General features: G+C 49.4%; 5 protein-coding genes and 1 long non-coding RNA gene across 16 annotated transcripts; 2 read left to right on the top strand and 4 right to left on the bottom strand.

Annotated features, from left to right (window-relative positions):
* Positions 1–1,039: 1,039 nt before the first annotated feature.
* Positions 1,040–3,709, top strand: LOC149915938 (interleukin-5-like). The gene is made up of 4 exons (XM_090151118.1): positions 1,040–1,229; positions 1,434–1,466; positions 3,164–3,298; positions 3,617–3,709. Exons 1-4 carry the CDS (start codon positions 1,062–1,064, stop codon positions 3,707–3,709), a joined length of 429 nt encoding a protein of 142 aa, XP_090007244.1. The 5' UTR covers positions 1,040–1,061.
* A 10,396-nt stretch (positions 3,710–14,105) lies between these two features.
* On the top strand, positions 14,106–19,773 carry IRF1 (interferon regulatory factor 1). Its single transcript, XM_031598461.2, has 10 exons — positions 14,106–14,252; positions 15,138–15,229; positions 16,114–16,213; positions 16,389–16,565; positions 16,818–16,867; positions 16,995–17,130; positions 17,337–17,462; positions 17,945–17,976; positions 18,590–18,725; positions 19,136–19,773. Exons 2-10 carry the CDS (start codon positions 15,143–15,145, stop codon positions 19,225–19,227), a joined length of 936 nt encoding a protein of 311 aa, XP_031454321.1. The 5' UTR covers positions 14,106–14,252; positions 15,138–15,142; the 3' UTR covers positions 19,228–19,773.
* On the bottom strand, positions 18,656–42,604 carry LOC116232236 (uncharacterized). 3 transcript variants are annotated; one of them, XR_016471268.1, is made up of 4 exons: positions 42,412–42,604; positions 27,187–31,228; positions 19,038–19,279; positions 18,656–18,791 (listed from the first exon to the last, which is right to left on the bottom strand). It is a non-coding gene; the product is annotated as an uncharacterized LOC116232236 (long non-coding RNA). The 3 variants fall into 3 exon arrangements; XR_016471269.1 differs by having other exon boundaries at positions 27,254–31,228; XR_004167635.2 differs by lacking the exons at positions 18,656–18,791; positions 19,038–19,279 and adding an exon at positions 19,520–26,556.
* Positions 42,605–47,520: 4,916 nt separating this feature from the next.
* LOC116232234 (organic cation/carnitine transporter 2-like) lies at positions 47,521–66,705 on the bottom strand. The gene is made up of 10 exons (XM_031598460.2): positions 66,168–66,705; positions 58,290–58,393; positions 57,470–57,624; positions 56,671–56,842; positions 55,536–55,662; positions 52,208–52,308; positions 50,654–50,868; positions 49,374–49,556; positions 48,842–48,977; positions 47,521–47,647 (listed from the first exon to the last, which is right to left on the bottom strand). The coding sequence occupies exons 1-10, from the start codon at positions 66,558–66,560 to the stop codon at positions 47,560–47,562; spliced, it is 1,674 nt and encodes a 557-aa protein (XP_031454320.1). The 5' UTR covers positions 66,561–66,705; the 3' UTR covers positions 47,521–47,559.
* A 1,237-nt stretch (positions 66,706–67,942) lies between these two features.
* On the bottom strand, positions 67,943–89,983 carry LOC116232233 (solute carrier family 22 member 4). 7 transcript variants are annotated; one of them, XM_090151052.1, is made up of 12 exons: positions 88,182–89,983; positions 86,214–87,336; positions 84,895–85,210; positions 80,781–80,884; positions 80,432–80,586; positions 78,210–78,381; positions 76,715–76,841; positions 74,867–74,967; positions 73,721–73,935; positions 72,891–73,073; positions 71,554–71,689; positions 67,943–70,666 (listed from the first exon to the last, which is right to left on the bottom strand). In XM_090151052.1, exons 2-12 carry the CDS (start codon positions 86,393–86,395, stop codon positions 70,591–70,593), a joined length of 1,767 nt encoding a protein of 588 aa, XP_090007178.1. In that variant the 5' UTR covers positions 86,396–87,336; positions 88,182–89,983; the 3' UTR covers positions 67,943–70,590. The 7 variants fall into 7 exon arrangements, with proteins under 7 accessions (XP_090007178.1, XP_090007179.1, XP_090007180.1 ...); XM_090151053.1 differs by having other exon boundaries at positions 86,214–87,179; XM_090151054.1 differs by having other exon boundaries at positions 86,214–87,054.
* A 95-nt stretch (positions 89,984–90,078) lies between these two features.
* PDLIM4 (PDZ and LIM domain 4) lies at positions 90,079–123,269 on the bottom strand. 3 transcript variants are annotated; one of them, XM_031598457.2, is made up of 7 exons: positions 123,113–123,269; positions 112,949–113,100; positions 106,072–106,156; positions 97,306–97,472; positions 95,485–95,642; positions 93,498–93,618; positions 90,079–92,502 (listed from the first exon to the last, which is right to left on the bottom strand). In XM_031598457.2, exons 1-7 carry the CDS (start codon positions 123,227–123,229, stop codon positions 92,298–92,300), a joined length of 1,005 nt encoding a protein of 334 aa, XP_031454317.1. In that variant the 5' UTR covers positions 123,230–123,269; the 3' UTR covers positions 90,079–92,297. The 3 variants fall into 3 exon arrangements, with proteins under 3 accessions (XP_031454317.1, XP_031454318.1, XP_090007185.1); XM_031598458.2 differs by having other exon boundaries at positions 123,078–123,253; XM_090151059.1 differs by lacking the exon at positions 123,113–123,269 and adding an exon at positions 122,784–122,920.
* Positions 123,270–140,610: the final 17,341 nt, after the last annotated feature.

Genomic DNA, 140,610 nt, shown 5'->3' with positions numbered 1-140,610 from the left:
TGTATTCTTCCTAAGACAAGGATTTATCTCATGCTGTTTGGGTCAATTGCAGTTTTTACAAAATTTCTCAGCTCAGCTGGGACTGAATTCTGAGTCGATGATGGGATGCTGAGAACCACCCAAAGAAAACACATTGACACAGCACTCACTGAGGAAGCGTGCTGATAAAAATGCAGTTTCCATGCATAAGGTTATATATAAAGTAAAAAGCCACCCCATTATGAATATGGATTTAAAAACAAAGATAGGATCTCTGAAGCCCTACGATCTCTTCACACATCTTGCTTGCCCTTCCTGACAAGGTGGGGAAGGACTCAGCACAGTTTCTTACAAATGCCATCACCCTGCCCTCGGGCTCCTCTTAGACTCCCACATCTCATTATCCAGATAACATCCCCAGTGCTATCTCACTGCTCATCCCTCCCAGGGGCTGCCCCATGCCCACAAGGTGGGGACTCCAGCCAGCTCTGCCACATCACTGCCATCTGCCCCAGCCCCTGTGGCACTAAGCAGCTGTCACCATCCTCACTGGAAAGATGATGGAGGAAAGGAGCCGGAGCCTGGCCTCACCCTCTGACCGTGCCCTCAAGTGCCACATCTGCACATTTCTTGCTCCATGCACCACCAGCACCTGCTGATGCAAGCTACTTCATTCTAAAGGAATATCTGAGATTTGATAAAATGTTATCAGAAGTGTTACACAAACATGGTTTCCTTTCCAGACATTAGCCCGCATGTTCTCCGCAGTTGTTTTTGCTCTGAGACTTCATCTTTCACATCGCCTATCAGATGATCACATGCAGTTATCAGGCTCCCATTTCTAGAGAAGTGTAGCGAGGATAAATGCTGGCTGGCCACACACTGGGTCATCCTGTGCATTGCTGATTCTAGTAGAAAAAGGCCACATCCTTGTCTCCTTATTACCTACTTATATGGAAATGCTGACTTGGTAAGGAGCATACCCGAAAATTAATCACAGAGTTTCCAGAAAGTCTCAACAAGTGGTCTTTTTTTTCTAACATCAGCCCAAACTATTTATTTCCCCATAGAGGGGCCATGCAATGAGAGGCTCCAGAAGCAGCCGCAGGTTCTCCGAGCACATCAGGACCATGAGGACCCATCTGTACCTTGTGCTTCTCGCTGCGGGCGCCTCCGCCATTCCTCTGCAAAGCAACCTGGCTGAGCTACAGACATGGCTACAAGAAATCTATCAGTCAGTGGACATGCTGGTAAATTCCATTTTCTATTTCTATTCAATGGTTGGATATGCTGTTACATTGCATAGTTCTCTGAACACTTAGCTTTTATTGAAAGCCAAGCAATCATTTTATGCCATACTTTACTTTTGTTAATCTTAATGATGACGACATTTGAGATGCTTAATTTTTTTTTCCAGAATTTTTCCAGAAATGTTTTAATTTTTTTTTTTCCAGAACCTGAGGATTGAAACTCCAGTTTCTTCAGATGTAAGTGGAAATTTATCTTAAAAGTTTTCTGAATGATCTCCTAAACTACTCCACCTGTATATAAGAACAAACAGTTTGAAAATTAAGCTATTATACGTTATTAAATGTTATCAACAGGTTATCTCAAATAATCAAGTTTGAGTCAAACAAAAACACGCTGTGATGCCAAATTAGCCAAGGACAGTAATGCAGTCACTGCTCTCCTTCTGTGGTTTTCTAAAACCTCTGCAGAACACAGAGTGATCTGCTTTAATTCTTGAAAATAATGACATTAGGAAGGGATGAAGAACGACCTCACTTGTATCTTTTGCTTGTCCCTCTTGCTGCCTGCATGAGTGCTCTGCTTGCATCAAACCACTTTTAGAAATGTCTCTTTCTGCTTTTGCTGTCAGCCAAGGAATCTCAGGGCTGTGTGAAGGCAGAGCTGCGTTATCGCATTGCATCTGAGCAGTGCTTTCTCTGCCCTGAGAGCAAGTCACTCACTGATGAGTACTGCAAAAGAGGTCTGTCTTAATAGGGGAGCAAATCCCTCTCCACGCATTTTCTGGCTCCTTTTGCATCTCCAGAAGTTCTTCAGCAGCTCAGAAAGATCCATTCCCTCTCTGGCAACTTTCCCTGCAAGCCAACACCACAAAGGAACTTCATTCTATGGCTGGAAAAGTGGTTCTAATGGGAAACCACATCCCAGCAGGGAGCTATTCAGGTTGTATCACAGCCAGATGTGTATTTGTGACAATACAACCCAAGCAATTGACTTACTGTGAGAGCAGAATAATTCACATTCCTGATGTCAGCTAGCAACAGAACTCATTTTTCATTTATTTTTGCTGGTAAACTCAACCCATTACCTTGCAAATCAGATGCAAAGCTCCCAGCTCCATTGCTTCTCTCTGTTCTGCTGCTCGATTGATGTTGACATCCTCCCCAGTGAGGGCTCAAGAAGACGGTCCTCATGGCCACGGGGCATCCAGGAGTGCACAGCACGAGACCACACCTCATTTGGTTTTGGGATTGGTTTCTTCCACCCAGAGCTGATTTTTGCTTCATTTTCCTCACTTTCTCCTCCTGTTACACTTCTCTCTGCTCACGCTTCTGACATCACTGCATCCTCCTCCTTTCCTCCCCTGCATGTTTCATTGATGCCTCCATGCCAGACAGTGCAGCCATTGCCTCTCCACGCTCCATTCATAGCCCAGCACCTCCCTGGCTGCAGGATCAGCTCCCAGGGACAGGCAGCTCTGCAGCACCACGCAGCCATGCTCACTGCTCTCTGGGCATGCAGATATGGTGGGGTTAAAGCCGGGAGAGCTTTGGGTTCATTTCAACTCTCTCTCTCATGTTTCAAAGTCGCAGCTCCTAGGGCCAGAAACAGAAAGCATCAGCCAGAATTATCAGCTGGAGGAGCAGATGTAAGAGCTCAAACTGCTCTCCAGGCTGCAGTAAGAGCAGGGGCTGTGCTATGCACTAATCCAGTGCTCCATCCAGGCAATACAGAAGCTATCACGGAGCAAAGAGAAACGAGCATTAGTTGGGTGCGCTCACCTAAAGTCATTTGCAAACAAGAGCCTGGAAGTCAGGAACACCACGTGTTTGTCACCCAGCCAGCTGGATGTCAATCAAAACGAGCTTTAGCAAACTAATTGCAGTTTATAGTGATGATTTTCTGTTTCTCAGTTTCGGTATTTCCTCCATCCTAGGATGAAAGCTGCATCAAAACATTGTTTGAAGGAACTGAACTGTTGAAAAATAATCCCGAGATGAAGAGATTCAGTGTTTTTTTCCAAAGTTTTGACAAACTGAGGCCATCTCTCACAGCAAACCTGTCAAGAGAGGTAGGGATCCATCTCTTGTCTATCGGAGGTTGTGCAGCAAAGGTCTGTGGAACACAGCCTGTGGTTCGTAACTGTATCCTTATGGCTACAGAAAGGGGATTCACTTTTGGAATGGATTCGTTCAGCACATAGAAGAAATCCTGGCATTATTCTCCAGGCTCTGCACTTCTTGTGACGTTCTAACCTCTAAAATGAGGATTCACTGCCACAGTTGGCTTATTTAAAGCTTAAGGAAAATGTTGTTATAAAATGATTTCAGGATGAAAAAACATGACGGTTAAACACTGAGTAATTTCGCTTTCTTTGTTACCTTTTCAGGGAGAATGTGACACAGAAAGAAAGAATGTGAAGAGATTCATAGAAAAACTGAGAACGTTCATCCGAAAATTATCAAGAGGTGCAAAAGAGTAATTACAACTTCCCAGAGACACTGTAAGCTTAAACAAGCAGCAAAAAGCGTGCTTGTTTTAAATGTGCTCCTTCCTTGTGTTCAAATTGCAAAGGTTACCTCTTCCATTCAGCAGTACTGTGCTGGCTCACGTTCAGAATGGAATCTCACAAAGCATGGATGACAAAAAGCCATTCAGACTTGCAGATGAAATTGCAAATTCTCGCCGGTGAAGCAAACAGAGCAGATGGGGGAAATGTTGGCTAATTCCAAACCCTTCTGGTTTCACGTGCAAACCTCACACTGATATCGAAACACCCACAGTAAGGGTGGATACAGATGGATGCTCATACATCAGCCCTTGCTCCATCACTGCTGGGCCACGAGTCCCAAGCAGTGCACTGGGATGTGGGATGGCTGTTTGTCTTTGCCTTTCTGTAAGACCAGTTTCAGCAGGGGGCAGCACACATTCTAACCACAGGAGCCATATGTTTTCAGGTTTAAGGCCAAATTTCTGCTGGAAACATTTGCTGGTATCACATAACTTCAACAGAACTGGGTCCCAGGTGGGCATTACTCTTGATAGCGCTTTCAGAAGAGCAAGAACCCACTTATAGACCAATACACAACTGATGTTGCTAGAATAATTAATTTTCTTCAGGGAATTGGTATTGGCTGCACTGGGAAAATCTCAACGTTATAACAGGTCTGTAATTAAGGGGATTAATCAGTGTAATTATACCAGCAAAACTTTCCTAGTTCAGAACTGGCTTTGCCACTGCTTTGAAAGCAGATGGGGGTGAACTGCAAATTCATCTTCGTGTAAAGTTCTGCCTTTCATGCCCTGCAGGAGCACTGCTATGATATACATACACCCCCCACTGGCAAGCAGTAGGAGAACACCATACTCATGCTTTGCAGCCTGCTCACAACCATTCCTAAGCACTGAGAAACACAGCCCAGCATTCTCCCTCAGCTGCAGCTTTTGTAGATCAGGGGAGATGGGGCTATTGAAGATTAAATGAGCCAGGTATGTGCCTCTTTGAGATGGCATGTGTTTTGTGAAGCTGGTGGTGAGGACGGGAATGCTTTGATCATTTTGAATTTATTTGTATAGTGGCAATTAAATTATACTGCATTTTTTTTAGATACATGTATTTTGGAGAAAATATTTATTTTGTATTTCTATTTACTTTTCATGAAGGGAATAAAATGCCTTTTTTTCCCCCCCCCTCCCTTTTATTTTCACACACACACACACACACACACTGAGCTGTTTCCACACTCAGGTAAATCTAAGATGTCCAACCCAACCTCCCAGAGCACAGTGTGAACCCATCACCTCTTGCCTTCATCACAACCAGAGCCCTCACTGCACCTGGTGTTACACCAGCACAGAACAGGCACTGCTCATCCCACTGTGAGCTCATCCACACCCTCACACAGCCAGCCCATATTTTATATTTGATTATCCCTCACCCCACTGATGCTGTGCCAGGAGGAGGGGCTGTCAGCCCAAAGCCCAGCAATACAGGGATGTGCCTAGGGAACATGGGTATTTTGTCCTAGCAAGCACAAGCCAATGATGCATCTCAACACAGCAAGAGCTCAGCATACACACACAGATACTTACTGCCAACATCCTGAGTCAGGCATCACTGAGAGCAGCATGAGCGCTTCAGAAGGGCTCAAGAGGTGAAGAAAAGGCCTCAGCAGTCTCCTGTTTTATAAAAAAAAAAACAACCAACCAACACCATGAGAAGACAACCAGGAATACCCGAGCACTGAAGGAGAAGTGAGATGGCTGTAACAGAACTGCCTACAACAAAGAAATGTAACCCCCCCCCACCAGTTAAATGAGCCCAGCAGGATGACTTCAGGATCACCAAAAAGAGGACTTCTCAATTTAAAATAGCTCTCAGCTTCACCCAGAAGCCAGGCTGCAGCTGTGCTGCCCCAACGCATCCCTCACCCACCTGCCTCCTCCCCACCCCCTGCATCAGATGGAAATGATTCCAGCTGTACTTTAAATACTTCTAAAATACCTCCAAACCAATCACTTCTTCTAGCACTAAATAAACAAGTAAATGCTGTTTTACTTATTAGAAGCTGAATTACAGTAATCATTACACTTTAATAGACCCTGGTAACAATATATTACTCATTTCCAGAGAGCAGCTGTATATTTCTTCATGTTGCTATTATTCCCGTGATTATTTCTCCTATAAGTGAGGCAGCTGTCTATGAAATCAGGATTTTAAAAGCCCTGTTATTCCGGAGGGATGCATGGAGGTCTCCCTCAGACCTTCCCAATGCACAGCCAGGGCTTACAGAATACAGCTAACAGGTACATCGCTGTTGTATGCTTTCTTTGCACAAAACATGCAGACAAATCCTTGCCAAGAGAAGCTGAGATGCAAGATCATCTAAACGAGGGCAATGGAGCAGTCAGAGCAGAAACCCGTGGGTGGTGGCTGGTTGTGGGCAGGCTGAAGCATCCCAGCACCCGGCTGGGCCCAGCTCTGACTCAGCAACACCTGGGCTGCGTTTTCTACATGACACCAGACTGGGAATGTTGGTTTCACCTTCAGTGTGCATCCCTGCTTATGTCTCTGACGCACTCATCAATGGCTGTGACTGAAAATCGTGGCTTGTGCCCAGGGCACCATTCACTGATGGACATTAAAGCTGTGGCACGCACCCTGTGGGCACTGCAGTGCCCATGGCGTGGCTTAGCAGGGTAATCCGGAGCCAGACATTAGCAGAGCAGTGCCAGCTGCCAAGGAGAGCTGCAAGCCCAGCAGGAGGAAGGCTGCACAGGGCGGCACTGCTCTGACGGCTTGGACTCAAGGCACCCTCTATAGAGCTTTTTTTTTTTTTTTATTGGTCTATAGAGCTTCACACCAGCCTGCTTTGAACTTATTTTGAGCGGGTGAGACCCCCCCTAGTGGCAATATGCGGAGAGAGAGTTTTGCAGAGAACAATTGAGAATTAACGGTTTGTTTTGCCGCATCAGAATGCGAGTCTCGGCCCAGGGGGGGCCGTGCTCTGCTAAACCCGCACTTTTATCACTGACATAACGACAGAGATGTGCGAGACAAACGATCTGTGCGAGGTAACGAATAAATACCGCACGCAGAGCGTTCGTGGATGATAACGACAAAAATCCGTTCCTTAACCGCGCATCCACGGGCGAAATCCTGCGCCCCGCGAGCAAAAGGGCGCAGGGTTTGGGGTTTTTTGTTGTTCTTTTTGTGAGGCTTTGCTCCGGGGGTGGCGGCACTACGCTCCGGGGCTGCACACAGCGCTCGCATCGCCCCGGTGCTTTTCCCTCCGGGGTTTTCCCGGCGGGCGGAGGGCAGTCCCGGCAGCCCCGGCCGCTCCCGGCCCCTGACTCACGCCTGGGATTCCCCCTGCCCGGCCCCGCCGCGTGTTAGAGCGCCCCCCCGCGGCGGCGCGCGGTATCGCCGATTCCCGGAAGCGCACGGAGCCGCTCCTGCGGGGAAGCGAAACTCGGCGGCGGGGGCGGAGGGAACGGCGCGGGGCGGCGGTGGGGCGGGAGGAGAGGAGCCACCCATCGGCTCGTCCGGGAGCGAAAGGGCGGGTTGTTTCTTCGCCAAAAAAAAAAGAGAGAGAGAGAGAGAAAATCAATAACATAGTTAATAACATAATTAATAACATAATTAATAACGTAACGGTAATACAATAAAATTAATATAATAGTCGTCTTGCCGGGGGATGCGCTCCGCTGGGATGCCTGCCGCCTGGGGTGTGACAGCTGGCTTTGCACTGGGGCTGCGGGTGGCACACACGCACACACGCTTGCCCTGAAGTGCTGTGTGCCAAAGAGTGACTTCTGCATTCCTGCCCCATCCGTCAGCGGTTCGGTGCTGAGGACACGCGCACGGCCACGAGCAGATCGGGGGTGTCACACACCCACGGGTGACTCAGGTGGCAAACAGGCACTGGATTCTTTGTGGACCCCGAGAGAGGTGGGGGTGACACCGTGCTGCCTGTGGCTGCCATGCTGCTCCCGGACTTTGGCCAAGGAAGGCAGTTGGTGCGTTGGTCTCCATTGGTTACAGAGTAATTGTTGTTATCGATACTAATAGACACATGGATGGATAGATAGATAGATACAGAGGGCTGCTCCAAAAGTAAGTTTCCTAATTTATTCTGTTGGCCCACAATGGCGGAGGAGGATGTTGGTATGGCAGTAGGGGCTGAACCTTCCCACCCACTGACATTCATTGACCAAAGAGTGGATGTGAGCACAGCAGGGAGTGCATTGTAGCAGTGGTGATAATGAGGCACCTCTGCTGGGGCAGATCTTTATGAGTGCTCTTATTCATCACTGGTGAAAACGCATAGTGAATGGTGGTGGCTATGCTGAAAAACAGCGTTTTGTAGCTGAGAATTTTCTCTATCAAACAGTGTTCTTGTGCTCTTTCTATCCATTGTGCTTTCCATGGTAATAGATAGGAGGCATTACTTTCAGAGCAACCTACATCGTTATGTCTTTCTCAGAAGAAATCACACCTGCATGACAGGGGAAGGTAAAGCTGTCTGAGCAGAGACCTGCATGGGTTGGATGCTCCTTGCACAGTGCCCCCATCCCTGGGGGTCCCTCCAGGGGCTGCCCAGGAGTGCCCCCATTTCCCTGTGGGGAGAAGCACGTGGATGAGCCCTGCTGCTGAACCACCCAGCTGAGCTCTGCAGGGTTTGGCAGGACACTGAGCTCAGCCTTTCCCTTTCTGACACCCAACTGGGCTGGCTCAGCACAGTAGGCTGTAACCAGCAGGCCTGGGCTGAGCCCTGCTGTAGATTCCAAGATCTCCAGGGATGACTCTCTTCTGCACGACCCATGAGACATGCACTGTTATCAAGTAAGGCTGCTGGTCCTTCCTTTGAACTTTAACTGGACAGAAAAGTCTGCATCAAAGTTAACAGCTGACAAATAACTGATCATAAAAAATAAGAAAGAATGCTCAGATGATTGAACATCTGATATTAGACATGTATTATTTTCAGTCTTCACTATCATCATTCCCTGAGGATCCCAGTGCAAACCCTGTGCCCCTCAGCAGTCTGGCAGTCATGCTGGGGTTCCACTCTCTAGGAGTTTCCTCCCCTGGAGCTGAGCACAGAGCACTGCCCCAATGAATCCCAACCTTCACTCCTCTGCCCCACAGCTTGCACTGTGCCAATTGGGAGCCCTGCAAGGCAACAGCAAGAGTTTTTTCTTCTTTTGGCAGCCTCTTTGCAATATGAGAGGACAGAGATTTGGAAACAAAGCGATAGCCATTCATTCTTTCCCCAAGGCAGAGCAGAGGGTGAAATGCTTACAGGTCCTGCAGTGCATCTTCCACTTTGTGATGAGTCCTTCTGCAGAGCTGCAGGATGGGGTGTGGGATGGGAGCAGGGGGTGGCAGCCAGCAGCCCCCAACCTGGGCAGGGGGCACAGGGTGGCAGCCCCTATAGCACAGCTCCCACATTCTGCTGCTATCAGCCCTGCTTGCATCAGTGCTCTACAAGGAAAAGCCCCCAGGTGCCCCATGCCCAACCCTGGCAGGGAGGTCTGGGCAGCTGCAGCTCTGGCCCTCATTAGGCAAATGCACTGCAGCTGTAGCACATGGGATCCGCTCCACTGCAAACTGAGCTTTGCTCTGCAAACATATTGTGGAAGAGCCAAAATCTCCTGAGAGGCTCAGAGAAAAGCAGGGAGTGGGGAAATTCAGGAAGCATGGGTGAAATTCTCAGTTTCCTTTTTCTCCCACAAACCTGAGCATAGAATCTCATGTTAGTTTGGTCTGAAAATTGGCTGTGTCATCTGTGAGAAGAACTGCACTGATTTCTTGTCTTGAGATAGAGATTTTGGATTCCAGGAAGCTGTAGGCAGCCCATCCCAGGATGTATTTATTACAGCCTGAGAATCAGAGTGCCTGTGAGCATTACCTCACTGGGCACAGCGTCAACATTTTTCACATTTTGCCCTGCATGTGCTTCAGCCAGACTTCCTTTTTGTAAGAGAGCCATTTATAAGAAATGGAAAGAGCTTGCAGCAAGCACTGTACTCCCAAGGTTGCAGGCACAGGAGAAGCTGCTTTTTTGGTGTTTGCTTTTGTAGCCATGGCTGAGCCTGCACCCTGCACCAGCTTTGTGTTAAGCCCTTCCTGTCCAGTGCCACTCAGAGCCACAAGCAGTGTCCCAGGAGCTGATGGTTGGATGCTCACTGCTGGGGCCCTGGGCTTCCCAGGGGCTGGGGTGGGCTCTGCAGCTGTTCCATGTACCCAGGTGATCCAGTGCAAAACAGAATCCTTGTTTCAGAGTTTAATGGGGAAAGGGTGGAAGGGGAGTAGGGAAGAGAATGAGAAAGGACGTGGATGAGAGCAGTTTGCAGAGGGAGAGGGGAGGCAGGCAGTGAAGGGAAGGAGAGGGAAGGGAAGGGGAGGTTTACAGGACAGCCCTGTAGCCTGGCTACCAGGAGACATGGGGAAGGACTGGAACCTGGCATTGGGGTTGAGGAACTACCATGCGTGGTGCTTGGCCTGGAGAGGCTGCTGGGCACTGGTGGATGTGGGGTGTGACAATGCATCACTGGAAGGAAGCAGGTGGCATGGCAGGAAAGCAGATAAGGGCTGACTCTCACCATGCTCCTGCTCTTCCCCACCTTGAAGTCACACTTTATCCCATCTGCTCTGTCCTGCAGTTGTGCTCCCCCAGCTGAGCTGTGATATCCAGGCATATGTAGGACTGGAACCCTCTCCTCACCCCCAATTCAATGCACACAGCCCAGTGCCATCCAGTATGCTTTGTTTTACACAGCACCAGAATAGAACCATCTCAGACTGCTTTATATAGCAGCTTAACTTACCCTAGGGGCAAAGATGGGGAACAAAGTGCTACATCAGCACCATGTGGCCAAATCCATGACCCTCTGCTTCTGTGTTCTCCCATCTGATCCCATGTCGATGGTGCTTTTAGGTGTCACATGGAATACAGAGCTTCCCAGGAGCATCTGATTACAGGGTATCACTGACTGAGACAGAGCTGTGTCCATCTCAGGATAACACACAGCACTCGTGGAACACCGCCTGGGGATTTGGTTAGGTTTTAAGTAAAAATGACACGGAAAAACTTCCTGTGGATTAGGGAAACAAATCGGGACTTGGGGTCGCCCTGCATTGGGTAGATGTGATGAAATACTTCTGGTGATCTTTTTCTCTGTGTCTCAGTTTACTGTTAAGACCGTCAGCAAATCGTGGGGTGATATGAGGAAGAGGGCAGTGGGGGTTGCAGGGCAGGGGTTGGGAGCAGCCTGCAGTCAGATGGAGACGAGGAGACCCCACACCACAGAGCTGGGAGCAGTGGCAGCTCCCTACAGGTGACAGCTGGGTGGAGCAAAATGCTTCCCTGGTGTTTATTTGCCTCTTGAAATGCATTATTCACTGTTTGTGTTTTGTACAAGCACACCCCACCTCCACATGCATGCCTTCCTGCCCCAGGCATGCTGTTTGCCAGGCACTGTGAGCAGCTGTTGTCCCTTGGCACGGTGGCACAGATGGGCTCTGTAACCTCTGTGTGCCGAGAGCCTGACGCAGCCCCACTGCGAGAGGTAAGCTGTCAGTTCCTTATTTCTGCTGAGATAAGAAAGCAGCAAACAAGCAGGCTGCATCCCAGCCTGGTGAGGGCACTCCCCCAGCAACTGCAGATAGGGCATAACCCAGATAAAGAGGTCAATGGGCTTTCACTGGGAGCGATCTGTGTGGGTTTATACCTGCAGAAAGCAGTGGAGATGTAGAGTTAGCGCTGCGTTTCTTTGCTGGGTGTTTCTGATGCCTCATTGATGCCTGTTGCTGCCAGTGATATGCACTAAAAATAGCTGTAGTGGCAGTGTGGGGCAGAAATCACAGATCAATCAAGTCGCCAATCAAAATGAGGTCGTTGAGGTACCTCTGACATATTTTCCATATATAATCATCAGCCCATCGGCCCAGGAAGCTCAGGATTATTCTGGTGTGAAGCCAGCTGAGAGCTGAGCAACAAATCAGGGGAGGCTGGAGCTTGAAAGAACCACAGCGTGACCTGCCTTGCCAATATTTACGTTGTGTAAGAGATGCTGTGTCTTTTTTATTTTGATGGCATTGGTATTGGAACCTCAGATAACTTCTGCCATCTTTTCTTCAGGTTCCTTTCACTACCTTTCAGCATCCTAAGTGCAGGGTACCTTGTGCCCAGGGGTCAGCATGAGGCAGCTCAGAGCCCATGAGCTGGAAATGTCCTTGTGTTGCCCTGCCTCGGCCCCGTGCCTCTCTGCCTCCTTCTATGTTTGATTTACCCGATGCCTTCTATCTTTATTGACACTGAAAGCTCACCAGGAGCCCTGCCTCACCCTGCAGAAAGGCAAAACCTGATTGGAAGGTACTACCAAGACAGCAAAAAAATGAGTTGGCCAAAAACACGGGGCTCTTTCAGGGGTGAGAGTTCTGCACTAAATCCAAGTTTGGGCTTTTTTTCTTTAATTTTCTTGCTGAAAACAAACAAACATAACAGTTGCGGTGGAGGTGGAGTGCAACAGTGTGACACTGTTTGCCCAGGCTGCCTCTTCCCATTGCACATGACTCCATCCCTGCCCTGAAAGCATTCCCACATGTCCAGCCCAACTCTTTTATGGTTCTGTTGATCTGTTGTTATCTTTTAATTAAAAAAAAGAAGAAGAATTAAAAAACAAACAAACAAAAAAACCCAAAACAACAATAAAATAGGAATAGGGGAAATGAGAGGAGAGGAGAGGAGAGGAGAGGAGAGGAGAGGAGAGGAGAGGAGAGGAGAGGAGAGGAGAGGAGAGGAGAGGAGAGGAGAGGAGCTTTGTTACTTAGATACTTAGTTACTTAGAACTTCGTTACTTAGATTAATTGTATATTTTATAGCCATCCAAAAACAATTCTGCTTTACTCAACTTGTCCCAGGTAAGCCAGAAGGTGGGACAACCCTTTAAGTGCTGCAATATTCTGCTCACTTAAGGCAGTGGCTAGACACCATGACGCCAATCTCAAGGGTATTTCAAAGCAGCCCAGCACTTCACAGCCCTGGCTGGGGAAGGTGGGAGAAAAGAGCATTCCCAGGCCCTACAGAATGCCTCCATTGCCCCAACCTCTTCAGCCGTTTACCCAGCAGACAGATGATTAGAAACATACGACTCGCTGTAAGGTATTGCACAACACATGGCATTTTGGTGATGGGAAATCAGCCTGTCTGTGAGTGTCCAGCACCTACACTCAAACAAATGGAGCTCAGCTGGGAGCTGCATGAGAGCAGCACTGTGGGAGGGCTCCGGTACCACCAGCACCGGCTGAGCAGCCCCAGTCCAGTGCTTGAGACTTCAAACTAATGCATGCAGTAGCACTGCCCAGCAGGATGGTGGGCTCTGGGCTGTTCAAAGATCTGGCAGCACTGTGCTATGCTCAGGGATCTTCTGGGATCTGCCGTGTCCATCAGTCGTGTGCTTACTGGGTAGGAGTGCAGCTCTGCTCATGTGTATGGCTGGAAGCTGACAGTGGGCACGGAAATATAAACACAGGAACATGGCTTATCGTTTTCATTTCTTTTATTTCCTTTTCTATCGACCTTCCTGCCACCCATCCCCATGGTTCCTATTCTTGCACATTCTCCAAGTCCCTTTCTGGGAAATGCTGGCACAGAACACACGAGGATGCAGCATGGACCCTCCATGCAGCTCTCAGCAGGGCAGTGCTATCATGCTGCTTTGGGGCCCCGTGGTCCTTCGGGTGCTGTGCAAGTTGGATGCAGTGACTGACCCTCCCAGCACATTCCCTAAGTGCAGCTGAGTGCTGGCCAATTCCCATTGCACTAAAAATAGCCCCATTCTGACCCTTATTTTTTTCCACTTCCTTTCCTCCTTTACTTGTGCTGCACTGAGCCGGCGGGTCCGCGGGCGCGCATTTTGGGATCGCTGTGGGGTCAGAGGTCCCGTGCCACAGCACACCTGCCCCCACCCGGGGTCAAGGGTGAAAACACAGAACGGGGGAGGGGAGGAGGACAAACACTGAGTGTTTGTGGGCAGAGTCGCTTTTGTCATGCAGAGGCAGCCCTCGGTGAGGCCGAGAACTGTGCCCGCGGAACCGCAAGACGCGCAGAGCCGTTCCATCGCCGTTCCATCGCCTCCCATCGCCGTTCCATCGCCGTTCCATCGCCGTTCCATCGCCGTTCCACCGCCTCTCATCGCCGTGCCGCTGCCGCGCCGTGCCGGGGGGGGGCGGTGCTCCCCCCGCTCCTCTGGTGCTACAACAGCCTGATTTCCCCGAAATGATGCCGGATGTAGCGACCAATCAGCGGCGCGACCGTCCCCCAGCGGCGGCGCTGATTGGTGGAGCCGCTGCCGAGCCCGGGCGGCGGGGAATCCCGGCCGCCGCGTTATACCCGAGGGCGCGACCCGCGGGCGGCATTAGTGGCTCGGCGGCCGTCGGGCACGGACGGCTCAGCTCGGCTCTGCTCGGCTCATCTTGTCGCATCTTGTCGCAGCTCAGCACAGGATCTCACGGCGAGGTGGGTCCCGGCGCGGTGGGTCCCGGCGCTCTCCGCCCCCTGCTTTGGCTGCATGCGTTCCCACGGGGACGCGGCTCGGCTCGGCTCGTCAAGTGGGGACACCGCCAGCCTGAGTTATGCTGAGGTGCTTTTGGGGTGTCTCAGGTGCCGCTGCGCCCGTCATGCTGCAGCCTTCGAGGGGCACCGGGCATCCTCCGGGGGCTGCAGCCCTGCGCTAACACCACGGACGGGACGGGACGGGTCGGGTCGGGACGGGACGGGACATCCTCCGCGTCGTAAGGGGACGGCGACGTCTGGGCGCGGCTGTGGCTCTGGGGCTCAGCCGGAGTCAGCGCTGGGCTCCGGGGCTGCACCCTGCAGGGCCGCACACACCCCGGCCCGGCTCGGCGCCGTCTGCCCTCTCTCCCGCCTCCGAGAACTTTGCGGGCCGTTGTCCCGTTGCTTGGGAAAGCCGCAGCCCCATTGTTCGGGAGCGGCTGTCCTCGGGCAGCGCAAACAGGAAGCTCCGAGAGGAGCAGAGCGGAGCGGGGGAGGGTGGGGTTTGGGACGGCCGCAGCGCAGCGCTCCGCTCCGTGGGGGGGCAGGGGGAGGTACGGCGGAATCACCGCTCCGCTCGGCGCAGGAAGCGAACTTGGAGCGAGAGGCCGTGCAGAGAGGTACCCGGTGGCCGCACAGAGGGGTGGCACGGGGGTCCTCCCTGCCTGCTTTGCCCCCCTCCAGCAGCAGGACCCCGTCATGGAGCGGGAGCCAGAGCAGAAGGCTCTGAAATGAAGCAAAAGGCTCCAAACGCGGCTCTGGCCACTGGGAAAGCTGGGAGAAGGGGCAGTGCGGGGTGTTTGGGGTAGGAGAGGTGAGGTTTCAGCTGACCCCGTGTATCCCGCGCAGGAAACATGCCTGTCTCAAGGATGCGCATGAGACCCTGGTTGGAAATGCAGATTAATTCCAATCAAATACCGGGGCTGATCTGGATCAACAAGGTGAGCCATCTTTTTTACTATTATTGCTGCATCATTATTATTATTACCGTATCATTAACCACGCTTGTTTTTAGTTGATGTTAAACGTAAGTCAAGATCATGAAGGAAAGAAGAAAATGGAGAAGCTTTTAAAAAACTTTTTATTTTTAAAAGAAAATTTCATTTTCAGGAAAGGTGGCTCTGGTTGGTACAGAATGCAGGATTTCAATGTTTTTCTTGATAACTTTCCCAGGAGGGTAATGATAAAACAATTGCAGTTTGAACTTGACTGAGAACCAAGAAAACTCATCTCTTGGTGCTTACTGGAGCCAAGCCACCTTCTGTCCCAGCTCAGTAGCTACTCCTACACCTCCCCCCATAGGACAGAAATCTTTATCTCTGACCTAAAATAAACTCTCAGTTCATCTCAGGTTGGCATTGGGAAGCACGTCCTTGTTGCTGTCCCACAGGAGTGGGATCACCAGGCTGAGTCAGATTTCTGTCTCTGAAGCTTCCAGTCCATCCTGAGGCATCACTTAAGCTAGGATATGGTTTTGGTAGGATTCATGCAGGATCTTACTGGTAACCTTTCAAAGGATTCTGTATCCAAGTGTACATGGGAAATGTCCTGTAGTTACAGTAGCAGATGAGGTGCAACATGTTGCAGTGGTTCTGGGCTTGAGGCTGTTGCTCTTTGCTGCTGTACCATTGCACGTAGCTTTCCCAAACTCAACAGGTGGAACAGTTCTTAAGTGAGGATGTGAGGAGAGGGTTTCAAAGTTTCTGAGCTGCTGTTGAGGAAATTCTTTGATTAAAGCCATCATTGTAAACTGGCACGTGATTTTTGTTTGTTTGTTTGTTTGTTTGTTTGTTTTTAATTTAGATTTCTGTTGGTTTAATTTCAGGATAAGATGATATTTCAGATCCCATGGAAACATGCAGCTAAGCATGGCTGGGACATGGAGAAGGATGCCTGCCTCTTCCGGAGCTGGGCCATCCATACAGGTGTGTGCTGGCTTCAGTTCCTGCAGTCATGTGAATATCTCCAGTGTTACCATTTCTGTCTTGGCTTACACCTCAGGTGTTACATGTCAGAGGAAACACAGAAAGAACTTTTCTGGGGTGAAGAACTATCACTGCAATGAAAACACTCAACATTCATCCCATCTCTTCTTAACAGGAAGATATAAAGTAGGTGAGAAGGACCCTGACCCAAAAACCTGGAAGGCAAACTTCCGCTGTGCCATGAATTCACTGCCCGACATCGAAGAAGTGAAGGACAAAAGCATCAACAAAGGCTCCAGCGCTGTCCGAGTGTACAGGATGCTCCCACCCCTGACAAAGGACCAGAAGAAGGGTAAGCCCTCAGCTTAATCACTGCTTAAATTTCCAACTCTGCTTAGGCAGCATCCCACAGACCTGCAGGCAGCACTGGGGCTGCTGGGCTTGTTGCCATTGGTGATGGTTTAGACAAACAGCTCATTTTGTCCCAAATAAAAGTGCTGGGGGGGAAAGGGGGAAGATGCCCTGGGGTCAGCTTGGCAGCAGTGGTGGAGCTGCTCAGCAGCCCTGCAGCCGTGCTCACCTTTGTCTTATTTCTATTTAACAGAAAGGAAGTCAAAGTCTTCAAGGGAAGCAAGAAACAAGAGCAAGAGAAAGGTATGCGTCTGCAGAGGCAGCTGAAGGAGCTGGAGGTTTTTTTTCGTGGTTTTCAAACTTAATTTCTTTCGTATGGGAACTTGTGAGTTCTTAGACAACCTATCATGCTTTGTTCTTATTTTTGTAGCTGTATGAGGATATGAGGACGGAGGAGTCAGCAGAACGACTAACCAGCACCCCTCTGCCCGATGACCACAGCAGCTACACCGCTCACGACTACACAGGGCAGGAAGTGGAGGTGGAGAACACGTCCATCACCTTAGGTGAGAGCTTCAGTTCTGAGCAGAGAGAAAAGTGCTGCTGGTGCTAAAGCCACAGCGGTGTCACCAAGAGACAGAGCTGCCTGAGGGCTGCGCAGGGGGGAGGAGGAGGAGGAAGAGGGGGAAGTAGGGGGAGGTGGGGGGTCTGTGCTGAGTGCCACGTGCTGCGGTGGGATCTGCTCTGAGCACCCCTCCCTGTGCACCCCCAGACCTCTCGTCCTGCGAGGTGAGCGGCTCCCTGACCGACTGGAGGATGTCAAATGAAATCGTCATGGCTGACAGCACCAATGACCTCTACCAGCTCCAGGTGTCCCCTCTGGGGTCGTCCTCAGAAGGTTGGTGTCATTTCCTTCCCACCTTGTTTTCTCAGCGCTCTCCTGGTGCTATGGCAGGATGGAGGCAAGGGTGCCACGGTGCTTAGAGAAGCAGGAGCTGGTCTGTAGGAAAAGCAGCATCTGTCAGATGGATTTGGGTTTCTAGAGCTACAACACAACCAGGGTAGAGAAGAGCTGGGGTGTGCCATTAGAGTTTGGGCTGTGGAGCTGCTTCTGGACCTCAAGCCATGAGCACCTCCTCAGTAGCACTTGTGGGGCACAGTGGGATCCCATCCCCACTGCCTGCAAAGGGCTCTAAGATGTGGAGAAGTTCTCCCATCTGAGCAGGGGCTGGGGGTGGGAAACCTCAACGTGCTGCTGGTGTGAGACAGGGATGTGCAGTGGTGGTGAGGAAGCAGAAGGACGGCGGCTGCTTTGTGAGAAAAATTGACATTTGGATCTTTTTTTTTTTTTATGTGATTACAAAACAATTGTGGATGAAGATGAGGATGAAATGAAATCAAACATTATAAAGGTAAAAACAGCCCTTCTTTTCAATTGAAGTTGTCCAAAGTTGCTGTTTGCACCAAGGAAGGAAGAGCAGTAGCTTCCTAACCCATAGATAACCCTATGTGAGCTGAACACATACTTCCTGTAATCCAAAACCCTCATTAAATGAGGAAGCCTGAAAAAATGATATATAAAGAGGAGGTGATTCTGCAAGCACGAACTTGAGATGCTGTACATAGAAGCTGTTGAGCAGTGCTAGAAGCAAAGCTTGCTGTATCAGAGCCTACGAGGCCTTCGAATTCTCTAGAAAGACTTACTTGTTTTGCCCGTCCCTCCGCCTTGTGTTTGGCTTTTAATCTCTGTTCCCAGACATGGGGCACTCATCCCACTGATAAAGAGATGGGGTCCGTTGATGGAAGGTGCTCCCACCCTCCCTGCTTTGCATTAACTTCCATCAAATGAGGAGCGAAATGAGTTTTGTATAATTAGCATTATTTAAGCAAAACCTTTTTTTTTCTTTGCTGTTTGCCCCCATGAGCTCTTCTAGCTAGATGAGAATTTACTCAGTGCATGAGGACCCATATTTCCCCTACCCCTGTCACTCTCAGGCTTTTTACCATCTCCTTATTGCCTTACAGCCATTTGAATCCACCCAGGACTGGCACACAATCAGCGTTGAGGGGAAGGGTTTCTTCACCAACGAGCCGGGCACGCAGAACATGTGCAGCACGTTTGGCTACAAGGAGCAGGACTGCGAGATCGACATGTCTTCAGGTGCAGAGCCATTGTGGGCCGGGTGGGAGGTACAGGAGAGGGCTTTCATCAGAGAAATTCCTTGAACTGGGAGGGAGAAATTGGAATCTCATGAGACAGGAAACTGTGAATTCCTCTAATTAACCTGTTGGGAGTCTATAAGGAATTTGTTGAGATAAAAAGAGCCTCCAGTAGAAGCACAATATAGATCTGTGCTTCAGTTTTCCTAGCAACATAACAAGGTTTTCTACTAGCGATAGCTTAAACTGGAGAGCTTAATTAGGGAGCTTTTGGAGTATTGCAGCAAACTGTGAATCAAAGGCGTTTGCTCACCTCTGAGGGTGCTTTCCTTTGCTGATACACTGCCAACCAGTGGTTCTCGTGCTCCCTTTGCCTGGGTTCTGTGCTCATTTCTGTGTCTCTCTGTGCAGGGGAGTTCCACATGCTGGACCAGAAGAGCAGCCTGGACTTCTCCTGGCTGGACACTGTCAGACCCATGCAGGCCATCTCCTGCAGCCTGTAAACCCTTGGCTTCCCAGCCCGTGAACTGCATTTCTGTAGAGACTCTTAGAGACCTGAAGGGAATGGCAGAAGTCATTTGTTACTGACTGGAAGAGGAAAGAAGCCGTTTTATTCCGTTTCACTTTTAGGCCTAAAAAAGCAAGAAAATCTCCATGAGAAGCAGAGGAGCCCATCTCACACATGGGGCACCAATGCTGTGCTCCAAGGTGATGCTCATACTGCGGGCCAGGAGGTCCTGCATCCCCAGCACCCAGCACTTTACTCATGGGGTGCTTAGGAGACAGTGCAATGGGTCTCTGTTTGTTGCTGCTCACTTGTGCAACACTGCTGACGTGATGAGCTTAATGACTGTCATTACACTTAGTCAGAGAAACTGCACTAATTGGCCCTCTCTCTTCTTCGATTTGCTCCAGCACATAGTTCAAGTTCAGATCAGATCTTTCCAACTCATGTAAATAGTTTTGACCAATAAAATGTGAAAATTCAGTTTAGGCTTTGCTTCCATTTAGCACACTTACCTGGGTTCACTCGTAGGCTGTTATCTGCTCATAGGCATGCCGTGTTCATTCCCACCAACTGTCGAGGAGCTGCCACATCATATAATTTTGCACTGACGAGGGCAGAACTTTTATTTATGCAATGCCTTTCAGAGCTCTGTTCTAGAACTCCTGCCAGCAGATCCTGCAGTTCTGCACCCAGCAAGCTGCAGCTGCCTCAAACAAGGGCACACAGAAGCAGGATGGAGGAGCTTCTAGTCCATGCATAATGCATAGAAAACAAATCACTAAGATGCCATAGACTTATTTTCTTGTACATTTTATTTTTGTATATAAAGTGTTGTATATTTGTTGTAATAAAAGTGTTTTATATACAGCATGTTTACTTTTCCTCATTGGAGAGCTCGGAGAAGATGCATTCCAGACTCCTTGAAAACACCCTACCAGATGTGCTGGGGAGAGACAGCAAGGGGGGTTATTCACATGAGTCACGAAAACCCAGGGATCTAAGAGCACGTGTTTCCCTCCTCATCCCAATGCACTGACGGGAGGAGCCCTGCATGGCACATGGAGTCGGATTGCCCTGCTGTCATCAGACACACGAGCCAGCTGGCAGCTCCTGTGCTAAGGAAGCTGGAGCTGAGTTAGTGCTGCCCAAAACGAAAGCACAGGCAGTCTGGAAGGAAAGGGGAAAGAGAGCTTACTTTTTCACTGTGTATTTTGCTTATTTGCTAGACTTTCAGACTTGAAAGTTGTGACATGTTAAAGCATCGCCTAGGCTGGCTGATGCAATGTGTGCCCAGATGCTAGCATGGGAATCTGCTGCTGCACAGAAAGCCCTGCAGTGAGCAGTGCAGCCCTGCTCCTTCTGAGCCTGATCTACAGAGCAGCACCGTCCCTTATTGTCTGGGGGTCACCCAGCATGAAAGTGGGCTGCTCCTGCTGCTTTTAATGTGAGTTCTACTTGCTACAGCTCCCATTGAAGCTCTCTATCAACAGCCTTCAGCACACAGCCCTACTCACACCCCAAGGGAAGAAAGCACCAAAAAAACATCTGGACACCTGGCAGGTGCCCAAGGGGGGCGGGCTGTGTCCCAGGCAGCACAGCAAGGCTGGGAAGTGCAGAGCTGTGCAACAATAACCTTTGGGGATAACTTTGAGCAAGGCGGAGGGAAGGCAGCCTGAGGGGAATACCAGGCACCAGGAGAGGAAGACCCAACCCAGACTGCTGGAACAAGGCACGCATTTCCAACTGCCTTTGTCACAGGCTCTGCTGCTCCAAGGGTCCCACACAGACACCAGATGTGGGGCTTACAGGGGAATTTGGGGCCGTAGGAAGCTGGTGGTGGCAGTTCTCAGAGCCAGCGCCTATGGACTGAGATATCACCCCTGGGATCATAGAATCATTCAGATTGAAAAGACCTCTCAGGTCCCCAAGCCCAGCCCACCATGCCCATTGACCACAACCCCAGTTCCACATCCCCACGTTCTGAATCACTTCCAGGGATGGTAACTCCCCACTCCCCGGGCATCTGTGCCAGTGCTGACCACTCTTTCCAAGGAGCAATTGCTATCACTATGCAACCTGACTCTCCCCTGGCACAATATAGGGCCATCATCTCTCACCCTGTCAGGCTGTGCCCCATCTCCCTGTGCCATGGAGCACTGTGGTTGTTCTGGTTTGGAGCCATTTTCTTACACCCAGAGGGCAAAACCATTCTGTGCTCATCAACACAAGAGGAAATGGGGTTTGCTCAGGAACAACTGTGATGCTGGGGAGGGAGAAGGGAAACTTTCTGTGATGCAAACAGCACCCAAAATAACACGTGGATTCATTTGTCCATTGAAGCATTACGGGTTTTTCACAGCAATGCTCTGACGCAAGGGAACAGCGCCCAACACAGCACAGATTAGAAGGCTGATCAAGATTTTGGCCAGACGGAGCAGAGCAATCCCCTCAGCCAAGAGCCACACAGTGCCTCTTATCAGGCCATGGAGGTGCACACTGGCTGCCAGCAGCTGTTTTGCCAACCAAGTGTTTCTGACATCATGAGTGAAGCTCCATGACGAGGCAGAATTTATCAGTGCGGGCACTTGGGTGACAAGCTGCCAAGTTTGAAGTTGTTTGTTTTGGTTGTTGCTCATGATGTTTTGGGCTCTTTGGGAGGAGAAGAACATAGAGGAGTGCCTGGAGCAGGAGTGTGATGATGTGCAGAAGCTGGGCTGCTTCCACATGGGGCAGTGGGCTGTGCAGAAGGGACTCCAGATACAAGCTAAGGAGCAATGCAAGCTGCCCATACCTGGAGGAACACGATCTCCTGAAGGTAATCCTGCACAGAGCATTCTATTAAAATCATTTCAAACCCTTGACGTTGGATTATTTTCAACTCGCCTGTCCTAAATGAGCTTTTCAGATGCTCAGTAAGCTTTAACTGGTGCTCCTAGGTCTGGTTTACAACTTCAGCGTGCACTCAGCAATGTTCAGCTGGGGATGCTTTCACACAGCAGGTTGCTGCAGGAGCCAACCCAACAAAGCAGCACAGTGCAATGCTTCTTCCACAGCTCGTGATGCACGCGGCTCTGTCCTGTGCTCTGAACCTGGTGTGACCATGAGAAAGAAATATGGGCTGTGCCACCGTTTGGCAAATAAGCAGAGATCATCTCTGCATGGTGGAAAACAAAGCAGAGCCATTGCACGGTTGGCACTCATTTGGGAGATGAGCAGAGCTGACACTTGCAGGCTGCTGGTTGCTTGCACCGCACCCAAGTCAGCTCAGTTGGCAGCTAACATGCAAATGTAAAGCTGATTTTGAAACAAGAGCAAAACTCAGCTTAATTTTAGAGCATTAAGGACCGAACCTACTGACAATAAAACGATAGTCACAGAAACAGTCCCACAGCAGCAGCTCCCACAGGTTTACTGCCATACCATCCCGCTTCCAGAGTGCAGAACACCTTTGCTGCTGCCAACTGACCTTCAGTGCTGCAGGAGCAATAATTCCATGCACCTGTTTGTTGCAGCATTTTTTTCCCTGCAGAGCAAAACCCTTCACCTACAAATAAAGCATTGATGTTTTTCGTAGATGTGTTCAAACACATCACTGAGATGCCCTTCCACAATTAAGGTGCTCTGCTCAGCACCCTTCTGAGCTCTCAGCCCCCCATCAGAGTGATGCAGAGCTGTGCTGTGCCCAGAAACCACCTGTTCTCAGTGCCCACAGCAGAGGCACCATGGTGAGCTTTGCCCCACAGGCAGCACAGCCTGCAATTACTGCCCCAGCTTTGTTTGCCATGCTGATTGGGTCTGATAATTAGACACATTTCCAGCAAACCACATGGTTTGTGATATCACGCCTATAAAGGGCAGCCATATTTCAGACCAAAGGTATGAGTTTATAACTGGAGCTAATAGTAAACACTTGTTAGTATTACGAAGTCAAACGGCTGCTGATTTAGCAGCCAGGTGTGCAGGTCTGCAAACATCGTTCTGGCTGCACTGGACCATCGTCCTCTGCTGGTTCCTGAGGTTCCCCACATCTGTGCAGCACAAAGCCCCACACTGCCAACATGGCACAAATGGAGCAGCTCATTGCTGAGCATCTCCAGACTGCTGCTGACAAAAGCCCTCTGCTGCACAGGGCTGGGGAAAGGAGCCTGTCCCACTGCACAGCACAGGGCTGGCTTCTCCTTGGCTAAAACACATACAGGAAAGTCAGCATCAGAGCACAGATTGGTGAAAATCTTCCCTAGGAAGGGAGAAAACATCTACAAACCTGAAGCCCCCATCCTGCTCCATGCACCATCCAAGCCCATGGGCTTCCTCCATGCTCTGAGCACAGAGGTGTTTGTACCACTGCTGGTGGGCACATCAGTTCACTGGCTGGGTGTGAATGAAGGTGTGAAACCATGGCATTAGGGATTCTGAACTGCTACCTGAGGGCAATTATATGCTCATTCCACTAATTGCCCTGCTCAGCAATGTGGAAATCAGCGCTATGTCATGGAAACAAGGCAGGAGGATGAGTAAGCAACAAGCACTGCAACCATGGGGATGGGTAGCAGCATGGTCAGACAGTGGGCAAGTGATGACCACTGCTGTCCTTTCCCTGCAGTCAGCATGAGCTGAGGCACCAGGATCCACACCACGTGGACACAGGACTGTTAACCTTCCCTTCTGTGGGATGGGCAGGCTGGATGAAGTCAGAAGTAAGCAAAGGGACACGCATGGATGGAGTAGGCATTGGTTTGTCAGGAGATTTCCAGGAATAGGGAGGGGGAAGTTCTGCCACAAGGAAACAAACAGGCATAGCTTTCAGTGCCAGAACTGCAGCTGCCCAGTGTCTGTGGGATGCTCTCAGGGACCACGCAGTGCACATGTTCTGGTTGCACAGAAGGAACACCCAAGGGCTGTGCTGATGGTTGCACAGATCAGCGCTCAGCTACAACAGGAGGGCAGGAGAAACAGCAGCCCTATTTCAGTGTAGGAAATTTCACACCTCAGGTACAGCTCTTGCCTATTGCTCTCTGTTTCACAGTACAAAACCACGGCGCTGCGTGCTGCCGCTCCACCCAACGCTGCAGTGAGCAGAGATGTAGCACTGCTGCTGGGGAACCACCCCCAGAACAGAGCCCGGTGCATTTCACAGAGCTCAGCCGCTGGAAGAGGGATGTCTGCCTTCTGTCCCCTTGGGAACCTGTGCTAAAGCAGGTGGGGCAGCGGTTAAAGGTAGTGCAGGTTAAGGGAGTGGTTGGGCAGGTCCCTGCCAGGAGCAGAATGGCAATTGTCTCTGGGCAACCAAAAGCAGAGGGAGGCATTGCTCCCTGCAGATCAGCGGTGGGTCAGCAGTGGCAGCACATGGAATGAAGTGCAGCATAAAGATGCTGGCCCTGGTTCAAAGCATGCTCAGCACAAGCATGACACATAGCAGCTGGGAGCAAGCTGTGCTATTAGGTAACAAGACCTGGGCTAACCACAGGCACAGCGCGGAACATGCGCAGGTCTCATTTCACAGGGTTTGTTCTGTGATGAGCTGAATGCTGAAAAGGTCTTCCAGCTACCTTCAGAAAGAGGAAATGAAATGAGGAACCAAGTCCGGGCAGGTATGGCTTTGTTTTCTTCACCTTTGCTGCCAAAGGACACTCAGAGCAGCACGTGGACTGCACCAGCTTCCTATCTACTAATGCATAACATCCATCACACTCACCCCAGCAATCAACAGCACCTGAGCTGCAGCAAAGCCCCACAGATGCTGCCTACGAAGAACCGCCAGAGCCGTGGGGCTGCAACAGCTGTGTGAGGATCACACTGCTCCCTGCTGCTGTGCTCTCATCTCACAGAGCAGCTTCTGCTCCATGGGGCAGGGAGATGAGAGCAAGCAGCAGACAAGGGAAGAGAGCTGACACTGGGCAGCTGCAGTTCTGGCACTGAAAGCTATGTCTGTTTGTTTCCTTGTGGCAGAATTTCCCCCCTATTCCTGGAAATCTCCTGGCAAACCAATGCCTACTCCATCCATGTGTGTCCCTTTGCTTACTTCTGATTTCATCCAGCCTGCCCATCCCACAGAGGGAAGCAAACCCACAGTGAGGAGTAGGTACGTTCTTGGACCTATTTTTAAGTCACATCTTATGACTGAGCAGCTGTCAGCTTGGTGGTGACCTTAATTAAAGCTCTACTTATTACTGAAATGGTCTTTTCATAGCTGCTGGTTTTGGGGAAGATACCATTAAAATTTCCTTTGATTTTAAGAGGCTTGGACCTCTCAAGGCAGCCTCCCTCTGCTGGGAAGGGCTCTGCAGGACAGCTGCAATCCCACCTGCAGCCCCAGGGCTCTAAGCTGGTGCACTGACACCATACCACACAAATACATTGCACTGTAACTTTCTTTCAGACCCAAATCAAGGATTTCCTGTATTTCAGAGATGCAAGCTCAATGCTCTGGAGAAAGTTTTTGTTGTTTTCCATGAACAAGAGCGTTCTGCTCCCACATCCTGCTTGCATGGGGATGCTGTTGCAGGAAATAGCTGCATGCCTGCCGCATCTCCTACCCCCTGCCTTCAGAGAGTAGAGAATCCCAGTGCTTCACTCAGAACACATACATCCCCTCGACTCAATGCACACTCAGAAGTGAGTATAAGGGACAGTTATGAATAAAAAGCCCAATCAGAGCTGGTACAAACCATTATCACAGTGCTGACCCCAGACAAGACGTTATGAGGACTGCCAAGTCCCACCTTGTGGGCCAGGGCTGCTGTGTTTGTGGGGTGTGCTGCACTTCTGGTGGCTGTTCCTTCTCCCTGGTGAGGTAACACTGGGATTTGAGCCACTTGCAGGGGTGCAGAGAGCCTGGCACAAAGATTGGTCTGTGCACCATGGAGCAAAGCCCTGCACCTCTGCAGCTGCAGAACCTCCAGAAGGGTTACGGTGTTGCCAACCCCCTGGGAAACCAGGTATCACCTCCAAGGTTGAGAGCAGCACATCCTCTGTCTGCACAAGAGGAAGCTCTGGTCACAGCATGGCCTGTGTAAGGACAGGCAGGAAGATGTCCCAGGTGAGAACAAGGAGGAAGATGCCCACCTTCCTTGCTTGGTTCTGCTTTGAGGCACTGGACCTGCAGGACACAGGTGGGAGGTGAGGGGATGGTGCAGCACCTCCCTGCTGCTGCCTTCTGTGTAAAGGTTTTGCTCCAGCCCTGCAGCACCACAGCTCAGAGCACCAGGAGCGATTTCCACGGCCCAGTTTTGCAATGAGCTCTCTGTGGTTCAGCAAACCTCAGGCACGAGGTGTCCAGGGAACAGGAACCCAGCAAGCGAGGGCTGCAGGCAGCAGCCAGACCCTGCAGGAAAACGAACTCGCTATGGTACCAAACATCCAAAAAACCAGCACGGTTTGGGGGTGTGCCCCACTGCATGTGCCCATGGGCACAGCACTTCTCTAGAAAACAAACTCTGTCAGTGGAGAAAGAGAGGCAAAGGGCAATGTTACCCTCGATAACAACTCGCTGCCTCCCGCGCCTCTGCTGAGCAAACCACTGTTTCCTGAATTGAGGTGTCAGGCATGAAATATTTCACATGCTGGGGCAACCGTCACCATCTGCCGAGTGACAAACAGAATTTAAGCCTTTCCTGGTATTTGATGCATAAATCAGGGTGCGTCCTTTGTAGCTGTTTGTGATTCCGCAGCTGACAGCAGCCCACGGTGCTCAGGGAGGTGGCAGTGGAAATGCTCACACTACCAACGTCCCCCTGGCCCAAACCACATTCCAGCAGAGCATTTCCAGATCACACCTTGCTGCTGCCCTCTGCCTCACGTTTGCTGCAATCATTAGGGCATAAGGCTATGCTGAGGATCCAGGCTAACCGGTCTTCCCCCTTCCCTCCCACTCTGCATCCCACCACCACCACCTGATCTCCATCGCTCACAGCCCCATGGGTCAGACAGACCAAGAATTTATTTTTGCCATTACCTTCCAGGCATTTTTCCATCATCCCACCAAGCCCACAGCCGGCAAATGCAAAGGAGAGATCACCAACCTTCACACAGCTCTGCTCCATTCCTCCAACAGAGCAGATAACCACAACTGAGGCAGCTCTTTGCTCTCCCCTCTTTAGGCACTGATTTACCACCTGTTTCCCATCTCTGTTACCAGCAGCTGACTCCTCAGGCATCCCTTCAGCTGAGCTGAGTTCTTCTAAAGTTTTGCTGGTGCTTCAGTCAGGCAGCAGCTCCTCCTGCTCCCCCACACAGCTCTGCCAGCACAGCTCTCATGTTTTGCACACACAGCAGAGCTCCCAGCCGGTGCCCTCTACACGCCTTCAGCAGCAGAGCTGAGTCACCATCAGTCTATGCGTGGTTTTTCTGCCAATTTATTTCATGTCAAAGCCCTAAATTTGCTATCCGAGGCAAGGCAAGCCACCAAGAGCAAAGCTCCCAGGACCTCTGCCCACATTTGGGTCTTATTAGTGCTGCAGCCATGCACACAAGTGGCTTTAATTTCTCAAGAATCCTCCTCAATGGAACAATCTAGATGCAGAAAGCCAAAGTAAAAGAATCCCTCTGCCTCTATGCAGTGTGGGGAGTGCCTCAGAACACACATTATTTCCAGAATAACCACACCAGACCATTCCTCACTTGTTGATGAAGAAAACAGGGGGTGAAGATGATGAGCAGAGCTGGAAGGAGATGTGCAGCACCTCTGAACTTGTTGGCCTCCACACCATTGGCCTCTGTATGTGTAGGAATAAGGAAATAACGGGGAGCAGAAGCTCCATTTTGCATTGTGCCTTGTGCAGACACAACTCAGTGCTGGTCCCTGTCCTTTTTGGGCACTCACCAGAGCTGCTCAGACCTTCTATCAACTCTGAGCAGTGGCAGTCCTCAGCACCACTGCAGAAAGCAGAGCCAAACACAAAGTCTGTCTGTCTGTTGGAGGGGAAGATGGGATTAAGGCCAAGAATGAGCGCAGTTCAAACAAGAACACACAAACTTCCTTAGATACATTTCCGAGCCAGGCATCAGGAGCTCCAGAACAGCAGGGTGGTTGCAACCCAAGCTCTGGAGCCCAGCCGTGCTCAGCTCTCAAGCTGTGTCCCACTCTGACTGCAGCAGTGCATCCTCACTGCCAGGTCTGCTCTCTGCTTCCTCAGCCACTTCCACCTTCAGGTAACTGCGCTGCCGTTTTGGTCTGATTGCAACATCCCAGAGTGAATAAATGGCAACAAAAGCGCTCCGCAGGGTGAGCAGAGCTGTCTGAGCATGGGGCAGCCCCGCGCTGTGCAAAAACGCAGCGGAGCGGCTCTACTTCCTATTTCCTTTTCCGCAGGACCGAAAATAATTGCTGCAAAGGTCTCAGGGTCTGGGGCAGCAGCAGGACGGCAGTGGAGCGGTGATGGTGAGAGCCAGCATTGCTCAGCCACTGTGAGTGTCTGAGCAGATTTCTGGTGGTCTGCAACCCTCAGCTTTTGCAGGGAGTCTGAGATACACACCGGTGTTTGTTGTGTTTTTCTGTAAGATGAAGGGCTGGAGGTGGAGCACAGGGTCTGATGGGAGGGAGGTGGGCAGAGGGCTCCAGATTAGAGGGTAGGAATTGTTCCCATGGCTGGGCCCTGCTGGTCCCACGGTGTGAGCGCCTTGCTCTATCTTGTGTTGCTTGCAGGCAGAGAAAATGGAACTATTTTGTACAAATGCCCATTCAAAGACAAAGCACAATAGGAATATGGAAGATCTAATTTTAAATAGTGAAATTAGGTCATGGTCCAAGGCTCAGAAATCCTTAGCAAGCAGGCGGTGAACAGGGCCTGAAGCCAATGCAAGTCAATGGTAGGAAATAGGAACTGAAGCAATATCTGCTGATGGGAAAAGAGAAGTGGCTGTGATGTTTCTCAGAGGGTTTCACCTCCGTGCACTTCCCTTCATGCACAATACTCCTTATATCAAGTGGGAAAGAGAGCAATCGGAGTCAGATGTCTGACTGCTAAGGGCATGGAGGGGACAAGGAAAGGCGTTGTGCAGTGATTGAGGCGGCACCTCACGTGTAAGGTATCATCTTCCTTCGTGCAAAGATGTGCAGTAGGAAAGCAACCCATCTGCTGTGGCAGACCTGACCCGTTTCCTCCCCAGGGGAGAAAATACAGAAAACCAAAAGATCTATCCCTTTTTTTGGGTTTTAGGACTACTTTTGGTGCAGTGAATGAGACAGGTCAGAGCAGCAGGCTGGCAGCGGGCTCACCTGTGTGTGTCAGGGTTGGACCTCCTGGTCTGCCTCCCTCTAATGACACTGTGCTGTGGGTTTGTTTTAGAGCAGCCAGGTTGAGTGCAGGGCAGTGCTTGTATAGCTGCCTTCTTGTATTTACACACAGATCAAGCACACAAGTACACCCCAGCACCACAACAACCCATCTGCAGTGAGCATGCAGGCACCGCCAGGGCTGCACACAGGGGAACCCTGAGCTTGGGTTAATTGCTATGGTAACTGCCAAACCAGAGCCTCCCACCCCTTCCTATGGCAGCACTCTGCAGCACCTCCTCATCTGTCCACCCACCCATCCGTGCCCCATCTCACCTTGTGGCAATGAAGGGTGAAGCCAAACCTCGCCGTTTGAGGAGAAAAATCCTATTTCTATCCCTCAAACCCAGGCTTAGCGCCCACTCCCACCTCACTGAACACAGCAGATCCCCATCCCAAACCCCCCTGCAGGACGCAGCCTTCAGCCGCAGAGCTGCAGCTCACTGCCTGCCATCACTCATACAGAAACAGCGCGGTGCGAGGGCCGACCTGGCGCTCACCCCCAGCAGCCTGGGAAACTCTGACCACAAACGCGCACTGAATGCATCCAAAGCCACAAGCTGATGCTTTTTTTTTTTTCTTCTTTTTTAGCTGATGAGCTGTGACACTTTTTATAAAGGCCCTCGTAACGTTACAAAGAAGAACTGAAAATTCCCGAAGTGCGTTTTATGTAGTGTGAAATATTATCTCCTCCAGGTTTATCTCTCGAAAGCCAGCCTTTGCTGCGCTCCTGTTTGATGTTCAGAAGGATAATGACAAACATGAACAAATCTACTGTATGTACAGGGAGAAAAGGATCCTGCCAAGGAAACCTCTCCAAAGACCTTTTATTTTTACCCAAACCTTTCTTTTTCTTTTTTTTTTTTTTTAAGATTTTAACACTTTGAGTTGAATTTTCAGTACAGCAGTAGATGTTACTTACCAAATCCCTTCTAAATATTCTCTGTTCTACAGCAAACTGTATCTTGAGATGACAAATGTAAGTTAGCTGACTATATACAGAGCTGGGCAGCTAACTGAGGACCCAGTGCCTTGCTGGGGGTGAGCCTGACCTTTAAAGCCCCAGGGTAAGCGAGGCAACACCTGCTCCTGTTCCTAGATGTGTCCTGTTCCAGATGTCCCCATCCCCCAGCTGGCAGCAGGGAAACTCAGCCAGGTCCCAAGGCCACCGCTTGGGCTCCATCACCCATTGCAGACCCCTCTCCCCCACTCAGCCCAGCAGCAGGACGGTCACTGTGGCTGTTGGCACTGCAAGTGCATTCCAAAGCCCACTTCTAGGGCACCAGCTTCTTCCATGAAGGCAAAACTCCTGCAGAGAGGGGTTGGACTGGGATGAGTTAGTCCAGCATGGGTTGGGCAGATGAAGCTCTTGCTAGAAGGCTCATGCTTGGCACATTTTGGAAGCTGAAATCTGGAGGCTGAAATCCAGCTCAGGTTGCCCAAGGCCCCATCCAACTTGGCTTGCCTTGGCTGCGATGATCAGGGCTCAGGAGGAGACCCAGAGCCACCAGCATCCCCAGCACCCTCACACATCTCATCCAGGTGTGGAGCAATCCAGCAGTCTGCAGTCACCAGCCATCTCCAGGACCACTGTTCCTGTGGGTCCTGTGGTCATTGTGGATCTGGAGCTGTCATGGGACCCCGGAATCAACCGCTGCACCCCTGTGATGAGGGGTGTCCTGGTGGGACCTCTCCCTGTGCATCTCCTGGGTATGACCACGTGCTGTAAGGGAAGGGACAGTGTTAACCCATTGAGTGTTTTTGTTTTTCTTATTCAACTTTAAAAAGAAAAATGAGAGAGGAAGGTAAAAATCATATAAGGATAAATGGCAACAGCAGTGGGGCTGCAGGCAGAGCCCCTGCAAGGCAAAGCACAGCCCTACAGTGATGCAAAACACTAAAGCACATCAGTGAGCAAGAACCATGAGATAGAACTATACTGGCAAAATGAAGGCATAGCTTATCATAGAATCATTAAGGTTGGAAAAGAGCACTGTTATCATAGAATCATAGAATGGCTTGGGTTGGAAGGGACTTCAAGGATCATCCAGCTCCAACCCCCTGCCTGCAATCATTTAGTCTGACCATCAACTTCTTATGGAGCGTCTGGATGGTGATGCTGATAAAGTGCTTTTGGTGAGTGGCACAGAAAGCCTCAAGTGGCTGAAATGGGTGCTGGAATTGGACTTGATTGGAGATTTCTCCCCACCGTGCTTTGATTCATGTACTCCAAAAGAAGATGAAAGTGGAATTTCCCACAGGAAGTGTGGGTTTTGCTTAAAATACCCCACATAAATAGAAAACCAAAATAAAAACATTTGTTGAGTCCATTGAAAAAAATAAAATCAAAGAGGCTGTTGCTGGATTGAGGTGAAACGCTGAACCTCTGCAGCTGCGTGTGCCCCTGAGCTGCGTGGGGCCGTGGAACTGGCACGGAACTGGGGCAGCTCCTGAGCCACCTCCTGCCCTCGGCACCCACCTGGCCTGCACTGCCCACAGGGCAATCTGTTGGACCTCCACTTATGTAACACAGCTAATATTAACCTGCTGAGTCACGGAAATTATGTCAAAATTTCCTGCGGATATTTCATTAGCTATCTTTTTTTTTTTTTTTTCTCTCCTAGTTCATGCAGATCACAGAATCACAGAATGGCCAGGGTTGGAAGGGACCTCAAGGATCATGAATCTCCACCCCCCTGCCACATGCAGGACCACCAACCTCCTCATTTAATGCTAGACCAGGCTGCCCAGGGCCCCATCCAACCTGGCCTTGAACATCTCCAGGGTTGGGGCATCCACAGCCTCTCTGGGCAGCTGTTCCAGCACCTCACCACTCTCTCTGTAAAGAATCTCCCCTCCCTCAACTTAAAACTGTTTCCCCCCGTCCTGCAGTTATCGACCCTTTCAAAGAGTTGATTCCCCTCCTGTCTGTAGGCTCCCTTTAGGTACTGAAGGCTGCAATGAGGTCATCCCGCAGCCTTCTTTTCTCCAAGCTGAACAAGCCCAGCTCCCTCAGCCTGTCCTCCAGTCCCCTGATCATCTTTGTGGCTCCTCTGGACCCTCTCCAACAGCTCCCTGTCTTTCTTGTACTGGGGGCTCCACACTTGGACGCAGTGCTGCAGATGGGGCCTCACAAGAGCAGAGCAGAGGGGAACAATCACCTCCCTGTCCCTGCTGGCCACCCCTCTTCTGATGGAGCCCAGGAGATAGCCCTGAGCCTCCCTGAAAGCAGTTGGTAAGCACGGGCTGCCCAGCAGCCCTGCACTGCGCTGTGCTTTGGGAAGAGCCCTGCACAGCTCCGGCTCTCAGCCGCACTGCTGCGCTCTGCTGTTTTCATCTTGGGGCCGTTCCCCATCGCTTCCTCCAAGCCGATCCTTCCCAGTGCTAAGCTCAACATTTTTGCTCTTCTTGGGTCAGCCAAAAGGCACTACTGCTCCTGGCACAGCGCCTATCGGCCCGGCCCGGCTAAGCTGTGGGGCAAGTAGGGATGGGAAGGGCTGCACTGTTCCCTACTGCCATCCCAAACCCAGAACGGCCCCACTCCCCTCACAGATAAAGGAGAGAGGGTCTGGCTGCATCCCCGCCAACCCAAGCAAAACACCTGCAGGATCCTTCCTGTCGTTGGAGCACGTTGCCCCTTTTCATAGAATCATAGAACAGCCTGGGTTGAAAAGGCTGGCTTTCACCCCCCTGCTATGTGCAGGGCTGCCAACCACGAAATTTTCCTCCATTTTCAAACCAGAATTCGATCAGTGCTGCTGAGGCTGTGCTCACCCTGTGGGCTCTGAGCTCCTTCCCTGCTTGGCAGTGAGGAGTTTGGCACTGGGGGTGACATGAGCACCCAGCATCACCCTGCAGAGCACAGGTGGTGTAAATTCAGCTCCACACCCTCAGCACACGAGGTCTGTTGGTAGCAGGCAGCCAAGCACGGGTACTGCAGTTTGCAAACACCGATAAACAACGGGTGATTTACCTCTTTAGTTCTCCCTCCTGCATTAATGAAGCTTTAAGAGCCGGTGGCCCCACCTTGCAAAGCTCAGGATAAAGGGCTGTTATGGGTTTTTCTTCCCTTTTAAAGTTACAGCTTTGATTCTTTGACTTTTGCTTTTTTTTTTTTTTTTTTTTTTTTGCTATGCAAATGTGACTGCAAAGCGTTTCCTGTTTCTGCATCAGGTGTGTGCAATCAGCTCTCAGTGCAACATGGCCCTCAAGCCCTCAAATGTCCTGACAGCAGTATGGGGAAGCATCAGTGACACTGCAGGCAGTGAGCAAAGAATGCAGCCTGCACGCTCCCACTTAGCAGAACTGTTATGGGTAATACTTTGCCAGAGAGGCCTGACCCACATCTGGGCCTCCTGCACCTCCAGCTGAGCAGCTCCTCCTGCCTTCATTGCAGATCAGCAGTGGGACAGTGGGTGGTGGGCACAGAGATCCCTGCCACGGTGCTGGGTGTGGGGAGCTGAGTGATTCTGTGACAGTCACAGCCAGCAGCACAGCCCCAGAACCAACACACTCACGAGATTCACTGTGATAATTAAAGCAAACACACCCCACCAACGCTTTATGACGCTGCAGAACAGCATGAACTCAGCCAGGCAGTTACCTATGGCTGATCTTCATAATGCAGAGGTGCTGCAGCAGCTCTCTGTACAAGAACAGTATTATTGCTTTGCCAGTTTGCTCAAGACAAAGCAGATGGGCACATGCTTGCACTTCGGCTTCAATCATTCACCTTTACCCAGGCAGTCCCTCAGCCTGGTTCCTCCCAGCACTGCATGCCCTGGTTTACAGGAAGCAATCAGCCCTCCATTGCAGCAGTGCAAGGTCTGTGCAGGGCTGGCACTTTGCTGCAGGAGCTGAGAGCATGGCTGCTGCAGCATAGCTTGCTCTGCACAACAGTGGTGCCAAGAGGGAAGCAGACACACTCCCAAATGCCTCTTCAGGGCAAAGCTGCCAGCACTACAAGCCCTGGCAAACAGAAAGAACCACTGAGAGCTGCAATCCCTCCTGGTCAGGGCAGCACTGTGTCAGGCTGAGCCCTGCAGCACTGAGCACTGCTGGCCCCATCAGCACAGTGCGCACAGCAGGAATAGGGCTCTAAAGTCGAAAGTGTTCCCATATCCCAGCTGTCTGCAGCTTAGTGCTCTCTGCAGCTTCCCGAAAGGCGGCTGTGGCAGTGGGGGGTTGGACTCTTCTCTCAGCAAACAGAGATAGGATGAGAGGGGATGGTCTCACATTGTGCCCAGGGGGGGTCAGGGGGGTGTGAGGAACAATTTATTCTCCAGAAAGCGGTCAGCATGGGCACAGGCTGCCCAGGGAGTGTGGGAGTCACCGTCTCTGGGGGTGTTCAGGGCTGTGGGGATGTGGCACTGGGATGAGGTGGCGGGGCTTGGGGGTCTGAGAAGTCTTTTCCAACTTTATGATTCTTTGAAACAAAACAACAGGTATCCATCCCTGTTATCCCATGTTTCCATGAAAAAAAAAAAAAGAGAGAGAGAATCAGGGAGGTTTGCTGAATGCAACACAGCAAACCACCCCCTGCTCCCCCCACCCTTCCCCAGGCTGCTTTGTGTGCCTGGAGATGTGTGTACATTTGATTCCAAACAGAGTGCAGGCAAGATAAATTACTGGGGAAGGACGTACTTCAACAAATGGATAGTGTATATTTTTTTAAACTGTCTGGGTCAGATTTATGTCTGTCAGCCAGAGGACAGTGCTCTCTGAAGCCAAACAAAAGCGGAGCCAATGGTGTGCTCCTGGCAGCCAAGGTCACAGTGCTGGGACAGTGAGCTGGCAGGGCACATTGCAGCAGGGAGATGTGCTGCAGGACGTGGGCAGTTCCCCTCTGTGCCAGGAAATCACCACCAAGAGGGCACCCATATTGCTTGTTGGTGGCAGAAGACAACCTGCTGCAGCTCCTACATTTGCACTGCCTCCTGCACACCGGTCACGCACACACGCAGCACTTGGTAGCCAGCAGCTTTCCTCCTGCACTCCCACCATTGTCCAGCATGGGGACAGCAGGGCTTTGGGACATCCCCTCTGATCCTCTGCTCCAGCTGTGCTTCACTGCACAGAGGATAAGCAGGAAAAAAGCTGCAGGGCATCCCACACAGCTCTTCTTCCCATACAGCTGGGGGGCATCACACAGCTACGAAGTGACACTGCAAGGAAATATCCCATCAGCTCTACGAGAATGGGCTGAGTTCAGTTTTCAGACCCACCTGCAGCCCCTGCAAGGCAACTCCATGGTCTGGTGCTGCGAGAGGAAGGTGTCATGCTCATGTGCTGCACATCAGCACTGCACAGGACAGGCTGCTTCTGTCTGCATTGTGTACATGATGTAAATCAAAGCCCTTCAAGAGACTGACAAGGCTCTAGGTGCAGAGGGACCTCCCACAGGCACTCGTTATCACAGCCTCATCACACATTGTGCATCATTAACCGCAATGCTCCTACAGAGGAAGACGCTGCGACTGCAGCACGTGAAGCATCAGCTATTTTGTACAGCGTTGTTTATTTCAGAAGAAAAGCCATCCAGACTGGGACAGCCACTGCCATGTTTACCGACCTCCTCAAGAAGGCTTTTGGCTGTGTTTTGTGTTTGGAGAAATGAGGCAAAACCCTCAGGATGCAGAAACATGCATTGTGACTCACGCCTCCCCTTCTTGCTTCTCGTGGGTCTGAACTCCAAGGGTCGGATGGATAAGGCAATCTTTCTCCCTATCTAATCTCTTCCCTACTGCATTATCTCAACACAATGGTTTGCTTCTTTCCCCACAGCTCAGGCACACCGGTGGGGAGAAGCAGTGGGCCAGCTGCACAGCACCAGCAGGGCTGTACTGCACCAACAGGGCTGCATGGCTCTAATAGGGTTAAACCAAGGCTGCACCAGGGAAGGATCACACAGGAGAACTTTGATCCATGGGAATAACATACATGAAACCCGAGTGTCCACCTGTGTTTCTATATGTAGTTTGCAGTTATGGAATCACAGAACTGTGGACTTGTCCCTATGGAGGGGATATCCAGAGATCCCCCAGTCCACCTCCTTTCAGCAGGTCCCCTACAGCAGCTGCACAGAACAGCATCCAGGCAGGTGTGAGCAACTTCAGAGGAGAGTCTTCCCACCCCACCTCTGGGCTCTGCTCCCGGCCTCTGCCACCTCACAGCATGGAAGTCCTCCTTTATGTTCAGATGGAGCTCTCTGGGCTCCATTTTTGTTCCCACTGCCCCTTTTCCTGTTGCTGTGTACCACCAAACCCTGTCCTAATGCCCTTCAGACACTGATCAGTACTGAGCAGATCCCCTCTTGGTTCTCCCTCCCCAGGGCTCTCAGTCTGCCCCCATCAGGAGGTGCTCCAGGCCCCCATCTCTGCACCCTCCTCTGGCTTCTCTCCAGCAGCTCCCCATCTGCCTGCAGCTGAGAGCCTCACACTGCATGCAGTGCTCCAGATGTGCCCTCCTCAGTGCAGAGCAGAGGGGAGGAGACCCTCCATTGCCTGCTGGCCACACACTGTGCCATGCACCCCAGGCCACCATCAACCTTCTTGGCCACCAGGGCACGCTGCTGGCTCATGGCTCATGGCTGTTGGTGAACCAGGACCCCCAGGTCCTTCTCCACAGAGCTCTTTTCCATCAGCTGAGCCCTCAACCTGCACTGATGCAGTTACTCCTCCTTGGGTGTAGGACTCTACAGCTGCCTTTGCTGAACGTCAGCAGGTTCCTCTCCACCCAACTCTCCAGTTACCCCTATTTCTCAAGTGGTATAAAATCAGCTCAGCTTCATCAGGCCCAGCCACCTCCAGCATTGCCAGCCTGCTGCATCACACACCACCAACGAAAGGAATTAAACCAAAACATAACGTGCTGATAGAAACACACATGTGACAAATATAAAAGCTCTTGTACACGCACTAAGAGCACAAGGAGCACAGTTATTACTGTGCTGCATGCCTGGCAGGGCTGGGCACTGAACCTGCAGCAGGGCTGCTCCAAAGGCCGTGTCCCCATCACACAGACACTGCACAGTGCAGCAGTCCCCGTGCAACCTCACTGCTGGCAGCATCAATGGGCACAGCACCAACTCCCCCAGCGCGGCCGTCTGGGAGCCGTTGGCTTTATTGCCCTCTAGAGATCATTAACTCCATACCCAGAATTTCCAGGCATGCAGACAGGAGCTGCGTGAGGATGATAAATGTCAGCTTTCTCCAAATGAGAACTGAATTCACTTTTCAGACTTCTCATGTGCGTGCTCACAAGTGGGACTGCATGGCCGTCCTGCACATAGGTGCTGCAGGCCAATTCCAGGCAAACCCAGCTACCATTGTGCTGGGTGTCAGGAGAGGAAATATATATATATCCCTAACCAGGGACTTCCCAGAGTCAGCAGACCCTGTAGGGATCATTGATCAGGATTCTCTGGGGATGCTGCCAACTTGGCAAGAAACCCAAAGTTGGGCAGAAGTGGGACCCACGTATCCCATGTCTGTACCGAAAGCTCAGGGCCCCCTTCCTTCAGGAAGGAACAGCTCATTTGTTTGTGGGATGTGAAGGTTTCTGTATTTCACTGATGCTGTGAGCAGGTGATTTAGGTGACCAGGATACAACTCTCATTTCTAACATATATGGGTAACAGAAGGGAAAGTACAGACTCTGAGTTGCTGCCATCTGGGACCTCCCTCCCCATCTGCACACACTGATGTGTGTTGGGCAGAGGCTGAAGCTGGCAGCCCGACGCAGTTGGCATCCAGATGGGATAGGAATTCTCATTCAGATAGCAGCGATTTATGAGAACTGCACAGAAGAACCTTTTCCTGTAAAGGGGTGGCAGAACTGGTTCTGCAGACACTCCTCATGCTCACTTGCTGATGGAAAGCAAGGTATTTATAGCGAGCAGGAGAGTTCAGGTTAAGTCACCAGTTAATTACTTGCACGCCAGCTGAACACCATTTTTGTTGTGTAAGCAGCACACAGCCTCGTTAAGTTGGGTTCCCGTTAATTGTCTCACCTGCAGAACCACCCTCTCCTCCTGCAGTGCCAACACAGTGGCTGAGGGGTGGTTCTGCATCAGTGCCTGGTGTGCTCCACCTCCAAGGATCCTTGTCTGGGCTTTCAAGGAGCAATTGTAGACATAATTTGCTGAAACAATCACAAAGGCTCTGTAAGATTGAAGAGAGGGACACAAACACCTCTTTGGTGCTTTAATGGCACATCGATGGCACCAGGTGGGATGGAGCCCAGCACTCCCTGCAGGCTTCCATGGCAGAGCCAGCACTGAAGGCATTAAGGAGAACAGATGTACATCTTTCCCATGTGGGGCAAGCGAAGCGTGATCCATGTCAGAGTGTGAATCACACTGTGCACAACTACATCCTAAAGCCCTTTGGCATTGCTCTGGCATTTGGCACGCAGTAATTTCTCCATCCTGCCTCGTAGTGGCTATATTGATATGACTCGGTCATCTTAAAAAAATAATAATATACATATAGAGTTGATTTTTTTCAGCTCTTGCAGCCGAGTTTGGCAGGATGGGGCTATGCTTGGCAGGCATCCCCAGCTGCTGGGGAGTGATAAGCACGGCTGCCATGGCAGCTCCTTCCCCACAGCAGCTCCAGATGAGACAGGAAGGGTGGGATGGTATGAGCCCCTGGTGTGTGACAAACAGGAGGCTGAGGCTGTGGTGATGCTGAAGCAGCACGAAGGAAACAAAGCCACATAGAGCTCACTGGCACAGCAATAGGTGGAACAGCTGTGGTTCTCACGTTTTTTGTGTTTCTCTCCAGCTGTGCTGCAGCCCATGCAGAAGCTCTGTGCATTTCACCATAAAGCTGAACTCATCCTCGAGCCCCATAAACACAGTGGTTTCTGTGCAGGAACACCAGGAGATGTGACACAGCCTGAAGCTGCTGTTGGGGCTGAGTTTGGCTTTGAGAGCAAGGAATGGGTAGGAACAGAAGGGAGCTGTGCCAGGCTTCCTGCACAGGGCAGGCAGGGGGAGGTTTGGGCCCCAGGGGAAGGCAGGCACCATGGGCACAAGGCTGGCAGCAATTCTCTGCCCCATGCCTGCCAAACAGCACAGCCACTGTGTGCAGCAGCTGCTGGGATTGACTGGCAGCAGAGGAACGCTCTGTTGAGAAGCACTGACAGCCACCAACTGCACTTCCAGTGTGCGAGAGAAAAGGAAGTGAGAAGGGAAAGGAGCCCAGCAGGGAAACAAAGCAAAGTCAAAGCAAATCTCGTCCCTGGCTGTGCACTGAGAATGCCTCCAGCTGTCAGAGCATCCTCCAGCCTGCCGCTGTGAGTCTCAGCCAGCAGCCTCTACAGCACAGAGAACACACACTGCCCGAGAACAACGTAGCTGCAGCTCTCCTGCCCCCTGCGCGGCCAGTTTCCACCTGCAAAGAGCTTCGGAGTAGGGTGAGACGAGCTCTGTGCGTGCCCTGAAACTGCATCGCTTGCGGGGAGGCCCCTTTCCACTCGGGGAAGGAAGGAGAGCAGCAGCAGCACGCAGCTCCCGAGCATCGCAGCGCGGACGAACCCGGTCCGTTGCGGCACCGCTCCGTTCCTGGGGCCGCCGCCGCCGCTGGGTACCACCGCCCTCTGCAGTCCCCGGAGAAAGGCGCAGCTCCGCCGCTCTCATCAGCCCCCGCCTCCATCCCAGCGGGCTGCTTCGAGCTCCCTTTGATGTCAGTGAAGGCTGAGCCGATTTTGCAGCCCGTCTCTCCGGCCCCGTGCGCAGGGCGGGGGAGCCGGGCGATGCTCCGGGCACCGGGAGTTGATGCTGCTGCAGCACCGCGACCCGGACGTGCCCGATGTGCTGCTGGGCAAATGAACATTGCTGCTTTGAAAGCTTTTCTTAGTAAAGGAAGCCATACATATAAAATTACATAATTTCCCGTTTGATGCTACAAGCGGAAACGGAGAGTGTTGTTTCAGGTTTGTGTTATCACAAATGCTGGGGCAGTTGCTCCGTAGCAGCGCATTAATCACAAGAGCAGAGCGCTCTGTGGCTTTGCAAAGCACAAAGCAGGAGATGAGCCAAGGGCTCTGGCAGCTGGAGCTGCTTCTGACTCAGCTCAGAGAGGAGGGAGCCCCAGCGCTGCATCCCCAGCCCTGCCAGGCACTCCGTGAGCTCTGACGACACAGAAAATCACAGGAGAGCCATGAAGGCTCAATCTAAGAACAGGGCAGTTCTCGGGGAGAGCTGGAGCTCAGAGGTCACATATCCGTGGTTTGGCTGCCACCTGCTCTTGGCACCACATGATTTCCAGAACTCGACAAGCTGAGCCAAATTCATCCAGCTTTCAGTTTTGAGAAAGCTGGTGCAGTTTTCCCAGTGATGAATTTGCAGCCTTATCTCCAGAGATTCAGTGGGGTCAAGGAGCAGCACTTTGGTGCAGGGCCATGAGAGCTCAGCTGCAAACCCTCACACCAAGGCCACCAGCTCAGCTCTGGACACCAACGCCATGCAACTGCAAGACACCATAAAAACATCTCTATTGCACCTTATTGTCTTTCCTGCATGAGGTGAGCAGCACACACTGCTGTTTTGCCTCTCAGCCCCACAGCCAGCATTCCCCAAGTGCTCTGAAGACAGAATGGATCATTCTATCAGCTCCTCTAAGGCATTCGTCACCAGAACACTCATAGTGCAACTCCAGAGCTTGCTTCACAGCCTTGTTTCTTGAGCTGAGGGCAAAGAGTCGGGAAAATCCCACTGCCTTATTTGTGCCCAACCTCATTTTCACCCCATTTTCAGATGGGGTCAACAAGCTCTTTGTCCAAACAGCTCTCTGCAAGCTCTACTCCGAGCATTCTGTGCATCTGAAGGGCATCTCTGGTAGCCCTGATGGCTCTGAGCTCTCTGTCCCATTGCCTGGGTCCTGTGCGATGGCTGTTTGCTGAATGGGGCTTTTATTCCCCAAAAAGAGCTGGCAGAGGTACAGCTGGATTTCAGCTGCCCAGGGTAAAGGTGCAGTGTGGGGCTTTCAGGTCTGGCACCTCCTGCCTCTGTTAAAGCCTGATGCCATGGATTCCTCTTAGTCCCCCCATTGGCAGCTTTGCCTCCCTGACACCCAGAGATGCGTTGGGCCCTGAGATTTCAGCCCACCTCTGGTTTTAAGGAGAAGACCACAGAAAAAGAGAAGAAACTCAAGGCCACCACAATCTTAAAACGTTTGTGCTGAGCTCCTGATCTGGCCTCAGCTTGCCCCATCTCCTTAGCACAGCCCTCCCTGCTCACACAGCTTCACTGCTCTCTTCTAACCGAATCTATTTCTCCTCTTTTTCAGGCTCCTGACCATCCCCTATCCCTCCTGCTCTGCCACCACCAGCAGCGTTTATCACAGCTGCAATTCACACTTGATGCGATGTAGAACAAACGGAAAATAAAGTTTTGGTTAATTACAATCTGCATAAATCAGTTTATATTCAGGAACTTCACAGGATCTGTTCTGCCTTCCCAAATGCTGATTCCACCAGCACAACTGTCTGTCTGTGAGGCAGCGGTGCCTCCCTGCTTCTCTTGGACAGATCAAAAAGCAGCTATAAGAGCAATACAAGGCAAAGGCAAGGTGCCGCGATGCAAAAAACAGCTCAGATAACTGAATTAGAAGGGCAGAAAGGGAAAAAAGGGGGGAAAGGAGTCCTTCGGTGCAGTTCTGCAGGGTACCCGAGTGAAGGTGGGTTAGACCCGATCCCAAAGCAGCCGTTATTTCCCCTTTAACCCGCACCTGCCCACGGTGGACAGCGCGGCAGCACAGCCCGGTCGGACCGCAAACCGCACCGCTGCGGGAGCGACCGCTCGGGGCACCCGCGTCCGTCCCGGGGCTCCGTCCGACCATTCCACGCATCCCCGGTCGGGGCAGCCCCCACCCCGCTCCCCCATCCCCATTCCCCGCTTACCTGCCCCCCGCTGCGTGTGCCGCCTGCCCCGGCCCCACTGCGGGGACATCGCCCGCTCTTTCCCTTTCGCTTTCCCTTTCCCTCTCCGCTGCGGAGGAGGAACGCCCCGGCCCCACCCGCACGGAGCTGCGGGGAGAGTTCGGCCCCCGACCCACGAGGAACGGGGAAGCCCGAAGGCGCTGCTCACAGCAGATGGAAGTGATGGAGGAAAGGAGAAGCAGAGTTAAAGGTTAAAGACCTCGCATTAGAGGTGGGAGCGGGGCAGAGAAACTCCCCGTACAGCTGTAGCCACTCATCTCTATAACCCCCAGTGGCTCAGAAGAAAGCTGTTTGCTTTCCCCCCCTCGGAAATATTTATTTCTACGAACATAAGTCTAAGAAATGAGGCAGCAGCCCAGAGCAGAGGCTGACAGAGGCAGCAGGGATTTCACGTTCTTAAATAATTGTTTTTTTCTCGTTTGCTTTTATAGCTTTTGTTTGAGATGGAGCAGAACGCACGGGGGAGGGCCCAGTGCTGCAGCAGCTAAAGATGAACAGTGACTGCACAACTGCTGCAAGCAGGCACAGCCCAGGGATGTGCACACGGGGGCGGGCAGAACAGCTGCTGTTTGGAAGCACACGGCAACCCTTAACTCAAACCGATCCAATACACAAACAGCACTGGGCTGTTAAATGATGAAACTCCACAAACATCCAACAGAAAGGTGCCCCATTGAGCAAGGATTTAACCAGCTGGAAGCTATTCAATTAAAAGAAGAAGGCTGGCACTTGCTCAAGATACAACCTAGTTCTCCTCTAAGGTTTCATAGGGCTCCAGAATCAATCCACGTTCTACAGGGACCATGTGAAATAAGTTGTTATCTAAATAGCAGTTCTACACCCAGCTTTGTCTCCAGCCCTCACTGGAGGATTACAAGCAGCAGTCCATCAGCAGCCCAGCAGTTCCAGGTACCCCATTATCTCACCTCACTGCTTGCCCACTGTCACACTGAACTTGTGGCTGGGAGGAAATAAAGTAGGAGAGGAAGAGTGGCTCAGGCTTTTGAAGACCATTTGTGGAGCTACAGACAGCAGTGACAGACACTCAAACTATAAGGAAACCCCCCCCTCTGACTTAGAACACATCAACAAAAAGAAATTAACCATCATAAAGTCTACAGGTGTAAAAAAGAAGCACCTCTGATATTTGTTTAACACATTAAAAGATGATGCAACAAACTATGAGAATACTTCATTTGAATGAGAATTCCAGATATGATTTTATTCAGAATCTTACATACAATAAGCATTTTTCTATAAAAAAAAAAAAAAAAAAAAAAAAAACAAAACAACAACAGGGGTAAGAATCAATTTAGTTAAGAGTATTTACATTCTCAGAAGAAATCTCCATACGTTTCTATATACAAGGCTGTGGCCATTACCAGCAGGTCGAAGCACCCCAAAGGCACGTATGAGCATCACGTTATGCTGCCTAAGCTGATTCTGTGTTTTAAGCAAAGGCTTTACAAGTTAAGGTCCTATTCTACAAATACTGAAATACAAATGTAATCACAGAGACGGTCCCAACCACTTCCTCAGGTGCTTGTTGTGCTCATGGTCCCCAGGGAGATAAATGGAGAAAAATGAACCCCTGTGGGTAAGGCCATGAAACACAAGCAGCTGTAAACAGGGGTGGGGATAACTCACGTTCATCTCAAGTTCCACGAGATCAGCAATACAGTATCATCATCTCTCAAAAAGAAAGTCCCCTGGAAGAACAACACTTTTACAACATACTTAAGTGCATAGAGAAAATTAATGCTGAAGTGATGCTTCTCCTCAGCCCGGCTGTCAGCAGCCATCCCAAGCTGCCTGCTTCCAAAAGACAAAACATTAAAAGATGTTCTTGAGAGCACAATATCCAGAGCCAGGAGAGTGGTATCAGGGAATCACACACTGCTGAGTGTGAACATCAGTCTGAAGAAACTGTGATGCTTTTTGAGCTAACAATATTCCCACTTGCAAGCAAAGAAACCAAAGTCATGGGCTTGCATCTCTCCCAGGGAGATGAAAGGAACCAAAGAGCTGGGAATGAAGGGAACCCAGTATCCAAGCCAAGGCCTTAATGCTGTTTTCCTCACTAGAAATCCTGCAGCGTGCAGCAATGTTCCCTGACCAGAGATCATAATGCTTGCAATGCATGATAAGGGCATCACAGCCCTTCTGCATTTCACAGGTTACAGTTCACCTGAAAGCCAAACTCTGTATTACCCTCCTGTGCAGTGACCACACTCCTGGTTTCACCTCTTTCATAAGCAAATTCTGCCCAACCCCTTACAAAGCATCACTCCTCACTTTTTTGAGGATAACAGGACAGCTCTCAGCAAAACAAGGCCTTCCACAAGGAGCAGCAGAACAGATTCTGCACTACTGAGCAGCACATTCATTAACCAGGTGCGACCTGACCCTAGCACTAAACTCCACCATTTGATATAGAAGGCACCCACACCCCGTTTGGTGCAGACCTGACCTGCTGCCAGCACTGACATCACCCTTGCAGCTGGGTCAGTCCCTCCACCCTCCTGTCCTGCTTGCCCAAATCAAAACCCCTGCCTGGTGATGCTATTAAAACATCCCCTGGGGGTTTTTTTGGAAATACTTAGCAGCTGGATTCTGACTTCACATCAAAAGAAGTTCCCTGTTGCAGAGATAAGCTCAAGGATTAGGGTAGGAGAGGAAAGTAAACAAAGGAACACAGGATGCTATATTAAATAGATTGCTTCTGACTCACTTTTAGATTTTAAGGAGATTAGCAAGGAAGAAAATATAACTTGTGACACAGAGGTTGTCACTGTAGTAGGATTAGTCATGACCAGGAAATTCCCCCAATTTAATCATATTAAAAATCCAAAACAAGCACTTAATAAACATCATCAAGAACAAAAGCCTGCTGTCGAGGCACATGAAAGTGCATAACCTGTGTGAAACAGCAGATTAAAGATAACAGCTAAATGAGACATTGGATGGGCTTCAGCAGGACTTTCCACGACAGGTAACATTTCAGGCAGGCACGTATCTTACATTTCAGGCTATTTTCTGAAAGAGTTTACAGGAAAAGATTCATGGGACAGGGCTGTTTACATTGGCAGATTCATGACAAGGAAGTTGCAGCTGAATGTTTTGCCTCAAATTCCTGTGGCGAGGTTTCTCCTGCAGCACAAAAAAGCTGCTTCTCAATGTTCCAGTTCCTATAAGCCTAAAAGAGACACGGCATACAAAGAAAATTATTTGTGCTGACTTTCAGAGCATATTCTTACAATTGCAATGAGTTTTCTGGAAAAGGTGGGGAATATAGCAAATAGAATCATGGATTTGGGGTGAGGAGATGTTCCCATCACCACGCAGCCTGCCTGCTTTCATGCACTTTCCTGAAGTTTACTTGCACACATCAAGACTATTACATGATGTGCAGTGAAGCTTGCAAAATTCAGATTTCAACTTATGCTCCACTTTCAAAGCACACACTGCATTTTAAACCCACCAGCCAATGGCCTTCTATCAGCCAGAAGTGACGTAAAACCTGCCAAAGCTTTGGGATTTCTCTTCCCAGATGAGCTGCCAATGACAATAGTGAGTTTCCCCGTATCACTCTGGGCCTGCTACCACCAGCCAGTCAGAGCACTGAGCACGTAGGTGAGAAGATGCAGAGAAAGCAGTGAAAACCTACAGCTTAAGAAAGCATGGTTGGCAAGGACAGGGTACAGGGCTTTGGTTAACAAAAGCCTCCGAGCAGCTGATGTTAGCACAGAGCTGCACAATGCCCCAGAGCCAGCAGCCAGCCTTGAGCAGAGCAATTTAGGTTCTGCTCATTCAGCCCCTACAAGACAGGACAACACACAAACAAGTGCCACAGGATGAATGCTTTCACCATGCACATCTGTAACACAGTGCAAGATCAGAATGGCACAAACGAGATCATGTGTATGCACGTATTTAAATAGACACAGGCGATGCCAAGGGGGCTGCTGTGATCCAAGGAACAGTCTCAGCAGATTTTCAACATGATTTTTAAAAAAATAATCTTAACACAATTCATATTAACAATTAACAGGAGTGAAGTGAAATAACAGACCTCGCAGCAGTCGTACAGTTGGCAGCCGAGAATCAAAAACCAGTGGTCATAAGTGCATTGTAAATGTTGATCTCAGGAATTCTCACCACAAGGTCAAGGCAGTGGCATGGATTACTGACAGTGTGTGCATGTGTGTGTGTGTGTGTGTGTGTGTGTGTGTGTGTATGCAGAAAGGTGAGAGACTAAGACAGCAGAAGTGCTTTTGCCATCCACACCGCACAGACTATGGTTTAAAAACCCAAACAATTCAGAAAGAAAATTTTCAGCAGTCACCAAAATTTTCAGCACTCACTCTCTCCACACACAGATAAAACTTTCTGCATCGTTTTAAATAAATACAGCCTCAAAATGGGCCGTGTTCCAGTGTCAGATGTAAACAACGTCATCAGAAAGTCGTAGCTGAAATCCAGCATTGGATTCGAGAGGACTCTGTCAGCAAAACCTCAATGCTGTGTTGTGTTCTGTGCAAGACCACCCTTTCAGCCTACACACAACACACCAAGTTAGAATTCCTTCTCAAAAAATCTTTCTTTGCATCTTTCTGAACCTGCTAGCAAACTCAGAATGTGCAAATTCACATAAGATCACAGTGGTGTGTTTGCATAACCTTCACTCTAATAAATAAGTTTTCTGTCCAAAGACAGAAGTCAAGAAATCAAAAGTAATTAGCAGCTTTTTCTAGTGTTTCTAAATTCTTGATGGGCATTAGCTCTGAAGACGACTCACTGTGGAGTCCAGGTGCTCCTCCAGCCCTTGAACTCACTTTCAAGTATTGTTCAGCTCACCTATACACTTGCTTCCAAAGGACTGATCAGATACTGTTCCTTGGTATTAATGCATTGAAACAACTGGCTGAAAAATCAGTGAAGGCTACACAGTATTTGTGGTCATATAAAAAGAGAATATATGAAACACAGTGTTTAAATTAATAAATAAGGTTAAAATTGCAGGAAGAAGTGTTGCCACTAGCCCTTTCTAGAATGAGCATTAGGAACAAATCCATTTAACTTTCAGTCTATCAGGAAGTAGGCATTTCATTAAAAAGATGTGCTCTTAAAAATCTCTGGATTTTCTTCTTCATCCTTTGAATTCCTTTTGGCAGTAGATGCAGGCCTGTATTCTAGTCTGGAAAAAAAGAAAAAAGGAAAACAGAATAAAAGAGCAAGCAGAGAAAAAAGACTGATATTCTGAACCCTATTAGACATTACAGAATCTAAGTTTAATATTCTGTTGACTTCAGTTGAACAGGTCCTTTTTTAACAGTAACTGCCTCCACTCAGAGCCACGGCAGAAGGTCCAACTCTCAATGCTTTTTTAGGTCAGCTGAAATGAACTGGAAGAATTCAGCAGTGCTTGCACCACTTTAAGAACTTAGCAAGGTAAATTACTTTGTGACAGTTTGATACTGCAGAATCATTTAAAACATACAGACTAAAAAATAAAGCCCTTTCAACCAGAATTGTTACCTCGCCATTGTGGGCTGAAAATACTTTTGTCAGTGAGTTGGTTATTAAATCCATAAAATGTCACTATACCTTTAAAAGCAAACATATAAAGCAAGTCTGTCCTTCCTATCTCTCTCCTGCCAGTATCCCTTCACTGCAACACTCCAGTCATGGGAGCTGTCTCACGTCTCCATGATCCCAACAAGATCTGCAACTGCACACACAAATCTAACTCCTCATGTTTACTCCCCATGCTGCATGCACCACATATAAGCCCCTCAGAGAGGCACCCCAGCAGGCTGATATCACAGAAAGTACCTTTCCCCACCCCTTGCCTTTCCCCCAAACAGCATGCTGTTGATATTTCCTTGCTTACGTGCAAATGCTGGAGCTAGTGTTGCCTAAAAGCCTTCTTTTGCTGATTTTGCATCCTCTTTCCTCCACGTCACCCATGCCCACCAGTCCCTCACAAGGCTGCTGCTAGCTGCCCTTCCCCTAGTTTAAAGCTCTCCTTATCAGGTCAGCCATCCTACCAGCAAAGATTCTTTGCCCCCTTTTAGTGCAGTGCATCCCACCTCTCTCCAGAACAACGTCCCTTACACAATTCTTTGTAACCCTTCAGTCACTGTTATAAATCTTAGAATTCTTTTGAAAGTACAGCCAACTTTTAACCAGCAGCTTCTGTAGTACACAGGTATATTGGCCCTCACCTACTTGTGCTGTGACTGCAGTAGTTTCTACAGAACTAGCCTTTCCTACTGTCAGCATGCTTTAGAACAAATTAGCAAGGCTCTACAAATGGGGCCGTACGCAGAGGCATGCGCTTAAATTTATAGATAAAAAAGATGTATAAAAATCAGAAGGCAACACTTACCCCTTTACCAGCAGCATTTGCTCAATTGTATCAGGAAGAGGCATACCATAGCTTTCTGGCAGGAACAGAGTCAGAATTCCCGATAGCACAGTCAGGCTCCCCATCAGGATGTAAGGCAGGAATCTATCGTAGGCACCTAGCAGAATGCAACAAAAGCTAGCATCAATTCCAAGTCACTGACAACATTTGTACTCTAGAACAGCTGTTAGTTAAAACAAAACCCTCTCAGTATAGCACCCAAGGCAGCTGGTGCTCCCTGACCTCCACAGTGCCACAATGGATTCTAGACCCACAGTGTGACATAAGCACTGCAGTGCTGGGCAGCTGACAGTCTTCATGGGCACACCCACAATGCCTGTGGGGATGGGGCTGTTCACGAACGAGAGCAAATGAGCAGAACTGATTTTGTTTTGGTTTATTTTAAACCCTGCGACTGGGTCTTGCATTGAGATACAGTTGTGTCCTAAGCCTTGCAGGCAGCACTGAACCAATGCTTTCCAGCCACCAGCATCCCCCCAGCACATTCACTTACCAAGATAAGCAAAGTAAGGCGAGAGGATGCTGCCAAGCCTAGAGGCCATGGAACTTGCTCCAACTCCCATGTTTCTCACTACCGTTGGGTAGAGCTCAGCCGTGTAAACATAAACCATTGAAAAGGCAGATGTGATCCCAAACTTCCCTAACATCACCAGGAGAATAGATAGGGCACGAATATCTGAAATTAAAATGCAAGAGCTTCAATAAAAAACTCTTGGCAATTCATGGTATCTAGTCAATTTACTGTGATTGCATAACTCCTGTGTAATTAACTGCATTATCTGGTGTCCACTTTTCCTGCACACGTGTCTGTGCATGGGCAACCTCTTTCTTTTAAACTAGGAGTCAACACTTCTACTTTCCTCTTGAGAAGGTTAAAAAATAAGTACTACAGGGCAACAACTTCAAAAGTTTTCTCAAGATTCCAGGGGGCAGATCTTTGCAATTGCAAACAATGCCATATATCCCTTTTTAATAAACTGAGCAAAGTTAAGCATTTGAATAAGTTATTTTTACTTTGCTACTCTGGTTTCTACTATCTAGTCATTTCTACAGTGCTGAGCTGACTTTAACCAGGACAGCTAGACTGGAAAATCAAAACAGATCATATCAGTTTCCAACTAACTCTGAAAAAAAAAACAAACCAAACATGACTCATGCATTACCTATGTAAAATAAACTCATTCTCATTTGCTTATAAATCAAAGAATAAAGAAGTGCTAAGCAACAAGATTACTCTCCCATCACATTTGACCTCCTCATCAGATGGTGTCTATAACCCTCAATCTAATTACCCTGAAAACACATGCTGTTTTCATATCCAATAAATGTTGATTTGCCCTCCTCAGATTTGCCAAACATTTTAACCATTAATTTTTAATGCAGTGCAAGCATCTTTGCTTATAAAAAATACTTCCACATTAACTTTCAAACAAGCCCTAAAGGCAGCCAATGGCAGCCTTTTAAGAAGCAAGTTCCTGGTAACCTGCACGTTTACCTGAGAACCTTGCAAGATCTACGTTAGGGCAAAACTGGACCACGGTACTGATCCAAACAGACCACAAAAGGAAGGACCTATCTTTACAAACATATCTGACCTGAAATATTTTGTGAGCTCCCAGTGCTGGAGCACTGAGAACCAAGGAAGGATGGCAAAAATAGGAAACATACGTCTATATTTAGTCCCTTCAGGATACTTTTCCTCCACATCTGCCCAATGCACAGCACTGGACTTCACCTATCATGTGTGTTTGAGATCAACTAATGATTCCATACGTGAAGGCACCAGCTGAATGAAGAGAAGAACACAGCCTCCCAAGAATAACGCAGCAGCCATTGAATACCGTCGGGGGAGATTTCGAAGCAGCAGCCAGGAGATAATGTAGGCTGGAACCTCAATCACTGCTGAGAGGAAGCAGTTCACATAGACATCCCCGTGCAAGTTGGGTGTGTCGAGAGAAAGTCCAAAATAACCAACGGAGATTATCATCCTGAAAAAGGAACACAGTCCATCAGATTGTTCTTTAGAATGTCCTGGGCTGTTACCCTCCCTGCTGAATGAGCTCAGGCAAAAGGAGTATGGCATCCTGGCAGATCCAAACAACCTAGGATTTCCTCTGCCATGCCCAAAGTTGGCAGGATACCATTCGAGTTATATTTGCATGGCTCTGTGCCTGGATTAACAAGATGGAGTTTAGTGGCTGGGAACAGTGCCATCTTAACTGTGTCACTGCCAGACTGGCACATGTGACCAGGGGAAACACAGAAGTGTCTTTGGTGATGAAATCTACATTGTTTCAGAGATACTGGAAAAAGGTTATGCCTCACTAGCATGTGGTAAATAATGATACTGGCTCAGGATTTGCCCAAGATCAGCACGGAGCACTCAGCATTTCCCTTCTCATTGTATTTATGTCACAGCAGAACCTAGAGCAAAATTACTGCACAGCATTAAGTGTATCACTGACCAAAATTTAGTTCTCTTTTCTTCTCACTTCACATGAGAACAACCTTCATGGTTCAATTGCTTAAAATAAACTGCCTAAGATAACAGAGGTAATCCCCCTGTTGGTGTGTATGATGTGCCAGTAAAAGCTATTCTCTTCAATAGCAGTTCTTATGTGTTATTTTCCAAAATGCTGTATAACATGGGGCTTTTAGGAGTTCCTTTTGTATTAAACAAACCAACAAACCTACTTGTTCTTGTTGGAACTCACTTTTAGTAGCAGTTTGCCTTAGCTTATCACAATGGCAAACCTTGATGCAATTACACCTTCTGCAGAGAATTTCAATTCATACCTCAGAATATACCATGGGTGTATATATATATATATGCACACACACACATTATATCTATCTATCTATCTATATCTATATCTATCTATATGTATATAGATATATCTATATAGATAGATCTGTATCTATCTATCTATCTATATAATGTTGCTGTGAATCAGCATAGGATACTTTATACTTTGGGAAATGATATAAAAACAGATTAAGCAACTGACCAACAAGGTAAAATCAGTTTAAAACTAGCCCAAAGCCACCAAATACTTTTCTGCAGAATTTGCAAGAGTATTTAAGATCTGCAACTAACTTTCAAAACATTGACTCTTTTTTCTCATTGCAAAACTTCATTTACCATGTGCCCTTCAGCATATGTAACAAAGAACCAAAATAAACAGCATGATGTCACTTCAGCCCATTGTTTTTCAGGCTAACTAGTTTTGCCCACACCTCTTTAGAATACTTCAGTGTTCAAAGGGAACTTTCTTATTGTTTTATTGTTTCTGTGCTGACATATTCCCGAATCACACTCCTGCTTACCACAGAATCACTGACATAATTGTGATAGTGAGGATATTTCGTGTTCTCATTAGATCCAAAATGGTGTATGTCTGTTGCCCCTGGGAACTCAAATCTTGCAGCTGAAAACAAGCAAACAAAAAGCATGGAACATCAGCATCCTGCAAATGGAACAGTTGTGACAACAAGCCCACTGGCTTGACTTACACACCAGTATTCTGAGTACAGCTGGAACCATTTTGGTATGCTGCAAAGCTGAAACTGGTGCTTTGCTTTTAACCAAACATGTCTCCTGTGCCTATATACAAGTATCTGTAAAAATAGCTGCTCCTTCTTTAAAGTCACTTAACATTTGAGCTGAAATTAGTAAGCATTTTCTTTGCCTTAGACTCCATAAAAGAAGCTGCTTATTTTAACTTCTATGCTTGACTTATAAAGCAACGGCTTTAATTTACAAATTTAAAGACTGAACGCCTTTTGTGTGCACTGTGTACACTATGGTGTGTGAAAATGATTACAAAGTCAGATTGTCACTCCACTACAGTGCATTCACTACTTTAAACTACTTCTGAACTCTTTCTGCCTGGCCTAGCATCCTCTACTTTGTATTAGTTCAACTTACAACTCTTTTTCCCCTAGAACATCAGACAGGTTCAATGGAAGAAGTTGGATGCATTCCAGCACACCAGTAAAGAGATGAAAGCAACCGTTGATTAAACTTAGTTCCTCATCAGCCTCTCCTCCATCTCAGGCAGGAGATATTTTGCAAGTTAGCTGTTGGAGACTGATATGGAGCCCTCAAGTCCTGTTCCTCAACTCAAAACATGTATTTTCTCCTCCATACACAAAGTTTATACTCTGCAGCCAAGTGAACATTATTTCCAAGCAATACTTTGTTCTAAAGACCTGGAAGATAAAACAGCATTCTACTGCTCACACACTCCAAAATTCAGTGCATTTGCCTTCATGAACCTTAATTTTCTCTTAAAGGCAAACAGTTCTTTACACTGGATAGCTTTTACTCTGCCTGAACTTAAGCCTCCCCCAGCACAAGCTGCAGCAGCTTCTCAGCTCACTGCCCTTTCTCTTAAATCACATGATCTTTCCTCTGTGCTTCCCAGTTCTGCCACTCTTTGCTGCCAAGAAACCTACAAACAGGAAACACAAAAAATAGAAAAGAAAAAAAAAAAGAGAACCCAAACAAACCACAAAACAAAACCAGGAACAATGCAAAATTTATATCACTGATGAGAAAAAAAGGGCCCTGCCAGATAATACAGTCCCTTAGCAGGACAGGACAGAGCAAGAAGCTATGACAAGGAAAGGGAAGGCATCTGGAATGAAACCTGTCATCCAAACCTGTTCATTCCCCTCACATCAGACAATTCAGCCAACCAGGCCCTACTGATGCTCTATGGACCGTTTGTGATCATGAATCTGAACTGGTTTCGAAATCCGAACTGGTTTTGAAACCTTGGAGTCTAAACATTTCAGAGGAATAGTCTTTGGACAGCAGCCTTGTGAGCTCCTCCATTCCAGCTGCACAGTGCCTCAGGGCCAGCCTGTTTCTGAGAATCCTGCTGCAGCATAAACATGTTTTCTAAAACCTCAGGGGAAGATGCCAGCCTTCTTCAGAAAGCACACAGAAGAAGAGGATAAAGGGACCGCAGATGAAGAAAGGCTTTGCACAAGTTATTTTGTCACAGCTTATTAAAAAAAAGAAAAAAAAAGAAAAAAAGACAATTAGGAGTTCCAGTTAAACAAACACCTCTTAATCTAGTTCCATTTTCTTTGAGCGGTAAACTCTGTTTCTGGAAGTTGATATGCTATGATATTAATCTCTGCAATCAGAAATATCCAGTCCCCCTCCCTGGGGAAATATGAACTGTTCTGCTGCATCAAAATCCAGCCCCACTCAGTGATGGGGAACAGATCAGTATTTCTTTCTAAGAACAGAAAATGGAGGCATTCCAGGGATGATTATCTTAACTGAATGTTGGAGCCAGAGCTCATTTTCTGTCCTCTTTCTGGCACAGGGTGAGTTTTCATGCTTAAAGCACGAGAAGGAAGGAAAAAGAAAGCAATAACAAACAAACAAAATAAAGGTTCTTCCAATTGAAGTCTAGTTCAAAAGCCATCATCAGAAGGTCTAGGTTTTTCTGGCGTTCTGCTTCAGCATGACCAGGATGTCTATCCTACTATCTAGAATTTAGCCTAGATAAGCAGGCTTGTCTGCACCTCAGCTATCTGCAAGCCAAATGAAGCCTTTTCAGCCTCAATAGCAACACATTTGAGATTAATGACTAAACATTTGGCTAAGACTGCAAGACCCAAGAGGCTTTGTAAATCAAGAGAATATACAAGGATAGGAACAATCAATTCTCTTATCAACAACTAGACAATGTCTAGTGTCAGTGGGAATACAGCTGAGCAATTGTGCCCAGATAGACTCTACAGATGTGTCTAGACAGGTGCCCATTCCCCTGGATTATGCAAACAGTTTGTCTGTCTGACTGTGAATAAATGAATGTGGAACTCATTCTACAGCTTAAGGATACCAGCAGCTCAAAGATACCTGAAGAAAACATGAACAATTTTACTGCTAACTACTCCAGCTTAAAGACACTCATATTTTTGATCTCCTTTACATGAAGTAGAAGTTGTACTTCAAGAGCACTATTTCCAATGCCACCAGCTTAGTTTTCTATTAGAGCAGACAAGCATAAAATCTGACCAGAACATAAGTATTATCTATATCCAGCCACTCAGAATCAGATACTTCTGTCCAAAAAGATCAGAAGCTGAAGGAAAAACAAAGACTAAGAGACCAGGAGATTATGAATTCCCTGTTAGGTGCTAAGGCGTATACTCTTCAGTGCAATGTGGCCAGATCTCAGATGCCTGGAAGAACCAAAGAAGCCATTTGTCAGCTGCCTGAGTTAAGGAGATCCACTGTATTCAGAGTCACTGGGATAAACGAGACTTCCTGCTAATTTGCTGGCTTCATCTGGGACGTATTCAGATCACGAAGCAATAGGCAAACCAAATTAATTACATTCACATCCAAAAATGTGGTTTAAATAGAAAATAAAGCTGTTAACCATATTAAAAAAAAAAAAAAGATGTTTTGATGTTTTCATTCGAATGTTGCAAGGGATTGGGACAGCAAGGGCTTTTCAAACCTTAACGAACAGTGAAAGGCTATTTTGCTTTAAGGCTTTTCCGGTAAAGGATGAACTTTTAACCACTTCAAAAGTACATGGTACAGTGCAGGCAAAACTGGAAATTAATTGCTTTCCATAGATACCAACAGGCCCAGCAAACAACCTGACTGCTAAGTGAATCTTACCTCGCTAGGGTCAAAGATTACATCTGGGACTGTAACCTCATTAATTTTTGCAGCCTTTCGGATGATGTCTTCTGCTTCTCGAAATCTTCCTCGAGAGATCAGCCATCGTGGAGATTCTGGAATGATCCTGTAAGAAAGATTCAGAATAATATGCCAGCATTTCCAAATAATGTGCTACTTCAGACACCAACACATGTTGTTCCAGGCACAAAGAGCTTAAAACTTGACACGTCTTGCAGAAATTAAAGCTAAGACAACAGAAATCAGATTTACAAGAGCCAACTCGTAGGCTGAAGAACAGACTAAAACGTGCTGTGTATTTTAAAAGTAGAAAAGAGCTGAAGAATGATTCAGGGGAAAAAAAAGAAAAGAAGAGCAACAGAAACTTTCAGAGTACAGGAAAAACGGCTTAAAGAAATTCAGAAATGTGAATGCACAGCAGCATTCCGTAAATGAAGAGGCACCTGCTTAGTAACTACGGCACATAAAATCATTACTTGACTTGGCTGTATGTCACAGTGTCTACAAAAAGTGAAATCTGCGTGGGTCTTTCAGCTTCACTAAGAGAAGCCAGATGCAATCACATTCATTTTATGTGTAAGTGAAGAAACACCACCACCGTGTGGACGACTTAAACTCTACAAGTCACATCACTGGAAAGCAGTACTTAATTAACTATGGCAGGAAATACTGAGGTTGCAGAGGTGTGCAAGGACTGCTTACAGCTACAGCTTGCCAGATCTACGTCACCATGTCACTTTCCAAAATAACTGCTTTTTCATTCTGCCTTTAGTTTAGGCCTTATCTAACAGGTGTTATTTGGTACAGAAGGATGAAGGGCTTTTTTTGTTTTTCTTCCTTTTCCCTTCTCCCCTCCTCCCCCTTTCTTTTCCATGTACATTCACTTAATTTTCCAGAACCCTCAAGGAAAATGAAGGCTAAGTTCTTCACACATGAATCAGACAGAGATTACTCACAAAGCTGCAGACTTAGGTCTAAAGAACTGGGAACAGCAAAGGATACAATGGCCGCTCCTCTGTCCACTCCTGAGTTTCAGTGCTAAAGTTTGCTGACATCTGGCTCTTAAAAACGCGTTGACAAGACTTCTAAAGCCTTCTGTTTTCATTGTACTCACCACCACAGTGGGATGAAGAGCAGCCCAGGTAAAGTAAGCGCCAGCAGCAGCAGCCTCCAGTCTCTGATGAAATAGGCAAACAGTGGCAGCAACATGTAGCCAAAGGCATAAAAGATGCAAACGCCCAACGTGCAGAATAGTAGACGAATGGATTTGCCAAGAATTTCTGTGCCTGTTCAGAACAAGAGTGAAGATTAGTATTTTAACATAAAAGCAACCACAAATAACTGGCTTTGAGACACACTACATGGGGCAGTACAGAACACAGCCATGCATTATTGGAGGCACCACAGATCTGCCTCACGTGATGAACTTGCATCAACCCAGTAGTTATAAGTATGAAAGGTAACTAATCAGACCATATAGTATTTCTGTAGCTAGAAGTAGCCAACTCTTCTGTATTTCTATGTATTTTATGATCTACTGTACCTGAGGACTTAAAACCATCAGATATACTAGGAGTTAGCTTCAGCTTGATCTCCATAGGATCTTCTGCAGCTTATGGAGAGACTAGCTTCTTTAAAGGGTACTTCAGAGATGCCTAGATTAGGCCCTGACCCATAAAACCTTCTGGAATCCTCTATTTCTCTGTTAGTTGAAACACTTGAATCCTCTGGTAACTCACTGAATTAATTCAGACTGCACTTCTATCAACTGGAAACTTCCAAAGACAGCATGAATTATCCACATGTGGTGAGGACAAACTCATAACAGCATTTCTTGACAAAACAAACCAGCCCTAGGCGGGGAAGCAGACAGGACAACAGACAGCATTCTGGGCCCAGCAGGACTTCCATACCGAGAACAAACGCTGCCACATAGTTTGAGATCTGCCCCATGCCAACCAGCAAAAAGAACACGGAAAACATCTCCCAGCTGGTAGAGAAGATCTGAACGAAGCTGAAGATGGTCTGCATTGCCAGAGTTGAGAACAGCACATTCTTCCTGCCAAACCTTCCATGGATTAGATGAAAAGAAAATAAAAAACAAAAGAACAACATGAATTAAATCTTCATAAATTACTCATGTGTATACTTAGGGAGATATAAGACATCTGCAAGAAATGGAGCACATGCACATCTACTCTAAATACATGAAGAGATCCATAGGACATGAGAAAAAAAATATTCCAAGGGTCACAGCCAAGTCTCCTTTAGGTGTGTGCTGAAACACCACACATTCCTTTCTGACAGAATGAGCAACTCACTGTCAGCAATATTATTTACACTGTAAAAGCAATAATAGATGCTCCACCTCTACACAGCAAACAGTTCACTACACAGATCAGTATATTAAAAAAAAAAACAGAACAAGGAAAATGCTTGAAAGAAATGAAGCATCTCTTTCTTACACTTTCTGGCAAAAATACGATTTGCTGCAGAAGTGTTTACTCTGAAATAATAAACTGGTAAATATAACCCGACCAGTGATCCCTGTGACATTTGGTCTAAGTCAGGACACGTGCTCTATACACTTTGTGTACATTCAGGTTGGGCAGACACAGAATTACAGAATTAGGACATGTTAGTGGTCACAGAAAACAATTGTACCAAACTTCACATGCAAGAACTGCTTGCAAAACACATCAAAGACCGGTGATTCAGGTGCATATACTTTACTTGTCTGAGAGCTGTCCTGATATGAACGATCCGAGCAGCACGCCGACAAAGAACAGGGAGGTACTCATGGGCCCCTTCCAATCATTGTCACACACGAGGTTCCACTGCAAGAAGAACATGAAAGGCTTTAAGTCAACAGCATTTCCCCTCCCTCCTTCTAAGCACGTTGGCTGAGCCTAAGAGAAATGTGCCCTCTGGACAGAAAGTTTCCAGAAGAAAAGAATAACCAACTTAAGGCACAGACATAGCTTAACAAACTTAACACCAACCAGTGCTGCTCAGCAGAGGCCAAATGCCACCAGCTCCAATCCCTCTTCAGATCAGCCATCTGAGGACATAGCACCACCACCTCTATTGTAGATCCCTGTGCTTTTCTTTACACACTGTCAATGGCTGACACTTATGGTTCTCCCCCTATGCATGAAGGTCACTCCCAATTTCATTGTACGCTCCATTCAGCTCGCTTTTAATCCTGCTGGGTTTGCAAGGCATCACTACAAACCCCAATCTTTTCCTGCGTACGGTGAACCCTTCCATTAAAACTTCACATTTATAATTTAAGAGAAATTGAACTACACAGAGCGAAGTGCCTCCTCCTTTATTACATTTTAATGTAATCAAATTTACATTTAAAATAAATTTACAATTTAATTTTGGGATAGGCTTCACTGCTCACCAGGGAGCAAACTGCAAAGCGTGGGTCTGCACCAGGACCTGCAGAGCCCAGCAGATCTCACTTCTCCAGGGAAGCATCAGTTACAAACTTCAGAACACAAACTGAAATACACACCAAGAAAAACACGATTTTCAAAATGAAAATACACGTTAGCAAAAATAGGAAGGAAAAAAGAGACACCCACTAAATGAAGACTGCAATAGTTTGCAACCCTCTTACCTGCTTCAGTTTCATTTTTTGGAAATAGCATTCATGTTATTTTTTTAATCTCTATCAACAACTGCTATTGAAAGAGTCTTAATTTTGTTTTGGTTATTGAGGGGGAAAAAAAAAGTTTGTAAATATTCATAAATACCAGAAGAAAGCACAGAGCAGCAGGGATGCCCCTCACCCTGCCCTCACTGCTGGGCTCTGCCTGCAGCTGCTGCCCCTCGGGTCCTGCTCACCCCATAGGGTGCTGAGCACAGGAGGGGAATTTGGAGGCCACCAGCACTTCTGACACGAGGCCAGGTCCTGCTGACTGCTGTCTTTCAGACAGCTCCTGCAGGGCCTCATGTGATGCTTTAGTGATGGAAACTTTGGGAGTTTTCAATTTGCACTAAAAAGGTTGAAATGAAAATATTGACACTGATCCCAACAACTCCTTCCTTTCCTCCTCAAGTTACAAACAGTTCAGTACTGTGGGTTCTACTCGGTTGTTTTTAAACTGGCTCTGGAGCAGGGGGTGACTCTCAGAAATAGGATTTGAATTTTGAGAGGCCCTGCGCAGAGCCAGGGAGTGAAAGTGATGATCCTTTAGGATCTCTTCCAACCATAACATTCTATGATTATTAATACGACGTAGATTAAAAGCTGTAATTTAACACGTTTATGATTTAATCTGTGTTCATCCAACAAACACTGCGTTGTAGATGCAGGAACGTTTGAGCAGTTCTCTGATGACTGCTCACACAGCCTAACACCAGCCAAGAAGCTCTGGTAAAACTAACAGTGCTTGGAAATACACAGTGAATGATCACCACCAAATTCACACAGACCAGAGGCTTCTGTGGATATCGTATGTGTCTCCACGTGATGGTATTTATCAGGGAGTCAGACACCACTCTCAGCACAAATCCTGCACTCACACAGACTCACTTACTCCAAGAATCCTTTCCACCAGCCACCAGAACCAGACATGGAGCTCAGTTATTAGAAATCACTGCATATGTTACTAAATAAGCCCTTAGTTTCCAGCTGACACACTTGACACAGGCTGTCTCCTTCCAGTTGTCTCCCACACTGCAGCTCAGCACCAGCCTGCCCCACACTTGGACACCAGCACGTTGTGCCCAGTAACAAACATCTCCTGTGAATGCTAAGATAGAGACACTGCTTGGAAAAGTTCATGGTTATGAAATGTGTTACACTGCCCTGAGAGGTGGAAACACACCGGTCCTTCAGATGGTGCTCTGATTACTATCTTGTTTTTCTGTCCACTCTATTTACATAATTACAGCAGCTGTTCTGACGAAGAGCCCTTGGACCAGGCACTGAAGAGAACTTCAGTGTTGAGTTTCCAAGGGAAAACTAGCTTGGTTGTGCAATACCACTTATTTATAGCCAAAAACTCCACGGGTACAACTATCAGAACAGATGGATTTTCTGGTCTGTTACCTCTCACCCCAGTCAGTAAATGAATGAAGTCCTCAGCTTTTTAATGAGTCACCAGACAGGTCTACATTGTTCGTTTGATGATGGCATCAGCCTTCCAGAACCACTCTGCAGCCATACCCTTCCCTGAACCGTACATTGCCCAAGAAAAAGTCACCGAAGCATCACGGTTGGAAGGCCAGTGAGCATCCCAAGAGCAGTTACTGATTGATTCCTGCTGCTGGCAGGGCTGTTTGGACACAGCACGCTGTGACCCAGTGCTCTAAAATCATGTGCTACCCCTGGTATCCCTTGAGTAAGCAAAGCCTTTGCCCCAGTGGCTCAGATAAGGCTCACCTCAGCAAGGTGCTGTGTTTCCAAACAGGAGAAGAATATATTTCAGTCCTTATTCCAAAGAGCAGCTACTGACCCTGCAAAGCGTCAGCTCCTCTGCACTGTTACCCATTGCTCACACCACGGCACAGAGATTTGTCACAGTTATTATTTTAACTTTGAAAAAGGATATCATCCGTTGTGATTTAAGCTTATCTTCTTACTCAGAGTGCAGTACTTTGACTGGGCTGTAAATACTTGCTGCAGAGCTCACCGGGTCAGGGCGATGTCTTCACGAGCAGCCTCACACCTGCAGCACTGAGCTGGGAGCCACAGCAATCTCACGCATGCCTCCAGAGTCACAACGAAATTCAGACTCTGAGATGAAATATTTGAGTTGTGCAGAAAGCCAGGCAGCAGTGCAAATAAAGGCATCAAACTACAGCTGCGAGGCAAGTTCTGGCCACAAGTGCAGCTGATGATGTTGCCACATCCTATGTAAAAATGGTACCTCTTACAAGCAATCTGTGCACTTCAAAACCACCCAGAGGTAAAGGTTACCTACTTTTTCTGTGTATGGGCACCGTACCCATTGTGCTTGCAGAACATCACCTGCCTTGGAAGGAGAGCTGGCACCTCATGAGTTCCTGACATGAACCCCTGCAGTGCTCCAGCCAGGCACTGATGCAGACACCTCATTGTGTCCAACTTTCAGTGGGATTTTGCCACCTCTTCCAAGGAGATATATGTAACAGGAACTAACAAAGTAACTGCTAATAACAACAGGACAGTCATATTTAAGCAGAAAATCTGCCCAGTATTTGATGACATACCATAACATGGCAATTGCAAGTCTGAATATGGGGGAATTCCACAAAACGTCCAAAGTCCTCGCAATTACAGTGTCACAGCAAACAGATACAAACTGCTGCCAAATACCTTTGGAAAGTTATAGAAATAATCACAAGGTCAACAATATAATTCAGGATCTCACTGGTGCAAAACAAAAAAACCAAAACAACAACAAAAAAAAGAGAACCAAAACACTTTTCTCAATTTGTGTTCCACTGCTGCATCAACTGTGCTTCCCTGATACTGGTAACCAGAACCCCACACAAAGTACAATGACAAACACCAAAAACATTGAGAGCTGTGCACAGTTACGTTTGCACATATGAAAGTAGAAGTGGGATAGGCTCATGTGCTTTTTTAAATTTACTTTTTTTTTTTTTAATCAACATTTTAGTAAGAAGTTTTGATGTGAACCCAGCATTACACACTCCCTCCCACCAACTGCTTCTCTCTGTAAAGCAAAGCAGGTTCTTAGAAAACTCCTGCGCCCATCTCACAACAGAGTACTTGCAGTCATCAATTCAGAATCTGGTCTCTATCATGCCCATGTAAATATCCTCCATTTAGCTGAGAGTGCTAAGCATTATTAAACAACTTTTCCTCTGGAAATACATTCAGACATCCAAGATATTTCATGGCTTTAATGTTCTTTCACAGCTTTTAATCTACAAACAGAAGCCTGCATCTCCTAAATACACATTATGCTCCATTTCTCACCTTGTAGTCATTTTAAACTATCATAGAAGTAAAACTTGCATAGAACATAAAGGAAAACACCAAACATTTCATAATTTCTATGAAAAAACTTAACTCTCCCAAACATCCCACTTCTGAGATGGCTGAAAAAGAAAGGAAACAGGGCACTGACACCAGAAACTGAGAAAAAACTGGATTACCAATCTAAAGTTAAAGACATCCTAAAGGATCCATCATTATTCCATCATTTATTGCACGTGGTGCCTCTAAATGACCACTGTCTCAATTTTAATGGTGTCAACAAGAGGTCAATCACTCTTTAAAAATCCCAACTCCGTTTTATGTCGTAAGGCTGAACAGCCCTGCAATACATGCTTCATATAACACAGCATGAAAACCACTGCATTTTTAAAGCATTTCAGTACAGATGCTACTCACATTAACTTACAAGCTAGAAATGAGACATTTCTCCTTCAGACAGGACTATTAACTCTCACATTTTGCACCTACAAATCAGTCACAGCCTCAGTTAGTATTTATCTAAGACACATTCATAGCTGTGGCAGCTCCTGAGACGGAGAAACCGTTGATATCAACCTCAGCCAGAAAATACACAGTATTACCCTGCAGCAACAAAGAGGACGTGCTGTTTGTAATGGACAAAGAATAATGGAAATCTGGGTGCAACTTCCTGCACAGAAGGAGGCCGTGTGGCAGCGAACAACGTGCCCAGCAGTGCTGAACCTGCCTCACCTGGCTTTGATTCACACCTCTGCTGCTGGCACCCCTACCAGGGAAGCTTATGGAAGTTAAGACCCCTGCCATAAGCCTGCTGTTACAGAACAGCACAGCCTTCCTTGTCTCCAACAGAAAGAGATCAAAACTTTAGTTACACAGCGGTGCTACAGAGCCTGTTTGTGCCACTCCAGCTGTCACCACTGCCTGGTGATCTGGCATCACTTACTGAAGGGTCTGCCAGCATGGCAGGACTTGAATCCCTCGGTGTAATGGAAAACTCAGGGCTGTCATATGTGCACGGAAACTTTCTTTCCCTGTGCGTTCATAAAGCATCCAGAGCCTCAGCATCACACCAGGCTTCAGGGTGCTGCAGTAGCTCCACAGTGAGCATCCTTCCTTTGCAAAAATAGCCACTGACACACACATTAGACTACAACGGGCTCAAAACATGCAGTTCTGGAGCACAAAAGATGCCTGCACTGATTTCAGAATGGTACAACAGTTTGTAAAACTGAAGATGAACGCATACACAGAACTCTTCACCTATCTAAGTGTCAGTATATAAGCAGCATTCCCATACTTGGGTACATAAGAATTCTCCCAAACTAAAATGTTTTCATCATCCAACATGTCCTCATGATGTGATTCTCTAGACTACTCATGCTCCAAGGCACTGCTCAGTTCAATCCCACAGCAGATACCAGGCTTTCACACACAGGACTGGGAGAGGAAGTTGGCCTTTCCCCTTAATCACCCCAGATAATATTTCTCCTAGCACTACACATGAACTCTTAAGACTACATCCTTCTTTTTTTTTTTTTTTTTTTTTTTTTTATGGGACTTAGGGAGGAAGGGTTACTTTGACTAAAGAAAAGCTTTTCTTATGGCTCACGATACACTGTATCCAAAAGTAAAGGAGGAAAAGGCATTTTGCTCCAGCAGAATTGGTTAAATAGGGCAGACTGGCTACTGTTGTGTCTGTTGGAAAAAAAAGGGAAGTCTCCCTTCAAATGAGAACTGATTGTGTTAAGTCTCCTCTGCTAAGCAGAAACAGAACGGAGGGCTTTCCCTGGAGGCAGGAGAGATTTATGCAAAAACCTTTCTTAAAAAACACCCCATCCCCCTCCCCGTGTCAGCTCCAGAAATCTGGGACAAAGGTCCTCATGATTATTCAACAAGTTCGAGATATGCAACCAAACACAGCATTAGTCAACCATGAAAGCGGCAACACCAAGCCAGCAATTTAAACAAGCCGAACAGAGAAAACCTGCAAGTATGCAAAAGGCCACAGCTCTTGCAAAACTGGCTCAAAAGCATTAATATTAAAAGGATGAAAAAAATACTGCCTCAGTGCACGAAGTCTGGGCAGCCAACTGCTACCTCCCCCAGACACAGAACTTCTGCCAAACTGTACAGAGCTGCTGCAGACTCGTAGCAGAACATCAGCAGCTCCTTCTCCTAAGGGACCTCGGAGCTTCTGGCAGTTCTGACAGTTCAGACCCCATAACTTGCACTGAGTCAAAGCCCAGTGAAGAAGCTGGGAGAAAAACGTGCTGACAAACCACGCTTCAGTCAGGACAAGCACTGTATTGTGGCACTCAGGACAAAACCAGCACATTCACCTGCAAAATGCTGAATCCCAGAGGATGCCAACTGCCTTATGCCTGAGAGTGCCTCATCCTTTCACAGCCATACATTTCACTGATGACCAGAAACTTCTTTTGTGAAGAAAGAAGTTCTTTAAAAAACAAGTGAGGCAACACCTTGTGGCAGCTACCCAAGCCCTAAGGACTGTGCACGTTTCAAGAGAAGTTTTCACAATTCACGTTTTGCCATGCCCACGCTTCCCTGTGCTAACAGGGCATCTCTCCCACGCTCCCTTCTTCACTCTGGTCCTTCACCCATTTCTGTGCTCTGAGCAGTGAGCAGGCACTGAGCACTCAAACATCCATCTGTTTGGCAGAGCAAAGAACAAAGGCCACTGGGCAGAAAACATTGCTACAGTTCTGCAAAGATTGCTCACATGTACAACCAGGAAACTGGATGGTATAAACAATTAACAAGCCTTCTGAAAAGTCCTATCTGCAGTTTGAAATCTGAGTATTTCCTTGTGTCTTAAGGCAGCCAGGTGCCTGTGGGTCTGTGCATCTTGCACCTGACACAAGCACAACCAGCACAGCCTCAGCCTCGCTGGCTGCCCAGGTCAGAGGCTCTGCTGGCAGGACACAGCTGAGCTGAACAGGGACAGGAGATACAAGGCTGATAAGCAGCAAATTCGGGGTCCTCTGTAGCACAGCACAGAATGGAATTCCCCTGCTGCGTCCAACTGCGGCACCTACAGGATGACTTTGGCCACCTTTATTAAGAAAATAAACCAAACCCTTTTGATGTACGAGTTCAAAGAGACATCCTTGAACCACCAACAATAAAGCCAGCCGAGCCTGTTGTTCCTGGGCCAAGGTCCTCCTGCAGATACAGAATCACAGAATGGCCAGGGTTGGAAGGGACTTCGAGTTTCATCAAACTCCAACCCCCCTGCCACATGCAGGGCTACCAACCTCCTCATTTAATGCCAGACCATTAAATACCAGCTGACACCAATTCAGCAGGCACCGTATAGAGGCCACACAAGCCGAAACACCGCAGCTGGAGACGACTTTTGCAAGTGGAAGTAAACAGAAAAGATAAGCTTAGATCTCCAACTAAATGCAGCACGCCAGATTCAAAAGCAGGAGCGCTCAGGGCAGCCCAGGACAGCAGCGCTGAGACCCACACACGCTCCCTTGGCAACGCGGTGCGGGCGCTGCGTCCTGCCGGCAGCGGCTGCTTCGGGATCAGCGGGAACGCGGCTCCTGACGGACGCGCGGGCTGCGCGGCTGGAAGCAAACCGCCTGACCGCGCACGGTGCGGAGCGGGCTCAGCCCGAAGCCCGGCCGCTTCGCTCCCCTCACCTCGGTGACGATGGTGGAGCGGTACACGTCGCGGCTGTACTCCCAGCCGTCCAGGCACGGCTCCTGCTCCAGCTCCGCCAGATGCACGTCGATGCCGGGCCGCAGCCCCAGCGCCGACAGGTTGAGCAGCACGTCCAGGCGGTAGCGGCTGCAGCGGCTCGGCTCCGTCAGTCCGCCGCGCAGCTCCAGCGGGATGCTGGCGTTCCGCCACTCCTCGCTCAGGTTGGCTCCGGGCGGCACGGCGCAGCGGTGCTCGGGGGTACCGGCCAGGAAGACGATGGAGAGCCCGTTGAAGCCGTTGGGGACGATGCTGGCGCTGAGCAGGAAGAAGACGAGGCGTTGGAAGCGGCCCCACTCGCCCAGGAAGGCGGTCACCTCCTCGTAGTCCCGCATGGCGCGGCCGAACTGCGCCCGCCGCTACCGACGGGCAGGAAGCGGCCGGCCCCAAGCCGCCCAGCCGCCGGCCGAGCGCTTTGCCATGGGCCGGGCCTCGCCGGCGGGGGAGCGGCCGGGGGTGGGGTTAGCGGGCGGAGGGCGCTCAGGTGGGGCCGGGCGCTGCGCCCCAGCCCGGCCCGGCTCAACCCGGCGCGGCGCGGCCCGGCCGGCAGCTCCCGGCATGCACCGCGCCCGGCGCGGAGGCGCGGCGGGGGCTCGGCCGGGGATCCGCCCGGAGCGGGCTGGGCTGAGGCAGGAGGGGATCCGGGCTGGCAGCGCGCTGCCGCGTGCGTGTTTCAAATCACAGATGTCCCAAGCTCCCAGATAATAAATAGATAGATCGCTGCGGTTACATCGACTGAACGGCACACAGCCTGCGTTCCCGCGCTGGTTCCACCCCCACGCGCAGCTGAACCGCAGCACGGCTCACCGCCCGCTCCCAAGGGAACAGAGGGAGAACGCGGAACGGAAAAGGGCCCGATGTCGGCAAGGACAGGGAGATCCCGCTGGTTACCGTCACGTCAGTCAGATGATGGGTAGATCGCTGAGGACTGATTCGAAATATAAACGCCTCTCGGAGCTGCAGGATGCAGAGGAGCAGCGATAGGAAGCTCCACCTGAACGCGAGAAAGAATTTTATTGTGAGGGCGGCGCCGCTCGGAGCGGTGGGGACATCTCCTCCTCCGGCTGTATCCAAACACGCCTGGATGCTTTCCTGTGCAGCTGCTGTAGGCAGCCTGTTTTAGCAGGGAGCTGGGACTAAACGATCTCCGGAGGTCCATTCCAACCCCTGCAGGTCCAGGATTCTGGATCCTGCTCTGCTCAGCCGAAGGCCGGCAGCGGGGGATGAGGGAGGAGCCCCTGCTGTGCTGCAGGCAGCAGGCAATGGAGGGAGGCCTCGAGTTTGCCTCTGGGCAGTGGCCTGACAGCTGGGATTGCTTCTTTCCAGCAGGCCAAAATGACACCATAGACAAGGCCAGGTTCACAGTGCAAATCCAAAATATCACCACAGCCAAGGCCAGATCTAAGGTGCAAGGCTCAAATGTTGCCACGGTCAGAGCCAGGGGCCTTGGTGCAAGGCCAAAACAGTGTCGTGGTCGATGCCTGATGATGGTGCAAGGCTGAAATGCTGCTGTGGTGAAGTCCAGGTTGCTGATGGGGAGCTGGGAAGAGCAGCATGCCTCTTGCGTGGAAGAGTTTATTTTGAGTTTTTATTTTCATAAAATTTTATGCATGCTAAGTTCATTTTAAATTACTTCTTTAAACATCTTTAAACAAAGTGTTAAATTTAGGAGACTTTATTCTTCAACTACAAACCACACAGAAAATAGGTTACACAGTACTAGTGTACGTTTTATTCCAACAAAGACAGGAGTTCCCAGGTGACAACAACTACGTATTTATGTGTGCTTTAAGACATCCAACAAGCCCGTGTCAGATCTTACTGATGATAAGAGGTTACACAGAGAGACCCGGGTAAATTTAACAGAGGAGAGAGCTGAGGCCCAGTGCAATCAGTGGGAGCCATGCAGTTGTGCTTCCCTCCCATCCTCTGGTCAGAGCTGTAGGTGCATCTCCCAGCTGAGGTGAGCACACAGGTCCCACAGTGAGCCCCACCAAGCATCTGACACACACAACTCACTGAAGACTGCAGTGAAAGTCTTAGGTTCTTCATCAGAAATACATTTATTTTCTTAGTAGCCAATGGCTACTAAGCCAATTCTGTTTTCTTCAGCTTTACAGTTAAAAATGTAGTAACTTGCCAGAATCTGGCACTCCTGCCCTCCAGATTCATCCCTGTATGATTCTTCAGCAGGCTGCTGCTCTCTGAGTTCCTTCAGAAATCCCTGTTCTGGCCTAGGAAAGATACGGTCAGAGGACAGAAATCCTCCTTACAAGTGCTTCATCAGCTGAAGCAATCTCATTTTCTCATTCTGACTGTGCTCAGACACACTGAGTCCATATAACAACATCACATTCTTGTCAACAATGCATTCCACTCTTGCATTTTTTTTTTAAAGTTGCTACTAAAATACTAAAATACGACGCTAGCTTTTGATCAATGGTAAAAGCAAGAAAAATAAGACCAATTAAAACAAAGCATTTAAAAAAAACACAATCCCCTTCCTTATTTAAAAAATGGAATCTAGTTTTAAGATACTACCAAGTTCAAGAATATAAAAATATTTACCTTTCAGAAATACCTAAGCCTACAATCACATAAAATAATATGAACTTAATATAAAAATCTTCATAAAAATAGAGGCCACCTATATTTAGCCAAGTCCTCAGACCTGTCCTACACCAACGGAAAGGTTTTGTTCAGAAATCTAGTTGTGCCTAAACAGTTATTTGATAGATTAACTTTGCAATAAGTAAAATAAAGAATTAAATACTGCTGTCATTAAGGAAATTCCAGTTTGAGAAGGGATGAGGATGTGGGTTAGCCTTATGGCACATTACATTTATGGCATAAAGCATGACTACAGAAAATTAATATTAAAGGAAGTAGTATTGCTACATCCCAAAGAGCAGCTTGAGATGATTGCACAAGTTCCTTGCATTTAAATGTTATAAACCTTTATAGTTGTGCTCGAACTTGCAGGGAGATCCTCACTTGCGTGCCAAATGCCAGCACAAGACAAACTGCCATGAAGTCTCACATTAAGAGAGGAGACAGTGCGCTTTGTTGGCCTTAACGGAATGTGAATCACCACTAAATGGGTTCACAGAAGATAAAAATCAGCCTACCCAGCCTGAGAGACTTCATGCGGCCAAGAAGTCCACACACAACCAATAAATAGAGAAGTAAAAGGCATTAAATTTTTCTCAAACTACGCAGTGTTTGTAAAACAGTAGTAGCACAAATCTAAGCTCTACTACGTTCAACATTTCATCTCATCTAGCTTTGCTGAACTTAAAAAAAAAAAAACAAACACATAATAACCTGTAGGACTTGAAAAACAAAATACTGGCTTTGTCAGCATTATTTTTGCTTTGGAAAAAAAAAAAGAAAAAAAGTATGGTCCCCAATGAGCCCTTTTCAGTTCTTAATAGCTGCACATTAAAATCTCCTATACAGAACATCTGATTTTTGCAAACATCAAATCTCCTTTAAATTCGTAAATGGTACAAAGGTTTTTGTAGATTTTTGTAGAGGCTTTCAAAACCGAGTTGAGTTTTCTCTGAAGGTACAGCATAATGTAGTATACATTCAGAGGAGAAACGAAATGCTTTGAAAAAGAACCACAAAAAGATATAGAAGTTGCTTATGTCAGCATATTATGAGAAACCCAAAAGCTGAAAATGCAGAGCATGTTTGAACAGGACCACTTCTTCGATAAAACCTGTTTTTGCATGGCCCATCAAAAGGAGATCAGCAAGCTATAGCCCTCGCTCAGTCCTTACACCTCAGCACTCCTAAAGCCCAGTGATTTCAGCAGGATTAGGCCTTATGAAAAAGCATCAGCTTTTATAGGGACAAGTGGATCAGAAGTGGATCCCAGGTTGTACCAAGCCTTGGTTACAGATTTCAAATGAGGCTGGGATCTTTCCTTTAGAGACGTGTGAGATGTTCAGACACACCCAGCTTGCCTTCCTCCAATCAGTATGCACAGTGTGAGAAAACCACCACCATCACCTCTGCTGCCTTCTTTCTTTTCTCTTAGCAGCTTTCATTGAGTACATGACTGGTGCAGTCATTGCTGTACTAATACTCCTCAAGACATGTTTAGCACATGCAGACCTCTGTTTCTCAACAGAGGATCTGCTGACACACTCCAGGAATCAGAACACTGAATTACAAACTAAGAGCCCTATAGGAGCAGACAGCATCTGTTCAGAAAATAGGTACATGGGTACAGCAGCACAAGGGACAATAACTACAGTGCCATAGCATTGGCTGTTGGGTTTTTGTTCATTTTCCTGTGGCAGAAAATGCATTTTGAAATCTTGTTCTTCCAGCCCCTTGGAGAGTGTGCATCCTTCTTCACAAAGGTGTTGTGAGAGTTTTAGTACTCTCCTTTGAATTCCTAATGCCAGTGGTGTGTTGCCCATTCCTGAAACTGAAAGCAAGTAAAAGACTGAGAAGGCAGAGAACATTTTACAGAGTGAGAGCAGACACTGAGCCCTCCAAATTAGCACTGCTAAAATAACTGTGTTACACTACTAATATAAACACTGGGAAAAAAACCAGGCCTTCTCTGGAGCATGCCCTTCTGGATGGAAGAAGCAGTGCAGGAAACAACATTTTGAGCTTCAGCATGATTCACTGACCATAATTCAGTTACTTCATTCTGTTTATGCAAGATGTCTGCAAAGGGAATCTGGACATCAACTGCAGAGCTAAAAGCAATGTCAGGTATATGAAAGTCCCTAGCTGCAAAAAAGAGCAGCATGCTCTTATCAAGGAACCTGGCCTGAGAAACCTTCTTACCCTGAAAGCACAATGGCAGCTCCTTTACCAAGCAGGCATTAGCTACAGGCAATTCCATGTGCTTTTTTTGTTCAGTTGGTTTTTTGCCCTATAAGGACAAATTCTGTTCACTCTCCCTCACAAAGCTGAGTGGTGTACGGTGTCTGTGCAGCCGCACTTGAACGAATTCAGTGTCCTGCACTAATTTCCCACCCACAGCAGTGGCTAGCAAGCACTGCTTGCACTGCATCAGCACTACGATGTATGACACAGATTTCAGTGGGCACATTTGCTCAGGGTACCCAAAACAGCACCTGGTGGGGGTCAGCATTTATTTGCAAGTGCCCACCTTCAAGCATATTAGTGCTCAGGTTCAGAGCTGTCTGTAGAATTAACAACAACAGACCTAAAGGGCACTCTGAAAGCTTTGATGTTTTGCAATAGATCTGATGAAACATTTTCTCATTGTAAAAAGAGATTTTGTACAAAGAAGTCCTGAATTCTTGTGGAGGATGGGATGAATGAAGGCCGACTTACCATTTCACCTTCAGCATTTGTTCAAAGCTCTCAGGCAGAGCATTGCCATAGCTCTCAGGGAGAAACAGGGTGAGGATCCCTATCAGCACAGTCAGGCTTCCCATGAGGATATATGGTAGGTATCTGTCATAGGCACCTGGCAGAACACAGAACAAGAGAAGATCAATTACAGAGCCACCTTCTATGAACCCACGCATAAAGTTTACATTTCAGACATCATTGCAATGCAGATTTCATTTGGAATAATGCAGCAAAGAGGCCAAATTCAGACTAATGGACCATGAGTGAGGGGAACTCTTACATTCATCTCCTCTTTGGAAGCAGAGGAAGCACCCGATGGAACTGTAGGCATCCCTGTTCATTTAGAGGAGTTGGACTAGATGAGCTTTAAGGGTTCCTTGCAACTTAAACAATTCCATGATTCTATGAAGCATCACTGCAGGGACAGACAGGAGGCTCTCACATTGGTCTGCTCAGTTTCTGATTTAGAGCATGAAAGCAGCGGCCCCTGCCAGCAGCCTGCAGTTAGTGCACCAGCATTCAGAGTGCAGGACTTTCATCACAGTAACGCAGAGCTTCAGAGGTCTTTCAATAAAGGGATTAGCCAGGAATTAAAGCAAGGCAGAGAAAGGACCAAACTGAACTTGACAGCTTTATTTTGTAGTTGGGATATAGCAGCATGCTTTCTAATGCGAGGAATAAGCTAGGATTAAAATGAAGACCTCTGGGTATTTCACATTTGGAGCCAAAGTTTGTGATTTGATCTCCTCAGTGCTTATGAGCTGGACAAACTGCAAGGGCCTGACTGAGCTGTAGCAAATTTCAGCAGCTCACCAGTTTCTCCTAAAACCGCCTAGCATTTAGAAAACTATTCGGATGACTGCAACAAGACTTTTTAAAGATTGAGCCTATGGGAACCTGCAAGCAAAACGTAACAATAAAAGCTTATTCCTGTCTATATCTGTTACTGCTACTTAGGCTGCAGCAGAGACTGAAGACCCCAAGGAGCACCACAGCCATTCCATCTCTTATTTCACATTTGCATTGCACAATCTTTGTGCAGTGCTCAGAATGGGATGTTAAAGAGCGTCACAAAAAATTTCCTTTGGGAAATGAATACTTCTGCTCATAGATCAAAATGTAAACCGTAAGAAAAAAAGCAAAATGAATGTCAAGATGCCTGGCTTAGTGCAGGATATAGAACTCAGACCCAATGTGAGAGAATGGACTTAGAAGACAGCAAGTGGAGGGAGTTAAGAGCTGAACCTGAACCTCAGAAGCTCAGGTAATTTTATGGGCAATTATGCAGCTCAAGGCAAGAGTGCAGGGTATCTCACCCAGGTAAACGAAGTAGGGAGCAATGATGCTGCCCAGCCTGGAAGCTGTGGACGTAGCTCCGACTGCCATGTTTCTGACCAGTGTTGGGTACAGCTCCACATTGTAGACATAAAGCATTGAAAACGCAGCTGTGATACCAAACTTTCCAAGCATCACCAGGCAAAGAGATAAGACATTGAGATCTGGAGGAGAAAGATAAAAAGCAAGATGAATAAACAACACTCTTTGCTCACTCCTTGTATTTCTTTTACCTCCCAAGGATCCTATCGCTGCTTTGTTCTGGTTTCCCATAGGAGTTGTGTGGGATGTTTTATTTTGTTTCTAATTTTGCAGCCCATTAGTCCCACTTGGCTGCAGCTTCCCTGCTGAGCGCACTGCAGAAGGCACAGCTTATTGTGCACTTTTCAGTTTTTGCTTTTCTCCCAGCGAAAAGGCATTCTTGAAATAGAACAAAATTCCATATTACACAGTAGCAAAGCACAAGTGTAAATCCATCCCTATTTTGCAAAATTTAGTGGAGATTTACACACAGTGAAGTCTGGGAGGCTTGCAGGATGGTTTCAGCCTCTCTGCATAACCAAACAAATCACAGTACACTTTTGGCTGGTTCTCCTGGCCTATAAAAAGCTCAGAAATCTGACACAATTGAGAGCAGTGTGTGACTCAGCATATATGTGTGTATTGGAAAAAGAATCACTACTAGCAATCAGCATAAATTTGACCTCAGATCCCAAGTTTGATCAGAGATTCCATTAATTTCACAGAACCGTGAGACAGAAGCATAAAACACGGTGATGTTTTATTTAATGGGTGTATTTGGATCTCGTACCCGTGGGAACCAGCTTAATGAAGAGGACAACACCTCCCCCCAAAACCAAGGTGCCGGATATGGAGTAGCGGCGAGGCAGGGAGCGCAGGAGCAGCCAGGCAATGATGTATGCTGGGACTTCAATGACCGCTGAAAGGAAGCAGTTGATGTAGGCATCGCCATGCAGGTTTGGAGTGTTGAGGGAAAGGCCAAAGTAACCAACGGAGGTGAAAAACCTGAGAAAAGCAATAATACCAAATGATCCCCGAAACACTGCGCTCTGAACACCTCCGGTGTTGCCTCAGAGGTTGCTACGAAAATCGGATGTCGCAAAGCATCAGCACGGACACCACGGCTCAGCCACCTCACTGGCAGCCCCATCTTTCTAACTCTGCCATCCCTTCCAGTGACCACATCCACAGCAGCTTGCAGACCTCGGATTTCTCTGTCCTTCCTCCGCCTTCTACACCAAGTATGAGCCTTTGTAGAAGTCGCTCACAAAGGCTTTTCCCTGCAGTGGGCTCATTAACAGCACAATGACACAAGACTAGGAAGCCTCCCATGCCATCTGTGGCATGCTCCACTGATGGGCTCTCCCACCCTCAGCAGTCTGCATACATCTGACTTTAATCTTCACACCAGAGCTGGATGTTCAGGTTTCAGACCTGCCCCCCTACAGCATACTGAGTGTGCCAGCCAGGTCCCTCCTGTGGGGAAATAGGTACAGAAAGGGGCTACAGTCTGCCTAAAGTGCACTACTTGGTCCTCACTCCTCGTGGCTGCCCAGGCAGGGACCAGGATCTCACAGATAGGAACAACACAAGCGCTGGCCTTGGCTTTGGTGCTTGTTATGCTACTGAGATGCTGCCTCTGCTATGAGACATTTCTCTTCAAACAGAGGCTACAGAGATGGGAGCTTAAAAAAAATTACATACGCAGGCTGTTACGTATGGTTTCCTTGCTGTTTTACACTGAGTTGAGGCTACACCTCCACACTTGTGTGCTAATGCAGCACAGGTGCAGAGGCTACCGAGGGACATGTACCAGCCAAGGGCTGTGTGTGGGCAGGCACCAAGGCTGAAACTCATTATCTAAACCTGTGACACGTGCCCTCAAAGCAGAGATTGTTCTATTGCCTGGGTACTTTAGGAATACACATTTCCTTACCACAAAAGTAATGACATAATAGTAATAGTTGCAATGTTTCGGGTTCGAAATAGGTCCAGAAGGATAGCCTTCTGCTGCTGCTGAGGCTTCGAATCCTGCATCTGAAGGAAAAAGGAAAACAAAACCAAAAAAATTCCCACACACCTCAGAGCACAACAACCTTTGCATACCAATAGCTCGGGCAGTAGGAAGTTATGACTGCACTGGGATAATGGGTCAGCCCAAGTCCTTAGCGGAGCTGACCCCTGCACCAGCAGCACTCCATGGTGGCTTGAGTTTTTGGGTTAAAAAAGGCAGCACTTGGGACAGCTGCACCGTGCACACGAATTATGTCAGATGACCAGAAAGGCGCATTAATACTTCCTCAAGGATCTAACACAGTCCTTCCAGGAGCAACCTCATGAGTGAAGGTGTTTTTCTGCGTGTGCACGCCTGTGCACTCAGCTCTCTTCTGCTCATCATTCAACAGGGTGGGAGATAAATGCACAACACCAGTTCAGCTGCCTGCTGTCGGCGGGGGATGGAGACTGATGCTGGGTCTCAGTGCAGAGGCCAAGGTTAGCCAGTCAACTCCTGCTGGGGCACAGAAAAGCCCAAGCAGAGGTCAGTGCTGGCAGCCAGGCTTCCTCCCAGCCCCAGAGTGAAGATGAACCTCCTGTAATGAAGCCCTGACCCTCCTGCTGGGCTCCCGAGGAGATTTCCCTTTCCTAGGAAGGAATGTAATTTCTGAGGAACATCTTTACGGCAGCATTTGAACAATACTTCAGCGGGAGGCTTCAGGTGCAGACATCATCCTCAGGCTGCTGTGGACAGGTTCTTGGGATGTGAGGTTCCCACAGAATGAGCACAGTTGAGCTGCTGCTTGGTCCCAGAAATGCACAGAGTGATGATCTGTGCTCAGCTGCCAGAGCATGAAAGGTCACATCCAGGATGAAGGACAACTGAGAAGTGAGGATAATGCTTCCATGGTGCCCATAGCTTCCCATAGATGGAACTTGCACTCAAATTTACAGCACCACAAATGTTTGGAAAAGAGCTCTTCAGCAGCTCAGCCAAAATTTAAGCACAATAAATGTTGCTCCAAGTATCACAAGAGATGTGTGGTGCTTTGCTATTGTTGTACCAGGAGATGTCAGGAGAGACAATGCAAGTGCTGGTGAGACGCAGAAATTCAGACTCAGCACAGACCCATGGTCACCATCAGCTTGGCCTGGGTTCTTTCTGAGACTTCAGGAGCTCCAGAGTGGGACAAAGCTCCCGTAGGGAGGCAGGCACGAAACCCAGCCATTTCACAGCTGTAAGCAGTTCCTTGGCTTTCTCCTTTTAACCAAGAAACATGAAATACAAGGGAAAAAAAAAAAACAGGCCCGCAGAACTTAATGTGATTCAGTGCCTTCACCCTAGTCACATGCTTTAAGTGCAGCTCCAGCACTTGCTGCTCTGTGCAGCTGGAGCATCCCTGGGGCCGCACAGACCCTGCACACGTGGACCTGGACTTAGTGCTCATGTGCAGCCCAGCAAAGGGCCGTAGTTAAACTGCAAACAGCTGACACTGCCCCAAGCTGGAATGGGGTCAAACTTGTCCTCCTCAGGCCTCCTCGGTGCTCCCAGGGTGAAGCAAGCTGGGTTACCCTTACCCTGAAAACCACAACCAACTTCTGCTAAGAAAGTTTTTCTGCTAAAAAAGCAAGCCAAGAAACGAGCCCTGTGGCTGCTCATCTCACACCTGCTGCCCCAACACTTACCTGAGGCCAGCAGCCCTGCCAGCCTCTGTGAGCTGCGGCTGGAAGCCGGTTCTGCTCTGCCAGTTTACAACACGCCAAAAGCGGTAGGATGTGTGACACGTACCTCTGCGGCATCAAAAAGCACGGCTGGGGCTGGGGTGTTGTTTATTTTTGCAGCCTTTCGGATAATAACTTCTGCCTCTTTATATCTTCCCTGGGAGATCAGCCAGCGAGGGGACTCAGGAATGATCCTGCAATGAGTTTCAGAATAAATGACTCAACGCTTTTCACTGAAGTAAGGCATTATTAAAACCACATGGATGCTCTGTAGGAGTGATGCTCTCATTTATAGTCAGCAGAGAAGCATGCAGGCAATGCAACTCGTCCCACTGGGACCAGAGGAGGACTGGGGCACAAGGGACGTGCGTGTCCTCGCGCTGAAGCAGAAGTGTGGGCACTTCTCCTTGAGGGCTGCTTTTATTCGTTGCTGCCCCCTAGCAAGCTGCACACTTACTGCACAGACAGCAAGGATGGGGGCAGCTCAACCAAGGTTTAGCAAAATTATTCTCAGGAAATAACATATAGTGTGGGAATGCTTTAAATGTGCAGAGGGTGCATCAAAAAGCTCTGTGTCATAGGAATCCTATGTACAAAACATGACAATTCCACCACAAATCTGATGCAAGCTCTCCCAGGCAAAGGACGGTGGCCATGTTCCTGATGGCAGTTTCCAATCAATTCCAGACACGTGTAGAGCAAATTAACATCAAACACAGGACAGAAGGTCTCACCCTTCCTTAACTGAACCCTCTTCTCTTTCCAACCCAAGCCATTCCATTATTCCATAATTCCTTCACCAAGCAGCTCCCCAAAGGGCTAACCCATGTCCTGGCTTTGAGTGCCACGTGAGTTTTTTTTATCACCACCGCATTAACTCCAAACTGAAAGTGCACCCACAGCAATCTTCTGCATGCTTTGAAAGAGAATCCCACCAAATTGCAAAGCAGGACTCTGAAGCCTTGCCTTAGGGACATATTTCTCATGCCTCACAGTGCCAATCCCAAAGCAGAAATCTGAAAGCTTGCATACAAAAACCAACCTCCCCATCAAGCAGCAGTTTGGGACAGAGGGATACACAACTGTGGTGAAGGACTCTGAGACATTTCAAGTTAAATGAGCGAAATAACCCTCAGGGGAGAATTGGACCCGATAGCATAGTGAACTGCTGGTCTTTTGCTGGGATTTCACAGCCCAGCAGCAGTTGAATCCTCATTAAGAATGGCTTAAAGGAAAAAGCAGGGAAGAAAAGTTAAGACCAAATCACTGGGCAATACTACAGAGTAAGCTGAGAGGTGATTAGCAATGCCTGGAGGCATAAGGCAGGTAGAAAATTTCCAAGCTGCTCTGGAAGCTGGTGAAAAAAAAAGCCCATGGCAGCACGAGGATCAGCAGGCGGTTATCTGGGCCTAGAACTGGCCAAAAACAAAACCAAAAAAAACAACAACAAAGAAAACATCCCTCCTCCCCACCCCCCAGCTCTACCTCAAAGCAAATCCCTTCACATGGGAAAAAGAAAATCCACCAGAAGGGGAGGAGGTGCCCAGGACACCCACACTCACCACCAGAGCGGAACGCAGAGCAGCCCGGGGAGGGTGAGAGCCAGCAGCAGCATCCGCCAATCTCTGATGAAGTAAGCAAACAGGGGCAGCAACATGTAGCCAATTGCAAAAAATATGCAAACTCCTAACGTAGAGAATATAATACGAACTGATTTGCCAAGAATTTCTGTTCCTGTTTAAAACAAGGGAGGTTGGATTAGCATTTTAACTCTTTCTGGTCAATCATGAATATAAACTTTAGTGCATTTGCAAAGAGATAAGCTGAACAATGTTAGAAAACAGCAGTTCCTCTTATATGACACTTCAATGGACACTGCCAAGGAGTGCAGTTCCTGTGTTATTGCCATCAGAGCTGACAGGTCTAACAGAGGGCTCAGAGCAATTTGGATCACCAAGCCCTCCTCTGCCACAAATTAAAAAATAAACAGCTGGCAGTATCTTTTAATGAAGTCCTCCTCTTAACATCATAAATGAGTTGGGAACAGAAATAAAGGCAGCCATGTGGAAGTGAAATGCGAAGGCTCTGTGCTTTGCTCCCAGCAGAGGGGAAATATTGACCCCAGTGACAGCCAATGCCCCCAGCAGCAGCCAGAGTTTCGTGTGAAGGTGAATGACCTCTGCTTGGGGAACAAAATGATCAGAGAGCACCTAAACTACCTTTGATAACCTCATATCTAAAACACAGAGTTTCAGAGCTGTCTGTTAAGCCCAGCCCTGGGCAGGCTGCAGGTGCTATTTGCTCTGCATTGCTCAGTGCTGGGGAGCTCAGCCCCTTCCCAAAGCTTTCTACCCTTGGGTTTGGGGTTTCCCAGCTGGCAGATTCCCTGCCCCTCATCCCAGTGCCGGCAGGGCCACCTGCAGCACATCCAGCTTGGGGTTAACAAGTAATTTGCTGCAGAAGGAAAACCAGTCTGTGGGTGGGAACCAGTGCTGCTTTATCTCTGGGAACACAAGGCTGCACTGCCAGCAGCACGCTGTGGCTGCAGGGCATGAAACACAACAGTGGTCCCTGATAGCACTCTTGGCTGCAACCAGCATCACCACATGACAGCAGTCAGCAAAAGCTGTGTGACACAGCCTGGGGCCAGTGCAACACCTAGCAAGGGATGTTGTAAACCTTCCCTGGAGGTGCACGAGGCCATGGATGGGTGCTGGGCAGCTCGAGCTGGGAGGGAGCAGCCAAGCCATGGCAGGAGTGGAGCTGGGGGGGCTGTAAGATCCCTTCCAACAAAACCATTCCGTGATTCTTTCATAAACATTATATAAAAAAGGAGGGTTTGTGGCACTACAAAGCCAATATGAGCTGACAACTGCCAGCTACAATTCCCGTCTGCCCTCCCCTGCCCTCATTCTCCCGACCAGGAAATAGCAATTCTGGGCTGACACCAGCACGCCTTCACAAACCAGTGTTGTTTTACAGCCTCAGCACCTGAACACGGACATTCTGAGCACAGCCCTACAGCTCTGCCAGGAGCTGCAGCACAACCCCAAAAGAACAGTTCCACAGCCACAGAACTGCCCTGTGTTTCTCCTTGGGAAAATAAAGAGGGATTTTGTGGCCATCCAGGGCCCACGGCTACCCAGCCATCAGGGTCACCTGTATTGCCCAAAGCCCCTGACTCTGTACTAGTAGCTTCCCATGGCAGATGCAGCATAATGGATGCAAAGTGATGGATGCAGGGTGATGCTGGGGGCCTCAAACTGGCCCCAACCAACCCCTTCATGGCCCCAAATAATGCAGCATGAGGGACAAAGGTGACCACAGAATGAAGGGAGGTGACAGCAGCTGGCTGTGACACAGTGCTGCAGGGGGAGCATGGCTATGTGCTGTCCACAGCAATGCTGCTCTGCTCTGAGGTGTGCAGATCCTTCTGCTACAGGGGCTTGGCAGGGAGGAGCCCCAAATGCTGCTGCTGCCAGCCCTGTTCCTGCTGATAGCAGCCCTGAGCCTCTCTCCAACTCTTCCCCTTAGCAGGACAGAAATGGGTGCTTGTGTTGATGTCTGTTGCACTCATCTTCTTCTCTAAGCCTACAGAAAGTGCAGGCTCTAACTAATTATTTGAAGAGCTCCCTTAAGGCATCCAGGAGAAAAAAAATCATACTGGCCTAAATTAGTAACTGTACCAATAAGGATTTAGTGCTGTCCATAATGAAGTGCAGATTAAGAAGACAAAAAATAATACATTAAGCAAGCACTTAAACTAATGCAGATCAATTCCTACCCAATATGAAGGCCACCACATAGTTGGAGATCTGTCCCATGCCCACTATGAGGAAGAGCACTGTGAACATCTCCCAGCTGGTGGAGAAGATCTGCAGGAAGCTGAAGCCGGTCTGCACAGCCATGGTCAAGAAGAGGATGCTTTTCCTGCCGAACCTGGGGAAGGACAAGGACATGGTTGGAAAGACGGGATCTAGTTGTGGTTTGAAATGTGGAACTTCTAAAGAAGCTAAAGCACATTTTGATTGAAATGTGGAGAACTGGGTGCTAAGCTCTCTCATGGGTCCTACAGCCTCCAGCTGGGCTGTTCTTGGACTCTGCCCTGCTCTGAGCAGTGCTGGCAGCATTACCTGTCTGAGAGCTGCCCCGAGATGAAGGAGCCGATGAGGACCCCCACGAAGAACAGGGATGTGGTCAGCGGCACTTTCCAGTCGTCCTCACACACCAGGTTCCACTGCAAGAGAAGGGCCCACATTCAGCCTCTGTCACACACGGGAACTTTTGCTTCCTGGGAACGTGCCCATTTCCATACAATTTGGATGAATTCCCCTATCCTCAGTGCTGGGACACCGAGGTCTCTGCTGTCAGCATGCAGCTGCTTGTGCCCATGGGGCTGCCTGCATCCAGACCTGACAGATCACCAAGTCCACCCCCAGCCCATCCCCACCATGCTCACTAATCACATCTGCAGGTTCTCTGGCTTGTGGGTTTGACAGAATCTATGTGAGAGCGTAAGTAGAACAAACTCTATTTTCTCACACAGATGGTTTTGCACATTCCCTTTCCCCCTGCAGCCGGCAGGTGCTCATCGCTCACCCTCGCAGCTGGGACGAGCTTTGGGATGGGAGCCAGAGTGGAAACTTCCACCCAGCACCCACACAGAGCTTAAAAAAAAAAATCAGAAGAGCACTATGAATGCAGCAGGGCTCGCTGACATCCCAGGGAGCAGCCCTGGTCAGGACACATTTATGGGGTGCTGCAGAACTTCAAACAGATGAGACAAGTGTACCATAAAGGTAGGCTGGTCAGCCCCAGATCAAAGTGCAGCATAATTTCAGTAATTAGCTTTGCTATCAAGAGCACATTGCCTCTGCCAGGATTCGTCCTTTGGAGAGGAACCAGGAGGTGTGCCTCAACCCCTTCAATCTGATTAGTATCTAAAAGAAAGCATTTTGTCCCTAGGAGGGGTGGGTAGGCACAGGCCAGGACTGGGCGCTCATCTGTGATTATCTTAATTGCACTTCATAAAATGGAGGGGAAAGGTAGGCCAGCAGAGCTCTGACACTTGCAAAGAATATGGAGTCATGGAATATCCCGAGCTGGAATATCCATAGGGATCATCATCTCCATTTCCCGAAATGTTGGAGTAGGGATGCTGCTCTTGGAACGTGTGCACTGGGATCTGTGAATCTTGTCAAAGGGAATCTGTAAACCTGGTGGAAATCAAATCCTGTGTTAAAAACAAAGCAAAACTCAGCTTCAGGAAATGGGACATGAAAAGCAAGAGTTTCTTCAAAAAAACATGAACAAAGGCAAGAGGGCTGCTCCTGCACGGTACGAGCTTGGGTTCCACGGGCCTCTATCCTGGACCAGCACTGTGCCACTGTGCTGCATCCTCATGTGATCTCCCAGCACTGAGATTTCCAAGGAAGAGTTCCTGTAGGATGTTCCTAGAAGAGCCGAGAGGACAGCGAACAAGGGAGAAGGTTTCCAAGTTGCCATGTCCTGACTTGCCCAACTTCGTGCAGTCAGCAAATAGTGCGGTGCCAGAATGTGCAGCCAACACGGAGCATTACTCAGGACATGAAAACGTGACACCCAGCAAATAGAGGGAGTTGTGGCAGCTGTCCCCATGACCCTGACCCACTCTGGCTGCAGGCTTGCATTGGACACCAGGATGCTGCTTTGGGGGCACCAGGAGGCATCCCAACAGCTCAGGGCTCATGGACTCAGCCAACAAGTTGGAAATGAAGCCCCAGGATTAAATTTGTCACTAGTTAATCACAGAATCATTAAGGTTGGAAAAGACCTTTCAGATCCCCAAGCCCAACCCACCCCACCCTACCATGCCCCACTCCCTGGGCAGCTGTACCAGCACCTGACAGCTCTTCTAGAGAAGAGATTTTCCTTAATATCCAACCTGAACCTGCCCTGATGCAACATGAGGCCATCATCTCTTGTCTTAAAGGGCAGCATCCCAATGCCTGCTTCTGCATTGCTGGGTGGGAGCTGAGGAAGGGTCAGCACTTCCAAAATGCCTACACAAAGCCAAAGGCACCAGCTGAAGACACCTGCACTGATCCCGTGCTCCCCGGTGCCTAATGCCTCTCACAGCTGTCCCATGACATGCTACACAGACAGCAGGAATTACTGAGGTTGGGTCAAAGCCCTTTCCATTTGTGGAATGTGATATGCAACATATAGCAGCTGGTGGTGGGCTGGGATTTCTATCTAAAGGAACTCACTGCATTTGACAAACAGAAAACACACACACACAACCAAACTCATGGCCCCCCAGCACACCTGGGGCTGCTCAGCAGAACGGTGCTGCTGATGGGGGTGCCTGCAACACAGAGCTGCACCACCCACAGCCACGGTGTCCAAATGGCCTCTGCTGGATTAATTATCCATTAACCAGCAAATAAGTAATACTGTAATGTTCCTGGCCAAGTGCACTGCAGAGCAAAGTTCAGGTAAGCTTCCAAGCTTTCACCACCAGGAATAGGAGTTGGTTGTGATCACACCACTGTTACCACACTGACAGGCTCTTTGCTATTGTGCAGGCACATTCACTTCTGTCATCTGTTTTCAGACCAACCCTGTGACTGAGCCTGGGATGCTCTGCCCAGGGGATCTGCACATCCCCACGCAGCCCAGCACAGAGCTGGCATCCTCCAGCCTGCTCCTTTCCAGCAGCAGTAACAGGATTTGATGCAACTCAGTGAATCGAACATAACCTCCGGTGTTTCATCCTGTGCCATCCAATTCTGCTCCTCTGCTGAGGATGGTTTTGCAGGGAGCCTGCCTGATGATGTGCCCAGACTTGTCTTTGTGAACACAGACAGAAATGCTGGGCACAAAAATCAGCATCACAAGTTTAACCAAACTGCTCCTTTTCACTGTTTCATCACTGCCTGCTTTCCCTGTTTCAAAACCGAACCCAAAATCTTTCCCACATGTTCATGCCGTTCTGAACACAACAAGAATCCTTCTCCATCTGGCCTACAGATGGGAACCCAGCACTTGGTTTCCACTGAAACTGAGTGTGCTCTGGCCCCATGGGTGTGCCCCAGGTCCCCAAGGCAAACCCCACAGTGAGCACTGGGGGGTTGCTGTTCCCTCCCCATGTCTTGCTGCCACTTCCCCCTCCCCCACATCAGTGTCCCCATGCCCCTGGCTCAGTCCCACAGCCCAGAGCTCCTGGCAGGACCTTCCCCAGCCGTGCAGCAGCTTTTGGTGGCAGATGGCTCTGCTGAGTCACCAGGGCTGCAGCCGGTGCCAACCACTGCTGCCCACACCCCAAGCACAAGCCATGGGCTGCACGAATGGGACGTGACCCTGTGGTACCAGCAGGGTTAATGCTGGCATTCCTGAGCACGACCAGGGCAGGATCCCAATCTCCACAGCTGCGCACAAGCCCACCCCAAGCCCAAAGCTACAATGGTCTCACTCTGTGTGGGATGCTCTGCTCCTTCCCGGGTCACTTGGAGCCATCCTGGCTGGGGACACTGTGTGACACTGCCCATCCTGGGGCACGTGGGGCATCAGCTGCCACACACCAGCGTGGGCTGAGCTCGTTATTGCCATCACCCTCTGCTACAACACCAAAGAGCACAGCAGTCCCACAGCTTTTGGGGCATCACACTGCTCTATCACAGCTCATCGCCAGCAGAGGCAGAGAGCCCACCAAAACCACAAAAGTGCTCCTGTGGCTGTCACTACCGATGTCCCCACGTCCCTGCACAGATGATGCCATTGCACAGGCTTAAAATCGGGCTCACAGCTCAGAGCCAGCTCCCCGACGGATCACTGTCCACAAAGCTCCCAGCCTCCAAAGCCCCACGCTCTGTGTCCCTTGGCAGTGGCGGCATCCTCGTGCCAAGAAGTGAATCAGTGGGAATTAGCCAGGACGCTCAGCGTGCCAGCAGGGAGAAAACAGCAGGAGGAAACAGCAGGGAGAAACCATCACGCTTCTATTTTCAGCCTCACTGCCACAGAAAATCCCTCTCCAAACAAACCGCGCCGGCGCTCGAGATGAAAACACACAGCGATAACACGGGCTGCTGCAGAGCTCCCGCTCACCTCCCCCAGAGCATCACTTCTGCCCCAGCCCTTCTCTCAGGCATCCGACACATTCCCTCAGGAATTCGCCCTGCGGGAGGTGGTGTGTGTAGAGGGGAACCACTCTCTCTGTTCCCCCACCCCGGGGATCCCGCCTCCGCGCACCGCACCGCACCCGCGCACCTCACTGACGATGGTGGAGCGGTACACGTCGCGGCTGTACTCCCAGCCGTCCAGGCACGGCTCCTGCTCCAGCTCCGCCAGATGCACGTCGATGCCGGGCCGCAGCCCCAGCGCCGACAGGTTGAGCAGCACGTCCAGGCGGTAGCGGCTGCAGCGGCTCGGCTCCGTCAGTCCGCCGCGCAGCTCCAGCGGGATGCTGGCGTTCCGCCACTCCTCGCTCAGGTTGGCTCCGGGCGGCACGGCGCAGCGGTGCTCGGGGGTACCGGCCAAAAACACGGCCGACATCCCATTGAAGCCGTTGGGGATGATGCTGGCGCTGAGCAGAAAAAAGACGAGGCGTTGGAAGCGGCCCCACTCGCCCAGGAAGGCGGTCACCTCCTCGTAGTCCCGCATGGCGCTGCGTGAATCTCCGCGCCTCTGCGCGCCCCGTGCGGAGCGGCTCCGCCCCGGTCCGGCCCTGCGGGGCGGTGCGTCCCGCTCCGAGGATCCGCTCCACCGCCCCCCGAGCCGCTGCGGGAGCGCTGAGAGCAGCCGCACCGCCCGCACGTGAGTCCGCAGCCCCGCGCTCTGAGCACCGCCCGCTTCCCATCACTCCGCAGTGCGGAGCTTTGTGGTCGGCGGTGCGGGGCGAGCGTGTGCCACAGCAACTGGGCAGAGACGAACGCAGAAATACATAGGTCGCTCTGAATGTAATGCCGCCTATTTATTTCCGTGGAAATTACAACAGCGAGAAAGAGCACGATAAGACTCGTTTCGATAAGACTGTGTGATAGAGCAGGTTCTCAGCTCCGAAGTACTATTTTTCAACGTAGTCATCACCATTAAAGGTGCGTTTTTGGCAGTGATGAACAAGAGCTGCATGCTGGGCTCGTACAGATCCTAACCGGTGGAGATGACCCACTTTTTCACAGCTGCTAGGAAAATGTTGCCCACGCAGTCCATCTTTCGCTGTGCCAACATTCACTGTTTGGTCTCATAAACATTCAGTGAATGTCAGTGCGTGAGAACGTTCAGCCCCTACTGCCTTACCGCCAACTTCCACCTCCCTTGTTGTGAGCCCATGTGATAAAATAGTAGACATTACCTTCGGAGCCGACTTCCTTGTTACCAGCTGGGGGATGAGTGCAGTTAGGATGGAGCCATGGGCAGCGCAGGGCTGGAGCATCCCCTGACCTGCAGGTGGAGCAGCTCTGTGAGCAGAGCCCCGCTATGCAGCGGCAATGGGGAAACAGCCGCCGTCAGCCTCACACACCGCATGCACTCACACCCCCAGATGCTGTCATCCCCTGCAGCACGACGTTTATTTCCCAGTTGCTCACCGTACATCACACACAGGGTCAGCGGTGTCCGCTCGGAGGGTTCCTGCAGCAGCTCCAGCCCGAGAGCAACACTCTGTGCCAGATCCTATCTGCTGACTGCTGCTGCACAACACGTGATGCAGCAGTAGGACCTGCAGATAACTGCAAGGCTGTGCAGGAAATCTGAGCAACGCTGTCATCATCTCCTGAAATAGCTCACAGGACACTCAGAAACACGGCAGTGCTTGAATGTGCTCAGAGCTCAAATCGTTTCATAATGCTTTCTGTGCCAGGCTCTTTTGATGCTTGTGATGTTGGTCTGAGCTGCAGAGCCTTCCCTGGGAGACACCAAAACATCCATGCACTGTGCTGGGCAGCCTGTGGTTTGGGGCTGTCTTCTTATCGGTGCTGGCACAGCCCTGGGCACGTGTGGGGCACGATCAGCCAGGAGGGAAAGTGGGGCTGTGATGTGGGCATAAGGAAGGCAGCAAGAAGACACAGCTCCTGTTTGCAGTGTTCTCCCAGGGAGCACGGGCTGCTTGCTGCTGCACACATGGTGGGAGGCTGTGAGCTCTACAAGGGGCTGACCCCAAGGATGGCACTGAAATTGCTGCAGCGAGCAGCAAGCCCCCCACTTGGGCTGCTCCTTCCTGGCTGGGGCGTTACTTTCTTGTTGTCTTCATTTTAAAGATGCATCCTGGGAACAACGTGCAGGAGAACACATCTTGCTGAGGTGGCATCTCGGCAGCAGTGACAATCAGAGGTGGAGGCTCCAAAAACAGCAGTGCAGTGCCAGGAGAGCTTTGCAGCAGTGCCTGGGCAGGAGAAGCAGATGGCAGCATTGATCCGACCAGGCAGAGAGCTGCAAACCAAGATTAGAGATGGAAGATGATGTCTTGCAGCAAAAGATTGGGACTCTTCTTGCCTGCAGAAGGACTGCAAGGGATGGCTCTTGGCTCCTGAGTCACCGTTCAGACAAAGGTGGTCCTGGTGATAAGAGTAAGAGGGGCCACATGGGGGGATCAGGGTATGCAGATGGGCAGCTCCAGTCCTTAAAGGTGCAAGGATTCAGACAGTGCACTCTCAGATCCTTATTTATTGCCATTATTCAGTCAACAGTAATTATGCAGTCAACTGTAGTTGCCTAGAGGAATAATTTGCAGTGCTCATAAACACCTGTGGTTAGACTTCAAATTTCACATATAAAAGTAAGTGCTAACACATATAAGGTGCTCACATTTATCTGGTTTACAAATGAATCCTCAACGCATTATAAATTTTCTGTGTTCAAGGTGAAAACACCTTTGGGTTTTCTCCTATATTTTGCTTGAGTAAATGTATTGCCTAACACAGCCTGGAGCTGAGGTGGGTCAGAAGGAATGTGAGCAGCCATGGAGCAGAGCAGCTCCCATGTGTTCACATCACCCCCACTGTGTGTGATGCGGGGTAACGATGTGGCTGTCACTGATGGCATTGTGGCTGTCAGTGTGCCACCATCCAGGAGCTCCTGCTCTGCTTGGAGCAGTTCCTGTCCAGGACAGCCCCATTCCCCGTTTTGCACGGGCAAAGCAGCTCTCAGGTGTCTCAAGAGCTGGAAATTAAAAGCACAGACGGGAACGTGGAGTTCTGTAACTCCATGTTGTTCACACAGCTCCTGGATCACACGAGAGCTTGCAGACCAGCAGGGCAAAGCAGAAACCGTTTTGTCAGGCTGCGTGCTGAATCCGGGGGTCTCCTCCATGCGGGTGCCTGCCGTTAATTTGCAAGGAGTTGCACCTTTGCAGGCACCGCGTGAAACTGCTGGAAGCGGGGATCCTGCCCGCAGCATCGTGTGCCGGCTGGGCAAGTCCATAGAACACACACCGACGGGAACAGGGAGGGCTCACCCAACGCCTCTCGACCCCTCACCGAGGAACTCTACTCACTGAGCAATTCTACCCGGTGCGACATCAACTCCAATGCAGTGCTTCGGCTTAAAACCGCTCCTACCTTTGCCGGGTTGCTGCTCCCCCGCTGCATAATGCTGTTGTAACCCAGCAGCCACACCCCAGCGCTGCTAATTCTCATAGCAGGTCTTTCCCCTGATCCTGCCCGAGCCTGGTTATATTCCGCTTTCCATCACTAGGTGGTGCGGGAGGGGCAGCGCACGGAGCGGAGCCGCTGCTCGCCCGTCCCACGCACCGCCCCGCACATCGTGCACCCCTCGTACCTCATCTCCCACCGCCGCCGGTGGTTGGGACCGAAGAGCATGGGGAGTTCTCCTAAAGCGAGGAGATGTTCTTATTCAGAACCCCGAGAGCCTGAAGCGCCCCTGAGCACCGCACCGCAACACGGGGCGGCACCAGCAGCGCTCCCTGCGTGACGGACGGCTCCAGCACCGCCAGGAGCAGCTCTGTCTGTTTTACGGTGTGCGTGGGGAAGATTTGTTTCCCCAAAGTCATTAAAATAGCCTCTGACACGCATGAGAAAGCGAAGAGGGAACACATTTTCCAGTGCCTCTTTCCTACTGCCTCCCCTCCTCCAGCACCAGCATTTCCATCCCAGCGCAAATGGAACAGCTGAGATCTTTGTTCAGGTCCCTGGGGCGCCCAGCCAGCGACCAGGGCGAAGTTAAACAACTCCAAACAAAAGCAGCAGAACAAAAAGGGGGTGCGGCGGTGGAAATCACGCCGGCTAAGTAGGAAACTTCGCCGATGATACATGGAAAAAGTTAAACAATTAGAATTTCAACCAATTTGGCTCCCGTCCCACCTCATCGAGTTAATAAATGGCACTCATCGTCCCTCTCAGCAGGCGGTGTTTCCATAGCAAGGAGGAGCACAGGGAGTGCCCAGCACAGGGCGTGGGGCACCGGGAGCATTGGGCAGCAGTGGAAAAGGGAGCTGGGGGTCCAGTGCTGCTGGGCAAAACCCCACCTGAGACCTTCATAAGTGTTCCAGGGCAGACACAAAAGCAGTGGCTGCAGGAAGAGCTGCAAGCACATTCATTATTTGAATTTGAGCACTAATTAGACAGCCCTCTGTTATCTCGTTGCTAAACCCAGCAAACCTCCCTCCCCTCCCAGCATTCACCTGGAACGTTCGAACAGCCCCACTGAGCCCTTAATTCCCTAATTACACACGCGTGCAGGAAGCGCTAAATGCGCTCATGAGAATTAATCTGTAACCGTTAGACATTCTTGTTCTGTTTCTTGGAAATGACAGCACACTTTCGCCAGCTCCCAGCAATAACAAAACTTTTTGGGAATGTCTCTTCCCACGGCCACTCTCCTTCCTGCCCACACCAAGCCCTGGGCAGGCAGATCTGCCCCAGCACCGACAGCACTGCGCTGGGCATCGCTGCCATGCACCAAAGGGGCTCACTCACTCAGAGGGTGGGGAGGCACTGGAACAGGTTGCCCAAGGAGGTTGTGGATGCCCCATCCCTGCAGGCATTCAAGGCCAGGCTGGATGTGGCTCTGGGCAGCCTGGTCTGTGACCTTGCACATAGCAGGGGGTTGGAACGAGATGAGCATTGTGGTCCGTTTCCACCCAGGCCATTCTATGGTTCTATGAAAATGCAAACCCAACACCCCCCACAGCAAACTTTGGACACAACTGGACGCATGATGTGTCATTAGAGAGGTGCAGCTCTTATGTTTCCTTAAGGCTGGTGGAGCAGGAACGAGGGGATTTGGGGTAAGAAAACCCTCTTTGTGCTGTGTTTATGCCACAGGATTGTGTTTAGAGCACAACACAGCAGCAGCACAGCTGGAGACACACAATGTGCTGCAGAGCACAAAACAGCATCAAGAGGTGACCGTGTGCTCAATGGGATCTCCAGCACACACACGTGTTGGTGACAGAAACCTGAGGATCAAAGGGAAAGCAATTAGGGTGAGGCAGGAAACCAACAATACCGTTTTATTTTGTATTTCATACAAACCACATCATCCTGCAAATGTTTTACAGCGTTAAATAGAGGGAGAAGGTGGGGCTGGCGAGGCCAGGCCCTGTGCTGGCTGCAGGCAGCATGTGGGGAATTGGTGCCAAGAGTCACTGTTACAGTGCAGTGCTGTGAGATGGCTCCGGCTTTACGCTTCTCAGGAGGATGGAAGGTGTTGGTAACTCGTAGGAATGAGCATCACAAGAGAATGGTGTAAAAAGCATTGATTTGTGGGTAATGTGCTTCCAAACTAAGGAGATGCAGGTGAAGCCTGGGGCTGCAGTGCCCACAGCATCACTTCAGTGCTTCCAGCTCGTGGGGTTTTTAGGGCATTCCCTGTGCTGCAGGGTGAGGAGCTGCTCTGGGGAGCACAACTCCTGCAGTGATGTGGGAGAGCCCTGCTGGGCTGTCAGGCCCCGCTGTGGGTGAAGTGCAACCTTCCAAACAGCCATAAAGGGAACAGAAGTGATCCGTGAGCAGCAGTTATGGTGAAACTGCAGAATGGGCCCAACATCCCCTCCTCCCCCCTCCAGAAGCACTGCTGCCAGCCCAGAAACAAGCGAGGTTAATAAGGAAAGTCAGAGCAAATGCTGCTGCTGATTGCAAACTAACGAGCTCCAAGCAGAGGCCCGCAAACAAGAGGTGATAACACTTCATACCTGATTAGCCTTAGTCTCCTAATCACTTACAGCTGTCCCAAGTATTTCTATTCAGCTGGCCCAACCTACTGAGCAAGGCTATGCAAATATAAGCACACCCAGGCTCAGCTGGGTGATCACATTGCCACGCATTCCTTGGACTTCAACAATGAAAAACACAGATGGCAGAAGGAGCTGGGATGGATGTCCTGCTGCCAGCTCCCTGTGGCCGTATGGCAGTGCCCATCTCCATCCCTGTCCATGGAAGGGAGCAGACATTTCTCTAACCCCCAGCATCTCACTTTCGGTTTCCTGGCCCCCAGAGGTGGTGTTTTCTCCCCGCTTTTGTTTCTAGGGCTGTTTCCTAGGGCTGCACTGCTGGTTCTCACAGACCCCAGAGGTCAGTCAGTGCCCCCCAGCACCATCTGCCCATGGGGTCATCACCTGGGGGCTCACTGCAGCACAGTCCTGCTGGCCCCTTACATGGGGATGCAGTAACACAAAGGAAACGTTCTTTGCCTTTACAGAAGGAACTTTCTTATTTATAAAGCATAGAAAGCAGAAATGTGTTTCAAGAGGGACCTGGTGCTACCAACCACATGGCTTCCATCACTGTGGTGGCATCTGACAGCAGGGTGTCTGAACTGCACCTCTCTCCTCCAGTCATGAACGTGGAAAACATTTCTCCAATATAACAGCATCCCAAGAGCTTCAATTATCTCCCCCTTAAATACAGCCCACAGAAAGCTCTGCCACAGATCACATCCACTCGCTCAGGACTGGGGGCCAAGCAGCTCCTGTGTCTCCTCCCAACCTCCAGGGGGGTTTTGCCACCCCATCCCCAGCTGCTGGGTAAAGGCAGGGTCAGCAGCCTGGGGGAGGTCTGCAAAAAAACCCAACAAAAGGTCAAAACCAGGATAGAAGCAGAGCATCTTGCTGTGGGGTGGAAAGGGGACTGGGGTGCAGGGCAGCCAGGTGGGCTCCCACTGCCTCAGCATCCTTTAGAAGTGCCGCTGGGCAGCCAGGAGAGAGCAACTGAATGGGGAAGGCAGGAAGCAAACCTTGCTGGGTGCTCGGTGTGCAGAGGCACAGAGCAGTCACCAATGGGTGGGAGACCGAAGCTGCAATACAGGAGGCAGCTCTTTGCAGGTAAAGTGCCTTATTTTCTTTGAGCTTTCCTTCCTTCCTTTAGATGACAGTGGGGGGAGGGAAGGAATACCGGTTTTAAAGGGAAAAAAAAAAAAAAAAGGAATGAATCAATATTTATGCAGATCCTGGATAAGGTTAAGGCACAGACTAATAACCCACCACAGCACCCACCCCCCCCCGCAAAAAAAAAAAAAAAAAAAAAAAAAAAGTGTCAAAGAGAAGGGAAAAACCTGTTCATACGCTTTCAACACCATCCCCTGGAGATCCCAAGTGTAAACGGTTTTATCTACAGAAAGGCATTTGACTCGGGCTGCAGTAATCGGGGTTGATTACAGCCACTCTGCGAAGCCAGCGGCGTGCGTGCGGGTGGGCGAGCGCCGTCTGAGCCCTCGGTTTAGACGAGTTCAACTTTAGCGTTCGGATAAACAGCCACCACGTCATAACCCTCGGGGGGCTTAACCCTCTCCTTGGCGTGGGTCTCGCAATACAGCTGCTCCTCGATGAAGAAATAGCCCCTCTGCTTCAGGTTGAGGCCGCAGTCGTCGCACATGAAGCACTCGGGGTGGTAGAGCTTGTCGCGGGCTTTGACGATGGTTCCCCTGGGGATGGGGAGAGTGGGGTCAGTGGGGACGCAGGGAGAAAAAAGCCCCCTCCCCCCCCATATTCTCCCTGCTGTTGGTCCCTGTGCTGTGCTGGGAGCTGGAGAGCTGCAGGCATGCGCAAGAAAACTGTGATTTGTCTGCCTGCCTTCTTACAGCACGAAGAAATAAAATGCTGGCGTTCTCCGAAATGTGACTCAGCGTATGGCTGCCCGAGAGCCATTCCTCAACAAATGGACAAAAATAACCCACGGATCTCTTCTGCTTGACCCTGACAGTGTTCCTGCCTCAGTGAGGGAGTGCCAGAGCACGGTGCTATTCCTGTGATAAGCAGGGCAGAACTGTTCGGTGAATCATCTGCATTTTGCTGCAAGATTCCCTTAGAAGGGGCAGTTCCCACCATCCTCCTCAACTTTAGCTTTACTCATAGAATCACAGAATGGCCTGGGTTGAAAAGGACCACAGTGCTCATCTGGTCCCAACCCCCTGCTGTGTGCAGGGTCACCAACCAGCAGCCCAGGCTGCCCAGAGCCACATCCAGCCTGGCCCTTGGGATGGGGCATCCACAGCCTCCTTGGGCAACCTGTTCCAGTGCCTCACCACCCTTTGGCTGAAAAACTTCCTCCTCATATCCAACCTAAACCTCCCATCTCAGTTTAAAACCATTCCTCCTTGTCCTATCACTATCCACCCTCACAAGCTGTTCCCCCTCCTGTTTATATGCTCCCTTCAAATACTGAAAGGCCACAATCAGGTCTCCCCAGAGCCTTCTCTTCTCCAAGCTAAACAAGCCCCGTTCCCCCAACCTTTCTCCATAGAACAGCTGCTCCAGCTCTCTGATCATTTTAGTGGTCCTCTCAGCAAAAAAGCACCCCCATAAAGAAAAACAACAACCAAACAACAGCAAAAAGGGACTCGAGGATTTTGCTACAGCTTCTAACTTGTGCTGCTGGTGGAAAGCCACCTGGCAGCACAATGCACACAGCAGCACTTACACGATCCCATTGCCACATCTCGTGCACTCGGGGAGCATCTGCAGTCCGGACATGGCAGCGCCAAGCTTTGGTCCTGGAGGTTTGATGTTCCGAGGGTTGTTCAGTCTGTCGAGTTTTTCACCTGCCAAGAGTTTTAGACAAACACAGATTGAGGACTTGCTCTCTGAGACTTTGTTCTTTATTTTCATTGTTGTTAAGAAGCCAGAGGGTTATTTTTCCCAGGAGAAGACGTGCTCTGCTTGTCACAGCCTGCTTGTAAGGAAGCAGAGAGCAAACACGTAAACAATGAGACCAGCAACCTGCAAAGCCACACAGCTGGGTGCACAGATGGGCACAGACACCGTGTGGACCCTCTGCTCTGCAGACCCCAGCTGCACCTCTGTCCCCACTGGGACAGTGCCAACTCAATGCACAGATGTCCTCAAAAAGCATTGCAGATGAATTTAGTGATTATTTAGGCCATACTATTTGGTGAAGTAAAAAAAAAAAAAAAAAGAGAAACAGGAAAAATCTCAAAAAAAAAGCTCCAAAAGGAAGGTTCTGCCCCAACCAACGTTTTGGGTGATTCGTGCCACCACTGAGCACTCAGGTAATCTGCTGTTTAAAAAAGAGGAGGGGGGAAAATAAATTTCAGGGCAAAACAAGCCCCTCGGAGAGGAATATGGCACAATGATAGAATGATAGAACATCCTGGGTTGAAAAGGATGACAGTGATCATGTAGTTTCAAGCCCCCTGCTATGTGCAGGGTCACCAACCACCAGACCAGGCTGCCCAGAGCTACAATGGACCATTTCCTTCTGTTTCCCAGCCCACAGCCTCCAGGCACAGCCCTGGTGCCATCACTGTGCTGCAGCCACCAGGACCAGTGCCCCCATCCCACAGCCTCCATCCGGACAGCCCCAGCAGAGCAGATCTAAAGATCAGCAGCCCGGGGCCAAGTGCTGTGTTTCTGTGACATGTGTAGGCTTAAGGAAAAGGGAGAGGGTTGGAAGCAGTCAAACAACCCAGCAGCAGCACTGCTGGTCATCTGAACTTTGCTGAAGCATTACAGAGCTCTGTGCTAGGAGAGATGCTCATCACTCAGGTGCCCATAACTGCTGGTCCATTATGCAACAGCCAGGGCACTGCAGGGCTGCTGGCAGACATACAGCCCCCAAGCATCTTTGTATCCTCCTCCTCCTAGTCAAAGCAGATCGTTCTCTCGTTTCAAACTGCAGCACAGTGCCCTGACTTCCTACGACTCTTGGAACCTCATAATGAGATTTGCAGCAGCTGGTATTTTCCCATAAAATCTAAGTTCCTGGATTCACATGATTAGAGTAAGAGGCTCTTGGAAGGAAACGAGAAGAAGTTTTTAGCCCCAGCAATTGCAAAGAGAAGCCTGAAAGCTTGAACATAAAAGCCTCAAAGGACTTAAGGTTGAAAGGCAAATAAAAAGAAGCTGAAATGTATCTTCTGGGGATCTTATTTTTTAATGCACAGAGCTGGCAATGACCTGAGTTAATGAAGCAGACAGGAAGCTGGGACTGAGCTAAGAGCGAGCCAGAAGCTCCTGATCTCTATTCCTGCTGAGGGCCGTCCACATCCTTATGTAAATGCCATTTATTGAAAAAGGCATTTGATCTTTCATCAATGATCCTACTGAACTGCTTTCAACCATTACATTTGTACCAACAATCTCAGAAACACAGCTGCCATGGAGATGCTCTCTTCAGACGTGAAGAACCAGCACAGCTCTTGCTGAGCTATGAGCAATGCACAGTTGAGCAGCAGGAGCAGCCCAGCTGGTCAGCATGCAGAAACACCCCCAGCTCCTGCCAGGGCCCTTTGCAGCCCCCAGCACCTGAAGCTCAGAAGGGAAAAGGAACACAGCTAAGCCAGCAATAGCATCCTGGTGGGTGCAGGGCCACGAAGAGGGGGGCACGGAGGGGCAGAATGGAGGTGTTTTGGGGACACTCAGCACAATGCTATCAGCAAACCTCCTACCGTTCTCCCCAGCCTCCAGCATGCCCTGCAGGTAGCGGAAGGACCCCGACTGCTTGGGCTCTGAGGCGGGCCTCTCGTAATCCTGGAGCATCTTGTAGACATCTGACTCCACATCGATCCCGTTTCTGTTCCGTGGGAGGGACTTTAAGGGGTCGGTGCTGTTTGGAAACAAAGAAATACTCAGATCAGATACACGCAGCAATCGTCAGCCCATCAGGGATGTACCTGGATAGAATCCAGTTTCACACAGATGCAGCAGAACACCTCTCTTCCCTGTAATCTAGGCCTGAAGGCATGCCCATCCCAGCACAGACCTATTCCAACTGGGATCAGCTTGCTTCCTGTTTGTTCCCTGTTGAGCAAGGCAGCCAGGGCAGGACCAGCTACTGGATGCCTTTAGGAGAGAGGGCAGCTGCTCACAAACACTGCACGCTTCCCCACAACACATGGCATTTACTGGGGGGAAAAATAAAAAGGATAAAACAACACATTTAATTACGTAGGTCTAAGGGAATCCATCCACCCCCGTGTGACAGTTCCATGGTGGCAGGCATGGAGGGGGCTGCTGTTCTCACCAGGGTCCCTCTGGTCGGTGCTCTGTTGGGAAGCTCTGAGTTGGCACATCCACGTGGGGTACAGCAAACAAAGAGCAAGGTAAAGCATTATGCCAGGATGGCTGAGAAGCATCCTTTCAGTGTGTAATTGTCCTGCTGAGTAGAGATGAGCTCAAGTGTTTTTGTGCTTTGTTGGGGCCTGAGAGTGTACAGCAGCTCTGTGAGAAAAGCCTTTTTCCTTCCTGAGTGCCAAGTACACCAAGGTCATCACAAGCCCCATAAAACAGTGAGATCCTACAGCCTCATCAGACAGCTGCACACAGCGTGGTGCTGCCTGACCACCTCTCCCCAGCAGTGCCATACCCAGCCCCAACACAGCCTGCTCCACTTCTTGGCCCACAGATAACATCAGATTTTGTTATCAGGATTTTTGTTTGGTGCCCTTCTTTTCAAATTCATTCCCTTTCCTGGAGCAGGGAATAACCCAAGGCTTGCAGAGCCAGCACAACACGAATTCATGCTGGCACAGAGTTCTGGAGTTGAACCGGAACTCTGTATGCTCTCTGTATCTGATACAGGCTGGGGAGCATAAATCACCACCAGCACAGGATGTGTGAAAGCATCCCGCAGCCCAGCCTGCCTCAGCAACCCCCACCTGGGCTGCTCTTGGTATAAAACCTTTTTCTTTCCTAGGAACATTTATTTGGTAGGCTCCCAGACAGCTGCACTGAGCAGACTGTACATTGATAAACATCCCATTTCATCAGGCTTTGTTTCCTCAGTGAGCAATTCCAGTGCCCATTTCAAGGGTTGGCTGCTGAGATCATGGAGGACAAAACCCACTGATCCCATTTGAATGCACGCTCTGAAGAACCAGGATGGTGATGTACATTGACACCCCCCGGTGCCAGCCCCAGGCTGAGGGTCATTGGCAACAGAAGGGTCTTATGTGGACCTGGAATAGCAGAATGTTTGACCGCCTCAGAGGTAGATGATCAAGCATCACCCTGATATTCACACAAAGGTTTTGTGACTCCTGCAAACATTCTGTTCAGAATCTGGCATCTGCCAAGCTCCAGTTTTCGCTTTCCCTCCCACCTCCACTTGACCAACAATGCAGAAACCAAACCCAGCATCCCCAGTGCTGCGAGGAGCTCTGGGAGCACCACCCCAGGCATCACCTCTCCCATCCTCAGCGTGATGCAAGCAAAGAGCTGTCAGTGGCAAACTGAAGTCCCTTTGCATGCTGACACCACGTGCATCATACCTTTGGGAAGGAGAGATGTGCAGCCCACTGAGCTGCAGTGGCAAGGCAGCATCAGCATGCGACCGGCTGGGCTGGGAGTGCTGCAGGCTCAGTGCCTGCCTGCTGTCCACTGGGCTCCCACCTGCAGTGTGGGGCATGGGCCTCTTGCCCACTGCAGGGCCGTTATCCTGCAATGGAAGGAAAAAAGCAGAAAAAGCATGAGGTTTCTTGCTCTTGGTGCGAATGCAACACGAGGCTGCTCTGTGATGTGAGACCACAGTAGTCGTATTTTATACACACCGTGGAAATGAGAGGTTTGCACCAGGAGAACAGTCTGTAATTAGATCTTGCTGAATCTATGCAGCCTTTCCTGGTCTCTAATCACAAACCTGCCTGTTTCTCCAGGGCTGGCCGTGGCCAAGGATTCTCCTTTTACACTCCTGTAAAAGCACATTTGTTATTTCTGCAGGAGAAGGGCTGCGAGGCTGTTCCAGTCCCCATGGCTGTTCCTGCAGTGCTCAGTGCCTTCCTGCTGTTCACCCAGCAAAGCACAGCAGCAGCCGGCCGCACTGTGGGCACACGGTGTGACCCAAAGCTGAGTTCTTGGGTTTTTCTCTGGAATTCCCACACTTTTGCCTACTTGCAGCTATTTCCATCCACATGAGTCAGAAACACACCCGTGGTGATGAAAGAAATGGGCTCTTCTGCAGGCAGCCGTGCTCCCTTTAATGTTTCCACCCATCCCAGGGCTGATGTGCGGTGCTGCTGCCCCGCTTCAAAGGAGAGCACTGCCCACATCTGTGGCACAAGAGCTGAGCAGAGAGGAAAATTACCTGCAAACAACCAGCAAAGCACATAGCGTGGGCTCTAACACAAAGCCTACATCTGACCAAAACCATCCAATAAATACTAATGGAAAACAAATGTCTATCACTGGTGCAGAGGAGAAAACACCAGCACTTCCAAGCGTAGTAAAAACGAACAGTTAAGAGAAATAAAAAACAGATCCTGCCAGAAAAACATTTTGCAAGTCCAATCTTTTGGCCTTCCTCGGGCAAAAGCCCCATTGATAAAAACAGGGCTTTAGTAAGATCTGTGGGATGGGGCCCTCACGTTTCCCTGTACCCCAGATGCGTGATTGCAGCCCTGGGTGCCATCACCACACAGCACACCTGCATACACGTGGGAAAGTGGTTTTCAACCCAATTGCTCCAAATTAGCTATTAAAAAGGGAATTCTGCTGCCAGGAATAACATCTTTAACTATTCCCCAATTTCTGCTCTTAAAAAAAAAAAAAAAAAAAGCTAAAAATTGCAACCAGGCTGCAGGTTTCCAGTTCCCAGATTGACATCGTTATTTCAAGGGAAATAAAGAAATATACTTTCAACCATGACACGGGGAGGAAAATAGGGATTGTAAAGGATTTGGGGAGGCAAGCAGCAGCACGTGCTCCTGGATGGCAGAACACCACGAGCTGTGGGCTCCAGGGCCCAAACAGCACTGTGTCCATTGGGACATGCCAGGATTCCTGTCCTCTCTTCAACAGAACAGAGCCTTCCCCTCTGCAGGCTTACCATAACCCACAGCAGCTCATGAAGCATGGTGTGCTCCTTCCTGCCCCAATCAGCAATTCATAAAACAAATGCTTCCATAAAGCATCAGGTCTGCCCAGTCCAGCCCCTACCCAAGGATGGGCACCCAGCGCTGAGTGCCAGGACCAGCAGGGTGCTGCTACCCCAGTGGGACTGGGAATCCCAAACCCCTAATAGGGACAATCAGGCAGATGGGCTTCTGCTGAGCCTCCCCAGCTCTGTGCAGGTTTGCTGAGCCAGGCTGGCATCAGGGGGCAGCTGAAGGGGAACACATAGAAAGCATTTTCCCCTGTATGTGTACAAAGGGCTTTGTTCTTTGTCTTTACTTCTCTGCTAAAATCTTCCCTCTTGCATGAAAAACCATTCCCTGGATCGAGTTCAGTCTCCCTTTTTCCATCACAAAAGCTGGTTCAGAGTTTTCCCACGAGACCTGCATGAGGCTTTACATCATGCACTGCGCTCACGCCTTCGTTCTCAGAAACCTAGAACCAGATGGATTTATTTCCAGTTCTCAAAACTCAAGATCACAAAGTTTCTTCCCCCTTTGGGACCTAATTTGCTTCTCTCCGCTGGCTTTTTTTTTCCTGCTTTTTATGGCCTCTCTTAAATTAAGAGGGTTTGCAAACCCATTCTGAGAGCTGGCCTGCTCAGCTTCACCGAGGAGAGCTCCTGCAGCCCGCAGAGCAGAGATGTGCAATCTGCTTTCTCACGCTTGCCTTTCAGGAGCATCCATCACTGAGAGGGGCTGAGCTGACACACAGCATCTGGGGCTCCTGGAGCCCAGGTTGAATGGTTCATGGCTTCGCAGCTCCTGCCAAACATTGCTCAGTCAATTAACAGGCGGCTTTGCCCAAGCCCTTACATTGGTCTGCATCTCTGTTGGAAACAGGAACAGACCTTTCGCTTCCCTAATGAAAAATGTTTCTTTTGCATCATCAACTGCTGGCACAAAGGCATGTTTTCAGCCCACGATCTGTCCATGCACAGTGGCAGCAGGAATGCTTTCCCCTCACACAGGTGTTGCTCAGCTCCAGCAGCTCCATCCAGCAGAACAGGAACCACATGCAAGAAAGACAGAATACGCATACAGATATATACTGTGGCTTCACTGTTTCTAGGCAAATCCTGGGTACAGAGCAGGCTCTGCTCTGCTGGCTCACAAAAGCTGTGCTACAGACTCCACTGGTGCAGCTGAATTGGAACTTCCATTCCCAGGCTTTAAGTCAAATCCACAACGCAAGACTCAGAAATTAAACACTTCTGTCAAGCTAATCCCTGCTAGAATAAGTGTTCCCATAGCTAGAAAAAACGTGCAGCCAACCAGGAATTTTGGAAGGGTTTAGGGAATTCGTCTCAGTCTCTTCTCCCTCTTTGGAAGAGTTTATATCATGTTTTGTAACCAACATTTTTAGGGTCAACAAAAAGCATAAATCCGCTCGGATTTTTCAAAATACATCAAGGCAAGCAGGCAATTGAAACGGTGTGCTCAATAGGAATAACACCCAGATCCAGAACTGGGAAGACTTTAATGATGGATTTAAACCCAAGCCCTTCAGCCTTCCCTTGGCATGCAGAGCTGCCTCCATCGCACTGCAGCAGTCACTGCCCACAGCCCTCGAGGCACTCACTGCACAAGTGCTGCTTCTGAAGTTGTGGGAACTCACATTTCTGTCCCGATAAAGGCTTTAGGCACAGCTTTGCAGAACAAAAGAAGTAATAACGTTGTGACCCAAAGCACTTAAAACGTGCTCACTTCAAAACGCTTTACGCTAGTCCCTTAAGAGTGCAGGAGCACAGAATGAGCCTTGTCTTACAGAGACTAAAACCAAAACATCAGTATGAGAGGTACCTCAAGGGACCAGAGCACATCCAGGGCTCGCAGCCATGGGATGGCACCAACCACGCTTTGCTCTGTGCGTCGTTTATTTTCCTAAGGCAAAGCAGGGGGGGGGGGGGGGGGCAATCCTGCTGCCTTTATAACACCCAGCAGCAGACCTAACCAAGCTGAAGGTCACTGACAGCTCAGCTCAGCCCAGCCAACAGCAGCTCCCTGATGTACTTCAGACCCGCTGCCTTCCTACAAGCAGGACAGCAGCAACCAGACATGTGCTGCCAAAATCCTGAGTTAGCGCATTGCTCAGCACCAGGGTCACTGCACAGAGGTCCCACTGTGACCACGCTGTCACTCACATCCCTCCTGCAGGGATAGCCATGGAGCCAGCTGCTCCCTGAGCTGCTGTCATTGAGCTCAGATGTGCCCCAGGGACACGGCCAGCATTCCTCTGCCCTGACCTCTACACTGTACAGCTAAATGATGGGGAGCAGAGGGCAGAAGTACCTCTCTGCAGAGCCAGCATCACGTTTGTGCTGGAATACGTGCAGGGCTGCAGCCACGCCTGAAAGTGGTACAGTGGTGGGGGAAGCCAGCTGCAACCCTGGGCTTGGTGATGTTGCACGGGTGTACAACAGGACTGAAATTCAGCCTCTGCACAAAACCACAACACAGACATCCCTTCCGCTCTATCCCCAGCTTTACAATAGCAAGCACAGCACTTTGTATCTGATAAAGTGGTTCAGAGTCCTGGAAATCTTATTAGCACACAAAGGAGGCAAAGGGCAGACAGCACTGTGCTCGTCTTAATGCAAAGAACAGACAGATGCTGTGGCATGCCCCCAGGAATGGATCGACCCTCCAGCTTTGGCCCATGCTGTGCAGCCACTTCTCTCCATCTATTCCAAATCATCCTCAGGTGAGCAGCTGGGAACAGAGCTGAGCAGCACAGCGGGGCAGGAGGTTGGCTGCTGGTGGGAGGCAGCTGGGACAGCAGGGCACCAAACCCCCCCCATGCCACGCACACTTCAACAGCTCCCTGGCAGAGATCTGCTACGCTGTGAGCACACTGTTGGCATGGCTCTGTGCTGCTTTGCAAACAAGTGGGTGTCAGCCTCACTGAGCACAGCACTGCTTGCCGGGCTCAGCTCAGAAGATCATCAGATAAGGACACAGTTTGCTGAAGCTGGATGAACGGAGAATTTGAGTTATTTCATGAGATGGACCTCAGCTCTTCTGCCAAGACTCTATTTCAGTACAAACCACAGTACAAAGGAGAGCTCTCCCTGCCACGTACTCCTCACTGCATGCATCCTGCAGACATCTGCCCAACAGCAAAGCCCTCTGTCTCACTACCCAGGACACAGCCCCACCTCCCAGTCCCCACAGCTCAGGATGCTGCAGGCAGCACTCTGCAATGACAGCCCCCTCCATAGGGACTCAGTTTGACCTATTTCTGTATTACATTCTGAAATTGCTAAACCTCTGCCAGCTACAAGAAAAAAAGCACTGTAAGAAAGCTCCCACTGCATTTCTTAAAGCTGTTGTAGCATGGAGCAGGGCTGAGCTGAGCCCCACCACCTGACACGAGTTCAAAAGCACAAAACTTCATTTTGGAGACACACATCTCTCCATACAGCAGCTTTGATTTGTGCACAAGGAGTAATTACACCAACACCCAAACAAGACCTACTGTCCCCTCCTGTGTAGGAGCAGGGGATCAGAAGCAAAAGCAACAAAGAGGAACAGCAGAACATTTCCTTCCAGTGCTAAATGAAGCGGGATTACAGCAGCCATCTGATGTGCAATTGCACGGATGGGGAAGTTCCTAAATCAAGTGCAAGTGATGGCTGGGGATTTCTTAACATCCAGAATTGTTCAGTGGGGCAGGAGGCACCGATCCATTGCTGAAGGAGTGCTCTCAGGAGAAGCCGCTCCAGGATGTAAAATGAGGCATTATTATTAATAATAATAATAAAAATTAAAAAGTGCTTTTGGGATAAGCTAGGAAAGTATTCCAGCTCTGTGCTTGCACATGTTCTGCTCTGATAGAGCACAGCACACATCTGACTGGAGGACAATCTCTCTCCATTAGCAAAGCACTGCAGAACTGCACGGCCACCGGTGGGGGCACAGGGTCCCCACCCCCAGGAGCAGCCACTGCACTGGGAGCACACAGGGCCCCTCAGCACTTTGTCCCCAAGGGGATCCAGCTTCCCCACAGCCTCCTAGAAACCCACAGCAACGGAAAAAGTTACCCAAGAACGGCAAGAATGATCAAAATGTGTTTCCATTTATGTGGCCCGCTCCAGCACAGAGGGCATGTTTTTAATATCAGCCGTGCAAGGGTGTGTTTAACAAGCAGACAGAGGAGGGCTTTGTACGAGCAGAGCTGCTTCGTTAACACTGTCATAAGGAAGCAGGACAAGTGGGGAGCGTGTGCTCTGCTGAGGATGCAGGACGTGCTCCTCATGGTTCTGTAGTGCTTCCAGGCAGAGCCCTCCTGCACAGACAGCACTCTGCTCCCTGCAGAGAAGTCAGAGAGCATCACCACGTTCAGGGTTATTTACTGATGGTGTTGGTGGCTCAAGGAGCATGTTGGAGTGATAACGAGTGGCTGTACAGAGCAATCGTTCCAGGTGAGCAGAAAGGGAAACTACAGTGCATTAGGTCAGCTTTCCCTACGGACCCAACCAGAGCTCTGTGTGCTTTCACACAGACAGTGAAAAGTGTTCTCCAGTGCAGCAGCATGCCATCTCTCCTTCCCCATGCCAGCAGTCACCCCTGGAACAGATGTTATCAAGGAAAACAATACAGCACACCTACACCTTAGGAAATGCCAGGCTGAAGGGCTATTTTGTCCTAAATCTGCCCAAGCTGTTGTTATTTTATTACAGCTCCTATTTGATTTCAATGAATAGGAGCTGTAAGTACCAGCTATGCAAGGTACTTGGATAGAAAAAAAAAAACCCAACACCATTTTGATAATTTCATCCTATTTTTTTCCCCATTGATCCACAAAACATTCTGTCCCCTTTCATGCATTGGGATTATTGAAGCTCGCTTGCTAACGATGCTGGTAATGAAGAGGTAAAGATGATCTCACATAGGTTACCACCACAGCAACTCAACACATTGCAATGGACTGAGAACATGCATTTGCTTTCAACTGACACAATACCAAACCACAGAACAAACCCCACAGGCACACAGAGACATGTTGGGCAACCCCTTCACCCAGTAAACCAGATCAAACTTGGTGTATGAACTCAACACATACGAACTGCTCTGCCACTTGGGATAAGTATCTTAGAACTATTGCAAGGAGAACCCCAAACCTATTGCAAATTATTGCAATTTGAGGGCAGAATTGCAGAGGAATTTATGTTTTTTTAACCTTACATCTCAAAGCAGACTGTGTTTTTCCAGATGCTAAGAAATGTACCTCGAGGTTGCACACTGGAGCCAAGCTATTACTTGACACCAAGCCTTTTGCTTCCTGCAATCTAACAAGAGCTGTCATGGTAGGGATGGATCTGATGTCACACGGGGCTGAGTGCCTTGCTCCCATGGGATGATGGCCAGCTCTGCAATGGGCTGCACTCCCAGAGCTCAGTCATCCTCAGCATTGGACAAGCCAGAGGATTTTTGTGATAATGCAAAGCTCTGACTACCAGCAGAAAGTAGATTCCCAACCAGTAAGCACCCTGATCCGAGGGGCTTTTGGGTGAGAAGAAATGGGAAATGGGCTGCTGCCTACCAGCTGCAAGGAGCCCCTGGGTTGCAGTCATTGGGAAGAGCACGAGCAGGAATGTGCTCTCTGAATCCACTCCATCATGCTCCCAGGCCTTTCCTGGTGCCCCGCCACAGATGTGTTTAGGTTAGCCACTGATTGCTCCAGATTTAGACATTGTTTGTGTAGGTTTGGAGTCAGGGAAATCCATCCCTGCCCCCTTCATGACACTCAATGTAACTGTCTAATTTTTTAAAAAGATCCATATGTAGCATATATTAATAGTAGGAATCAAACCCAATCTGCATTAAATGTCAGAAATGTTGTATCTGGCAGTGGAACCGCTGCACATTTGTTCCTTATTTAACATTATTCATAGGGTTTTGGGCACATCAAAGTCTATTAAGAAGGCCTGTCAGAAAAGAGATTGCTGTAATGGATTAATGAAGCACGCACGGCCAGAACTCAACGCCAAGGCTCCAGCTGGTCCCCACACTGCAAGAGGGACAAGAGGGGTCCCTTCTGCAGGGACACAGCCACTGTGCTGCAGCTCAAGTGAATGCCCTCGTCCCCATCTGCTGCCCCTTCTCACCACACTGGAAAGCAAAATTTTGGCAGAGCAGTTGCAATGACCACAGCATCAATGGGTGTGAATGCAGCGATCTTGGTGGCACATGGAGGACCTGACCCCATCCTCCCTGCACTGAGCTCATTGTTGGGTAACTTCCAGTGCTGTCAGGTCAATTCCTCATTCCTTGAAGGGAACAAGGCAATTGCTACCCCCAGCAGCTTCACGTTAGCTGCTTTGGTATTCACCCTGGAGCCTCAGGGTCCACTCAGGATGCTTGGTTGCTACAAGGAGCAGAAGAGCCAAGCCAGCAGCACCTGCTCCCGAGGGCTTTGCTAGCACTGGAGAAGGGCTCTTATGGAACAGCCTCCAACACAAACCACGTTTGGGCAGAGAAGAACCATATGAGTGGTATTTGAGAACAATGGCTGTGGCCATTGCAGAATTTTATCCCATGCAGCACACTCAGCTAGCTGGGAATGCTGAACAGGAGCAGAAAGACAGCTTTCCTCTGCCTTTTGAGGAGGGCCAGAGTCACCTGTGAATTTGCTAAGGAGCTGCTGGGCAGGAGATGGGTGCAGGACGAGATCAGTTCAGCCCATCACCTTCTGGCTACTGCAGGCAGCAGTGCCATCACCTTGCAGACACAGGGCCAGGACACTCAGGGTGCACAGGAAAGTCGAGGGAAAGAGCTGAGGACAGAAGGGAGAACAGCTGAAAGACAGAAAAAGGAAGAGAAAGGAGTGAGACAGGAAGAGAGGAGACCATAGGCAAACCCCAGACAACCACCCTTTAAACAGATCACCACCACAGGTTAGGAGGACATGGTGAATTTAGAGAAGCAGGAGGCAGGTGCAGCAGGAAGCAGTGTGGGAAGGCATTACAAGCTGGGGACCATGAGCTCCATCCCTGAGCCCCAGCCCTGCTGCTCCAGGCAGGCATCAATTCCTCTTCTGCCCTGCTTCCTGCCCCATCCCCACGCTGCCATTTCTGCCCACAAACCCAGAACACTTTCCCAGGCTGGGCTCTGCTGCCCAGCACAGCCGTCCTGCTGCTCTCCTACCTGCGGCTCAGGCTCGATGTTGATGCGGTAGGCTTGTGCCTTCCCATCCTCCAGTATGGGCGGTGACCAGCTCCTCCCCTCAGCTCTGTAACGGGAAATCAGGTACGTTCAGCTTAGATTTAAAAAGAGACTTCCAAAAAAACAGATACAGATATCCAAGAACATACAAGTACAACATGGTAGAAACTATATACAGGAACAGCAGGAACAACAGCTGCTTCCCAGTGAGAAGGCATGTACAGAACGAGCCATCTCATCCCTTTCAACCCAGCTGCTGGGGAAAGCCTTGAAATCCAGTTTTCATTCACCTCCATTCCTCCAGCACTGCCACACCAGGCAGCAAACGGCTTGGAGGTCTGTGCTGCTCAAGAGCCAAATGGGAAGCAGATAACATTGGTTCTGCAAAGACATCACCATACAACTGCCCATACGTTGTTGCCAGAATGGACAAAGCCTGCTCCATTGCTTCTCATCCTCACCAGGGATAAGGAGTGAGATGAGAAATGCAGAACACAATGAACATCATTGTGCTGAACCTCGCTGCCTGCATGCACACCTTAGTGAAAGTGTTCTTGCTCCAGGAGGCACCAATCACTCACTGCAGCCCAGTGCCCATGCTTGGACTCCAGCCTCTGACATGTGCTGTGTTCAGTTTGGGTTTAATTATCTGCAGAGTCCAAGTGTGAAAAAGGAGCATATTTTAACCCAGGAATCCGCGATGAGGAGTGTTGGGTTCAGTATTTTCCACTGAAACCCACCTGCAGGCAGCCCTGCCTTATGCTGCCACGCACCCCACAAACTCAGAGCCTGACTCAAAACCCAAAAAACCAAAGACTGCCGCTGCCCTTCACGCACAGTGGGATGCTGTCCTGAGGACTGAGGCTTTTTTGCTCCAAATCACCACTCAGTCTCACCATCACTGCTTTTTTCAACAGGAAGGAGGTTGATCTTTTTTCCTACTTAGATGTCTCGTTCTGATAAGCTCTCTCCACCACAATTGCTTGATTTTAGGCTCAGACCTTTCTGCCTAAATTGGTCTCCCAGATTGCTGTTTGCTGGGACAGAGGAAGCTGACCTTCCTGGGAACGACAGCATTCCCAGCATTCACCATCATCTGCTGCTGCACGTATTGCTTCCACATTCAGAACCAGAGTTCTGCATTCAGAATCTCATCTGGAGGCCCAGAACAATGAGAGCTCCTAATTACATTGGCAAAGACCTCATTACAGTTTCCGTGCTTCCCCCCACGCTCTGCATCAGCCCAATGCTGGCTCACACCATTGCTGAGGAGCAGGCGGTTACAACTCTGTTTGCACAGCTCTGCAGCCCACATGCCAAATACAGCTCATATAAAAACAAATCCCCAAAGATTTTGATTTGCCAGTAAATAAGTGCGATGCACAAAGCCGTCCTTGCAGTAGATATGAGATAAACAGCAGCACATCCTCTTTGCACAAGCACTGCCAGGCTGCAACCCCCAACCAATGAGCCCATCTCAGAGTGCAGCTAAATGTGCATTTCCCAGAGCTGTGGGTCTGCACACTCAGTGACAGAGGTGGTCAGAGTGCAGGCACCCAGGTAGAAGCCTGATCATAGTTTGTTTTAATGATGAAACTCAAAAGCTTTGCCATCACTCCCCTGGAGAAACCAGAAGCTTCCCCACATACACAAGATGCAACCTCACCAGCCCCCAGCAGTGGCCGGAACAAACCCAGACTGACCTCAGCAGCAGCTTCCAGTTGAGCTGCTCCGAAATTAAATTGATACAGCACAGCTTCGGTTCTATCCAACATCTTCAGAGACTTCCTGCCAAGCAGAGGAGATCAGGGGAGCAGCCAGCCCTACCCAAGAGAAATCAAGGTCTACTGAAGCACTGGGGGCATTCCTGCTCAGAGACTTCCCCTCTCCCAGGGGAACAGGAATGAACCCAAAACAGCATCTCCAGCACCAGGGAGCCCCATTAGGGGCTTTGGGCTCAGCAGGGCCACCTCAAGGCACTCACCCTGTGCTGCTCAGGCACAGCAGTGGCCAATCACACTCTGCAACACAATGGCTGAGAGCTCAGACACCACAATTACATGTTCCAAGCTGTTTAATTCATGGGAAAAGTGTTTTCAGATACATTGCAGGGGATTAAAGTCAGCTATGTGGAAATCATTACTCCACATTAATAACACTGCTCTATTCTGATGGCTGCTCGGACAATCCTAAGGAAAATAACCTGACATGAGGCTGCGTGGGAAACAGACTCATTAACAAGACAAACCTAAAACAAATAAAGCAAGCTGCAGACACCTTTTACCCCACAATTTGTTTTCTAACAGACTCTGTATCATTTTCAAAGAATTACTCACTCACACTCACACATTTTCACCACAATGTTTTTGCACCTGGTAGCAATCTGCCATTCCTGCTCTCTGCATTGACAGAGTCGTTCTCACACTGTAAGAATCCCTACATCCCCATCCCGCAGCCCTTGCCATGCTCACATGAAGTGCTCAGCAGTGCAGCCCAGGATGTGCCACCACCTCTCCCTATGACCACATCCACACAGTGCCTCTGTAGGGCAGCAGCTTTGGGTTCTGCCCATCTCCCACCACTGAGGTCTCAGTTGCAGAGGTGACTCTTGCTGCCTACAGCCATTGCCCTGCAAGGAGGGGATACTCACGATGCTCCCCATGATGCTGCAGGGTGCAGGATCAGCCCCTACCACACCAGCACCTCACACAGAGCACAGCTATGGGGCTGCTGCCTTCTCTCCCCTGGCGCCATGCACTGGAACACTGTTGGTTTTCCCCTCTGTTCATCCTCACATGGCTCCAGAGGGGAAGCTGTGATTCACTTTTTCAGTTGTTCTCAAGTTTCCAGGAGCAGTACATCATGCACTGTAACACTTCCACCTCCCAGCAGCATGGCTTAGGCCAACAGAGCATCCAGAAAGATGTGTGCAGAGACAAGTGACTCTAGAAAGTGTGGGTCCAGGCAGATCCCATCGCTGGGCTTCCTTCTCCAGGGAGGCACCTTCCTGAGAATCCCCAGCCTGGGACAAACAGGAGTGAGCAGAGCCCACACTGCAGCCTCACATGGGTTTCAGCAAAGCACAGTTCCAACTGAGCTCTGTGGCTGCTTTCACTTGAAGCATAAACCCATCTGAAGAAATAAGTCTTCTCAAATAACCAGGGCTGCACCAGAACCACAAGAGACACTGATGTATAAAGGAACAGGCGAGGCTTTCTTTAGAAAAAAAAATAAGAACACCACACAGCACTACGTGAGAAGAGGCCAAGCTGTGCCAGTCAGCTCAGGGCCAGAGCATACACAGCATAAACCAGCCCGAGGACTGACAGCCTTCCAGGAGGAGGACAAGGTGGGTTAAGGGGAGAAAAATTATTTTAATAAGCATCAAGGAGAATTTAGATGCAGTTTTCCAGCTTGCAATTATTCAGTTTTCACAGCTTCTCATTGCTGTTCAGCAGAGACACTGCATGCCCCTCCTGCCATCCTCCCAGCACTCAGTGCAGAGCCAGGCTGCTCTCAGCTCTGCTTCCCATCGTGCTGCCAGGAAATTGCACGTTTGCCTTTGGTCAGAAGCACTCTGTTTGTCTTCTTCCAGACTAAAAGCAGAGGCAGCTCCTGCCATGCCACCAGGCAAGAGAGCCAAACCCAGTGTAAGGTCTCTAATGACAGACTGTGCTAAGGAAGAGGCCCACGTCCATTTGCAGTTCACCCACACTGTCACACCTCACTGGTGCCAGTCCCTATCCCAGTACAAAACCCATTTCAGCTGGTTCCTCCCAAGCACAGGGAGCAAACACAGTCTGTGCTGCATGGGAAAGCTTTACACCCCAGAGGTTTATCCTGCACACAAACTACCACTCATCCTGGTTCTTTATTTGCTTACCCATCAGTATGACTGAGAATCTTCATCAGATAAGCTTGATAAATGATAATCAGCATCCCCCACTGTATCCAAAGGGCTCTGGGCACTGCGCGCATGGGGTGCCCAGGTGGGTCAGGCTGCTGTCAGGACACCCAGATCTGTGTGCCAGCCCCACTGGATGGCCAACAACTCTTCCTGTTGTTTTCCCCCCCATATGATTTTCACCCTGTCTTTCCTACTTTCAACCAAAGGCAATTCACTGAACACAACCTGAAGACTAAACCAACCCTGTTTCACGTCAGTGACACCAGTGTCAGAGTTTCCCATCAGGAGGGGTCACAGACAGCTCTCAGGGCCCTGCAAGGCATTTACTTTCTGAAGAACCCCACAGCTGAACAACCATAAGGCCCTGTGATGGCCCTGCTGCTGAGCTAAGCTACCCCACACACAGACCTCCCCATGGGCCCCTGCTGCTCTCTGCCTCCAGCCAGGGGATTTAAACCTGCATTTACACACACACAAAGAATCACAGAATCAGGAAGGTTGGAAAAGACCTCTCAGATACGATTCTGTGATACAGCCAGTTTCCTCTGAGGAGCAAACACTGCTGCCAGCAAGCTCTGGGCTACAGAGCACCAAAATGGGAAACTGCTCTGAAGAACAAATCACCTCCTTTATAGGATATGGGTGAACAGCAGGACTGCACAATGCTTGCACAGGGCAACTGCTGCAGCTCCCGAAACACTGCGCTGTCAGCACAGCATGCTGAACTGAAATAAAAGCATCATCTCTTTGTCCTAACATGCCAGCAGGGATAAAGGTCAGGAACCCCTGAATTATCTTGCCTCAAGACAGCAACTTCCATCAGGTTCCTACAGCAGGATGCACACAGCTCAGAGTTTAATGCCCACAATTCAGTGGCTGACTTCCAATGCTTGTCCCTGACTCTCTCAGTCCCCACCAGGTGGGGGACCCTCCTCCTGTCCCTGTTCTATAGGCATGAATTGGGGGCAGCCATACAGCCTTCAGCTTACAGATTAAAAAAAAAAACAGTTGAAAAATCTGATGATTTCATCAAGGCACTTGAGTCACATCTGGCAGAGCCCCGTTCCAGGCATGACAAAGTTTCCACCTCCAGCAGGCACATCGCAGAGCAATTGGAGCTTTGCTGGGCACAAAGTGAGCGATGGCCACTGGCACAGCCCCACATCTGGCTGGGCAGATGGAAAGAAGTCTTCAAGCTGCTGTGATGACAACGTTCCCTTTCACTATTCAGTGAAGTTTTATCTTCTGCATATAAACATGGACATATAAGTACTGAATAACTTCAGCATTACAGGACAACGCTTCACATACTGACACGTTTACAGAAAGTTCAGGGCAAAAAAAAGAATACCTGCAACTCCATCTCACTCGATGAAAGATTGTCCCCCTCTGCTCTGCCCTTGTGAGGCCCCATCTGCAGTACTGTATCCAGGCCGGGCCCCCAGAACAGGAGGGATGTGGGGCTGCTGAAGTAGGATCAGAGGAGGGGCATGAGGATGGTCAGAGTGCTGAGCATCCTATGAATTAAGTTGGAGGGAGTTGGGTCTGTTCAGCTTGGAGAAGGTTCCAGGGAGACCTCATTGCAGCCTTCCAGTACTTGAAGGGAGGGGGACAGACTTTTTACAGGGTCTGACAGCGACAGGACAAGGGGGAATGGCTTTAAACTAAAGGAGGAGAGACGTCTGTTACACATTAGGAAGAATTGTTTTCCCAGAGGCTGTGAGGCACCAACCCAGGCTGCCCAGAGAGGCTGCAGTGCCCCATCTCTGGAGGCATTGAAGGCCAGGTGGGAGATGACATTTTGGGCAGCCTGATCTAGAGGTTGGCAATCTTCCCCATGGCAGGGGATGGAACGAGATGAGCTTTAAAAAGGTCCCTTCCAATCTAAGCCACTTCATGTTTCTATGAGCAAAGAGATGCCAATTGATGCCAATGGATAGAAGGGGCCAAGAAACAAGCCTTGGTAGCAGCCTTCTGAAAACTGCTCCTGGTGAAAACAGGAGACACCCCACCTGCACGAAGGGTCCTTTCTTTTATCTTTCTCCCCCTTTCCTTCCCAAAGCCTCATAACTACTATGGCACGGCTGGGCTCCTGCAGCAGTCAGGCACTGTAAATGCCTCTGCCCCATGAACGCCCAGGAACAAAACCAGGTTTGTGCTTCACAGCAGCACTCACACAGCAAGCAGGGTGGCTGCACCACGCGCTGGGACCCGGCTACCAGTCAGAAGCCACATATTTCCTAAGAGAAGCATAAACACTCAGTGACAGCTCTTCAGATTAAAAAGGCATTTCCTGCTATGAAGTGGATAATTAGGACAAATTTATTTAATTCTGTTAAGAGATAACAGCCATTTAGGAGCCTTATAAGGAATAGATCATTTGTGACTTGCATCAAAAGCCTTTAGCTAAAAGATTAACTTCAACAGAAAGCAAAGAAACCAAAACAAACCTTCATTTTGCTTTGAAATATTAAGAAACAAAACTGCCACGTGTAGCTGGCAGCACCTCCAGATGTACATTCATGGAAGAGACATTTAGGAAAATGATGGGTAGGAGCCAACAGAATATGGGAGGCTTCTCCCAAATGGGGTTGTGGCCCCAGTGCTTCTCCTGCTCAGGTCTACAGGAGCTGCAGGACCCCCATAAAGGTTTGTAGGGTCTGACCCTGCTCAGCCTGTGGGACCCTTGCGAGGTGCTGAGGGAGAATCCAGACCCACTCATTTTATCAGTGCTCCTTCAAAAACAGCTTTTGCCTCAGTGTGTCTAAAACCACTGAACAGCTGCACCGGGATGCATCCAGAACCAAACCCCATGGCACATCTGCTCTGGGGTTGGCTGCAAGCCTTCTGCAGAAGGATCAACCAAAACTGACACAAGAGCACATAGAGCAAAAAGAGCAAAGCACCGCTGCAATACACTGCTGAGGACACAGCACAGCAGCTGCTCCCTACCTGCTCACAGACAGCAGCAGCTGCTCCACACACGCCTTGATCTTGTTCTGTGCCTCCAGGTGCGTCATGGCTTCTGTGCTCTCCCCATTTATGGCCAGAATGATGTCCCCAGGGCACAGGTTGGCCAGGGCTGCTTTACTTCCAGGGTTAATCTAGGTGAAAAGAGATAGAAGATGCATTTAAAAGAATGTTCAATTTAAAGAAATTAATGTTTCTTGGAGTAACAGCTCCCTCAGTGCACTCATCTCTGGAGAAGACCCACGTGTTCTGCTAAGCCAACAGCACTCGGGTCCCACCTGGGGTCACATCAACATCTCTGGGGTTCATGACACACAGAGATGCCATTAGGTGTCAATTCTCAGCCCATGGGGCTCCCATCAGCCCCAGAGCATAACCCCCAGCACGTGCCCATGTCCCCTTCAAACACCACAATGCCCTCCTTCAACACAGCATCACAGAATATCCTGAGTTGGAAGGCACCCATAAGGACCATCAAGCCCAACTCCTTCAGCTCACAGGTCTTAAAACAAGCTCTGAGAATCAGTCCCTAGAAGCACATAAAAACTTTGGAGAAAGATGTAATTTAAGGGTGAGAGCAGTCACCCTAATTGCTTCCTGCAGGAATGCTGCATTTCACATCAGTTTTTCCTGATCGTTGTTCAAGGATCCGTCACTCTGTAGCTCTGCATGGAATGTCCCACAGCCCATCCATCCCCACAGCCCATCCTGACTGTTTGTGTAGGAACATCAAAACCTTACAGAGCTTCCAACTCCCTTCCCAAGGTACTAATGACACAGCTGGGTACTGCCTGTGGTCAGACATAGGGCCAATCCCACAGCCTACAGAAAAGCCTTGAGGAATTACCTTTTCCTTTACATCAACCCAATTATGCTTTTAACTTTCGGGATAAGACAAAACAGTGCAACACACAGGCAGGACAGGTAAGCATGTCTGCAAGTACATCACAGTGTTTGTGCCCTGAACCTGGAGCTCTGAACGCCCTGTGCAGCTGAGCAGAGCTGATGCCATGCTGAGCCTTTTGTCGTGCTGTCGGAGCAGATCAGCGCTCACCCTTTGCTCTTCAATCGTTCCTCCAAACAAACCTGCCCAGCCACCTCCTGCCTGCCTCTGACTCAGCCCAGAGCAAACAAAGGGAGGCATTTCTCACCGCAGTGCACATCAGCTGCAGAGTTGTGACATGGGGCATTTTAACCCCGGAGAGATTAATTATCTTTTTTTTCCCCCTGGAATTTATCCTGTTGTTTTCCTTTGAACCCACATTAGAAACAATGGCATTCCCCAACATCAGGCTCCTTCCGCTGCCTGGGAAGCTGCCAGCCCTGCCCTGTGCCAGGCAGGAGCCTGTGGAGCACCTCCAAGCACACACCTCTGCATAACAACGTGCTGGCACACGCATCCCCTGGTGTCGGCCACCCAGCCTTGTGCTGACAGCCCAACCCAACACCACCACATCTTGTTCTCATCTGTTCTTCATGTCTGATGCATTTCTCCCCTTGCACTGATCTTAACCAGATCATACCTTCCTTGGAGAAAAGCTGCTCATAGATGGGGCTCTTTGCTGTTTCCTATTTTTGGTTTCTGGTTTATTTCAGATTATTTTGGCAGCATCTTCACATTAGCATTTTATGCTATCCATAGAGATGGCTGAGGGCTGGACATGGAGCTGAGCTCCAAGAACACATTAGTTTGAGATACAGCATCAGGGTCATAGTCTGGGAACCAGCACAGGAACACGTGGCAGGTCCAGAGCTCACATCTGTCAGTGATGAATGCTCCAGATGCTCCAAGCCAAGTTCTCTCAACTGCAGATGTGTGACACCATCAGCACCAAAAGGTGCCAGAGCAAAGCAAACCAGGCTGTGCCACTGTGTTCTTCTGAGGGCAGGATCAGGCTGTGGTACAGCCCTACCTGCTCTGTGTGGTACAGCCTCCTGCAAGCCATGGAGACAAGGGCACAGCATTAAAAGTAATAAGCTTTGTAGTAGCACACGTTTGCAGTCCAACCTCCAGGTTACTGCATGGAAATGCACAAGTAAATGAGAAGGAGCAGAGGGACATGGGTCAGCTCAAACCAGAACACTCTGAGGACTTCAGAAGGCACATTTCCTTCCCAACAACAGCTGCTACCAAACCAGCACTGAGTATCCACCTCCACAACCAGGGACAGGGCTTCCCTTCAAGCCATGACCCTCGTGCTCCACAGCTACAGCTCTGTGGGGGTGCAGCCATGCACTTTACATGGACACCACACCTGCAGAGCTTTGAAATCCCAGGGCAGCAGGGGGGACAGCAGGGAGCTGCTAACACAGACACCCATCCATCCATGCCTCTGTTGAGAGAGCAGTGTGAATCGTGCATGATGTGAACCAAGCACTCATGAGTTTCAGAGTAACTGGATACATCACAAAGTTACAAACGCTGCAAAACCAATCTGCTCTGAGGCACTGAGACTGCGTGCTCTCCTGAGGGGCCTCCATCAGAGGAGCTGATTCTTGAGAATAGAATGTGTTGCTGGTTTTCATAAACAAGGCTTGTTTGTCTGGGAGGTGCCCAGCAGTGCCAGGAACGAACTGTTGTGGAGTTCCCCCCCATCACAGCCTCTGGCACACACAGCTCTGCAGCTCCATCCACACCCAGCCCCCCCACGTGCCCCTCAGCACACACAACATGTGGCATTCCCCAAGCTCCAACAGAGCCAAGCCCTGCCAGGAGACAACAACCTTCTGCATTTAACCCCTGTGCAGGAGTAAAGGATTGCTTCTTTGTTTCCCTCTCAAAGCATGCACGTGTTAGAACGTTTATCAACACAAAACACTAGAAGAAACAGAACTGAAACAAGGGGAAGCAGATGCCCACACACCACCCTCCTCCCTGTGCTCTGTCTCTGTGGGAGATACGGCTGCTATACTGAGAGCACCATTCCAGTGCCAGCACAGAGGGACTGGGGGGACCACGAGCACAGTAACAGCACCAGACCTACACCAGAGCCCAGCACTGCTCCCCACTGAGGACATCAGTGTCACCACATCAAGGGCAGTTCCATCCCAGCACTGCCCATGGGAAGTACCACCAGGCTATGCTGCAATAGGATCAACCAGCAGCCATGGGGATGCTCTGGAGCAGGTCTGGGAAAAGTCCCAAGTCCAGCAGTGCCTCTCATCTGGCCGCTGGGGCCCCGCTGTGATTTACTGAGTGCTAGCATCTGACTTTGGGCCAAGGAAATAATGCACACTGAGGCAAGTGTTCCACTAAGCCAGCACAGCTCCCAGCACCAGCTATCTAGCTTGGTAAGCAGTGTTATTTGTACTAAGAGTTGACTCTGGTAACACGCATAGCACAATTCCTTCAGTCCTGGAGCACAACCCCTGCAGGGCACCAGCCCCACACAAGCAGTCAGCACAGAGCCAACCCCCAAAAGGAACCCAGTGCTGCTCCGGGGGCACTGGCACCACCCCATGGGCAGCCAGGGACCGAGCCAAGCACTGCAGTCCCACCCAGCAGCAGTTCTGCACAAGAGAGCACCAGAACCAGGCCAACATCACCAGCTGGGATAATGAATCATAGAATCATTGAGATTGGGAAAGACCATTAAGATCATCTTAATGCTTAAGCAAAAGGTTTACTGGTCACATTAACAACTTACGTTAGCAGATGAACATATTGAGTGCTACAGCAACAAAACAGCTCATCCCATCAATGAATGAAATCACTTTCACAGCACTTAATAAGTTAAGATGCACAGTCCCATGCAATCCTATGCAGGCCACACTGTAACATTACCTTGGATTTAAGATTGGCAAGTCAGAGGGAAATTTCTGATCTGCAAGCATGATCAAAAGAGCCTGATTAAAGCCTCGGAGAGCCTTTCAAGATAGTGTGACAAAGTTCTCAGCTTCTAAACAAAGCAGACTTGTGCTCACAGGAGGCACACAGTGCAGCCACGGCTGCTCTGACAGCAGCACTGTCTGAGCACAGGAGGAGCCAGGGTTTGATGGCCATCCAGAGACAGAGCCCCCAAATCCTCTGAGCACTCTTTGCAGGGATACTCCTCAGCATTCCAAAGCACTGTGCTCTGAGCCAACATACATTCCTCGCTAATCCAGTTGCATTTTTATAATTGCTTATATAGAAGCTGTGCAGCACCTAAAGCTTGTCCCATTAGGCTCAGCACCGTAGGAAAGCCCCAACTTCTCACACCATATCTAGGAATTCTAAGGGTTCTTTGGAGAACCCCACGGGCACATTGCAGAGGACACCTGAGCTGCTTGCTCAAAGTATGCCCAGCACACCCTGCCAGCGCCAGCAAGCAGAAGGCACTCAGCACAAGCAGCTCACACCCAGCTGGAGAGCAAACCTGAAATCCCAGCCTGGTGAAAGCAACATGCCATCAGCCCCATGCTGCTGCCACACCACCACTTTCCTCTACTTTATCTGTGCATGGAGATATTCCACAGGGTTTGGCCTTTGTGCTGGAAGCCCTGTGTGTGCTGAGGGCTTCCAGGCAGCATTCTGTGCCTTACAGTGGGTGATAGCTCCCAAGGTCAGTATTTCTGCAGAATTACATAGGGTTTAATGAGAGAACATGAGCTGCAAGGTTTTGCTTCTCCAATTGACAAGAAGGATGGAGTGAGGAAGGAGCTCCAAAGGCATCTTTGTGATGTTTGGAAAACTTATGGGTGGAAATACTCTCACAGATTTTTTTTTAAATAGAGATCTGTTCCGTATGGTCAGAGAGGTTTACTTTCTGCACCCCCCCCTGAACACCACACTGTGCTCCATGTCTCTGCCACTGCTCCAATGACCCAATGTATCCTCCTCTTGCTCGGGGCTGTGTGCAAGCACTGAAGTTGAAACAAAACATCTCAGCCCTTATCTGCAGGGCTTACTGCACACGTGGTGCTCATGGCTGTGCACAAACCCATCACGCTCACAGGGCTCACTGGTGCCTCACTGCAGTCCCCACCCACAGCAAATCACAGCGTGCACCTCCTGTTAACAAGTTTGCTTTGGCTGCCTTATCAGCCCCACACTCCAGCACCTGTGGTCACAGGGGACTTAAAGCATATAGATAATTCACTGAGTGCTTGGGTATCAGAGAGCCAGGAGGCAACATGGAGCTCAAATCAAACAGAAGTTCAAATATTATTTCTAAGAGGATGTGCATGCTCTAGGACTCACTGTGTCACCTGCAGACACCACCTGCACTTCCCCCAAGTAAGAAGAGTGGATTGCAACCGTCTGTGTTAATGCCACATAGCCCATAATGACATATTTGCAGTAAAGGATCGATGTCCCCCCAGCAGGAACACCTACACAAGCGGCCCTTCAGTTCCTAAAGGGAAAGGGGACAGGCTGTGACAGGACAAAGGGAAATGGCTTCAGGCTGAAAAAGGGGAGATTTAGATTGGTTATAAGGAAGAAGTTGCTTATGCTAAAGGTGGTGAGGCACAGGGCAGGCTGGGGGGCTCTGAGCACTGAGCTGTGGGTGCCCCTGCTCACTGCAGGGAGTGGGACCAGGTGGCCTTCAGAGCTCTATCCCAACCCAAAGCAAGCTATGATTCTATGTTTAACCAACACTTACTGTGCTATAGAGCAACAAAAAGTTTAAGACCAAACCAAACACCCCAGGTATTTCCCTTGCATGCTGCCCACACCAACAGGAGCACTCCGATACCTCACTTCATTCTACTTTATCCTTGCATCAAGCAGGTTACACCCATGCACTTCTCCAAGCAGCTCTGCCTACCTGTCCCAACAGGCAATCTTTCAATCTCTGAAATGAAGGTGATGTCAATTTTCTAACAAGAGCCAAAAGAGCCCTTTCTGCTTTGTTCGACCCAGTGGAGGCCTGAAGCATTCTCAGGGGTGTGCTGCATTTGTTTTGCTGCACCCGCACCAAGGTCAGCCTGGGTATGAATAGACCTCTGTGAATCATTCTTTCCGCCTGGTTTCCCACTTGGGATTATCAGAGTGCTTGATTAGGGTAATTAGCAGTAGCTTTCCTTCCAACATGCAATACCACTGCTGTCTCCTGCACCAGCTCTTACTCTGCTTCCAGTTATTAAGTGAAGCCTCCATGTCTCAGCACCTCCAGCAGCAAACATCTCTGTAATGCTTCTGTAAGTGCTCATCTTCAGTTCACATTGAGTGCTGAGTACCAGAACGGCACAGATGTTCCACTGAGCCCTTACAGCCATCACTGTGGGACCAACGATGGTGAAAGAACAAGCAAAAATGAATTCCTTCCATTTAGAAACATTGTTCCCATTTGAACCATGTTGAAACAAACACAGATGCGCAACAGAGACACAGCTCTTCCATACAGACATTAAAGCTGAAGGGCAGCAGAAGCCAGAGGTGTTCCTTGCTTTAGGCTCAATCAGAGCCATTACTTCAGAGCACACAGCAAGGTGGGTCATTTCCATTTAACAAACAATCCAATACACACCATTTGCATATAAAGCAAAGAAACAACTTTACAGCCTAGCAGCTGAGCAAAGGGAAAGCCACATTCCCTTCCCTGGCATCTCCAGCTGCATCCCTATAGCCAACAGGTGGGCACCTATGGGGTTATCAGCCCCAGCCCCACTCTGCCATCCCAGCCTGCAGAACACCCACCCCATAAGTCACAGCATTCAGTGGGCAGGAGCACAGCACAGGGGGAGCAAACACAGCAGCCCTTGCAGGAATTCCTCCACAGACAGCACCCCTCCTCGAGTACCTCAGCCTGCAACAGAACTATTTGCTCAAACAGAAAAGTTCCTTACGTTGAAAAGCCAACCCGAACTTGCCAAACAATGCCCGGATAATGGATTGCAGACCCATTATTTCTTGCTCTCCTCGTGTTACAGTTCCACACCCATAGCTGAAAATGCATGCTCTGCTGGAGGCCAGCAGGTACAGTGATGTTGGGGAACAGCAGATAAAAGAATAACTATGTCCTTTTCTTAAATGCCATTAAATAGCCTTTTAATTTAAGGAAAAAAACCATTTAATAATACTGGATTCAGTCCATTTGTCAATATCTGCTCAGCCAAGCAGCTATGACAAACAGCAGCAGTGCTTGGCATTGGCAGAGCTGGGCAGGAGGCAATGCCAGCTGCTGCAGGAGCTCTACAGGCAAGTTCAGGCCATTAAATACATTCTAGTTACACTAATGACTGATTATCTCCTAATCCCAACAAGGGGCAGACCAGCTGTGATCCCACACAGACCCACAGCAGTGACTGATGTGGTTATGGGCACAGCACTGTGTCAGTTGTTCCACGTACCTGCAGCAGCCCCTGGCATGGCATATACCCCATTGTCACCCCCCTCAGCCAAGGAACAGCAGCTGACAGCTACCAGAAAATGAACCAATCTCCAAACCCACTTTCTATTGAGTCATTAAACAGACTCTAAGCAGATGCTCTGGGTCATTTCCCTTCCCCTATAAATATCCCTAGAAGGAGGAATCTTTAATTACACAATGCACTACGCCCAGCTCCAACTTTGTGTAAGCACAGCACAAAGCAAAGCAGGGCTCCCCCTAGGCCCACCCACCAGCATTTGTATTTCCTTATCTCTAAGGAAGAACAACTTAATGCTCCAGCTCAAGCCCTCGTGCTCAGCATCAGCTGTTCTTGATGCAATCCTCATTTATCATTATCAAAGCACAGAGGGAAGAGAATTGCTTTCAAATAGATCATGGATCAATTTAATGAGCTCCTTGGAAACAGCTGCAAGTGATGGACTCACCACCACCAGCTGCACCTGTGCAACTGTGGCCACATAGGGAACTAATGGGTAAAGCAAGCCCTGGTAACTCATTCAAGCCCCATTCCAAACCAGTGTTGTATGACATCATTGTTTTCCACACTGCCAAAGCTATGTTTTCTTCATGTTCATCCTCTGCAGGTACTGCCCAAGGCTTGGCTTTGAGCACCCACTGCTCCAACAGCTCCACTCACAGCACTGCTTTATCTCTTACCCTCCCCCCCGCCAGCCCCACTTTGGAGTTGGTCTCCACCACCCCAATTTAACATCTCTGCCCTCAGAGCAATGGCACTCAGGTGGGTTTTGGAAGAGCTCTCCAGGAAGGCAGCAGCATGAGCTCCAAACAACACAGGGTTATTGGGGCTGAAGAGAAATCATTTCCTTCAGCAAAGACCAGAAAAACCAACCTATGAGCAACTAAGACTTTCTTTCACCCTCCTCCTCCCCCCCTGCCCCATCCCTACGCAGGGAATTCACATTTCACAACAAGTAGGAATAGTAGGAATAGGATTAGAAAGAGGCAGACAGCCTTTGGCACCAAAACCTGTCCGAAAGCCACCCACAGCCACCTCAAATCCCAAAATCCAGCCCCTGAGCTCCCACTGTAACCAGCAGCACACAGCCATGCACCCAGTGCCCCACTCTGCTCCCCACACAGCATAGGAGGGCAGCAGGCAGGCAGACGATGCTCACAGCAGGACGCAGGAGCCCCACGGTCTGCTCCCTCCTCCCACCACGACTTCTGCCTTTTACAGTCTCTGTTTGTAATTTAATGACATTTTAATACAAAATAAATAAGAGAGCACTTGGAAGGAGGCGGAAGCCAGCCAAGAGCCTCAACAATGGGCTGCGGGGAGAGGATTCCTCCCACACTTGTCTGCAGCCCTGCAGATCTCCCCTTGCCCAGGTGGGAGGTCCAGGGGGCACGGCCTCAGTTTGGCCCAACGGAGGAACCTAAATGCTGCTCAAGCAATTAGTTTAACTATCTCATTATGATTCTGAGATGGAAGGAGCATGGCAGCACACCTGCTCTGTGCACAGCTCTCAGAGCCCCCCCAGCCCCAGCCATTGCTACCACTGCAGAGGGAACCCAGCAGCTCGTCCTCCTTCACTGCACCCTTTTTGGGTGTTATTTCCCAAGCCAGCAAGGGCTCTTTATGGTAGGAGCAGAGCCGAGGATGGGGACTGCAGTATGCCCAATGCCCATCATCATACCCTGCACCATCCCAGGAGCATCACCTCCCAGCCAGGGCAGCACCAGGAGCTGGATGAGAGGGAGGAGAGCCTGATCCATGACCTGAGCACCACCCTGTGACACCCTCCTCTGCTCAGAGGAGGACCTGTCCCAAGAAACGCTGTCTCACACCTCCAGAGGTCCCAAATCCCAGCTACACACTGCCTCACTGTGCAGAAGCAGACTTTGTTTTCTCTTGTTGAACATTAAGCCAAACTTTTTCCAAAGCAACAGCAAAGCAGCTCCCTCCTCTGCCTTAAGACGTTCCATTTCACAGCAGAAACACTTGCGCAGACACCAAGAGGCAACTGTGAAGTTCAATATTACCCTGCACATTTGGGGGGGGGAGGGAAAGGGGAAAGAGTTTGCCCTTCACCTCCTCTCTATCTGCCCTCCCTGAGCTCCCCCACATCCATCGCCCCATGAGGGGCACCAGAACAAAAGCACTCACTGGGAGCCATGCGATAGGCGCATCTGAGCTCCAACACAAACCAGCAGATTTTAAGAGGTGCTTTCTTTCTTAATTCATTCTTTCTAGCGCAGGGTAAATGTTTTCCATTTTCTGTCATGGCTTTGGCGGGCGAAGAAAGAGATGGCAAACAGCTTTTATGTGTTAGGACAACAGTTTTACGATCCAGCTGTTCCCAGAGCCTCTCAATGCTCTCAATGTTTACCAAACCCACGGGTACCCCAAACCCAGAGGAAGGGCAAAGAAGCATTGGGCACTGCTCCCATTATGGCACAGACAAGGAGCACGGGTGCAACCCCACCGTGCGTGGGGCTCAGCTCACTCTCTCTACGCACAGAACCCACTGCGTACTCACCGAGATGCTTTTAAGAAGCTTCCAGAACGCATCTTCGGGCTGTCATGTAGCACTACGAGTATACTTCACCCAACCACCAGTCCATAGACCCCACAGCTACGTACAGGACTCCGCCCCGACCCCACCAGTGCCCCCCACTTTTGGGAACGAGCCCAAGCGCTCTGCTAACTTTAAACCCAAATCTTAGGAACTAAAGACTACAAAAGGGTCTGAGCAGCATCTGCGCCGGAGCCGAAGAACAGTGACTCAGGAGGGAGGGAGGGAAGGAAGGATGCAGCCCCCCGCCCCGCTCACCCTGGAGATGGTCAGCGGCGTGCTGAAGTCCTTACCGCCCACCAGGCGGAAGCCCCACGGCGAGGGGCCGCGCAGGGCCACCGAGTGCGGCATAGCGGGGTCGGGGCTCCGTGCCCAGCGCTGCGCTCCACTCCCGCCCGCCGCCGTCGCATCCACTTAAAGCGGCTCCGAGGCCCCGAGGCCGGCCCTGCAGTGGGGCGGGCCGGGGGGGCGGGCCCGGGCGGCGGGGCGGGGGGGTGCGGGGCCGGGTGGGGGCCGGCGGGGAGCCGGCGGGGAGCGGGGAAGCTGCGGGGCGCGTCCCCCCGGGGGAGGCTGGGACCCGTCCCCGAGTCGGGCGGCCCTGCGGGGTCCCCGTCCTGTGATATAAAGCTGGTGGCAACCCGATAGGTGAGCGGAGCTTCTTGTCCCCGCCAGGAAGGGAGCCTAGGGTGGGGGCTCTCAGCCTCCGCTAACACCCAGCATCTCTGGGGAAGCACCAAACATCCCCGGGGGTTTGAAGACGCTCAGTTTGGTTTCGCTTTGATTTTGGGGGTGGTTGGATGATTGATGTGGTCAAAGCAAAACTGAACCAAGTGACCGAAACCAATCGTGTGGCCACAGCCAATGCAAATTTCTGCTGCTTCCTCAAGAGTGTGAGGCAGATGCTGTGATATTTTGGTGAAATAAGAGGCTTTGTTGGTTGTTCATCACGACATGCGTGCTGGAGGAGAAGGCTGGAACTCCAAACAGAACAATGGACCAGGTTCAAGCAGCTTAGGAGATTGTGCCAACTCACCGTGGCTGTGCCCAGGAAGGGTCTTGGGCTGCCAGGGCAGTGTCGTGTACCCTCAGCTGCACAGGGCTGTCACCCAATGCACTGCATCCCCCAAATTACATTGGGATGCCCAAAGGATGTTCGTGCCATAGGGAGTGCTGGCTGGCATGGCATTTGATAGCACAGCATTGTGTGGCACAGCATCAGATAGGACAACAATGGGTGACGTGGTGTTGGATAGGACACAGTTGGGTGGCGTGGTGTTGGGTGGCAGCCTGGAGGCAGAGTAGGCAAAGTTCTCACCTGGGCTCCATTGGAAGCAGAGATGTGAGCAGGAACCTCGTAATGCTGCAGCTTGGGAAACAGTGCTCTGCCTGGGCAGGGCTGGGCCAGAATCTCTGACTTCCAAACAGGGCTGAACAAAGGAGGCATTGTTAGAAAGGTCCAGTTTCATGAAGTGGCTTCATGTTGCCCGGTTTCTGTGACTTTGATTTATGTGCTATTCTCTGCAAAATGTTTTCGCGTGCGTTCGCTCGTGCCACAGGAGGGTTTGTCTGAGGCTGCCGTGCCTGGGCTGTGCAAGATGCTTTGGTCTGGGCTGGGTGGGAGCTGCAGCCTCGTGATTTGGGGCAGACTGTGGCTGTTCTGAACCCAAAACACAGCAAGCTTTGTTTGTCTGGATGGGATCACACCTCCAGAAGGAGAGCTGAGATGCATCAGGAACAGCAGCGCTTCACCCATCCTTTACGTCCACACCAGGCTGCAGAGCTCCCTTTTGTCTGTGCAGCAGAGATGAATCATCCCTCATTCCTGGGTGATATCACCGCTCTCAGAGCTGCCCAGCCTGAGGTTTCCTTCTTGCATTAGAAAAACCCTCCCAGCCGAGCACTGACACAGCATGCGGTGTTAGAGGAGCAGCTCCCACCATCCTGCAGGGGAAAATTCCCTACTGCCGGGTGCTGGGAGGCAGGGATGGGGGTTTGGTCCCAGGGTGGTTTCTGAGCACAGCCCGGCACTGCTGGGTTCTCAGAGTAATTTGTTGGCCGAGAAAACAGATGATGAAAACACTGAAATCCCCACTATTAAAGCATTCCTTTCAGAAATCCAGTGGGAAAGTTGCTGACCTGGGGAAGTTTTCTCTTCGAGGCCATTCATGTGCTCAGCCCAGGCTGCCCCTCACCTCACCTGAATGTTAACCCACGTGAAACGCGATGGAAATCGGCCACATCACTTTAAACTTGTGGGTGTGCTCCTTCCAAATTAAATTACATTCCAAAATGCATTAAACTGAGCTGAAGGAGAGCCAGTTTTACTCTGAATAAAAGTATCTGCAGTTCAATTCCTTCCCCTGGAACATGTCCATGTGGGGACCAGCCATCAGATCACAGTACAGCATCAGGAATTAATTCCTGACCCCTCGATCCCCAGCTTTTGGGAAGGAGGACATCAGAACCCCATCTCCCCCCTGCCCAATTGCCCCCAGTTGCTCACAGACATCTTTGCTTTCTCTGAGCAAAGCCAACACAATCCTGCAGCCTGAAAAGGGCCCAGTCCCACTCACGTTCCGGTGCTGAAAAGTGGACTCAGTGATTTCTATTACTTTTTTTTATGTCTCTGATAACTCGATGACTTTTCAGCTATATTTTAAGTCATTTCCAAAAATGAATTGTTCTTCTGGAACAGAAACCACCAGGATCACCACGAGGTGATACAAATCTCACTGTGGGAGCAAACCCTGGCCCTGAGCTGATAGCAGAATCTCTGGTGTGCTCCTTTTGCTGAGCATGAAACTCTCCAGCATGCTCTAACACAGACCATGCATTACTCAAGGGAAGGTCAGACGTGTTCATGAATTCAATCTCACCACTCCATTCACCGTACTTTTTTTCCTCCCAGTGTTTTGCTCAGTGTTTGTTTCCAGTATTTTTCCACCCTGGAGCCTTATCACCTCTTTGTTTCTTTTTCGAGAGCTTCATTCAGGCTCTCCTTTGCCACCGGTGTCCCTCTGCTTCCTTCCTTTGTTATCACAGATCTGCAGATATCCAGCTTTGCCTTCCGTGTGCCACCCTCCAGCGTCCAGCAGAGGCCCCGTGCTTATCTGGAAGGCCCAATAATGACCCTCCCATAACACCTTTGAGCATCTGTCCACACGAGGATGACTTTAAGGATCCCCACAGCCTGGCAGTTCAGATTACCTTCTTCTGGGCATGGGCTGCACTCCTCGGGGTGCTGGCAGAAGGCTGTGGGCAACCTAGAGCTCTCTCCATAGAGGGATGCTGGGTCTGGTGGACATAGACATAAGTTCCTCTGACATCTTTGCAATGATTTAAATGTTGATCTGGGGGTTATTAATGTATTCTTCCTTCTGGGCTGGGCGCAGCTTAACCTGACAATTTGCTCAGCATTTCTGCTTTGCTCCTTGCAAGCACATCTGGTGTCTACGGATGGCTTCACGGCTGCTGCACGGCACTTTTCACAACCCTAACACAGCATTCTTGTCCTGCAGGATCTCCGAATGGTTTTGGAACCCCCAGCATGAATGCTGACCCCCTATAGCACCTGTAGTTGCATTTTCTATTTCTTCCATTTCTCCATCTCCATTTCACTGCACACTTGGGTATACAACAGGAATGCATGCAGGAATACAACAAGAAGCCCTGCAGCAGGGAATGTGCTGGGAACTGCACTTCATAGGATCATAGAAACATAGAATGGTGTGGGTTGAAAGGGACCATAATGAGCATCCAGTCTCAACCCCCTGCTATGTGCAGGGTCACCAACCACTGGACCACTTGTCCACCTGCCATGCCAATTTACCCTTTGCAAAGGACACCTTTGGGCACTTGACTGGCACATGATGTCAGATGGTGCAAAAGCAGTGAGTGCAAAGGGGCTGGGGCTGTGCTGGGAGCCTGCAGGGCACTCCCACACAAATTGAGCTGCAGAGGGTGGGTGTGGAGAGTACTGCATCTCTGCAGGTGGGCAATGAGCCCAAAGGCATCTTCCTGTTGTGTGCTGCAGAATGCAGCTCCCCACATTGCTCACTAAACGAGATGTGATGAAAAGTTCATTTTAATGGGACATTCATCAAGCTCAGAAATGCTTCCTTCAGCTTTATTTGCCTGGAGGTTCCGGATGAATGATTTGTCTCAAAGAGCTTCTGTTGCGCTTCTATCTGATGTAGCCAATGTAAAATTCCAAGCTCTTGTTAGTGTTATCACCTGAGAATTAAAATACTTCTATCGTTAAGGTGGGGAAAATATTTTTACGGCCCCTTTGTTTCAGCTTCTGGTGTTAACCCCAGGCATGGGATCTTTAGTTTTCTGTCTGTGCTGGAAATATTTTGAACTAATGGGCTCGGTGGTCTTCTCCAACCTTAACAATCCTATGATTCTACATAAATATTTCACAGGATGCAATTTTTATTCCTTACAACCACCTGTATTTCATTTCTAAATGAAGGTGGGACTCTAATGCGGCTCCTTGGCTGCATGGGTTGGGAGTGCTTACTGCAGGTTCTGACATGGGCTGCCCCTCTCTCATTTGGGATTGGAAGTGGTCCCTAAGGCAATGCTGACTGCATGCACTCGCAGTGCCTGTGGCAGGAAAGCTCCATGCAAAGCTGCATGGTGTGTGTGCAGCTGGGGTTGGATTTGCCCTCCCAGCAGTTGTTGTTTCTCAGAGTATAGCTTTTCATGCATTCATCACTTGTCCTTGATGGTTTCATTTCCATTTCCCCGGCCTAAATTAGCACCTTCTGGTGCCTTTCTGACCCTATGGGACCTTCTCTATGTTCATGTATAACAAGTTCTTTGGGGTTTCAGTTTATTTCTTTACTTAATAGTTAAAAACATCCAAAATATCCGAAAAACAACATCCTGTGAAAACATTTAATTTTGAAGCCCATTATTTGGATGAAGTCCAGGCAAATCTCAGCCCCATGGCAGATCCGGCGGCGGGTTTGAAGAGGATTACTTAATTTATGGGCTTTGCAGAATCTCTCAGATCTGAGCTATTATTTCAGCTTTTGAAAGTTCCTTGGCCAGTGCCCAAGTGTTGGAAGCTGTCATTTGGAATTCTGGTTAATTCTTTTGTTTGTCCAAATCATTTATCTAAAAGTTTATCTCATAGATTGAGGCATCCCATGGTGAAAAACCAAGCTGTGATAGACATCGTCAAAGCGATGGAAGGAATGGAGTTGGCAGAATTCCTGCCTGGGAGCTGTGGGCAGGGTGGGCTGCAACTCTGTGGGGTTACTGCAAAGAAAAGTGCAAGCTGTGCATGGCTGTGCTTGGCTGTGCATGGCTGTACATGACTGTACATGGCTGTGCACAGTTGTACATGGCTGTACATGGCTGTTCATGGCTGTGCACAGTTGTACATGGCTATACATAGCTGTACATGGCTGTAAATGGCTGTATATATGGCTATACATGGCTGTACATGGTTGTACATGGCTGTACATGGCTGTACATGGCTGTATATGGCTGTACATGGTTGTACATGGCTATGCATGTCTGTATATGGCTATACATGGCTATACATGGCTATGCATGGTTGTATATGGCTATACATGGCTGTACATGGATGTGCAGTGCTGTGCATGGCTGCTGCCATGGCTGCTGCCAGACACCAGAGCGTGGGCAGATCCATGGTGCAAATCCTTTGTCTTTTCAAACGTGTTCAGAAGATGAAAAGCAGTAGGTCCTGACAGATGCAAAGTTCACTTGGTTCTTAAGCCGCAACGACTGCTAACAAAGGAACATTTACATGCTGTCCCAGTCCTGGCTCAGCAGACCGCCAGTCACCCACTGCAGCTTCCCGTGGCTGGGGCTTTGCATGCAGGACAGGTCCCAGCCCAGAAACCCACAGCCGAAGCAGATGAGGCCCCGAAGGACCCCTCGATGGGAGTGCGATGCTCAGCTGTGTCGGAGCACGGCACGGCCCGTTCCCCACCAAGGGCAGCCCCAGGGACGAGGACAAGGAGGCTTTTCAAGGCTGTTGGGAAGCTCACAGTGTTCCATTGTACGTTTTCAAAGCGGAGCACAGTCTTTTTTGGATGAAAGGACCTCCTGCCTCAATCTACCCAGTGACCGAGAGGGAACGCCATGGGAAGCGCAGGCGTAAGGCTGTGGGCAGAAGATGAGATTACAGTGATCTGCTGCTCTGTAGGGCTAATTGTTCCCCTTACGGGATTAAACTGATTGATTTCCTGTCTGAAGCAGCTCCTGGAAGATCAGGGTCAGAGCCCCACATGTACTGAGCCAGTTCCTGAGCAAACCCTGATCCTCTCTGCTTCACCTTTGTGAAATCGCTGCAGACGTCGGCTGCACGGCTGCTCTGCAGACAGACTACACATCATCATCATCATTATTTCATAAGGTAAAAAGCAAAGCCATTGCAGCTACTCAGCAGCATAGGCTTTAAGCCTTTCTTTGGGATTTTGGCATTTATCATCCTGCCTCTGGTCTTCATTGATAGCAGTGCTTCCTTTTTTGGGTGTCGTGCAGCTACAGAACACAGGGAATTGGAGAGAAGTAAGCTGAAAGTTTCCAATTCATGCAGGTCAAGAAGAGTTTGCCCTTTATCACTCAGAGATAAGTAGAGCAAACGCAATGTTTTTGGAAGGCTGAGTTCCTCAGATGCTGATTTTAAGCTTCAGGAATCACTGAGGTTTCTGTAGGTGGATTTCCCAGAATCTGTACAACTCATTCCAGAATAATCCACAGACTTAACCTGATGGGGACAGAGGGACAAGGAGCGTGCTAAGGAGTGGGCTGAAGGCACTGTGCCAGGACTGGGGGTAGGCACAGGGCAAAGCACAACAGCCAGCACTGCACTGAGGCCTTTCCCCTCCTTTGTCATCACTTACAGCACCTATACAGAAATTATCTACAGAGGCATCCTTTATGCCTTTTCTTGTATTTCTCTCTTCGTATTCCCTACCTTGGTGTTTGTGAGATCACAGAGAAATCTAACAGCCCACGTTTGGAACCCTGAATGCAGGCGGTAGCTTTGCTGAGTGGACAAAAAAATAGAAGTTGATTGCCAGTGTTTGTATTTGAGCACATAAGCACAGATTCATAAATGCCTGCAGGAATGTAACACATCAGCCTCCTTCACAGCCGCATCCTGTTCCCTTTGTTCCCATTCTGCTCCTGCAGCGACTGTTGCCACAACACCATCCATCACTGCTCGCCCAGCTGCCAGCAGCCCTGCCTGCTGCTTCCAGTCCAGGTTCCCTCCCTACATGAGCAGCGTTGGGGTGTAGGTGCCCATTCCTTCCAGCCATGTGGGTGAAGAGGTTGTCCCCTTTGCTTCATCCCTCCCCATACCTGCTCGGCGGGTTGGCTTTAGCCAGACGAGATGAGTTTGAACAGGTTTGGTCATGGGCCATCCTCACCCAGGGCTCTGAGAAGTGCAGACATCCCTGCCCGCTCCCTGCCTCTGGCAGCAGCACTGAGGTCTGCTCACACGCAGGGCTGCAGGCTCCGAACCCTGATCCCTTCTGAGCACACCCCATGGAGAAACTCATCCTGCACGAATGGTAACCTAATTTCCTCTTTCCCTTCATTCCAAGGATTCAGTTATTAAGACCTGGAAAAGCTGAGCCTGAAAACAGCATTTAAAGTATGTTGAAGGATTTGTCATTACTGGGAGAAGTGGGTCTGCCATTTACTCTGCCAAGCAGAGGTTCTGTGCTGCTTCCATCAGGGCAGCTCAGTTAGGCTGAGTACTACGTAGCATCACTTGGAGTAGAATTTGTCCTCAGAGTTTAAATAAAGGATATTTAGGATCCTGTACAAAGCCAAGTCTATCAGGATGGAAAGCTCTGACCGAGATGCAGCCATGCCCATAGGAGTGCTCCCAGCAGCAGCAGCAAGGATGATAATGACAGTGGGCAAATGTTATGAGCACGCTTTAAGCATCTGTCTGCCTCAAGCATGGTGTGACATTACTGTAAGGAATATAGCTGACCTTTTATTTATTCTTAGGAAAATAAGCCCCATCTGTTTCTCTAGCTAAGGCAGCTAAGTGCCTTTAACAAATATTATCTCCAAAATTGTCCTCAGCAGCACAACAGTAGTGCTTCAAGCAGATGACTTAAGGCCATTACCTCTCATCCTACCACTGGATGGGAAATGCTGTGGCACCTAATGGTAAACAGCCAGCAGCAAACCAAGCAGGTAGCTGTGCTGGAGACCCCTTCTGCCACATGCTCCAATGGGTTCAGCCAAAGTGGGTCTGTCTGAAATCCCACAGGACCGAGGGCTTGCGGCTGCCCCATGGTTTGCACCTTTTTGGATAGAGCTCCAATGAGCAGGAGCAGCTGAGGGCTCTGTTGAGAGGAGGCTATTTCAACTTTAAAAGGCATCGTACAAAGTAGCATTTGTTTGCCAAAGAATATGGAATTTTTATGGATGTGTAGGAATGCAAGGTGAGGTGTTACAAGATCAAACAAAGCCTGGCAGTTCTGGGGGCTCATAAAATGAGAAGGAAGAAGGAATTGTTCAGACCTTTCCATTTGGCCATGACTCGTTGAAGACTTAATATGTTTTTCTGGTTGGCTGTAGGCCATAACGGTGCTCTGAAGCTCACTTATTTTTTCCCAGCAGCACTGATGTTGACCCATGGCTGATCCTGCCATCCCCATGCTGTGTGGGCATCACCTGGGTTCTCCACAGGAGGAACACGCAAGGCCCGTGTTGCACCACGTTCCTGAGATTCATAGATTCTTTCAGGCTGGAAAAGACCTGTAGGATCCCCAAGTCAAACCCACCCCACCCCACCATGCTCACTGTGTCCCCCAGTGCCATATCCCCTCATTCTGGAACACCCCCAGGGGCACTGACACCCCACTCCCTGGGCAGCTGTGCCAGTGCCTGACTGCTCCTTCAGAGAAGAAATTGTTCCTGATATCCAACCTGCCCTAGGGCAGTGTGAAGCCACCACCTCTCATCCCATCACTGTTACCTGGGAGAGGAGGCTGACCCCCATCTCACCACGACCTTTCAGGGAGCTGCGCAGAGCCATAAGGTCCGTTCTGAACCTCCTCTTCCCAAACCAAAGAATTCCACTTTTAAAGCAGCCGAGGTCACAGCCGAAGGAGTGAGCACACAAATACTTGGCACAGGTCGATGTTTGCTGTTCTGTTTTCATGGACGCGGAGTCAATTGTGTCGGTTCAGAATGCCCCGGGAGAACCACGAATAGTTTAAACATGTGCTGGAGGAAGCTTTCTGCTTTATGGATCCCCCGGTATTTCTCTGTGTTGTGCTTATGCAGAATTTCTGAAATAGGTGTCATATTGTTCTTTTAAGAGACTGAAACAATCATCCTGGACAGAAGAATTATTCTTTGCAGGGAAAGTGAAGCGTGGAGTTTGGGCTCAGGGAAGCCCTTGGCCAGAGGATGGTATAAATTGGGGAAACATTGGGTTTGTTGCATGGCGTTGGCACAAAGGTTTTCTTTTGCAACAAAGAGGCTGCCTGGAATGCCCTGTGCCACCGGGCAGGGAGGAGATCCAACTCACAATAGGTACCAGGGGAAAACCGCCCTGTATTCTGCATCCTGCAAGGGATCTGACAAAGGAAACGGTGGAAGCCACTCGCTGATCTTGGCAAAAAACCTTGGATGGTGCTGTTAGGAAAATATTCTTCACCACACGAGCGAGGCAGCTTATTGGGTCTTGTCTCTGTTTCAGTGACGGAGAAGACAGAATCCATGAGTAAGAGGCTGTAAAGGATGGTGTCCAATGGAATATTTACAGCACTCAAGGAAGCACACTTTGTCTTTCTTTTTGGACAAGCAGTTGTGGTATTTTTAGTCCTGGACAGAGCTTTCTTGTCCTAAATGATGTAAGGTTCCTGTTAGCTCATCAGGTTGGGTCAAGAACTGTAAAAAGCTAAAAAGGGAGAAAATCGCCAGATCCATCGGGTCTGAGCAGCAGCACATCAGGAAGGGACGCGGGAGCTGAATGTGCAGCAGAGCCTGCCTGGGTTCAGCGGAACTCCTGCTAATTATCTCCATTTAAGGAGCTATTTTATGCCAGACTGTGCTGCGCTACTTCACGGCTGCTTCATTTGAGACGAAATATGTGATGACCTAAACAAATACTGAAACCCACAAATTGCACCCAGGTGGCAAGTTTGGTGTTGGGTTTTTTGACGGCCTTTTTTCTTGTAATCCTCCTAGAGGCGGCCGATCAGCAGGGCTGCATCCTTGGCCGGTGTCAGTCTGCGTCGGCTCCAAGCCCAATCATCTCTGCTGCCTGTGCCAGCTAGCAGTCTGCCTCATATATTTTCATGTTCTTATGCTGAGAAAACTCATATAACTTTGGTTGCAGTGCTGATATTCGCGGAAAACGGAGGCCTTGACAAAGCTGGAACGGTTGCTGTAAGTGGTAAGGAAATACTGTAATTGTGTAGGGCCGTGCGTTGCATAATTCTGCTATAAAGGGTTTTCAAGAGGGGCTTTCCGCCTCCTGTTTTTCTCTCTCTTGGGCAGTCCAATCACTGTCACCTAAAACTTTCTATGTAAGAAACTCAAGCAATTTCCTTTGAACGCCCATTTGTGGCTTGTTAGTTTATAAAGAGACCTGGTTCCATTCCATCGCCCTTCCCGGCCACTTCCTCCAAATTCCCGAGGAAGCCGTCACCAGGAAGCAGCAGGTGATGGCCTCCAGCCCTCCCTTGGGCTCCCCAAAACCCGCCAGCACAGAATTTTGCAGCCCTTGCCCATAGATGCTCACCTCTTCCAAGCAGACGTGCAGTGGACAGGTCACGCACATTAATTTGGAGCAGTAGGAAAGGCAGTGCGGTGTCCCAGCCTTGGTGGCTCATGGTGACCCGCACCCACTGCTGGTGATGTGGGCAGGGAGGGAGGAGCCCGAGGCTGATGGATGTCAGCTGGAGCAGCCCTGTGCACTGAGTGTTGGCTCTGGCCCAAGGAATGTCAGCCCTTTTGTCAGTGTGGCTTTTTGGATCGGGCCAGAAACAGGAATGGATTGCTTGTGAAATTTCCCAGGTCTTTGCTTTGTAGTCACTGAATACAAAATCTATCAGGTTGCTAATGGAACAGGGATGTTTCTGAGCACAATGCAGCTCTTGCTTTTGTTTTGCTTTCCGCAGCCCAGCAATCTCTGACATATAAAACCACCCCATTTGTTTTTCATTGCCTGTAAGTAAACCCCCCTACAGGACCACCGCGGTGCAGATAGTACATGGAAGCCAGCCCTGCTCCCAGACACATCTCCTGGCCCCAGCGACTTTCTTCTCAGATCTTCGGTCTCCAGCTCTGTTCCCTGTGCTGGAAATGAAGTCATCACTCCCCAAAGGGCTCCACAGAATATTACTGAGCTGTTAAAGATGTGCCAATGTTTTCTTCACAAGCCTTTGGTTCCCACCAAAGTTAATGGAACGATGTGCCTTGCTGAATTGGGGCCTTAAATGGAGTTCACTTCAGGGTAACGCTGAAGAAACCTGTTGTTTTCAAATTGTGGAAGAAATCATATATTCCACTTGCTGTGATTGCCAAGGAAAAAACTGTAAGGTTTTCTTAGCTTTAGCTTCTCTGCTTTTTTTTGCCCTAGAACCGGGTGTTCACAAAGAGCTTTGCTGAGAAAAGTGTGCTTAGGCCAATTGCCATCACTGATGTAAAACTAGTGTTAGTAAACGTGTGCCTATAAAAGATTGTCCCATTAACAAAATCTGTTCCCACTCTCGGTGTATCCGATGGGGTTCTTTCACCGAACTCAGCTGATCGTGGTTAAGTTCAGTTGGACCAATGATGACACAGTCATGACTGAATTCAGGGCAGCAGCGATGCTCTGCAGAACCTCCTGATTACTTCAGATAAATGTTTTATTAAAGTGAACTGATCTTTCTGCTTTGCTGTGTCAGATCTGCCTTCCCACAGTTCTCAAGGAAGCTGCTGAAGTCCAACAGATTTGCAATTAGCATCATAGGTAATCTCTCATGAGTGTGTGATGCTTCTGCGTGCTCTTCAACCAGCTTATAAGGCCACTAATTTATAAATCAGCTTGCAGAGCTCAGATCTGTGGATAAGGACACCTGATGAATGCGGTGCTCAGCCCTGTGCCCCCAGCCATGGAAGCACAACAACCTCCCAGGGACAGCATCTTTGTTCTGGGGTCTGCTCCCCACATAAACCTCAGTGTTCTGTGCTGTTAGCTCAGCTGGAGTCTCCACAAAGACACTGTGTTTTGGAGAAACTTGTTAAAAATATCTATTTTATTTTTAAAAGAGTCTCTGAGGTCTGTAGGCATTTGTTCTTTATTTATTCCTTGAGCCCAAGCTGCAATTTTTTACCCTTTTTCTGTCTGACTGTAGCCAAAAAACCCATTACAAACCTTGGCCTGCAGCTCTTTGTGAGTCAGTGTCTGGTTTTACAGCGGAGCACAAGCTGGAGGTACCAGTGGGGCTGTTTACATCGGATCCCATTAATTAACTGCTGAAGGTATGCTTTGGGTTTACATCACCTCATTGTTATGGGGCTGCGCTCATCCTGGCAAAACACAGTTTATTTCAGCTGCTGCCCTCTCCTTCCCTTCCAGCTGTTCACATCCAGGAGCCCACACTGCTGTGCCCCAGCATGAAATTTGGATGTTTTAGCCAGAAAACCCCAACTGCTGTCCCAGCCCTCACACTGGTTGCAGCTGGGAGAGCACCTCCAGGAGGAAGGAGGGAGCGGTGCTGGGCACGCTGCCCAAAACCTGGGTACCAGCATATGGAGCAGCTCCTCTACAGCTCTCTGTGCATCCCACGTGGATGCAGTCCTCTGCAAACATTTGCTCTGCCGCCTCAGAACAGCTGAGCTTCCAGCCTCGGGTATTGATTGGTTCACTGCTAATTATTTATTTGGAGAAATCAGTGGTGATGCTTCAATAGGGATCTTTATTTTTAACCAGCAAAACCATCACAAGTGTTGGGCTTCCCAAGTGCAGCAGTACTGCTGGTCTTCAAGGTGAACAGCAGATGTGAGCAGGGCCTCGAAGCTCTCCTGATAATTCAGTGTAATAATGATGTTAGCGAGGGCCACGTCGCTAATTGGGTTGTGAATGAAACGAATTGCACAGCCACAGCATTACCACGAATGCTTAGAACCAGTGAAAACAGATTGCCCTGGAAGGAAACCAGTCATTGTATCAAAATGACCATAACATCATGCACGTATTTATTGCCAAGTATGTTGGCTTTTGGTTGATTTGACACAATACAGCCTCAGCTGCTCTCTGCAGTTGGCACAGTGTCAGGAGGCTGTGCAAAACAGGGGCTCCCATCCCCCAGGTTTTTGGAAAGGAGGTGAAAAAAGGAAAAGGCAACGTGACGTATATTTACAGCCACGTCTTAATTACACAAGCGAGGAGTTTGATGGATTTGGTGTGATTTTTATTTCCTCTCTACCAAGAGGGGATATTTTCTGGGGGATGTGTTCCTAAAGCCTCTCCACTATTCCTCCCCATGACCTCCTCGTTACCCCAGCCAGGGATGACAGATGTGCTCAGGGGAGGGAGGTGTAAAGGAGGAGTGACTCACACAGCACGGAACCCCCAGGAAAAAAAAATATTCTCAATGGAAAGAAGTGTTGGAGCAGCAGCTTTATCTTGGCCATTCACTTCTTTCTCCCTGGGCTGACTTAGAATTCAGTACCGTGCAACCCAGCTGCCTTTGTGGAGGAATGCACCAGGAGCACCGTGCTTTGGTGCAGGCGCTGTGGCCCCGAGTTCCTGGCACCTGCATGGGGGGGGACCAGAGGCAGCTGTCCTCATGGCAGCAGGGGATGGAAACTCCCTCAGGCAGAGGCAGTGCCAAAGTTCAGCTGCGGCTGTGGGATGCTCCATTGGCACACAGGCATGAAGCAAACAACCAATGGCAGCTTTACTTGACAATTGCACTTCTTGGCACGCTGTGTGAGATCTCAAGTTCAAAACTAGACCTTTCCCCCTTGTGCTTTTTTTTTTTTTTTTTTTTTAATCTGTTTTCGTTAAAGGAGCAGAGATGGCATTCAAGTGCCATCTTCATCTCAAGATCTCGGTGTGTAAATCAGTTTTCCTGTCTTCATTTGGGAAGAGACTCAGGGATGTGCCATGTACTCAAGGGTGTGCCAGAGGTGTGCCATGCACGAAGGCTCCCTTGGAGCATGGAGCAGCTCATGCTGCACAGCCCACACTCTGGGAGCTGTTTGGAGAACCTGGGATGCAATTAATGAACAGGCAGAAAGCAGAGCTGTGAGCAGCACTGCCACCAGCCTGTAGCCCTGTTTCACACTCTTTAGCCTCATCAATTTCTGTGGTATTCCCACCTCCGAGTGCTCCAACATCTGGCAGCTCGGTCCAGGCTGGCTTTATGCTGCAGCACCAACATGAGAAACACAGCAGGCTCTGCCCATCTGCCTCAGTGCAGGGTCAGGCTGTTCCCATCACTGCTGGATTTCCCAACAGCTGAACGTTCCTCTGCTGCTTCTCTCACCCCAGCACTCGTCTGCCCACACGCCCGCATCCTTCAGTGCTCACGTGGCCTCCATTCCCGGGCAGGGAGAAATTGCATGATCCTATGGAAAATACCAATAATGTTGTTGAGTTTGGTTGCCATAGGAATGGGAGCTCGGACCAGAAGTACAGCAGCAGGCTGTGTGCTGCGTAGGATGCACAGCCCTGTCCTCAAACAATGACATAGCAGAAGAGTGAGGCATGAAAGGCTGGGAGCTGCTCTAAGGGCTGAGCTTCCTTTTCTTGTGACCTTTAACTATAAACTGTCCCTCTTGTCCCCATCTCATAATAAAATCTTACACTCTATGTGCTTTTCCATACACTTATGTTAATAAATGGGACAAGGCATTCCCTCCTTTCTCTCTTTATGTGACTTCAACAAGAAATGAAAGATTCTATTCACCTTCAGCTAACATAAATACCTGATTTTAACATGCAAATGCATGAGGCCTTCTCTATCCTCTACCCAGATGTTGGAAAGATGGTCCATCTTTCAGTCATTTGTTTGGTCACTGTTATCCAGAAAGGAGGAGTGAGATTCCAAGAGGAACGAAGCACTTCTGTGGTTGGTGAGCACATCTGCAGCTCTCACGGTTGTGTGGGAAGGACGCACAGCCCACACATGTCCTGCAGACAACACAGCCCTGCTGAGCCCTGGGGCAGGTGCTGCAAAGAGCAGGAATGGCTTCCCAGTGCTTCTGGCAGAGCAGAACCTGCTCCCATCTTGATTTGCTTTGTCCCCAAAGTCCCTTGCATCAGCATCTCTTGGGACCCACTTGTGCTCATGCATAGCCAGATTGGTGTCATTATCCTACAAACGTAGAATCATTAAGGTTGGAAAAGGCCACTGAAGTTATCAAGTCCCAATGCCAACCCAACACCACCATGTCCACTAATCATGTATCCCTAAATTAATTAGAACCAAGCTACATGCTTTGGCTTTGCAGAAAGGCCATGATGTGGAAGTGAACTCCTAGCATTTCTTTGTTGGCAGTTCTCCATGTGCACAAACAAAAGGCAGGTGGGTGAGAGGCATGGATTCACCAACTTGGCCACCACCCCACCTGTGTCAAGGCATAGAAAATGCCCACTGAGAGAAGGGCTCCTGGAACACCCTGTGGTGAGCTACTGTGGATTTAATCCATGGGAACCAATTGGGATTTGGTTCTGGGCGGGTGTGAGACGTGTTACATCTGTGCAGCATCACCTGGATGTGCAGCCAAGTGTCACAGCAGGAGAGGTGAGGGATAGCAAGCTGAGTTAATGCCAAGAAGCAGCTCTGGCAAGGCAGGGTGCGGCAGTGATGCTGTATGACTCCCAACCCCATGATGGAGTTCCATGGAGCATCCCAAGCATCTTCACCCATGGGGCCCTCACCAGACTCACAGTGCCTGGCCATTGGCCACAGCTGTCTCAGAAGTGCTTCAAAACATCTTTCTGGGAGGGTGCATTCAACATGATGCACTGCTGTGGGAAGCAGAGCCAGTTGACTGTGTCTGCTCAGGGCTGGCTGAGCTCCTGCTGTGTGCTTAGCATGCTAATTGCCTCTCTGCTCATTTGGGAGGGCTGTCAAAGTTCTGGTTTCACTCTCTCTCTTTCTGGGAGGGTTTCAGCCCCTGCCATGTGTCTCTAAGATGACACAAAGAAATAGCCCTGGTATGTCTCAGCCACTTCTCCACCCAACAGAGCTGGTGGTGCAGCTCCTGGTTGGCCAAGGGAAAAATCAGAGGGAGAACTGCTGGTGCTGGCTTGCTTCTCACTGTATTTCCCACCCAGAAAGCAGCAGTGCCAATTGAAGTAAATTTATTTAAAAACAGCTTCTTCCAGGCCACACACGCTCTGTAGGTCACTGGGGGGGCTGAGGGCAATCGAGCAGCTCGTTGCCCCCCCTGCTCCTGTTCCCTGGCCTCTCCAAGGATGTGGTGACAAAGCTGCATTTAGCACCACGCTGTGGTGGCAGCTCGTGGGACCTGGCACTGCTCTGCTCATGCTGGAGATTCAGCAGCCATCACACTGTGTGCCTTTCAGAGCCAGCATTTGCATGGGCAGCAGGGCAGGGACAGTGGGAGCAGATTTCCTTTCCAGCTGAATCGTATCAACCCAAAATAATTCTGTCAGGATCAGGAGAGAAACCTGGAATTCCCCATCCCAGGATAAGCAAGAGCCCACAAGCTCTGTGTGTCAGCTGAGCTGCTGTATTTGGGTATATTTTCAAGGATAAGGTCAGGATGCTCAGGTCTTGCAGAACATAAATCCACTCTTTTGCTTTAAGAGAAAACGAGCACACATCCTCAATACACAAATCCCCATTGTTTTCCAGTTGCGTTGCAATGGAAGCATTAAATCTGCTTTCTGACTTTTGTGCCAGTTATTTTGTTCATACCCAAACTATGTACAGTACAAGTTGGCATCATGTACAAAAAAAAAAAAAAAAAAAGCACACGTGATGCATAATGAAATATATTCCCTGCGTGTGCAGCCACGGCATGTAGGCAATATGTGAATTGATGTTTAATGGTGAGCTGAGGTAACACGTACTCGCTATTACCCAGTTCTGCTTCCTTGGCTAGCGCAGACTTTCCCCTTCGGCGAGAATCATTTCACCACAGCCACGCTGAGCCAACGCGGCTGTCGGAGAGGGCAGGGTTTGTTCCGAGCATCCCCGGCGCTGCGGCTCGGGCCGGGCTCGGGCTGCTCCCTCCCGGCCGCTGCGGGAACCGCAGCCGGGCCGCTCCGCTGCTGCTCTACCGGACACTTCTCTGCTCCTTTTGCTGCGAGATTATCGTAAAATCATAGACCCGTTTGAATTGGAAGGGATCTTTAAAGATCATTCGGTCCAACTCGTTGCAATGAACGGCGACGTTCGCGGATGGATTTGGCTGGAGCATCCCCAGCTGCGCCAAGCCGGGTGCTGCACGCCCAGGATGCGAGCTCGTGTAACAGGCATTGCGTGAGTCAGGGAACCCGCCGGGGGAATGGGAGGCGGCGGGCAGCGAGGCTTGCAGGGTCCTGCAGCAGCACGATGTGCTGTTGGTAACCCGGCTACGGCGTGAGGTCCCAGCGCGGTGTGAGCCCAGCCCTGCCCCTGGGGTGCAGACCGACGTCAGGTCATCGAAGCATATCCAGCGAGGAGCTCGTATAGCAGTAGGAACCATATTCAATGCTGCACCACAAAAAAGAGGTGTTTTACCCCCGTGGTGGGCTGTGCTGACCTCTCATTTCCTGCAGCAAAAATGATTCTTAAAGGAGAGGTGGAAAATGCAAAGCCTT

Source organism: Phasianus colchicus, chromosome 15 (assembly GCF_987193195.1).
Source record: "Phasianus colchicus chromosome 15, bPhaCol1.hap1.1, whole genome shotgun sequence".
NCBI lineage: Eukaryota > Metazoa > Chordata > Aves > Galliformes > Phasianidae > Phasianus > Phasianus colchicus.
Note: the sequence above shows the minus strand (reverse complement) of the source record. Positions and strands in the feature narration are given on the sequence as shown.

Coding starts and splice junctions, on each gene's coding strand:
- LOC149915938 (XM_090151118.1), top strand. CDS start 1,062: ATGAGAGGCTCCAGAAGCAGCCGCAGGTTCTCCGAGCACATCAGGACC. Junction 1,467..3,163: donor AAACTCCAGTTTCTTCAGAT/GTAAGTGGAAAT, acceptor CCTCCATCCTAG/GATGAAAGCTGCATCAAAAC. Junction 3,299..3,616: donor CAGCAAACCTGTCAAGAGAG/GTAGGGATCCAT, acceptor TTACCTTTTCAG/GGAGAATGTGACACAGAAAG.
- IRF1 (XM_031598461.2), top strand. CDS start 15,143: ATGCCTGTCTCAAGGATGCGCATGAGACCCTGGTTGGAAATGCAGATT. Junction 17,463..17,944: donor TCTGGGGTCGTCCTCAGAAG/GTTGGTGTCATT, acceptor TTGTGGATGAAG/ATGAGGATGAAATGAAATCA. Junction 17,977..18,589: donor TGAAATCAAACATTATAAAG/GTAAAAACAGCC, acceptor ATTGCCTTACAG/CCATTTGAATCCACCCAGGA.
- LOC116232234 (XM_031598460.2), bottom strand. CDS start 66,560: ATGCGGGACTACGAGGAGGTGACCGCCTTCCTGGGCGAGTGGGGCCGC. Junction 57,625..58,289: donor TCAGGACAGCTCTCAGACAA/GTAAAGTATATG, acceptor AATCCATGGAAG/GTTTGGCAGGAAGAATGTGC. Junction 56,843..57,469: donor TGTGGCAGCGTTTGTTCTCG/GTATGGAAGTCC, acceptor TGTTCTGAACAG/GCACAGAAATTCTTGGCAAA.
- LOC116232233 (XM_090151052.1), bottom strand. CDS start 86,395: ATGATGACAGCGTTGCTCAGATTTCCTGCACAGCCTTGCAGTTATCTG. Junction 78,382..80,431: donor TGTGGTGGCCTTCATATTGG/GTAGGAATTGAT, acceptor TGTTTTAAACAG/GAACAGAAATTCTTGGCAAA. Junction 73,936..74,866: donor ATTATGTCATTACTTTTGTG/GTAAGGAAATGT, acceptor TGCTTTTCTCAG/GTTTTTCACCTCCGTTGGTT.
- PDLIM4 (XM_031598457.2), bottom strand. CDS start 123,229: ATGCGACGGCGGCGGGCGGGAGTGGAGCGCAGCGCTGGGCACGGAGCC. Junction 113,101..123,112: donor GGGCTTCCGCCTGGTGGGCG/GTAAGGACTTCA, acceptor CTTTTCACCTAG/ATTAACCCTGGAAGTAAAGC. Junction 93,619..95,484: donor GCTGGAGGCTGGGGAGAACG/GTAGGAGGTTTG, acceptor AACTCTTGGCAG/GTGAAAAACTCGACAGACTG.